General features: G+C 45.5%; 1 protein-coding gene across 1 annotated transcript; it reads right to left on the bottom strand.

Moving 5' to 3' along the window:
• Positions 1-80,954: 80,954 nt before the first annotated feature.
• Positions 80,955-83,102, bottom strand: LOC123430146 (laccase-14-like). Its single transcript, XM_045114046.1, has 2 exons — positions 82,941-83,102; positions 80,955-82,791 (listed from the first exon to the last, which is right to left on the bottom strand). Exons 1-2 carry the CDS (start codon positions 83,037-83,039, stop codon positions 81,187-81,189), a joined length of 1,704 nt encoding a protein of 567 aa, XP_044969981.1. The 5' UTR covers positions 83,040-83,102; the 3' UTR covers positions 80,955-81,186.
• Positions 83,103-144,179: the final 61,077 nt, after the last annotated feature.

Here is a 144,179-nt window from a genome sequence, read left to right as displayed (position 1 = left end):
AGGAGGGAGAGGGAGGGCTGAGTTGGCCCCTCCTACAAGGAGGAGGAGCTCTAGCCGAACTAGGGGAGATTCCTCCTTCCACAAGGGAGGTGGACTCCCTTGGAAGGACTCTTCCTCCTTTCCTTTTAAGTCTTTTTTGCCTTATTCCTTTATCCCTATGTGCATGGGCCTTTAGGGAAGGCCTTGGCCAGCCCAATAAGGGCTGGTCCACCTCCTCTAACAGCCCATGAACCTCTTTGGTCGTCACACCCCCCCCTCGGGGGGGGGGGGGGTCCTTCGCTACCCTCCCGGTACTCCGGGTACACTACCGATGAGCCTGAAACTTTTTGAGTGAGCAAAACAAGACTTACTATATATCAATATTTACCTCCGGTCCATTCCGGAGCTCCTCGTGACGTCCAAGATCTCATTCGGGACTCCGAATAACCTTCGGTAACCACATACCATTCCCTTTACAACTCTAGCGTCATTGAACCTTAAGTGTGCAGACCCTACGGGTTCGGGAGACATGCAGACATGACCGAGACATCTCTCTGGCCAATAACTAACAGTGGGGTCTGGATATCCATGTTGGTTCCCACATGTTCCACGATGATCTCATTGGATGAACCATGATGTTAAGGATTCAATCAATCCCGTATGCAATTCCCTTTGTCTATCGGTATGATACTTGCCCGAGATTCGATCGTCGGTATCCCTATACCTTGTTCAATCTCGTTACTGGCAAGTCTCTTTACTCGTTCCATAACACATCATCCCGTGACTAACTCCTTAGCCACACTAAGCTCATTACGATGATGGATTACCGAGTTGGCCCAGAGATACCTCTCCGTCACACGGAGTGACAAATCCCTGTCTCGATTCGTACAACCCAACATACACTTTCGGAGATACCTGTAGTGCACCTTTATAATCACCCAGTTACGTTGTGACGTTTGGTACACCCAAAGCACTCCTACGATATCCGGGAGTTGAACAATCTCACGGCCTAAGGAAATGATACTTGACATTAGAAAAACTTTAGCAGACGAACAACACGATCTAGTGCTACGCTTAGGATTGGGTCTTGTCCATCACATCATTCCCCAATGATGTGATCCCGTTATCAACGACATCCAATGTCCATGATCATCTATTGATCAACGAGCTAGCCAACTAGAGGCTCACTAGGGATACATTGTGATCTATATATTCACACATGTATTACGATTTCCGGTTAATACAATTATAGCATGAATAAGAGACAATTATTATGAACTGGAAATATAATAATAACATTTTTATTATTGCCTCTAGGGCATATTTCTAACATCATCCTCATCATTAGCAGTAGAAGAGGAGGCATCAGGCTCACCCGAGATCTCATCATTAGTCCAAGTGCTATGTTCATAGATCCACTGCTCCTCAGGGGTGATGGTCTTCTCAGAACCACTGGCTGCATCAAGCTGGAGAGCCCGTATAATCTGAATCTGTGTGTGCCTGGCAAGTTTCTCGTATACATTGGCTTCATAGAGCTTCTTTTGAACACGAGTCTGGAGGTAGAAGGTCTTCTTTAATTTGTTGAAGATCTTGGAGACCCAAGATGGCTTGGCTTCTGCAGGGAGCTCAAAATCATTGTCACTGGAAGAAGCAAAGACATCCTCAGGGTTGGCAGTGGGGAAGCGAGGTGCAAGATGCTTCTTGTTCCAGAGTTGCTTGACCTCATGCTCAATGAGGTTGTCAGGAGAAGAGAGAGGCTCGCCAGGCTTGCGAACTGCCGCACAGAGTTGAGAAAACACATAATGAAAGGAGCATAGTTGGGGACCTTTCTGAAGAAGACTGTGGAGTAGATCTCCTCCCACAACCAGTTGTAAGCATCAAATGTAGCCCCAGAGCCAGCTTCGGTCTTCATGGCAACCGACACATCAATAAAATATCCATGAATCTCATCTTGATTTCCCACCTTGGGCAGAAGGACATTCCGTAAAACATGGTGCAACATATCATAGGCCTGCTGCAGGTCCTTAGAGGAACCAGGAATCCCACGCCCAGGAATGTACAAGGGGGCTAACTCCACCTTATCCATAGAAGTAGCCCAATCATGAGGACGGATGCCGCCATTCCCAGTGAGGCCAATATCATCATAACCAAGTGCATTGCAAAAGGCACACCAGGGGACCTCGAACAGCTCATCACGACACATAAAGGTAAGGGTACGGGCTTCATCAGTGCCAAAGTGGATAGTAGCATAGAACTGGTGAATGAGTTGCACATCAAAGGGACAGTTGATAGTCATGAGCTTGCTCAAGTCAAAGTCTTCACAAAGTGCAAATGCCTCCCCAAAGTAATCCATGTTGCTCTTACAGTGCTCAATGTCAATTGTCCATTGCTTGACAAACTTGTTCTTGTGATGGTCATAGAGCTCATGCATAGTCCACATTTGTAACTCATTCCGGAACTGAGGGGTGGTCCACGTGCGAGCAACACGGATCACATAAGGATTTTGAAAACGAACCTGTTCCCAGCCAGCTTGCTTCCAGGAGTGCACTGGCTTGTCAGTTTTCTGCTTGGTGGCCAAGGACTTCTCATGGTGTGTTGGATTCGTAGGAATCACAACTTCTTCATGCTCAGAGTCATCGACGAGCCTACACCTGCGAGTCGTTTCTTGGAGTTCTTCTGAGGAGCAGAACGAGAGCAAGAGCCACCTGCATACACACACAAGAGGAGCACAATAAAGAAACCCAGAAAAGATGAGAGGATTGTACGCGAATGTAGGAATAAATTAGGTTTGAAGATAAGAACCACGAATCAGTGAGGTAAGAATCAGGCAGGCCGGTTGAATCGGCCATTTGAGCGGTTGAACCGCAGCAGCGGTTGTACTGCTGCTTGGAGGGGCCGAGTGCATCCGGATCTGAGACATACACCACCAATTCTCGGTTCTACTCATCACAACTAATAGGAAGCACATATAGGATCTCCTCCTTCCAATAGTTTCGACTAAAAAATGTGGGATCCTAGAAATGCCTACAAAAGGAGAATTCAACGGAAAGAATCCAAGAACAAGAGGAGTGTGGACATTACCAGCACCCATGGGAGGAGATCAGGGGTGGGAGGGCCTCCGTGGAGCAAATCTGAGAGGAGGCCGCAGATCCGGGGCGCTGAAGGCACTCCGGTGCGGTGGTGATGGTGGCCGGTGGCTAGGGCACCAAAGAGGGGGAGGGGGGCACGAAAGGGGAAACTGAGTGCCCCTTCGGCCCAACCCTCCCTTTAGGCACCCGTTGACGCGACTTGTTGTACCACTCCGCGGAGCGGTTGTACCAGTCGTGGAACAGGACCAGGGAATTAGCGGTTGAACCGCGTAACACCCCGGTTGTTCCACTTGGAAGGGAAAACATGGTAATTAGCGGTTGAACCACATGGACCACCGGTTGTACCGCCTGGCCACAACCACCACCACCAAGGTTTCAAAAGCGTACAGTTGGATGAGAGGGGTTTCGAGATTAGGAGAGCTTGGGATAGAAGCAGGGCACATGAGTATGGTGGGGTAAGCTCCAAGATGGACATGAGAACACGCAAAAAAGATACACTGTGAAAGATACCCACCTAGGTCTTAAGCAAACTAGAAGAGCAAATAAGGACTAGAAGGACACATTTTTGAGAAACAACAAAATGCAAATACCTCACTAGGAGGGGGTGGTGGCTGATGCCACCTATGTTTGAGTCGATTGGTATGGCACCGCAAAGATTTTAACCTTGGGTCCATGACCAAAACTTGTCTTTGAGACACAATTACCATCAATAAAATGGCGAATATGAAAGATTTGATTGTTTTATGCATAATAGGAGGAGGGATAGTTCATTGAGAGAACCACACTCCCCCTAAATCCATGCCTACATCTAAACAAAATAAAATGATGAGAGTGGTGGGATGTGCCTAATTTCACTCCACATTGCTCAAATGAATGATATTTAGCTCATTTCTTAACTCACGAAATCTTGCTTCATTCAAAAGCTTCATGAAAATATCTGCAAGCTGATCATTAGTGTTGAGGTAAATGAGATCAATCTCCCCACGCTTGATGTGATCTTGGATGAAGTGGTGACGAATACTGATGTGCTTCGTCTTGCAATGTTGAACCAGGTAATTGGAGATTGAGATATCACTTATATTATATCAATAAAGAGGCACTTTGTCACATGTGACACTGTAATCCTCTAAAGTTTGCCTCATCCAAAGCAACTGAGCACAACAACTTGCAGCACCTACATATTCATCCTCGATGGACGAGAGAGAAACACAATTTTGTTTCTTGGAAGACCAACTTACCAGAGAGTGACCAAGGAATTGGCAACCTCGGGAAGTTGACTTACTCTCCGCACGGTCTCCCGCCCAATCCAAGTTCGAATATCCTATGAGATCAAATGAAGCATGATACGTCTCCAACGTATCTATAATTTTTTATGGTTTCATGCTATTATTGTCAAACTTTGGATGTTTTGCATGCTTTTTATTTATTTTCTGGGACAAACTTATTAACTCAGTGCCAAGTGTCAGTTCCTATTTTTCCATGTTTTTGACCCCTTTCAGAGGAGATTTTGAAACGGAGTCCAAACGGAAGAAAATCCCCGAAAAGTTTTTTTTTGGAACGGAAGAAGATCGGAGAACTTGGGAGCCAAGCCAGAAGAGCCCTAGGGGCCCCACAAGCCCCCACCACGCGACCAGGGGGGCGCCGTCCAGGCTTGTGGGCCCCCTGGAGGTCCCCTGACCTAGATCTTGCGCCTATATATTCCCAAATATTCCCAACAAAAATCAAGAGACGATCGCAATCACTTTTCTGCCGTCACAAGCTTCTGTCTCTGCAAGATCCCATCCGGGGCAAGTCCTGGTGCCCTGCCGGACGGGGGATTCGGACACGGAGGGCTTCTTCATCAACACCATGACCTCTCCGATGATGCGTGAGTAGTTCACCATAGACGTGAGTAGTTCATCATAGACCTACGGGTCCATAGCTAGTAACTAGATGGCTTCTTCTCTCTCTTGGATCTTCAATACAAAGTTATCCATGATCTTCATGGAGATCTATCCGATGTAATCTTGTTTTGCGGTGTGTTTGTCGAGATCCGATGAATTGTGGATTTATGCTCAGATTATCTATGAATCTTATTTGAGTTTCTACTGATCTCTCTTATGCATGATTTCATATCCTTGTAATTCTCTTCGAGTTGTGGGTTTTGTATGGCCAACTAGATCTATGATTCTAGCAATGGGAGAAGTGCTTGGTTTTGGGTTCATACAGTGTAGTGACCTCACCTAGTGACAGAAGGGGTAGCGAGGCACGCATCGTGTTGTTGCCATCAAGGGTAAAAAGATGGGGTTTTCATCATTGGTTTAAGATTAGCCCTCTACATCATGTCATCTTGCTTAAAGCGTTACTCTGTTCGTCATGAACTCAATACACTAGATGCATGCTGGACAGCGGTCGATGTGTGGAGTAATAGTAGTAGATGGAGAAAGTATCGGTCTACTTGTCTCGGACGTGATACCTATATGCTAGATCATTGCCTTAGATATCGTCATGACTTTGCGCGGTTCTATCAATTGCTCGATGGTAATTTGTTCACCCACCGTGATATTTGCTATTATGAGAGAAGCCTCTAGTGAACACTATGGCCACCAGGGTCTACTCCACACCATATTTTCAGCCTTACACTTTTTACTTCGTTGCACTTTCCGCCTTCAGATCTCACTTTGCAAACAATCTTGAAGGGATTGACAACCCCTTTGAAGTGTTGGGTGCAAGCTTGTTTGTGTTTGCGCAGGTACTTTGGACTTGACGAGGCCCTCCTTCTGGTTCGATACCTTGGTTCTCAAACTGAGGGATATACTTACTGCTCCTCTGCTGCATCACCCTTTCCTCTTCAAGGGAAAAACCGACACAAATCAGAGAAGTAACAAGAAGAATTCCTAACGCCAGGGAAGGACTTTTGTTGCCGCAATAGAAGAATTTCTGGCGCCGTTGCCGGGGAGGAAGATCAAGTCAAGAACTCATACAAGTAGGTGTTGCAAACTCATCTCTTGCATTTAATTTGTTTGCCAGTTGCCTCTCGTTTTCCTCTCCCCCACTTCACCAATTTGCCTTTTTCGTTCGCCTTTTCGTTCACCCTTCTCTCTCTCTTGCTTTCTGCTCGTCTATGTGGGATAGTCTATCCTGATGGGTAGATCCACCACTTCGACCGATACTCCCGAGAGCGAAGTTCTCAATTTCAAACAAATTGAGGGAGAAAACTTAAAGGACGCTTGGTATAGGATTTGCAATGCTCAGAGTAGATGTACTCATAAGCAATCCACTACCGTCTTGCTTCGCAATTTTTATGTGGGTATTTCTCCTTGGAATAGGTATATTCTTGACACCATTGTAGGTGGAAATTTCTTGGGTAGCCATACCGTTGATTCTTACGGAGCGGTGATAAATTTGGTAGGCTCACCCCCACTCATGGTTAACGGAACTACCTTAACTCTGGAACATGTGATGCGTAGGCTGGACGCCATTGAAAATAAAGTTGCTACGATTGAACTCATTGAGAATTTGGATAAAAAGATCGACAATCAAATCAGTCAGTACGGATCCAAGGTGGGAATGGTTTTGAAAAATTTAAAGGAGAAGGAACCCACAGTTAACGAAAAGCTAGGTCATGATTCCGCTAGGATTGGCAAACTAGAGGATGTTATAACCAACTTGGGTTCCGCTTTTGTCACTGTGCAGAATACTCCAAATTTTTCCCACAATAAAATCACCAAGTCTGTCTTGTTGGGGAACATCGCATGGGAAACAAAAATTTTCCTACGCGCACGATGACCTATCATGGTGATGTCCATCTACGAGGGGGATTTTAGATATATGTACCCTTGTAGATCGCACAGCAGGAAGCGTTAAGAAACGCGGTTGATGTAGTGGAACGTTCTCACGTCCCTCGATCCTCCCCGCGAACCGTCCCACGAACCGTCCCGCGATCCGTCCCACGATCCGCTCCGATCTAGTGCCGAACGGACGACACCTCCGTGTTCAGCACACGTACAGCTCGACGATGATCTCGGCCTTCTTGATCTAGCAAGAGAGATGGAGAGGTAGATGAGTTCTCCGGCAGCGTGACGACGCTCCGGAGGTTGGTGGCGATCTTATCTCAGCAGGGCTCCGCCCGAGCTCCGCAGAAACGTGATCTAGAGGAAAAACCGTGGAGGTATGTGGTCTGGCTGCTGTGGCAAAGTTGTCTCAAATCAGCCCTAATACCTCGGTATATATAGGAGGGAGGGGAGGGACCTTGCCTTGAGGCTCAAGGAGCCCCAAGGGGTCGGCCCAAGTGGGGGGGGGGGGAGGAGGATTCCTCCTCCAATCCTAGTCCAACTAGGATTGGAAGGTGGAGTCCTTCTCTATTTTCCCACTTCCCCTTTTTTTTATTTTCTCTTTGATTTTCTTTCTCTTCTGCGCAGGGGCCTTCTTGGGCTTTCCCACCAGCCCACTAATGGCTGGTGCGGCACCCCTAAGGCCTATGGGCTTCCCCGGGGTGGGCTGCCCCCCGGTGAACATCCGGAACCCATTTGTCACTCCCGGTAATGCCGAAAACTTTCCGGTAATCAAATGAGGTCATCCTATATATCAATCTTTGTATCCGGACCATTTCGGAAACCCTCGTGACGTCCGTGATCTCATCCGGGACTCCGAACAACATTCGGTAACCAACCATATAACTCAAATACGCATAAAACAACGCCGAACCTTAAGTGTGCAGACCCTGCGAGTTCGAGAACTATGTAGCCATGACCCGAGGGACTCCTCGGTCAATATCCAATAGCGGGACCTGGATGCCCATATTGGATCCTACATATTCTACGAAGATCTTATCGTTTGAACTCAGTGCCAAGGATTCATATAATCCCGTATGTCATTCCCTTTGTCCTTCAGTATGTTACTTGCCCGAGATTCGATCGTCAGTATCCGCATACCTATTTCAATCTCGTTTACCGGCAAGTCTCTTTACTCGTTCCATAATACAAGATCCCGTGACTTACACTAAGTCACATTGCTTGCAAGGCTTGTGTGTGATGTTGTATTACCGAGTGGGCCCCAAGATACCTCTCCGTCACACGGACTGACAAATCCCAGTCTTGATCCATACTAACTCAACGGACACCTTCAGAGATACCTGTAGAGTATCTTTATAGTCACCCAGTTACGTTGTGACGTTTGATACACACAAGGCATTCCTCCGGTGCCAGTGAGTTATATGATCTCATGGTCATAGGAATAAATACTTGACACGCAGAAAACAATAGCAACAAAATGACACGATCAACATGCTACGTCTATTAGTTTGGGTCTAGTCCATCACATGATTCACCCAATGATGTGATCCAGTTATCAAGCAACAACACCTTGTACATAGTCAGAATAGCCTGACTATCCTTGATCAACTAGCTAGCCAACTAGAGGCTTGCTAGGGACAGTGTTTTGTCTATGTATCCACACATGTATCTAAGTCTTCATTCAATACAATTATAGCATGTATAATAAACGATTATCTTGATACAGGAATATAATAATAACTTATTTATCATTGCCTCTAGGGCATAATTCCAACATTCTCCCACTTGCACTAGAGTCAATAATCTAGCCCTCACATTACCATGCTAATTACATTGTAATAAATGTAACATCCATACAGTTCTGGTGTTGATTATGCTTTGCCCGTGGAAGAGGTTTAGTCAGCGGGTCTGCCACATTCAGATCCGTGTGCACTTTGCATATATTCACGTCCTCCTCCTCGACATAGTCGCGGATGAGGTTGAAGCGTCGTTTGATGTGTCTGGTCTTCTTGTGAAACCATGGTTCCTTTGCTAAGGCAATGGCACCGGTGTTGTCACAAAACAGGGTTATTGGATTCTGTGCGCTCGGCACCAATCCAAGATCCGTCATGAACTGCTTCATCCATACACCCTCCTTAGCTGCCTCCAAGGCAGCCATGTACTCTGCTTCACATGTAGAATCAGCTACGACGCTTTTCTTGGAACTGCACCAGCTTACCGCACCCCCATTAAGAATAAATACGTATTCGGTCTGCGACTTAGAGTCGTACGGATCTGTGTCAAAGTTTGCATCGATGTAACCCTTTACGGCGAGGTCTTTGTCACCTCCATATACAAGAAACATCTCCTTAGTCCTTTTCAGGTACTTCAGGATATTCTTGACCGCCGTCCAGTGATCCACTCCTGGATTACTCTGGAACCTGCCTGCCATACTTATGGCGAGGCTAACGTCCGGTCTAGTGCACAACATTGCATACATGATAGAACCTATGGCTGAAGCATAGGGGACGGAACTCATTGTCTTTCTATCTTCCTCAGTTGCTGGGCACTGAGTCTTACTCAATGTTATACCTTGTAATACTGGCAAGAACCCTTTCATGGACTGATCCATTTTGAACTTCTTCAAAACTTTGTCAATGTATGTGCTTTGTGAAAGTCCTATCATGCGTTTCGATCTATCCCTATAGATCTTGATGCCTAGAATGTAAGCAGCTTCTCCTAGGTCCTTCATAGAGAAACTTTTATTCAAGTAACCTTTTATGCTCTCCAAAAGCTCCACGTTGTTTCCAATCAGCAATATGTCATCCACATATAATATTAGAATCGCCACAGAGGTCCCACTCACTTTCTTGTAAATACAAGATTCTCCAACCACTTGTATAAACCCAAATGCTTTGATCACCTCATCAAAGCATTTATTCCAACTCCGAGATGCTTGCACCAGTCCATAAATGGATCGCTGGAGCTTGCACACTTTGTTAGCATTTTTAGGATCGACAAAATCTTTGGGTTGCATCATATACAACTCTTCCTTAAGGAAATCGTTAAGGAACGCTGTTTTGACATCCATCTGCCAGATTTCATAATAAAAAATGCAGCGATTGCTAACATGATTCAGACGGACTTAAGCATCGCTACGGGTGAGAAAGTCTCATCGTAGTCAATTACTTGAACTTGTGAAAAACCCTTTGCCACAAGTCGAGCTTTATAAACGGCCACATTACCGTCAGCGTCCGTCTTCTTCTTAAAGATCCATTTGTTCTGAATAGCCTTGCGGCCTTCAGGTAGTACTTCCAAAGTCCACACTTTGTTTTCATACATAGATCCTATCTTGGACTTCATGGCCTCCAGCCATTTGTTGGAATCCGAGCCCACCATTGCTTCTTCATAATTCGCAGGCTCATTGTTGTCTAACAACATAATTGATAAGACGGGATTACGGTACCACTCTGGAGCAGTACGCGATCTCGTCGACCTACCAGGTCTGATAGAAACTTGATCCGGAGTTTCATGATCATCATCATTAACTTCCTCCTCAACCGGCGTCACAACGATAGGGGTTTCCCCTTGCCCTGCGCCACCATCCATAGGGATGAGAGGTTCGGCAACCTCATCAAGTTCTATCTTCCTCCCACTCAATTCTCTCGAGAGAAACTCCTTCTCGAGGAAAGCTCCGTTCTTAGCAACAAAAACTTTGCCCTCGGATTTGAGATAGAAGGTATACCCAACTATCTCTTTTGGGTAACCTATGAAGACACACTTTTCTGCTTTGGGTTCCAGCTTTTCAGGCTGAAGCTTTTGGACATAACCATCACATCCCCAAACTTTAAGAAACGACAACTTTGGTCTTTTGCCATACCACAGTTCGTATGGTGTCGTCTCAATGGATTTTTATGGTGCCCTATTTAAAATGAATGCAGCTGTTTCTAATGCATAACCCCAAAACGATAACGGCAAATCGGTAAGAGACATCATAGATTGCACCATCTCTAATAAAGTACGATTACAACGTTCAGACACACCATTATGCTGTGGTGTTCCAGGCGGTGTCAACTGTGAAACAATTCCACATTGTCTTATGTGAGCACCAAACTCGAAACTCAGATATTCACCCCCACGATCAGACCGTAGGAACTTGATCTTCTTGTTACGATGATTTTCAACTTCACTCTGAAATTGCTTGAACTTTTCAAATGTTTCAGACTTGTGCTTCATCAAGTAGACATAACCATATCTACTCAAATCGCCAGTGAAGGTGAGAAAATAACGATATCCGCCGCGTGCCTCCACACTCATCGGACCACACACATCGGTATGTATGATTTCCAACAAGTCACTTGCACGCTCCATTGTTCCGGAGAACAGAGTTTTAGTCATCTTGCCCATGAGGCATGGTTCGCATGTGTCAAGTGAATCAAAGTCAAGTGACTCCAAAAGTCCATCGGTATGGAGTTTCTTCATGCGTTTTACACCAATATGACCTAAGCGGCAGTGCCATAAAACATGGCGCTATCATTGTTAACTCTAACTCTTTTGGTCTCAATGTTATGTATATGTGTATTATCACTACCAAGATTCAATATGAACAATCCTCTCACATTGGGTGCATGACCATAAAAGATATTACTCATAGAAATAGAACAACCATTATTCTCTAACTTAAACGAGTAACCGTCTCGCAATAAACAAGATCCATATATAATGTTCATGCTTAACGCAGGCACTAAATAACATTTATTTAAGTTCATAGCTAATCCTGATGGTAACTGAAGTGAAACTGTGCCGACGACAATTGCGTCAACCTTGGAACCATTTCCCACGCGCATCGTCACTTCATCCTTCGCCAGCCTTCGCTTATTCCGCAGTTCCTGTTTCGAGTTGCAAATATGAGCAACAGAACCGGTATCGAATACCCAGGCACTACTATGAGAGATGGTTAAGTACACATCAATAACATGTATATCAAATATACCTGATTTTTCTTTGGCCGCCTTCTTATCAGCCAGATACTTGGGGCAGTTGCGCTTCCAGTGACCCATACCCTTGCATTAATAGCACTCCGTTTCAGGCTTAGGTCCAGTTTTGGGTTTCTTCGTCGGATTGGCAACAGGCTTGTCGTTCTTCTTACAATTACCCTTCTTTCCTTTGCCATTTCTCTTGAACTAGTGGTCTTATTCACCATCAACACTTGATGCTCTTTACGGAGTTCTAACTCTGTGACTTTCAGCAGCGCGAATAACTCGCCGGGCGACTTGTTCGTCCCTTGCATGTTATAGTTCAACACAAAGCCCTTATAGCTTGGCGACAGTGATTGAAGAATTCTGTCAGTGATAGCCTCTTGCGGGAGTTCAATCCCGAGCCCAGCTAGACGGTTTGAGTACCCAGACATTTTGAGCACATGTTCACTGACAGACGAATTCTCCTCCATCTTGCAAGCATAGAATTTATCGGAGGTCTCATACCTCTCGATCCGGGCGTTCTTCTGAAAGATAAACTTCAACTCCTGGAACATCTCATATGCTCCATGACGCTCAAAGCGACGTTGAAGTCCCGGCTCTAAGCCATACAAGACTGCACATTGAACTACTGTGTAGTCCTCCTTACGTGTTAACCAAGCGTTCTTAACATCTTGGTCAGCCGTAGCGGGTGGTTCATCTCCTAGCTTAGCATTAAGGACATAATCCTTCTTCCCAGCTTGCAGGAGCAACTTAAGATTATGAGCCCAGTCTACAAAGTTGCTTCCATCATCTTTCAACTTAGCTTTCTCTAGGAACGTATTAAAATTCAGGGTGACTGTCGCGTGAGCCATTGATCTACAACACAAATATATTCAAAGTGGACATAGACTATGTTCAAGATAATTAGAGTTTAACTAATCAAATTAATTGCTAAACTCTCACTCAAAAAGTACATCTCTCTAGTCATTTGAGTGGTTCATGATCCAGTTCCACTAGCTGAAGTCCGATCATCACGTGAGTTGAGGATAGTTTCAGTGGTAAGCATCCCTATGCTAATCATATCAACTATATGATTCATGATCGACCTTTCGTTCTCATGTGTTCCGAGGCCATGTATGCACATGCTAGGCTCGACAAGCTTAACCCGAGTGTTCCGCGTGTGCAACTGTTTTGCACCCGTTGTATGTGAACGTTAAGTCTATCACACCCGATCATCACGTGGTGTCTCGAAATGACAAACTATAGCAAAGGTGCATAGTAGGGGAGTACACAATTTCGTCTTCAAATTTTAGTGAGAGATCACCTCATAATGCTACCATCGTTCTAAGCAAAGTAAGGTGCATAAAAGGATTAACATCACATGCAATTCATAAGTGACATGATATGGCCATCATCACGTGCTTCTTGATCTCCATCACCAAAGCACCGACACGATCTTCTCTCACCGGCGCCACACCATGATCTCCATCAACGTGTCGCCATCGGGGTTGTCGTGCTACTCATGCTATTACTACTAAAGCTACTTCCTAGCAATATAGTAAACACATCTGCAAGCACAAACATTAATTTAAAGACAACCCTATGGCTCCTTCCGGTTGCCGTACCATCGATGTGCAAGTCGATATTAACTATTACAACATGACCATCTCATACATCCAATATATCACATCACATCGTCGGCCATATCACATCACAAGCATACCCTGCAAAAACAAGTTTGACGTCCTCTAATTGTTGTTGAATGTTTTACGTGGTGGCCATGGTTATCTAGTAGGATCGCATCTTACTTACGCAAACACCACAACGGAGATGTATGAATTGCTATTTAACCTCATCCAAGGACCTCCTTGGTCAAATCCGATTCAACTTAAGTTGGAGAAACCGACACTCGCCAGTCATCTTTGAGCAACGGGGTTGCTCATAGCGATGAAACCAGTCTCTCGTAAGCGTACGAGTAATGTCGGTCCGAGCAGCAAATCGCACATCACCGCCCACAAGAACTTTTTTGTTCTAGTTGAGATGACATCTACGCATGAACCTAGCTCTGATACCACTGTTGGGGAACGTCGGATGGGAAACAAAAATTTTCCTACGCGCACGAAGACCTATCATGGTGATGTCCATCTACGAGGGGGATTTCAGATCTACGTACCCTTGTAGATCGCACAACAGGAAGCGTTAAGAAACGCGGTTGATGTAGTGGAACGTCCTCACGTCCCTCGATCCGCCCCGCGAACCATCCCACGAACCATCCCGCAATCCGTCCCATGATCCGCTCCGATCTAGTGTCGAACGGACGGCACCTCCGCGTTCAGCACACGTACAGCTCGACGATGATCTCGGCCTTCTTGATCTAGCAAGAGAGACGGAGAGGTAGATGAGTTCTCCAGCAGCGTGATGGTGCTCTGAAGGTTGGTGGCGATCTTATCTCAGCAGGGCTCCACCCGAGCTCTGCAGAAACGCGATCTAGAGGAAAAACCGTGGAGGTATGTGGTCGGGCTGCCGTGGAAAAGTTGTCTCAAATCAGCCCTAATACCTGAGTATATATAGGAGGGAGGGGAGGAACCTTGCCTTGAGGCTCAAGGAGCCCCAAGGGGTCGGCCGAAGTGGGGGGAGGAGGATTCCTCCTCCAATCCTAGTCCAACTAGGATTGGAAGGTGGAGTCCTTCTCTATTTTCCCACTTCCCCTTTTTTTTATTTTCTCTTTGATTTTCTTTCTCTTCTGCGCAGGGGCCTTCTTGGGCTTTCCCACCAGCCCACTAATGGCTGGTGCGGCACCCCTAAGGCCTATGGGCTTCCCCGGGGTGGGCTGCCCCCCGGTGAACATCCGGAACCCATTTGTCACTCCCGGTAATGCCGAAAACTTTCCGGTAATCAAATGAGGTCATCCTATATATCAATCTTTGTATCCGGACCATTTCGGAAACCCTCGTGACGTCCGTGATCTCATCCGGGACTCCGAACAACATTCGGTAACCAACCATATAACTCAAATACGCATAAAACAACGCCGAACCTTAAGTGTGCAGACCCTGCGAGTTCGAGAACTATGTAGACATGACCCGAGGGACTCCTCGGTCAATATCCAATAGCGGGACTTGGATGCCCATATTGGATCCTACATATTCTACGAAGATCTTATCGTTTGAACCTTAGTGCCAAGGATTCATATAATCCCGTATGTCATTCCCTTTGTCCTTCGGTATGTTACTTGCCCGAGATTCGATCGTCAGTATCTGCATACCTATTTCAATCTCGTTTATCGGCAAGTCTCTTTACTTGTTCCGTAATACAAGATCCCGTGACTTACACTAAGTCACATTGCTTGCAAGGCTTGTGTGTGATGTTGTATTACCGAGTGGGCCCCGAGATACCTCTCCGTCACACAGACTGACAAATCCCAGTCTTGATCCATAATAACTCAACGGACACCTTCGGAGATACCTGTGGAGCATCTTTATAGTCACCCAGTTACGTTGTGACGTTTGATACACACAAGGCATTCCTCCGGTGCCAGTGAGTTATATGATCTCATGGTCATGGGAATAAATACTTGGCACGCAAAAAAATAGTAGCAACAAAATGACACGATCAACATGCTATGTCTATTAGTTTGGGTCTAGTCCATCACATGATTCACCCAATGATGTGATCCAGTTATCAAGCAACAACACCTTGTACATAGTCAGAAGACCCTGACTATCCTTGATCAACTGGCTAGCCAACTAGAGGCTTGCTAGGGACAGTGTTTTGTCTATGTATTCACACATGTATCTAAGTCTTCATTCAATACAATTATAGCATGGATAATAAACGATTATCTTGATACATGAATTATAATAATAACTTATTTATCATTTCCTCTAGGGCATAATTCCAACATGTCTTTGTTCCTAAAAGTAGTGGTGAATCATCTAGCAAGAAAGATGAAAACCTCAAGATGATAAGTGATCACGCCACTTATGGTTTGAGCACCAAAGACGACGATACGTGATTCTATCGCTCCTATGCCTAGCTAAGGGCGTTAAACAATGGCGCTTGTTGGGAGGCAACCCAATGAATTTATCTTTTTCTTTCTGTTTTGTTGCGTCCACACTTTCATAATTCTGTTGTGATTGTGTTTTTGTGTGTTTATTTTTGTGTTTGAGCCAAGCAAAACCTTTATGACTAGCCTTGGTAATGGTTGTTTGATCCTGCTGGAAAAAGACAGAAACGGTTTGCTCGCGAGATGGTTTTTCATTATTATTCAGAAAGAGCTTTTGATTTGATTATTTTTGCTGCTGATTGATATGATGTTTCCCCAGATTGTCGTAATTTTTCCGATTTTTGGAGGTAACACAAGTATAAGAAGTATACAGATTGTTATAGACTGGTCTGTTTTTGTTGAGTTGGTTGCTTGTTTTGATGAAACTATGGTTAGTATCGGGGGGTACTAGCCATGGAAAAGTGAGAATACAGTAGGCCATCATCAATATAGATAGAATATAAGTTTGCCAGAGTACCAAAAGAAGTGGTAGTTTGCTTTCTTGTACTAATGTTATCACAAGTTTCTGTTTAAGTTTTGTGTTGTGAAGTTTTCAAGTTTTGGGTGACGTTCTCATGGACAAAGAGATAAGGAGTGGAAAGAAATCAAGCTTGGGGATGCCCAAGGAATCCCAAGCCAAAATCAAGGACACCAAATAGCCTAAGCTTGGGGATGCCCCGGGAAGGCATCCCCTCTTTCGTCTTCAATCCATCGGTAACATTACTTGGAGCTATATTTTTATTCACCACATGATATGTGTTTTGCTTGGAACATCTTGTATCTTAGGAGTCTTTTCTTTTTGTTGTGTCACAATCATCCTTGCTGCACACCTTTTTGAGAGAGAGAGAGACATGCACTCATCGGGATTTTGCTAGAATGCTCATAGTGCTTCACTTATATCTTTTGAGCTAGATACTTTTGCTCTAGTGCTTCACTTATATCTTTTGAGCTAGATACTTTTTCTCTTGTGCTTCACTTATATCTTTAGAGCATGGCGGTGCGTGATTTGGTAGTTGGCTTATGCTATGAAAGTAGTCCCAAATGTGCTAGGTACCCAAAGAAGATGCAAAAACCTCCATCTTCATGTGCATTGAGTAGAAAGAGAAGTTTAGATTCCTCTCAATTAGTTTTGAGATGTGGATTCGGTAATATTGAGAGTTATGTTAGTAGGGTGTTGTGAATCTAGAAATACTTGTGTTGTAGTTAGTGATTCCCGTAGCATGCACGTATGGCGAACCGCTATGTTAGGATGTCGGAGCATAATTGATCTATTGATTGTCATCCTTTGTGTTGAGGTCGGGATCGCGCGATGGTTTACACCTACTGAAAGGATCGATATGGTTGGCTAGAGGGGGGGCGTGAATAGACAACGACCACTTTTTAATTAAACTTAACAAGTTAAGATAAACACTATACGGGTTCACAAATAATATGACAAAGAGGTTACCCCTATAGATGCTACCAACAAGACCTATTAAGGCAAGTAAGATATAATCACAAGTAAAAGCAAATACAAAGTAAAGGGTAGAGATAACCACAAGTGGAACCGATGGAGACGAGGATGTGTTACCGAAGTTCCTTCCCTTTGACAGGAAGTACGTCTCCGTTGGAGCGGTGTGGAGGCACAATGCTCCCCAAAAAGCCACTAAGGCCACCGTATTCTCCTCACGCCCTCGCACGATGCAAGGTACCGTGATTCCACTATAGGTGCCCTTGAAGGCGGCGACCGAACCTTTACAAACAAGGTTGGGGCAACTCCACACAAAGCTTGGAGGCTCCCAACAAGACCACGAAGCTTCACCACAATGGAATATGGCTTCGAGGTGACCTCAACCGTCTAGGATGCTCAAACACCCAAGAGTAACAAGATCCGCAAGGGATAGGTGGGGGAATCAACTTTTCTCTTGGTGGAAGTGTGGATCTAGGCCTTCTCAACCAATCCCTAAAGAATCAACAAGTTTGATTGGCTAGGGAGAGAGATCGGGCACTTTTAAGCTTGTGGAGAAACAATGGAGCTTAGAGAGGTAAGAGATAGGGTTCCTCAGCTAGAAGAACCCTTTAAATAGCGGGGGGAAAATTCAGACCGTTTTCCCACTCTCTGCCCGAGATCCAGCGGTACTACCGCTGGGAAGGAGCGGTACTACCGCTGCCTGGCGGTACTACCGCTGGATGCAGCGGTACTACCGCTGGGGCTTCCAGCGGTACTACCGCTAGCACCAACGGTACTACCGCTGGCCCCTTGGTAGTGCATAAGCACTACTACCGCCGGGAAAGTCTTCGCAAAAGGGTCCGTCCACGAACTACCGCTAGGTAGGTGGAACAAGGCACCTGGATCGGTACTACCGCTGACGAGGGGGCGGTACTACTGCTGGCTAGCGGTACTACCGCTGTCAAGTGGCGGTACTACCGCCAGCCAGCGGTACTACCGCTGGCACCAGCGGTACTACCGCTGGGGACCATTTTGCAGAGATGCTCAAGACGAATTAGGCGAGGGCCGCTCCAAACAAGGAAGGGGAGAATTGTGATGAGTGCGCGTGTAAAGATAGATTCCACCCAAACCTTTCCACTACGGATCCCCTCTTAATAGTACGGCTTTCCTATGACTCAAATAAAGAGAATAGTAGAGAGCGCCGTGTTTCCGTTCCAGAAGAGAGGAGACGAGTTGTCTTGTGCCGTTGACGAGTGTTACCTGAAACCTTGACACACACGATTAGTCCTGTACGGTACTGTCATCATTCACCAAAATTACTTAGGCATAAACTATGCCTCAACAATCTCCCCCTTTTTGGTGGATTGATGACAATACCGGATTTGCACAGATAATAATATGAGAATAAAAAGATAGAGATATAAGACATATGACTCACAGCATATGATGGAAATAAATCTAATCTCACATAAGAAATATCATGTCTCACACAAGATAGCAAACGAATCAAACCAAGTTCAAAGCAAACCATACGAGATAAAGCAAAGCAATGCAAAGTACGAAGTGAAAGCAAATCCTAGACTCTCTCCCCCTTTGGCACAAGACACCAAAAAGGGGCACACCTAATGCCACAGGTAACTACTCCTCGTCTTCAGGATCACCAGACTCGTCTGTTCCTTCCTGGTCGGTCTGCTCCTCCTCTGCTGCCTCATCGCCAGACCACTGGTACCCCTGAGCATGCATCCAAGTGGCCTCCGGAGTGGTGTCGTCCTCGGAGCCGCTGGAGATGCCCACATCCAAGGTCCTGAGAACACGTTTATGCCTCTGACGGCTCTGCTTCTGAGCCACATGTGTCTGGTACTGTCCCTTGGCCTGCATACAGAAAAGTGTCTTCATCTTGTCCTGTAGTTTGATAGCCCAAGATGGCATGGCAGATGAGCGGGGCTGAGAGGCAGGTCCTCTGCCAGCAGCGGTCTCTGTATCAGTGTCCATGTGCTGAGAAGATGAAGATGGGTTGGCCCACTTGTCCTTGACGCGCAGCCTGATTGGGTCATGCACAATGTAATCAGATTGTGCGTAGAGCACCTCATCCGGAAAAGCCTGTTCCCACTTATGGCAAATGTATGCAAACAGGTAAGGCCCATAGATAGGAACCTTACGATTGATGATGCAGTTCCAGAGCTCTGTGAACATCGCATCTGCAATATCCAGCTGAGCAGACTCCTGAGACATAGCATCCTCACACAGTAACAGCATCTCAGCCAAGTAGCCATGTACCTCATCAAAGTTACCAATCCGAGGAAAAAGAGTGTTGCGAAGAATCCGATGCATGATGTCCAGGTGCTTGGGAAGCACCCCCTTCCTCAGATACAGTGACTGCAGTCTGTCCTTTGCGGAGGCCCTATTGGTGGGGGCGGCAGCATGTGGACGCAACCCAAGAGGAGTGTCAGCACCCTGAAAGTCAATGTGAATGAACTGCATGAACTCAGTCCAGGAACCAGTCATCTTTTTTGACCCAGTCATCCAGATCATGGACCGCTGATCATCAGGTGAGAAATGGACCGTGACATAAAACTGGGCCACTGCAGTAGGATCAAAGTCCGTCTTGAAGGTAATGATGTCTTTGATGCCCAGTTTGTCAACCGAAGAGAGGGCATCACCAAAGTACTCCATGTGCCGCTGAAGATGTGCCAGATCAATCCACTGAACACAGACATGGTTCTTCTTGAAGGAAGCAATAACATCCCGATATATCCTGCATTGGTCCTTTACCCAGACATTTTCAACCCCATCAATCACTTCCCTCTCCTTGAGATAGGGGTTCTTGGTGCGGAATTGCAGAAAGTCCTTGGAGGACATAGAACGGATATTGACCCTCTTCTCCTTGTGAGCGACCTTCTTGAAGGTCTTCTTCTTGGGAGGCAGACCAGACGTGGCAGACCCCTCGGGCACCTCTGTGTTGCGAAACTGTTTGGATGCCGTGTCCCGTGGGGGGTTTGAGCGGCGAGCAGAGCCACCTGTGACACATGCCACGAAGCGAAAAAGAGGCGACAAGAAAAGTCAAGGCAATGAATCTTGAAAACGCAGAAAAAGGAAACATGCATTGCTAAGCAAAAGAAAAATACACCGTGAATGCTCCTGGCGGTAGTACCGCCACCCCTGGCGGTAGTACCGCTGGGGCCTGGCGGTAGTACCGCCAGTCCTGGGCGGTAGTACCGCTGGGGGTCATAGCGGTAGTACCGCTACCCCTGGCGGTAGTACCGCTCGGGCCCAGCGATAGTACCGCTACCTCCTGGCGGTAGTACCGCTAGGAGTTTGAATTTCAGATATAGACATATAAAACTCATTTTCAGGGGCATGGACTGAATATGAACATTAAGACGTACACCCCAGCCCTACTGTCAAGAGGAACACATAGTAACACGAGGTACAAACATGCCTAGGCAAGAGAGAGCACGTTTTAGATCTAATCCAAAAGTTCAAATATTCGATCTAAGACGATGAAATCCTAAACCATGGCAGCAATCATAACAACAAACCATTGGACCTATACTCCCCTCAAAAATTTCCTTCATGCCATCCAATAACTAGCCATAGGATAAACAAGATGAATCCAATCCCCAATGCTCCTAACCCTAGAACACGAAGAACAACCAAACAGAAGAAGGGAGGAGCTTTTGTTACCGGGATTCATGGCTTTGGAGGAGGAAGAAGAAGTGAAGCAGCCCTTCCACACCAACGGGGAGAAAGAGCTCTACGAAGTGAGATCCAATCGGGGGGTTTTCGGTCTAGAGGAGGGAGGAGCCGCGAGGAAGAAGAAACAGATGGGAAAATCAGGCTCCCCCTCCCTTTATATAGCCCAAGGGGTACGGACAGCGGTAGTACCGCTGGGGTGCAGTGGTAGTACCGCTGGGCTGGCGGTAGTACCGTTGGGGTGCAGCGGTAGTACCGCTGGGGTCGTGGCGGTAGTACCGTTGGGGTGCAGCGGTAGTACCGCTGGGGTCCTGGCGGTAGTACCGCTCCCCCTGGCGGTAGTACCGCTCCCCCTTGAAACCCTAGAAATTTTCTAGCCGGTCGTGGTAGATTTTGAATCCTGGCAGTAGTACCGCCAGGTATGGCGGTAGTACCGTTGGGGTCCTGGTGGTAGTACCGCTACCCCTGGCGGTAGTACCGCTGGGGTCCTGGCGGTAGTACCGCTACCCTGGCGGTAGTACCGCTGTACATGTTTCAACACGGCTAAGGAAAGCGGGAAAACTTGGGCACATGACAAGTGAGTAAAAATGGATGACTTCCAAGAAAAAGTACTGACTTGTCATTGTATATCCTCTCCTTTATACGCAAGAGAGGATGGAGGGGCGGTGGCCGAGGCCACCTATGTTTGAGACATTGGTATGACACCGCGAAGAATTATCCTTGGGTTCATGACCAATGCTCGTCTTTGAAGCACAAGTGCCATTTGACAATGGCTAAAGTGAAAGACTAGATTGATTTACGCATAATGGGGGGAGGGAGAGTTCATTTGAGAGAACAACACTCCCCCTATGTCCATGCCTACATCTAGACCAAGATGAAATGTAAAGTGAGGTGCAACATGCCTAGTTTCAATCCACATTACTTGAATCAATGATATTTAGCTCATGCCTTAACTCCCGGAACCTTGCTTCATCTAGTGGCTTGGTGAAAATATCTGCAAGTTGCTCTTCAGTGTGAATGAAGTGAACCTCAATATCACCTAGCTTGATATGTTCACGGATGAAGTGATGACGAATATCAATATGTTTGGTTTTGCTATGTTGCACTGGGTTGAGGGAAATCTTGATGGCGCTTTGATTGTCACATAGAAGAGGCACTTTTTCACAAGTGACACCATAATCCTTTAAAGTTTGCCTCATCCATAGCAATTGTGCACAACAACTTGCAGCTGCCACATACTCAGCTTCGGTGGATGATAAGGAGACACAGTTCTGCTTCTTTGAAGACCAACTTACCAAAGAGCGACCAAGGAATTGGCACCCTCCAGATGTTGACTTCCTCTCCACACAATCTCCAGCCCAATCTGAGTCAGAATAGCCAACTAGATTGAAGTTTGCTCCTTTGGGATACCAGAGGCCAAAGTTTGGGGTATGAGCCAAATATCGAAAGATTCGTTTGACAGCCATGTAATGACTTTCTTTTGGTGCGGATTGAAACCGTGCACATATCCCTACACTCAACATAATATCCGGTCTAGATGCACAAAGGTAAAGGAGGGATCCAATCATGGAGCGGTATACCTTTTGATCCACTGCTTTACCATTGGGATCACTGTCAAGCTTGCATCTTGTTGGCATGGGGAACTTGACCGGTTTGACATCTTCGAGCTCGAACCGTTTGAGCATGTCTTGAGTGTACTTGGCTTGTTTGATAAATGTCCCTTCTAGACCTTGTCTAATCTCGAACCCGAGGAAGAACTTCAACTCTCCCATCATGGACATCTCAAACTTCTCAGTCATTAGTGCAACAAATTCTTCATTGAATGAAATGTTAGGAGAGCCAAATATAATATCATCAACATATAGTTGGCATATGAACAAATCCCCTTTAACCCTCTTAGTAAAAAGAGTGGGATCTATCTTCCCAATTTCAAACCCACGATCTTGTAACAACTCAGTAAGATACTCATACCACGCGCGTGGGGCTTGTTTAAGGCCATAGAGTGCCTTATTGAGTTTGTACACATGATTGGGGAGCTTGGGATGTTCGAATCCCGGGGGTTGTTTGACATATACCAACTCATTCAAAGGACCATTAAGAAATGCACTTTTCACATCCATTTGCTGTAATTTGAAGTTATGATGAGAAGCAAATGCAAGTAACATGCAAATAGATTCTAGACGAGCAACAGGGGCAAAGGTTTCACCGTAGTCGATACCCTCGACTTGGGAGTAGCCTTGAGCCACCAATCTTGCCTTGTTTCGAATCACAATTCCATTTGCATCTTGCTTGTTCTTAAATATCCATTTGGTCCCAATGACATTATGTTCCTTCGTTGGTCGAGGCACTAAATCCCATACTTGGTTGCGCTCGAAGTTGTTAAGTTCTTCGTGCATGGCCATAAGCCAATCCTCATCATCGAGCGCTTCCTGTACCTGTTGAGGTTCACAATACGAGACAAACGCGTGATGCTCACAATAATTCCAAAGCTGTTGACGAGTAGATACTCCCCTTTTTAAACTGCCAAGAACATTCTTCATAAGGTGTGATTTGACTCTCAGCTTGTTCGCATTCTTGGCTGCTCGACGCTCCAAGAGTTCTTCATTAGATAACGGAGGTGCGTCGCCTTGTGTCGCTTGTTTGCTCTTGCGTCTTGAGCCGGTTGTTGGAGCTCCAGACGGGAATTGTGAGGCAGTCTCCTGATCATCTTGTCCTTCGACTTGAGCAACTTCACTGGTTTGGTCTTGTATTAGTGGTTGCTCTTGATCTTGATCTCGTGTTGGTTCAAGGTCTTGGGATAGTGCTTGAGTGGGCATATCACCATTGTTAGGCAATTGATCTTGACCGAGAGCTTGATCAACTTGCTGAGAGTCTTCTCTTTGTTCATCGGAAGCGTGTGGGGCTTGTGGGGGTGATGGCTCCACTTGAGTAGAGCATTGTCCTTCTCCTTCGGCCACAAGGGGTTCCTCAATGGGGAGTATTTAACCAATCCCCATTCTCCTTATGGCTTCGGGAGGAATTTCATCACCTATATCACAAAGACCACTTTGCTCCACTTGGGAGCCATTATTTTCGTCAAACTCCACGTTACACGTCTCCTCAATTAGTCCGGTAGACTTGTTGAGGACGCGGTAAGCATGAGAGTTTGTAGCATAACCAACAAAGATACCCTCATGTGCTCTAGAATCAAATTTAGCTAACCGAGCTCCCTTTTTAAGAATGAAACACTTACAACCGAATACCCGGAAGTACTTGAGATTGGGTTTGTTTCCAGTTAGAATCTCATACGGAGTCTTGTTCAAGCCTTTGCAGATGTAGAGCCGATTGGACGCATGGCATGCTGTGTTGATGGCCTCTGCCCAGAAGTTGTATGGAGATTTGAATTCCGCCATCATTGTTCTTGCAGCGCCTATCAAGGTCCGGTTCTTCCTTTCTGCCACGCCGTTTTGCTGAGGGGTATATGGTGCAGAATATTGGTGCTTTATTCCCTCATCACCTAGAAACTCATCTAGGGTGTAGTTCTTGAACTCGGTGCCGTTGTCACTCCTAATCATCAAGATCTTTGCTTCATGTTGACGTTGCGCTTCATTGGCAAAGTTGATGACCGTTTGTTGAGTTTCACTCTTCCTTTTGAAGAAATATACCCAGGTATATCTTGAGTAATCGTCAACAATGACTAAGCAATACTTTCTGCCTCCAAGACTATCAAATGTTGGAGGACCAAACAGATCCATGTGAAGAAGTTCCAATGGCCTCTTAGTGTAGATAAGAGTTATTGGACGATGAGCAGTTTCATGAATCTTTCCTTCAATGCAAGCACTGCAAACACGATCTTTAGCAAAGCTCACATTTGTTAGTCCACGAACATGGTCCCCTGTCAGAAGACTTTGCAAATATCTCATATTGACATGAGCTAAACGGCGATGCCAAAGCCAGCCCACGTCAACTTTAGCCATTAAACATGTCGCAGTCTTAGTGGGTCGCTTTGAAAAGTTTACCACATAGAGACCATTTTCGACATGTCCAACATAGGCTACTTTAAGAGTCTTGCTCCTTAGGAGGACCACAGTGTCAATATTAAAGAATGTGGAAAAACCCATGATAGCAAGTTGACGAACGGAAAGTAAATTGTAGGCAAGAGACTCAACAAGCATGACCTTCTCAATAGACAAATCTTGAGAGACGACCACCTTACCAAATCCCAATACCTTTGACGAGGATGCATCGGCGAATTGGACATGGGTGGGCATAGATGGAGAAGGATGCACATCCACCACTAAGTCCTTGCTTCCGGTCATATGATTTGTTGCTCCACTATCGAGCAACCATGACACCCCACCGGAAGCAAACTCCTGCAATAGATCAAGGCTTGGTTTTAGGTACCCATTTTTTAATGGGTCCTTTCATGTTAGAGATAAGGGTCTTAGGAACCCAGATAGCCCATTCAATATATTCATCGTAGGAACCAATAAATCTGGCATAAACATGCCCATCACTAGCACAACATAACACATATGAGGAATTGAGTTTGCCGGCTGTGTTAGTAGGAGCGGCTTTGCCCTTCTTGAGGTTCCCATAGTCCACCTTGTTCCTGTTCACCTTCTGAGTCCCCTCACCCTCCTTGACAAAGATGTCCATGAGGGTGAGAGATCGTTTGTTCTTGTTCTTCCTTTTACCTTTTGACTTGGAAGTAAGTCCAAGTCCTTCCTTTCCTACAACACCCTTTTGAGTGCTCAAGAGATCGTTCAGACTCTTCTCACCTTGTCTGCATGACACAAGGCCCTTCTCAAGTTTCTCCTTTAACTTGGCATTTTCCTCCACAAGATGAACATGCTCACAACAGGGGTTAGTTGCACAAGTATTATCAATTAACACAAAGGGAGGACAAGTAGAGATCTCCTTGGTAAGCTTTGCTTGAAGTTGATCATGGGACTCTTTCAGAGCGAAATGAGCACCTTTCAAGGCTTTGTGGGCCTTGTCAAGTATGTCAAACTCTTCTTTGAGTCTGTCATGGCCAACCTCAAGAGCATACTTTTCAGATTTAAGCATGCGAGTAAGAACAACATCATGATCTAGTTTCTTTTGCATTTTAGTGCAGTCATCGTTATATGACTCCTCAAGAGCCAAACGAAGAGTGCGCTCTTCTTTTAGATTACTAGATAATTTGGCAATTTCATCGGCATAGTCACGGCTATGTCCATGAAGCTCAGAGATGGTCTCCTCATGAGACTCAATGAGGTCAGTGGCCTCACCCAGTTGTTCCAAGAGGGCAACAAAATGCTTCTTGGTTTCTCCCTTAATAGTGCATAGAAACTTATCAAGATCATGCTCATTAAGTTCTCCAACATCACTATTTTCTACACAATTTAACAATGAAGGAGCAGAAGCAATGTTGGTCTTAATGATAGGAGTTACCTGATTGGTACCTTTTGCCATGAGGCACTTGGTGATGTGGTTCTCGTTGGGGGCGTTGAAGAGAGACACCTTCTGGGAAGGGGTAGTGGCTATAGCAACAGTCGCCGTTGCCACTGTATCATCATCATCATCATCATCATCATCAGAAGGATACTCCTCCAGGGCCACCATTCCTTTTGGGTGAGGTTTCTTCACAAAGTTGTTCTTGATTGGAAATGATTTGGTTTTGTCTTTGCGAATGAGCTTGCCTCCGTTGTCTTCTCTCTTCTCATAGGGGCATTCTGCCACGGAGTGACTCACGTTGCCACAGTTATAACATGTCCTTACTCGTTGTTTGGGTTTGAATCCACTAGAGTTGTTCTTGTTGAAGGTTGGTCTTGCGTTCCTTTTATTTCCCTAGAATTGCCTTGATGCAAGAGCCATGTGCTCATGATAGGCATACTTTGTGTCTTCTGGGCAGCTCTCCTCTTCCTCATCTTCTTCTTCTTCTTCAAGCATTGCTCTTGCTTTCAACGCAAGTTTGGGTGAAGTGGTTTTTGATCGGACACGAGCAAGTGCATTGTCGGCTGTTTCGTTCATGATTGACATTGCAATGAACTCATCCAACACTTCACTGGAAGACAAGGAGTGAAAGTCTGGCCGCCGACGAATGACAGATGACATGGCTTTATTGAAAGGCATGATGGCTTTGAGAAACTTGCGCTTGACCCAAGTGTCATCCACATCCTTACTCCCATGGTCTTTTAGTGCCACAGCAATAGCCGTCACCCTCCGATAGAGATCACGAGGATCCTCTTCTTCCTTCATCACAAACTCATCGGCCTGATCAAGTATCACTTCATAGTTGGATCGTTGAATACTTGAGCTTCCCTTGTACAGCACCATAATATGCTCCCAACAATCCTTGGCCAATGTGAAGGGACGTAAGTGGGGAAGATCTTCAGGTGGCACAACAGACTGGAGAATAAACAGCGCAGAGTGATTATATTGATTGTCTGCATCTTCTCCTGGAGTGAGGTTGCTTGGGTCATGGGGGTAATATCCTTGCTCGATAATTCTCCACAAGTTTGTTGAGCTGTGATTCAACTGAGACTTAATAGAAAATACCCAGTTAGCAAAGTCACCTTTTACAAGTTTAGGAGGAGGACCAACGGGATTAAGACGAGGTGCGAGAACGGGTCCTCCATATGTCATGGGAGGTGGAACCGAAGCATGTGTTCCCGTTCCATCTTTTTTGTGAGGTGAAGCAGGTTGCATACCTTTAGCCGCTTCCTTAGAGGAGTTGGCCTCCGAATCGGAAATGGTGGGTTTAACCACTAAAGCCGGTTCGGGTGAACTTTTAAGACCATCAATTAATTCCTTAAGCATGGTTTTGACTTCGCTCGTCAAGGACGTCTTGAGGGCGGCCATAGCCGTATTCAAGTCGTCCCTTGTGACCGAAGTCAAGTCCATGTCCTCGGGTTGCCCACGGTTAACTTCCTCTCCGCCTTCCATACTCTTCGGGTGGTTAAACCCTTAATAAAGAGATGTGGCTCTGATACCAATTGAAAGGATCGATATGGTTGGCTAGAGGGGGGGGGGGTGAATAGACAACGACCACTTTTTAATTAAACTTAACAAGTTAAGGTAAACACTATACGGGTTCACAAATAATATGACAAAGAGGCTACCCCTATAGATGCTACCAACAAGACCTATTAAGGCAAGTAAGATATAATCACAAGTAAAAGAAAATACAAAGTAAAGGGTAGAGATAACCACAAGTGGAACCGATGGAGACGAGGATGTGTTACCGAAGTTCCTTCCCTTTGACAGGAAGTACGTCTCCGTTGGAGCGGTGTGGAGGCACAATGCTCCCCAAAAAGCCACTAAGGCCACCGTATTCTCCTCACGCCCTCGCACGATGCAAGGTACCGTGATTCCACTATAGGTGCCCTTGAAGGCGGCGACCGAACCTTTACAAACAAGGTTGGGGCAACTCCACACAAAGCTTGGAGGCTCCCAACAAGACCACGAAGCTTCACCACAATGGAATATGGCTTCGAGGTGACCTCAACCGTCTAGGATGCTCAAACACCCAAGAGTAACAAGATCCGCAAGGGATAGGTGGGGGAATCAACTTTTCTCTTGGTGGAAGTGTGGATCTAGGCCTTCTCAACCAATCCCTAAAGAATCAACAAGTTTGATTGGCTAGGGAGAGAGATCGGGCACTTTTAAGCTTGTGGAGCAACAATGGAGCTTAGAGAGGTAAGAGATAGGGTTCCTCAGCTAGAAGAACCCTTTAAATAGCGGGGGGAAAATTCAGACCGTTTTCCCACTCTCTGCCCGAGATCCAGAGGTACTACTGCTGGGAAGGAGAGGTACTACCGCTGCCTGGCGGTACTACCGCTGGATGCAGCGGTACTACCGCTGGGGCTTCCAGCGGTACTACCGCTGGCCCCTTGGTAGTGCATAAGCACTACTACCGCCGGGAAAGTCTTCGCAAAAGGGTCCGTCCATGAACTACCGCTAGGTAGGTGGAACAAGGCACCTGGAGCGGTACTACCGCTGACGAGGGGGCGGTACTACCGCTGGCTAGCGGTACTACCGCTGTCAAGTGGCGGTACTACCGCTGGCAGTCCAGCGGTACTACCGCTGGCACCAGCGGTACTACCGCTGGGGACCATTTTGCAGAGATGCTCAAGACGAATTAGGCGAGGGCCGCTCCAAACAAGGAAGGGGAGAATTGTGATGAGTGCGTGTGTAAAGATAGATTCCACCCAAACCTTTCCACTACGGATCCCCTCTTAATAGTACGGCTTTCCTATGACTCAAATAAAGAGAATAGTAGAGAGCGCCGTGTTTCCGTTCCAGAAGAGAGGAGACGAGTTGTCTTGTGCCGTTGACGAGTGTTACCTGAAACCTTGACACACACGATTAGTCCTGTACGGTACTGTCATCAATCACCAAAATTACTTAGGCATAAACTATGCCTCAACACCTACCAACCCTTCCCCTCGGAGTATGCGTTTAGCACTTTGTTTCAATTACTAATAAAAACTTTCACAACAAGTATATGAGTTCTTTATGACTAATGTTGAGTCCATGGATTATACGCACTTTCACCTTCCACCATCGCTAGCCTCTCTAGTGCCGCGCAATTCTCGCCGGTGCACAAACCCACCAAATTCCTTCCTCAAAACATCCACCATACCTACCTACTATGGTATTTTCATAGCCATTCCGAGATATATTGCCATGCAACTCCCACCGTTCCGTCTCATGACTTGTGCTGTCACTCTCATATTGCCATTGCATGATCATACTAGATCGTTGCACATCCCGGTACACTGCTGGAGGCATTTCCTATGGAGTCAACATCATTGTGATTTTGAGCTGTGAGTAAATAAAAGTGTGATGATCATCATTATTAGAGAATTGTCCCATGTGAGGAAAAAAAAGAGAGGCCAAAGAGCCCACCAAACAAAAAAAACAAAGAGAAAAGAAAAAAATGAGGCGTAAGAGCCCAGAAAAAAAGAAATGAGAGAAGGGACAAAGCTACTATCTTTTTCCACACTTGTGCTTCATGGTAGCACCATGTTCTTCATGATTGAGAGCCTCTTGCTTTGTCACTACCATATGCTAGTGGGAATCTTCGTTTTATAACTTGGCTTGTATATTCCAATGATCAGCTTCCTCAAAATTGCCCTAGGTCTTCGTGAGCAAGCAAGTTGGATGCACACCCACTAGTTTTCCTCTTGAGCTTTCACATACTTATAGCTCTAGTGCATCTCTTGTATGGCAATCCCTACTCATTCACATTGATATCTATTAATGGGCATCTTCATAGCCTATTGATACGCCGAGTCAGTGTGACCATCTCCTCTTTTTGTCTCACAACCACCACCACACTCTATTCCACCTATAGTGCTATATCCATGGCTCGCGCTCATGTATTGCGTGATAGTTATAAAAAGTTTGAGAAAGGAAGAGTGCGAAAACAATTACTTGGCTAATTCCGGGGTTGTGCATGATTTACATTAGTTGTGTGAGGATGATGGAGCATAGCCAAACTATATGATTTTGTAGGGATAACTTTCTTTGGCCTTGTTATTTTGAAAGTTCATGATTACCTTGCTAGTTTGCTTGAAGTATTACTGTTTTCATGTCAATAGCAAACTATTGTTTTGAATCTTAAGGATCTGAACATTCATGCCACGTGAAAGAAGTTGCAAAGGACAACTACGCTAAGTAGCATTCCACATCAAAAATTCATTCTTTACCACTTCCCTACTCAAGGACGAGCAGGAGTTAAGCTTGGGGATGCTTGATACGTCTCCAACGTATCTATAATTTTTGATGGTTTCATGCTATTATCTTGTCAAACTTTGGATGTTTTGCTTGCTTTTTATTTATTTTCTGGGACTAACTTATTAGCTCAGTGCCAAGTGCCAGTTCCTGTATTTTCCATGTTTTTGACCCCTTTCAGAGGTGATTTTGAAACGGAGTCCAAACGGAAGAAAATTGCCGAAAAGATTTATTTTGGAACGGAAGAAGATCGGAGAACTTGGGAGCCAAGCCAGAAGAGCCCCAGGGGCCCCACAAGCCCCCACCCCGCGGCCAGGGGGGCGCAATCCAGGCTTGTGGCCCCCTGGAGGTCCCCTGACCTAGATCTTGTGCCTATATATTCCCAAATATTCCCAAAAAATCGAGAGACGATAGCAATCACTTTGCCGCCACCGCAAGATTCTTTCTCCGCAAGTTCCCATCTAGGGCACGTCCTGGTGCCCTGCGGGAGGGGGGATTCGGACATGAAGGGCTTCTTCATCAACACCATGACCTCTCCGATGATGCGTGAGTATTTCACCATAGACATACGCGTCCATAGCTAGTAACTAGATGGCTTCTTCTCTCTCTTGGATCTTCAATACAAAGTTCTCCATGATCTTCACAGAGATCTATCCGATGTAGTCTTCTTTTGCGGTGTGTTTCTCGAGATTCGATGAATTGTGGATTTATGATCAGATTATCTATGAATCTTATTTTAGTTTCTTCTGATCTCTCTTATGCATGATTTCATATCCTTGTAATTCTCTTCGAGTTGTGGGTTTTTTCTGGCCAACTAGATCTATGATTCTTCCAATGGGAGAAGTGCTTGGTTTTGGGTTCATACCGTGCGGTGACCTCACCCAGTGACAGAAGGAGTAGTGAGGCAGGCATCGTGTTGTTGCCATCAAGGGTAAAAAGATGGGGTTTTCATCATTGGTTTGAGATTATCCCTCTACATCATGTCATCTTGCTTAAAGCGTTACTCTGTTCGTCATGAACTCAATACACTAGATGCATGCTGGATAGCGGTTGATGTGTGGAGTAATAGTAGTAGATGCAGAAAGTATCGGTCTACTTGTCTTGGACGTGATGCCTATATGCTAGATCATTGCCTTAGACATCGTCATGACTTTGCGCGGTTCTATCAATTGCTTGACAGTAATTTGTTCACCCACCGTGATACTTGCTATTTTGAGAGAAGCCTCTAGTGAACGCTATGGCCCCAGGGTCTACTCCACACCATATCTTGAGAAGAATGAAATACTTGATATCTTCTATAATGGACTAACAAATGCTTCTAGGGACCACCTAGATAGTTGTGCTGGTTGTGTTTTCACGGAACGAACTATGGAACAAGCTGAGATTCTATTGAATAATATCTTGTGCAATGAGAATGCTTGGACTATTCCCGAACAACCTCCGAAGCCAACTCCGAAGAAAAGAGGTATTCTATTCCTCAGTCCTGAAGATATGCAAGAAGCTAAGAAATCTTTTAAAGAGAAAGGCATTAAATCAGAAGATGTCAAAAATCTACCACCTATCAAAGAGATCCATGGTCTTGATAACCCGACATAGGTAGTAGAGGTAAATTCTATTCGTAGATTCAATGAGAGTGATATTCCTTTTGATAAACCTGCTAGCTTATGCCTGGATGAATTTGTTAACTTTGTTGCCAAACAACAAAGTTTCAATGATTATGTTAGCAGACAATTGGAACAGAATGTTGTATGCTTAGTCATTTAAGTGCTTGTGTGGATAGAAATGTCAATGATCTTAAGCTTTTGAGTAAACATGCCTCTATGGTCACAACTCAGGTAGAACAAGTACTTAAGGCTCAAAATGACTTGCTCAATGAGTTGAATGGCAATTCTGTTAGAGTCGTCACTAGAGGTGGTAGAATGACTCAGGAACCTTTGTATTCCGAGGGTCATCCTAAGAGAATTGAACAAGATTCTCAAGGAGTTAGCACTGATGCACCTAGTCATCCTAGGAAGAAAAAGAAAGATGATAGGAACTTGCATGCTAGCAACCCTGATGCTGTTACACCCGAGAATCCAAACGATGTCTCTGTTTCTGATGCCGAAACACAATCTGGTGATGAACATGAGCCTAATGATAATATCGATAATGATGTTCGTGATGATGCTCAACCTAGCAATGATAAGGATGTGGAGATTGAACCAGTTGATCTTGATAACCCACAACCTAAGAATAGGAGATATGATAAGAACGACTTCATTGCTAGGAAGCATGGTAAAGAAAGGGAACCATGGGTTCAGAAACCCATGCCCTTTTCTCCCAAACCATCCAAGAAAAAGGATGATGAGGATTTTGAGCAATTTGTTGAAATGATTAGACCTGTCTTTCTGCGAATGCGTTTGACAGATATGCTCAAAATGTCTCCTTATGCTAATTACATGAAGGATATTGTTACTAATAAGAGGAGGATACCCGAGGTTGAGATTTCCACCATGCTCGCTAATTACACCTTCAAGGGTGGAACTCCTAAGAAACTAGGTGATCCCGGAGTGCCCACTATACCTTGCTCCATTAAAGGAAACTACGTTAGAACTGCTTTATGCGACCTTGGAGCCGGTGTTAGTGTTATGCTTCTCTCTCTTTATCGTAGACTTGAATTGGACAAGTTGACACCCACTGAAATCTCTCTGCAAATGGCCGACAAATGCACTGTTTTCCCTATCATCATTTGCGAGGATGTGCTTGTTGTGGTTGCCAATGTTACTATCTTAACAGACTTTGTTATTCTGGATATTCCCATGGATGATGCCATGGCAGTCATCCTTGGAAGACCCTTTTTAAACACTGAATGGGCTGTTATTGATTGCAACAAAGGCAATGTCACTTTTCATGTCAATGATAATGAGCATACGGTGCACTTTCTGAAGAAACAATATCGAGTACATTGCATCAATGCTATTGAAAAAACTTCATCGATTCTTATTGGGAGCTTTGAATGCCTTATACCTACTGTTAAGATGAAGTATGATTTGCTTGTTGGGGATATGCACATCCCCATTGAGGTAACCTAGTGACTATTCAAAAATTCTCCATTTTTATGCGATTAGAAAAAGTTTGTCAAGGAGACTTGATCAACCTCATTGACGGATTTCTTTTGATAAACATGAGATGGATGAATTGAGGAGTCACAACCCTCTGTTCCAAGCTTTTACTTTCAGTTGCTTAGAAGAGAAATGATAGATTTAGCTTTAGTTTCTCCTGTTTTCTACTTTTTGCGTCCCGTAGAAAAGTGTCCCGAAAATAAAAGTTCTTCAAATGCCTTGAAAATCAAGTATGATTTTTTCTGGAATTTTTGAAAAATTATGAGACAGAGAGCTAGTCAGGGGGATGCACCAGTGGGCTACAAACACATGAGGCGCGGGCACCCTGGCGGCGCCTACCAGGCTTGTGGGGCCCAGTGTCCCCCTCCACTTATTCCAGCTCCCATCTCCTTCTCCTACCTCCAGAAAAATTCATTCTACAACTCAAACCCGTGTTCTTGCTCTTCTTGCTGCGATTTTCGATCTCCTTGTGCAAAGCCCCATCCACCAAACTGTTTTGGGGAAATTGTTCCTTGGTATGTGATTCCTCCATTGGTCCAATTAGTTTTTGCTCTAGTGCCTTATTCGTTGCGTACTTTTGCTGCCTTGCTGACCGTGTTCTTGAGATTTGCATGCTAATTTTAGCTGGTCCCAAGTAGTTTTGATGCGTGATATGGCCTCTAGGCACTTGTAGGAGTAGTTTCCATGAGTTTGGTTGAGCCTTGTTCACTTTTCCTTTGAGTCACTAAAAAATTCAGAAAAGGAAGATGTTCAGGAGAAACTATCATGGTGGTTCCTCAAGCAAGAGGGGTTCCCGTCTCGCGATTCGGGAGCCCGATCCTTACCCACCGAGGAACACACAGGTACAACCATGTGAATGGCCTTCTGATGAATTCATGATTGACGCAGGTTTCAAAGACGAGTTTGATATACTTGTTCACAACGTCGGGCTCAAAGAATTCATCTTTGATAAGTGTGAATAGTATATTGCTCTCATTGCCTCTTTTGTTCATAGATTCAAATTTTCAGCTGGCCGTGACACATCCATACTATTTGATCTGTATGACAAATCGTATACCATGGATTTAGAGGATTTCAGTAGAATTTGCAAGATACCTGATTGGGGTAGTCTCAGTGATCCTCCATTAGTCTTCGGTTAGAGATTTTATCTCTAGTATAACTGTCGGAGAAACTAGAGATATTACGCAAGCTACCATGGGGAGCATTCATTTTCTTGCCTTGCATTACTTTGCCCTCTTCATAGGTAGATGCATTAACGGCAAGATTGAGCATTGTCACCTCTGCGCACCTGACCTTAGTATCCTTAAGAGCGCAGTAACGGGTGATAGAAGTTTCAACATGGGAGCTATAGTAGTGAGGAGGCTAAATAATAATTCCAATGAAGGGGATTTCTTTGGTGGGATCTATGCCACTCGCATAGTAAATTTTCTTGGAGTACCCATCCGCGAAAATAGATCCCCCGCTCCATACAACTTTCCTTGATCGCGCCGTGATACGTCTCCAACGTATCTATAATTTTTGATGGTTCCATGCTATTATCTTGTCAAACTTTGGATGTTTTGTATGCCTTTTATATCTTTTTTGGGACTAACTTATTAACTTAGTGCCAAGTGCCAGTTCCTGTTTTTTCCGTGTTTTGACCCTTTAAGAGGAGAATATTAAACGGAGTCCAAATGGAATAAAACTTCCGAAAAGATTTTTTCCGGAGTAGAAGATACACAGGGGGCGTGAGAACCAAGGCAGAGGCCACCAAGGGAGGCCACAAGCCCCTAGGAGCGGCCAGGGGGGCCGCGCCTAGCAGACTTGTGGGACCCCTGTGGCTCGTCTGCCCTACTTCTTCCGCCTATAAATCCCCGAAAAATCCAAAACCACGAGAGAGATCCACGAAAATACTTTTCCGCCGCCGCAAGCTTCTGCCTCCGCAAGATCCCATCTGGGGCACGTTCTGGTGCCCTGCAGGAGGGGGGATTCGGATACGGAGGGCTTCTTCATCAACACCATTGCCTCTCCGATGATGCATGAGTAGTTCACCATAGACCTTCGGGTCCATAGCTAGTACCTAGATGGCTTCTTCTCTCTCTTGGATCTTCAATACAAAGTTCTCCATGATCTTCATGGAGATCTATCCGATGTAATCTTCTTTTGCGGTGTGTTTGTCGAGATACGATGAATTGTGGATTTATGATCAGATTATCTATGAATCTTATTTGAGTTTCTTCTGATCTCTTATATGCATGATTTCATATCCTTGTAATTCTCTTCGAGTTGTGGGTTTTGTTTGGCCAACTTGATCTATGATTCTTGCAATGGGAGAAGTGCTTGGTTTTGGGTTCATACCGTCCGGTGACCTCACCCAGTGACAGAAGGGGTAGTGAGGTACGCATCATGTTGTTGCCATCAAGGGTAAAAAGATGGGGTTTATATCTATTGCATGAATTTATCTCTCTACATCATTTCATCTTGCTTAAGGCGTTACTCTGTTCGTCATGAACTCAATACACTAGATACATGCTGGATATCGGTCGATGTGTGGAGTAGTAGTAGTAGATGCAGACAATATCGGTCTACTTTTATCGGACGTGATGCCTATTGATACGTCTCCAACGTATCTATAATTTTTTATGGTTTCATGCTATATTCTTGTCAAACTTGGGATGTTTTGCATGCCTTTTATATATTTTTGGGACTAACTTATTAGCTCTGTGCCAAGTGCCCGTTCGTGTTTTTTCCACGTTTTTGACCCCTTTCAGAGGAGATTTTGAAACGGAGTCCAAACGGAAGAAAATCCCCGAAAAGATTTTTCTTGGAACGGAAGAAGATCGGGGAGCTTCGGAGCCAAGGCAGGGGAGCCCCAGGGGCCCCACAAGCCTCCACCCTGCGACCAGGGGGGGTGGTCGCGCCATCTAGGCTTGTGGGCCCCCTGGACGCCCTTTGCCCTAGGACTTTCGCCTATATATTCCCATAAATTCCAGAAAAAATCTAGAGATCATCGCTATCACTTTTCCGCCGCCGCAAGCTTCTGTTTCCACAAGATCCCATCTGGGGCACGGCCTAGTGCCCTGCCGGAGGGGGGATACGGACACGAAGGGCTTCTTCATCAACACCATGACCTCTTCGATGATGCGTGAGTAGTTCACCATAGACCTACGGGTCCATAGCTAGTAACTAGATGGCTTCTTCTCTCTCTTGGATCTTCAATACAAAGTTCTCCATGATCTTCACGGAGATCTATCCGATGTAATCTTCTTTTGCGGTGTGTTTGTCGAGATCCGATGAATTGTGGATTTATGATCAGATTATCTATGAATCTTATTTGAGTTTTTTCTGATCTCTCTTATGCATGATTTCATATCCTTGTAATTCTCTTCGAGTTGTGGGTTTTGTTTGGCCAACTGGATCTATTATTCTTGCAGTGGGAGAAGTGCTTGGTTTTGGGTTCATACCGTGCGGTGACCTCACCCAGTGACAGAAGGGGTAGCGAGGCACGCATCGTGTTGTTGCCATCATGGGTAAAAATATGGGGTTTTCATCATTGGTTTGAGATTATCCCTCTACATCATGTCATCTTGCTTAAAGCGTTACTCTGTTCGTCATGAACTGAATACACTAGATGCATGCTGGATAGCGGTCGATGTGTGGAGTAATAGTAGTAGATGCAGAAAGTATCGGTCTACTTGTCTCGGACGTGATGCCTATATGTATGGCCATTGCCTTAGACATCATCATGACTTTGCGCGGTTCTATCAATTGCTTGACAGTAATTTGTTCACCCACCGTGATACTTTGTATTTTGAGAGAAGCCTCTAGTGAACGCTATGGCCCCAGGGTCTACTCCACACCATATTTTCAGCCTTACACTTTTTACTTCGTTCCGCTTTCCGCCTTCAGATCTCACTTTGCAAACAATCTTGAAGGGATTGACAACCCCTTTGAAGCGTTGGGTGCAAGCTTGTTTGTGTTTGCACAGGTACTCTGGACTTGACGAGACCCTCCTTCTGGATCGATACCTTGGTTCTCAAACTGAGGGGAATACTTACTGCTCCTGTGCTACGTCACCCTTTCCTCTTCAAGGGAAAAACCAACGCAAGCCCAGCCTCTGTCAACGGGTCAATTTCTGGCGCTGTTGTTTGTGGGATAGCAGAAGAATTTCTGGCGCCGTTGCCGGGGAGGAAGATCAAGTCAAGAACTCATCCAAGTAGGTGTCGCAAACTCATCTCTTACATTTACTTTGTTTGCGAGTTGCCTCTCGTTTTCCTCTCCCCCACTTCACCAATTTGCCTCTTTCGTTTGCCTTTTTCGTTCGCCTTTTCGTTCGCCCTTTTCTCGCCTGCTCTTTGCTTGCTTGCCTGCTACAACCCGAATGGCCCCACTAAGGGATTTTGATGCTCACTTTGCGAAGATAGAAGAGATTGAAACTAGTGTTATAGGCTTCATGTCTACACAGTTTGAATATAATAGTTATTTCCGTAGAGAGCTGAAGGAGCAAAATTCTTTTCTGGCTTTTATGAGTAGAGAAGTTGATGATATGGCCAAAGAATTCCTTGCGATAAATTCTCAGTTTGCTCGTCTTGAAAAGCTAGTGGGCCAGATTTCTGATAAGCAAGCTACTTTAGTCAATAAAATGGCTGCCAAACCCAAAAATCGTGATGAGAATCACAAAGATCTTAAAGTGCTTGGTGTGACTCCCATTGAATCTTTGTTTTCTTGTGTCAAACCTAATGTTTATGGGGCTGGATATGAATCCACTTTGGTTGAAAAGTGCCCCAATGATTCAGAGTCCATCTATCTTGATGCTAAAAGCATTAAAAGTGGAGTAGAAGACGTTAAAAATTTGAGTAGTAATGAAATTACTACCGTGGATTTGAAGGAATTCAATTATGATAGTTGCTCCTTGATTGAATGCATTTCTTTGATGCAATCCATGTTGAACTCTCCACACACTTATAGCCAAAACAAAGCCTTTACCGATCATATCGTCAAAGCTATGATAAAATCTCTTGAAGAGAAACTAGAATTGGGAGTCTCTATCCCTAGAATGCTTCATGATGAGTGGGAACCTACCATCAAAATCAAAATCAAAAACTATGAGTGCAATGCTTTGTGTGATTTGGGTGCTAGAGTTTCTGCGATTCCAAAGTCTTTATGTGATGTTCTGGGTTTTAATGAGATTGAAGAGTGTTCTCTTAATTTGCATCTTGCTGATTCTATGGTCAAGAAACCCATGGGGAGGGTCAATTATGTTCTTATTATTGCAAATAGGAACTATGTACCCGTGGATTTCATTGTGCTTGACATTGATTGCAATCCTTCATGCCCCATTATTCTTGGTAGACCTTTCCTAAGGACTATCGGTGCTATCATCGATATGAAGGAAGGGAATATTAGATTTCAATTTCCTTTGAGGAAGGGCATGGAACACTTTCCTAGAAAGAAAATAAGATTGCCTTATGAATCCATGATGAGGGCCACTTATTGTTTGAGCACCAAAGACGACGATACGTGATTCTATCGCTTCTATGCCTAGCTAAGGACGTTAAACAATAGCGCTTGTTGGGAGGCAACCCAATGAATTTATATTTTTCTTTCTGTTTTTTTGCGTGCACACTTTCATAATTCTGTTGTGATTGTGTTTTTGTGTTTCTTTTTGTGTTTGAGCCAAGCAAAGCCTTTATGACTAGTCTTGGTAATGGTTGTTTGATCTTGCTGGAAAAAGACAGAAACTTTTCGCTCACGAGATGCTTTTTCATTTTTATTCAGAAAGAGCTTTTGAGTTGATTCTTTTTGCTGCTGATTGATATGCTTTTTCCCAGGCCGTCGTAATTTTTCAGATTTTTTGAGGTAACAGAAGTATACGAAGTATACAGATTGCTACAGACTAGTCTGTTTTTGACAGATTCTGTTTTTTTAGTTGGTTGCTTGTTTTGATGAAACTATGGTTAGTATCGGGGGATACTAGCCATGGAAAAGTGAGAATACAGTAGCCCATCATCAATATAGATGGAATTCAAGGTTGCTACAGTACCAAAAGAAGTGGTAGTTTCTTTTCTTGTACAAATGTTATCACAAGTTTCTGTTTAAGTTTTGTGTTGTGAAGTTTTCAAGTTTTGGGTGATGTTCTCATGGACGATGGAATAAGGAGTGGCAAGAGCCTAATCTTGGGTATGCCCAAGGCATCCCAAGCCAAATTCAAGGACACCAAAAAGCCTAAGCTTGGGGATGCCCCGGGAAGGCATCCCCTCTTTCGTGTTCAATCAATCGGTAACATTACTTGGGGCTATATTTTTATTCACCACATGATATGTGTTTTGCTTGGAGTGTCTTGTATCTTAGGAGTCTTTTCTTTTTGTTGTGTCACAATCATCCTTGCTGCACATCTTTTTTAGAGAGAGAGACATGCACTCATCGTGATTTTGGTAGAATGCTCATAGTGCTTCACTTATATCTTTTGAGCTAGATACTTTTGCTCTTGTGCTTCACTTATATCTTTAGAGCACGGCGGTGTGTGATTTGGTAGTTGGCTTATGCTATGAAAGTAGTCCCAAATGCGCTAGGTACCCAAAGAGGATGCAAAAACCTCCATCTTCATGTGCATCGAGTAGAAAGAGAAGTTTCGATTCCTCTCAATTAGTTTTGAGACACGGATTCAGTAATATTGAGAGTTATGCTAGTAGGGTGTTGTGAATCTAGAAATACTTGTGTTGAAGTTAGTGATTCCCATAGCATGCACGTATGGTGAACCGCTATGTTAGGAAGTCGGAGCATAATTGATCTATTGATTGTCATCCTTTGTGTTGAGGTCGGGATCGCGCGATGGTTTACACCTACCAACCCTTCCCCTCGGAGTATGGGTTTAGCACTTTGTTTCAATTACTAATAAAAACTTTCGCAATAAGTATGTGAGTTCTTCATGACTAATGTGAGCCCATGGTATAGATGCACTTTCACCTTCCACCATTGCTAGCCTCTCTAGTTCCGCGCAATTCTCGCCGGTGCACAAACCCACCAAATTCCTTCCTCAAAAGAGCCACCATACCTACCTACTATGGCATTTTCATAGCCAGTCCGAGATATATTGCCATGCAACTCCCACCGTTCTGTCTCATGACTTGTGCCGTCACTCTCATATTGCCATTGCATGGTCGTAAGATAGCTAGCGAGATGTTTCAACGTCATACGCCATGCTAGATCGTTGCACATCCCGGTACACTGCCGGAGGCATTTCCTATGGAGTCATCATCATTGTGATCTTTGAGCTGTGAGTAAATAAAATTGTGATGATCATCATTATTAGAGCATTTTCCCATGTGAGAAAAAAAGAGAGGCCAAAGTTCCCAAAAACAAATAAAAGAGAAAAAAGAGAGAGGCCAAAGAGCCCCAAAAAAATAGAAAAGAAAAGAAAAGAAAAAGAGAGGCCTAAGAGCCCAAATGAAAAAAAGAGAGAAGGGACAATGCTACTATCTTTTCCACACTTGTGCTTCATGTTAGCACCATGTTCTTCATGATTGAGAGCTTCTTGCTTTGTCACTACCATATGCTAGTTGGAATCTTCATTATATAAATTAGCTTGTATATTCCAATGATGGGCAAGCAAGTTGGATGCACACCCACTAGTTTTCCTTTTGAGCTTTCACATACTTATAGCTCTAGTGCATCTCTTGTATGGCAATCCCTACTCATTCACATTGATATTTATTAATAGGCATCTCCATAGCCTATTGATACACCGAGTCAGTGTGACCATCTCCTCCTTTTTGTCTCGCAACCACCACCACACTCTATTCCACCTATAGTGCTATATCCATGGCTCGCGCTATTGTATTGCGTGATAGTTATAAAAAGTTTGAGAAAGCAAGAGTGCGAAAACAATTACTTGGCCAATTCCGGGGTTGTGCATGATTTACATTAGTTGTGTGAGGATGAGGGAGCATAGCCAGACTATATGATTTTTTAGGGATAACTTTTTTGGCCTTGTTATTGTGAAAGTTCATGATTACTTTGCTAGTTTGCTTGAAGTATTACTGTTTTCATGTCAACAACAAACTATTGTTTTGAATCTTACAGATGTGAACATTCATGTCATGTGAAATAAGTTGCAAAGGACAACTATGCTAGGTAGCATTCCACATCAAAAATTCATTCTGTATCACTTCCCTACTCGAGGACGAGTAGGAGTTAAGCTTGGGGATGCTTGATACGTCTCCAACGTATCTAAATTTTTTGATGGTTTCATGCTATTATCTTGTCAAACTTTGGATGTTTTGCATGCCTTTTATATATTTTTTGAGACTAACTTATTAACTCAGTGCCAAGTGCCAGTTCCTGTTTTTTCCATGTTTTTTGACCCCTTTCAGAGGAGATTTTGAAACGGAGTCCAAACGGAAGAAAATCCCCGAAAAGATTTTTTTCAGAACGAAAGAAGATCGGGGAGCTTGGGAGCCAAGGCAGGGAAGCCCCAGGGGCCCCACAAGCCTCCACCCCGCAGCCAGGGGGGCGCCATCCAGGCTTGTGGGCCCCCTGGACGCCCTTTGCCCTAGGACTTTCGCCTATATATTCCCATAAATTCCAGAAAAAATCAGGAAATCATCGCAATCACTTTTCTGCCATCGCAAGCTTCTGTCTCCGCAAGAACCCATATGGGGCACGTCCTAGTGCCCTGCCGGAGGGGGGATTCGGACACGGAGGGCTTCTTCATCAATACCATGACCTCTCCGATGATGTGTGAGCAGTTCACCATAGACCTACGGGTCCATAGCTAGTAACTAGATGGCTTCTTCTCTCTCTTGGATCTTCAATACAAAGTTCTCCATGATCTTCATGGAGATCTATCTGATGTAATCTTCTTTTGCGGTGTGTTTGTCGAGATCCGATGAATTGTGGATTTATGATCAGATTATCTATGAATCTTATTTGAGTTTCTTCTGATCTCTCTTATGCATGATTTCATATCCTTGTAATTCTCTTCGAGTTGTGGGTTTTGTCTGGCCAACTAGATCTATGATTCTTGCAATGGGAGAAGTGCTTGGTTTTGGGTTCATACCGTGAGGTGACCTCACCCGGTGACAGAAGGGGTAGCGAGGCACACATCGTGTTGTTGCCATCAAGGGTAAAAAGATGGGGTTTTCATCATTGGTTTGAGATTATCCCTCTACATCATGTCATCTTGCCTAAAGTGTTACTCTATTCGTCATGAACTCAATACACTAGATGCGTGCTGGATAGCGGTCGATGTGTGGAGTAATAGTAGTAGATGCAGAAAGTATCGGTCTACTTGTCTCGGACGTGATGCCTATATGTATGATCATTGCCTTAGATATCGTCATGACTTTGTGCGGTTCTACCAATTGCTCGACAGCAATTTGTTCACCCACCGTGATACTTGCTATTTTGAGAGAAGCCTCTAGTGAACACTATGGCCCCAGGGTCTACTCCACACGATATTTTCAGCCTTACACTTTTTACTTCGTTGCACTTTCCACCTTCAGTTCTCACTTTGCAAACAATCTTGAAGGGATTGACAACCCCTTTGAAGCGTTGGGTGCAAGCTAGTTTGTGTTTGCGCAGGTACCCTGGACTTGACGAAACCCTCCTTCTGGATCGATACCTTGGTTCTCAAACTGAGGGAAATACTTACTGCTCCTGTGCTGCATCACCTTTTCCTCTTCAAGGAAAAAACCAACGCAAGCCCAACCTCTGTCAACGTGTCAATTTCTGGTGCTGTTGTCTGTGGGATAGCACCTATATGTATGATCATTGCCTTAGATATCGTCATGACTTTGCGCGGTTCTATCAATTGCTCTACAGTAATTCGTTCACCCACCGTAATATTTGCTATCTTGAGAGAAGCCTCTAGTGAACACTATGGCCCCCGGGTCTACTTCACATCATATTTCCAGCCTTACACTTTTACTTTGTTGCACTTTCCACCTTCAGATATCACCTTTCAATCAATCGTGAAGGGAGTGACAACCCCTTTGTAGCGTTGGGTGCAAGTTTGCTGTTTTACGCAGGTACTTTGGAAACTTGGCTTGATACTCCTACTGGATTGATACCTTGGTTCTCAAAACTGAGGGAAATACTTATTGCTACTGTGCTGCATCACCCTTTCCTCTTCAAGGGAAAAACCAACGCAAGCTCAAGAGGTAGCAAGAAGAATTTCTGGCACCTTTGCCGGGGAGGATCAAGTCAAGAATAGGCTCCTGTCAACGTGTTAATTTCTGGCACCGGGGATTATTCTAAGTGAAGCTTATCCAAGTAAGTGTCGCAAACTCATCTCTTGCATTTACTTTTTTGCCTCTCGTTTTCCTCTCCCCCACTTCTGAAAAACAAAAATTTACAAAAATATTTGCCTTTTTTCGTTCGCCCTTTTCTTTCGCTTGCTTTCTGTTCGCTTGTGTGCTTGTCTGCTTGTTGAAGTCACCATGAATGAAAACACCAATCTTTGTGACTTCTCGAATACTAATAATAATGATTTTATTAGTACTCCGATTGCTCCCGCCACTAGTGCGGAATCATACGAAATCAATGCTCCTTTGTTGAATCTTGTTATGAAAGAGCAATTCTTCGGCCTTCCTAGTGAAGATGTCGCATCCCATCTTAATACCATCATTGAGCTTTGCGATATGCAAAAGAAGAAAGATGTGGATAATGATGTGATTAAATTGAAGCTATTTCCATTCTCGTTGCGAGATCGAGCAAAAACTTGGTTTTCATCTTTGCCGAAAAATAGTATTGATTCTTGGAACAAGTGCAAAGATGCTTATATATCCAAGTATTTTCCGCCGGCTAAGATTATCTCTCTCCGTAATGATATCATGAATTTTAAACAACTTGATCATGAACATGTTGCACAATCTTGGGAGAGAATGAAATTGAAGATTAGAAATTGTCCCGCTCATGGCTTGAGTCTTTGGATGATTATAAAAATCTTCTACGCTGGTTTGAATTTTGCTTCTAGAAATATCTTGAACTCTGCCTCCGGTGGAACGTTCATGGAAATCACATTAGGAGAAGCCACAAAACTCCTAGGCAATATCATGACAAACTATTCCCAGCGGCACACTGAAAGGTCACCTACTAGTAAAAAGGTACACGCTATAGAAGAAATTAACTCGTTGAGTTCTAAGATGGATGAGTTAATGAATTTTTTTTTGCTAGTAAAGGTGCTCCTTTAGATCCGAATGATATGCCCTTGTCTTCCTTGATTGAGAGTAGCAATGAGAGCTTGGACGTTAATTTTTTGGTAGAAATAATTTTGGCGACAATAATGCTTTTAGAGGAAACTGTATTCCTAGGCCTTTTCCTAGTAATCCCTCTAATAACTTTGGCAACTCCTACAACAATGCTCATGTAAATTACAATAAATTACCCTCTGATCTAGAGAGTAATATCAAAGAGTTTATCAACTCGCAAAAGATTTTCAATGCGTCCATAGGATAAAAACTACTCAAAATTGATGATTTGGCTAGGAGCGTGGATAGAATGTCTATTGATATTGATGCTTTGAAAGTTAGATGTGCTCCTCCCAAGATCAATATGGATGAAACTTTGAAAGCTATGCGTGTTTCCATGAATGAGAGTAAAGAAAGAACCGCCCAAATTCGTGCTAGACATGAATGGCTAAAAAAGGCGTGTTCTCGTGATGAGAATCATGAAGATCTTAAAGTGCTTGGTGTGACTCCCATTGAATCCTTGTTTTCTAGTGTCAAAACTAATGATGATGGGGCTGGATATGAATCCACCTTGGTTGAAAAACGCCCCAATGATTCGGAGTCTATCTATCTTGATGCTAAAAGCAATGAAAGTGGAGTAGAGGATATCAAAACTTTGAGTAGTAATGAAACTACTACTTTGGATTTCAAGCAATTCAATTATGATAGTTGCTCTTTGATTGAATGTATTTCCTTGATGCAATCCATGCTAAACTCTCCACACGCTTATAGCCAAAATAAGGCCTTTACCGATCATATCGTCGATGCTATGATAAAATCTCTTGAAGAGAAACTTGAGTTGGAAGTTTCTATTCCTAGAAAGCTTCATGATGAGTGGGAACCAACTATGAAAATCAAGATCAAAAACTATGAATGCAATGCTTTGTGTGATTTGGGTGCTAGTGTTTCTGCGACTCCAAAGTCTTTATGTGATGTTCTAGGCTTTAATGAGATTGATGAGTGCTATCTTAATTTGCATCTTGCGGATTCTACTGTCAAGAAACCCATGGGAAGGATCAATGATGTTCTTATTATTGCATATAGGAACTATGTACCGTGGATTTCATTGTGCTTGATATTGATTGCAATCCTACATGTCCTATCATTCTTGGTAGACCTTTCCTAAGGACTATTGGTGCTATCATCGATATGAAGGAAGGGAATATTAGATTTCAATTTCCTTTAAAGAAGGGCATGGAGCATTTTCCTAGAAAGAAAATAAGATTGCCTTATGAATCCATGATGAGGGCTACTTATGGTTTGAGCACCAAAGACGACGATACGTGATTCTATCACCTTATGCTTAGCTAAGGGCGTTAAACAATAGCGCTTGTTGGGAGGAAACCCAATGAATTTATATTTTCCTTTTGCATTCTTTTTTGTTGCATCCACACCATCATAATTCTGTTATGATTGTGTCTTTTGTGTTTCTTTTTGTGTTTGAGCCAAGTAAAACCATTATGACTAGTTTGGTGATGGTTGTTTGATCCTGCTGGAAAAAGACAAAAACTTTTCGCTCACGAAATTATTTTTCATTTTTATCCAGAAAGATCTTTTGAGTTGATTCTTTTTGCTGCTGGTTGATATGCCATTTTCCCAAAGTGTCGTAAGTTTTCAGAATTTTTGAGATACGAGAAGTATACGAAGTATACAAATTGCTACAGACTGGTCTGTTTTTGACAGATTCTGCTTTTGTTGTGTTGATTGCTTGTTTTGATGAAACTATGGATAGTATCGGGGGGTATTAGCCATGGAAAAGTGAGAATACAGTAATCTAACACCAATATAAATAGAAATCAAGTTTTCTATAGTACCTCAAGAGGTGGTAGTTTGTTTTCTTGTGCTAATGATATCACGAGTTTCCGTTTAAGTTTTGTGTTGTGAAGTTTTCAAGTTTTGGGTGACGTTCTCATGGACAAAGGGATAAAGAGTGGAAAGAGCTCAAGCTTGGGGATGCCCAAGGAATCCCAAGCCAAATTCAAGGACACCAAAAAGCCTTAGCTTGGGGATGCCCCTGGAAGGCATCCCCTCTTTCGTCTTCAATCCATCGGTAACATTACTTGGAGCTATATTTTTATTCACCACATGATATGTGTTTTGCTTGGAGCGTCTTGTATTGTAGGAGTCTTTTCTTTTTGTTGTGTCACAATCATCCTTGCTGCACACCTTTTGAGAGAGACATGAACTCATCGTGAATTTGCTAGAATACTCTTTGAGCTTCGCTTATATCTTTTGAGTTAGGCAATTTAGCTCACATGTGCTTCACTTGGATCTTTTAGAGCAAGGCAGTGTCATATTTTGGAGAAATAAGAATTCTCGATCTTCACTTATATCTTTTTGAGGGTGATCTCTCTGAGTAACTTGGTAGTTGGCTTGCGCTATGAAACTAGTACCAAAGGTGATAGGCACCCAAAGAGGATACAATAAAACTTCCATCTTCATGTGCATTGATTAGAACGAGAAGTTTGATTCCTCTCAATTAGTTTTGAGACATGGATTTGGTGATATGAAGAGTTATGTTAGTAGGGTGTTGTGAATCCAGAAATACTTGTGTTGAAGTTAGTGATTCCCGTAACATGCACGTATGGTGAACCGCTATGTTAGGAAGTCGGAGCATAATTGATCAATTGATTGTCATCCTTTGTGTTGCGGTCGGGATCGCGCGATGGTTAACACCTACCAACCCTTCTCCTAGCAGTATTCGTTTAGCACTTTGTTTTGATTACTAATAAAAACTTTTGCAATAAGTATGTGAGTTGTTCATGACTAATGTGAGTCCATGGTATAGATGCACTTTCACCTTCCACCGTTGCTAGCCTCTCTAGTGCCGCGCAATTTTCGTCGGTTCACAAACCCACCATATGCCTTCCTCAAAACAGCCACCATACCTACCTACTATGGCATTTTCATAGCCATCCCGAGATATATTGCCATGCCACTCCCATCGTTCCGTCTAATGACTTGTGTCGTCACTCTCATATTGCCATTGCATGATCGTAAGATAGCTAGCGAGTCATACGCCAAGCTAGATCGTTGCACATCCTGTACACTACCGGAGGCATTTCCTATAGAGTCACAATTTTTCTAAGCTTTGAGCTGTGAGTAAATAAAAGTTTGATGATCATCATTATTAGAGCATTGTCCCATGTGAGAAAAAAGAGGCCAAAGTTGCCCACAAAAAAAAAGAGATATGGAAAGAGGCCAAAGAGCCCAAACGAAAAAAGAGAGAGAAAAAGAGAGAAGGGACAATGCTACTATCTTTTCCAAACTTGTGCTTCATAATAGCACCATGTTCTTCATGATTGAGAGTCTCTTGTTTTGTCACCACCATATGCTAGTGGGAATCTTCATTATATAACTTGGCTTGTATATTCCAGTGATGGGCTTCCTCAAAATTTCCCTAGGTCTTCGTGAGCAAGCAAGTTGTATCCACACCCACTGGTTCTCCTTTTGAGCTTTCACATACTTATAGCTCTAAGTGCATCCATTGCATGGTAATCCCTACTCTTTCACATTGATATCTATTAATGGGCATCTCCATAGCCCTTTGATACGCCGAGTCGATGTGACCATCTCCTCCTTTTTGTATCAAAACCTCCACTACACTCTATTCCACCTATAGTGCTATATCCATGGCTCACGCTCATGTATCACATGAGAGTTGAAAAAGGTTTGAGAAAGTAAGGGTGCGATACAATTACTTGGCCAATACCGGGGTTGTTCATGATTTAAATTAGTTATGTGGGGATGATGGAGCATAGCCAGACTGTATAATTTTGTAGGGATAACTTTCTTTGGCCTTGTTATTTCGAAAGTTCATGATTACCTTGCTAGTTTGCTTGAAGTATTATTATTTTCATGTCAATAGAAAACTATTGTTTTCAATCTTACGGATCTGAACATTCATGTCACATGAAAGAAGTTACAAAGGACAAATATGCTAGGTAGCATTCCACATCAAAAATTCATTCTTTATCACTTCCCTACTCGAGGACGAGCAGGAGTTAAGCTTGGGGATGCTTGATACGTCTCCAACGTATCTATAATTTTTGATGGTTCCATGCTATTATCTTGTCAAACTTTGGATGTTTTGTATGCCTTTTATATCTTTTTTGGGACTAACTTATTAACTCAGTGCGAAGTGCCAGTTCCGGTTTTATCCGTGTTTTTGACCCTTTTTAAAGGAGAATATTAAACAGAGTCTAAATGGAATAAAACTTCCGAAAAGATTTTTTTCCGGGACAGAATATACGCAGGGGACGTGAGAACCAAGGCAGAGGCCACCACGGGAGGCCACAAGCCCCCTAGGCGCGGCTAGGGGGGCCCGCGCCTAGCAGGCTTGTGGGCCCCTGTGGCTCGTCTGTCCTACTTCTTCCGCCTATAAATCCCCAAAAAATCCAAAACCACGAGAGAGATCCATGAAAATACTTTTCCGCCGACGCAAGCTTCTGTCTCCGCAAGATCCCATCTGGGGCACGTTTTGGTGCTGTGCCGGAGGGGGATTCGGATACGGAGGGCTTCTTCATCAACACCATTGCCTCTCCGATGATGCGTGAGTAGTTCACCATAGACCTTCGGGTCCATAGCTAGTAGCTAGATGGCTTCTTCTCTCTCTTGGATCTTCAATACAAAGTTCTCCACTATCTTCATGGAGATCTATCCGATGTAATCTTCTTTTGCGGTGTGTTTGTCGAGATCCTATGAGTTTTGGATTTATGATCAGATTATCTATGAATCTTATTTGAGTTTCTTCTGATCTCTTATATGCATGATTTCATATCCTTGTAATTCCCTTTGAGTTGTCGGTTTTGTTTGACCAACTTGATCTATGATTCTTGCAATGGGAGAAGTGCTTGGTTTTGGGTTCATACCTTGCGGTGACCTCACCCAGTGACAGAAGGGGTAGCGAGGCACGCATCGTGTTGTTTCCATCAAGGGTAAAAAGATGGGCTTTATATCTATTGCATGAATTTATCCCTCTACATCATGTCATCTTGCTTAAGGCGTTACTCTGTTCGTCATGAAATCAATACACTAGATGCATGCTGGATAGCGGTCGATGTGTGGGTTAATAGTAGTAGATGCAGAAAGTATCGGTCTACTTGTCTCGGACGTGATGCCTATATGTATGATCATTGCCTTAGATATCGTCATGACTTTGCGCGGTTCTATCAATTGCTCGATGATACACCTCAAACGTATCTATAATTTTTGATGGTTTCATGCTGTTGTCTTGTCATCTTTGGATGTTTTATGTATCTTTTATATCTTTTTTGGGACTAACTTATTAATTCAGTGCCAAGTGCCAGTTCCTGTTTTTCTGTGTTTTTGGCTCTTTTCAGATCTGATTTTGGAGTGGAGTCCAAACGGAATAAAATCCCCGAAATAAAATTTTCCCAAACGGAAGAAGATCAGGTGGCTTGAGGGCCAAGGCAGGAGAGCTACACGGGGCCCACAAGCCCTGTAGCCGCCACCACGGGGGGGGGGGGCTAGCAGGCTTGTGGCCTCCATGGAGCCCCCCTGACCTAGCTCCTTCGCCTATATATTCCCTAAAATACAGAAACAATGAGGGAATCCACGAAAACACTTTTCCGCTGCCGCAAGCTTCCGTTTCCGCGAGATCTCATCTGGAGACCCTTCCCGGTGCCCTGCCGGAGGGGACTTTGGAGTTGGAGGGCTTCTTCATCAACATCCTCGCCCCTCCAATGACTCGTGAGTAGTTCACCTCAGACCTACGGGTCCGTAGTTAGTAGCTAGATGGCTTCTCTCTCTCTTGGATCTTCAATACAAAGTTCTCCATGATCTTCATGGAGATCTATCTGATGTAATCCTCTTTGGCGGTGTGTTTGTCGAGATCCGATGAATTGTGGATTTGTGATCAGATTATCTATGATATATATTTGAGCCTTTGCTGATTTCTTATATGCATGATTTGATATCCTTGTAAGTCTCTCCGAGTCTTGGGTTTTGTTTGGCCAACTAGATCTATGATTCTTGCAACGGGAGAAGTGCTTGGTTTTGGGTTCATACCGTGTGGTGACCTTTCCCAGTGACAGTAGGGGCAGCAAGGCACGCATCGTGTTGTTGCCATCAAGGGTAACAAGATGGGCATTTATCGTAGATATGAGATTGTCCATCTACATCTTGTCATCTTGCTTAAGGCGTTACTCTGTTCTTTTGGACTTAATACACTAGATGCATGCTGGATAGCGGTCGACGTGTGGAGTAATAGTAGTAGATGCAGGAAGTATCGGTCTACTTGTTTTGGACGTCATGCCTATAGATATAATCATTCCATAGATGACGTCACGACTTTGCGCGGTTCTATCGATTGCTCGACAGTAATTTGCTCACCCACCGTCTACTTGCTTTCATGAGAGAATCCACTAGTGAACACTACGGCCCCCGGGTCTATTCACACCTATCGTTTCCACTTTCGCTTTCACTTTGCTTTGTTACTTTGTTGCTTTCAGTTCTCACTTGGCAAACAATCTATAAGGGATTGACAACCCCTTCATAGCGTTGGGAGCAAGCTCTTTGTGTTTCTGCAGGTACTTGTGATATTCCTTCACTGGATCGATACCTTGGTTCTCAAAACTGAGGGAAATACTTACCGCCCCTATGCTACATCACCCTTTCCGCTTCGAGGGAACACCAACGCAAGGCTCCAAGGCCAAGGGGGAAAGCCATTGCATATTTGCCTAGGAAGTCTCTAAAGGCGTAGCCGTAGGAGAAGGACTCCTGGTGCCGTTGCTGAGGAGTATGAAGACAAGAATAGTCTCCCGTCAGCACGTGTTTCTGGCACCGTTGGAAGGTCTTTTGTTGCAGTAGCAGAAGTATTTCTGGCGCCGTTGCCGGGGAAGGAGAGATCAAGATCTACCCAAGTAGGTCTCACAAACTCATCTCTTGCATTTACCTTTTTTGCAAGTTGCCTCTCGTTTTCCTCTCCCCCACTTCACATTTGCCGTTTTCTTTTGCCTTTATCCTTTGCCTTTTTTGTTTGCCTTTTTCATTTGCCCTTTTCTCTCGTTTGCCTTTTCGTTGCTTGTGTGCTATGTGCCTTCAATATGCTTGCATCTTCGCTTGCTGAAAATCTAGTGATATGGATCCTCATCCACTTGCTAATCTCTTTAAGAGATCCACTTATGTGGAACCAATTGCTAGTGAATTGAGTGCACTTGACTATCTTTATGGAGTTTTGCTTGAGATGCGTGAATCTGAAAATCGTGATGAAGAAACTTATGAAGTGATTCACGAGGGCTCCTTAAATGAAAAGCATGATTGCAATGGTTTCACTATAAATCCTATTAGTGACAATCATGCTAAAAATATGCAAAACCCTAAGCTTGGGGATGCTAGTTTTGCTATGTCCCCTACTTGTTGCAATAATCATGATTGGGGTGACGATCTTTCTTATGATCTTGAAAATTTGTTCAAGCCCCATGATGATTATGATATTTGCAACAATATTGAAAGTGGGATTGGAGAACTCATGACTTTAGTTGATGACAATCCCACTATTTTTGAAGAGCGTCAACTTTGCATGCATGTGGATCATGAAAAGAATATCCTATGTGATAGTTACATTGTTGAATTCAAATATGACCCCACAGGTAATTATTATGAGAGAGGGAAATATGGTGGTAGAAACTTTCATATCACTAAATCACCTCTCGTTATGTTGAAATTGCTCTTGTCTCTTTCTTCTTCCTTGCATTTGGTAGCTATTGGTTGTCTTGCCAATTTGTTCTCCTATAAAATGCCTATGCATAGGAAGTATGTTAGACTTAGATGTGATTTTCACATGCTTCATGATGCTCTCGTTGTGCTTCAATTCTTGTCTTTTGTGAGAGCATCATTCAATTATCAATGCCTAGCTAAGGGCGTTAAACAATAGCGCTTGTTGGGAGGCAACCCAACGAATCTATCCTTGTTCTTTCTGTTTTGTGTTTTCCACACTTTCATAATTCTGTTATGATTGTGTTTTTTGTGTTTCTTTTTGCGTTTGTGCCAAGCAAAACCGTTATGATTAGTCTTGGGGATGATCGTTTGGTCATGCTGGAAAAGACAGAAACTTTCTGCTCAGGAAAAGAATTTTCATTTTTTTTCTATAAGAGATTTTGAGTTGATTCTTTTTGCTGCTGATTGCTACGAAAATTCTTCAGACTGTCGGAATTTGTCAGAATGTTTGAAATACCAGAAGTATACGAAGTATACAGATTGCTCCAGACTGGTCTGCTGTTAACAGATTTTGTTTTTGTTGAGTTGGTTGCTTATTTTGATGAAACTATGGATAGTATCTGGGGGTATTAGACATGGAAGATTGAAAATACAGTAACCCAACATCAACATAAGTAGAATTTAAGTGTAGTTTGCTTTCTTATACTAATGTTATCACGAGTTTCTGTTTAAGTTTCGTGTTGTGAAGTTTTCAAGTTTTGGGTGAAGTTCTTATGGACAAAGAGATAAAGAGTGGCAAGAGCTCAAGCTTGGGGATGTCCAAGGCACCCCAAGAGATTCAAGGATGCCGTAAAAGCCTAAGCTTGGGGATGCCCCGGGAAGGCATCCCCTCTTTCATCTTCAAATCCATCGGTAACGTTACTTGGGGCTATATTTTTATTCACCACATGTTATGTGTTTTGCTTGGAGCATCTTGTATCGTAGGTGTCCTTTATTTTTGTTGTGTCACAATCATCCTTTCTGCACACCTAGAGAGAGAGATACATGCACTCATCGTGATTTTGTCGAGCTTCACTTATATCCTTTGGTAGACAATTCAACTCACATGTGCTTCACTTATATCTTTTGAGCTAGTTGATTTTGCTCTATGTGCTTCACTTATATCTTTTAGAGCACAGCGGTGCGTGGCTTGGTAGTTTATCTATGCTTTGGAAGTAGTCTCAAAAGGGGTAGTTATCCAAAGGGATATGAAAACTTCCACCTTCATGTGCATTGAATAGTTAGAGAAGTTTGATTCATCTCAATTAGTTTTGAGTTGTGGTTGTGGTAATATTGAAGTTATGCTAGTAAGGTGTTGTGAATCTAGAAATACTTGTGTTGAATTTAGTGATTCCCGTAGCATGCACGTATGGTGAACCGCTATGTGATGAAGTCTGAGCATGATTTTTTTATTGATTGTCATCCTTTGTGTGGCGGTCGGGATCGCGCGATGGTTTATACCTACCAACCCTTCCCCTAGGAGTATGCGTTGAATGCTTTGTTTCGATTACTACTAAAACTTTTGTAACACGTATATGAGTTCTTCATGACTAATGTTGAGTCCATGGTTTAGATGCACTTTCACCTTCCACCATCACTATCTTCTTAGTGCCGTGCAACTTTCGCCGGTGCACAAAACCCACCATTAGCCTCCCTCAAAACAGCCACCATACCTACCTACTATGGCTTTTTCAAAGTCATTCCGAGATATATTGCCATGCAACTACCACCATGACATGTGCCACCACTTGTACATTGCCATTGCATGATCATAAGATAGCTAGCATGATGTTTCCATTAATGTCTATGCCATGCTAGATCATTGTCACGGTACACTACCGAAGGCATTCCATATAGAGTCATCGTTGCTCTAAGTTTTGAGTTGAAAGTGTGATGATCATCGTTGATGGAGAATTGTCCCATGTGAGGAAATAAAAGAGGCCAAAAGATGCCCACCAAAACAAAAAATTAAAATTAAAAAAAGAGGCCAAAGAGCCCACCAAAAAAAATGATGAGAGAAAAAGAGAGAAGGGACAATGCTACTATCCTTCCACACTTGTGCTTATTAAGCACCATGATCTTCATGATTGAGAGTCTCTCGTTTTGTCACCACCATATAGCTAGTGGGAAATTTTCGTTACATAACTTGGCTTGTATATTCCAATGATAGGCTTCCTCAAATTTGCCTTAGGTCTTCGTGAGCAAGCAAGTTGGATGCACACCCACTAGTTTTCTTTAAGAGCTTTCACATACTCTTAGCTCTAGTGCATCATTTGTATGGCAATCCCTACTCATTCACATTGATATCTATTGATGAGCATCTCCACAGCTCTTTGATATGCCTAGTTAATGTGATCATCTTCTCCTTGTTTGTCTTGCAACCTCCACCACACTCCACACCACTTATAGTGCTAAAACCATGGCTCACGCTCATGTATTGCATGAGTGTTGAGAAGGTTTGAGAAAGTAAAGGTGTGAAAACAATTACTTGGCCAATACCGGGGTTGTGCATCATTTAAATTCGTTGTGCAATGATGATAGAGCATAGCCAGACTATATGCTTTTGTAGGGATAACTTTCTTTTGGCCTTGTTATTTTGAAAGTTCATGATTACCTTGCTAGTTTACTTGAAGTATTATTGTGTCCACGTCAATAGCAAACTATTGTTTTGAATCTAATGGATCGGAACGTTCACGTCACATAAGAGGAATTGCAAAGGACATCTATGCTAGGTAGCATGAAAGCATCAAAAATTCATTCTTTATCACTTCCCTACTCGAGGATGAGCAGGAGTTAAGCTTGGGTATGCTTGATACGTCTCAAACGTATTTATAATTTTTGATGGTTTCATGCTGTTGTCTTGTCATCTTTGGATGTTTTATGTATCTTTTATATCTTTTTTGGGACTAACTTATTAATTCAGTGCCAAGTGCCAGTTCCTGTTTTTCTGTGTTTTTGGCTCTTTTCAGATCTGATTTTGGAATGGAGTCCAAACGGAATAAAATCCGCGAAATAAATTTTTCCCAAACGGAAGAAGATCAGGGGGCTTGAGGGCCAAGGCAGGAGAGCTACACGGGGCCCACAAGCCCTGTAGCCGCCACCACGGGGGGGGGGCTAGCAGGCTTGTGGCCTCCATGGAGCCCCCCTGACCTAGCTCCTTCGCCTATATATTCCCTAAAATACAGAAACAATGAGGGAATCCACGAAAACACTTTTCCGCTGCCGCAAGCTTCCGTTTCCGCGAGATCTCATCTGGAGACCCTTCCCGGTGCCCTGCCGGAGGGGACTTTGGAGTTGGAGGGCTTCTTCATCAACATCCTCGCCCCTCCAATGACTCGTGAGTAGTTCACCTCAGACCTACGGGTCCGTAGTTAGTAGCTAGATGGCTTCTCTCTCTCTTGGATCTTCAATACAAAGTTCTCCATGATCTTCATGGAGATCTATCTGATGTAATCCTCTTTGGCGGTGTGTTTGTCGAGATCCGATGAATTGTGGATTTGTGATCAGATTATCTATGATATATATTTGAGCCTTTGCTGATTTCTTATATGCATGATTTGATATCCTTGTAAGTCTCTCCGAGTCTTGGGTTTTGTTTGGCCAACTAGATCTATGATTCTTGCAACGGGAGAAGTGCTTGGTTTTGGGTTCATACCGTGTGGTGACCTTTCCCAGTGACAGTAGGGGCAGCAAGGCACGCATCGTGTTGTTGCCATCAAGGGTAACAAGATGGGCATTTATCGTAGATATGAGATTGTCCATCTACATCTTGTCATCTTGCTTAAGGCGTTACTCTGTTCTTTTGGACTTAATACACTAGATGCATGCTGGATAGCGGTCGACGTGTGGAGTAATAGTAGTAGATGCAGGAAGTATCGGTCTACTTGTTTTGGACGTCATGCCTATAGATATAATCATTCCATAGATGACGTCACGACTTTGCGCGGTTCTATCGATTGCTCGACAGTAATTTGCTCACCCACCGTCTACTTGCTTTCATGAGAGAATCCACTAGTGAACACTACGGCCCCCGGGTCTATTCACACCTATCGTTTCCACTTTCGCTTTCACTTTGCTTTGTTACTTTGTTGCTTTCAGTTCTCACTTGGCAAACAATCTATAAGGGATTGACAACCCCTTCATAGCGTTGGGAGCAAGCTCTTTGTGTTTCTGCAGGTACTTGTGATATTCCTTCACTGGATCGATACCTTGGTTCTCAAAACTGAGGGAAATACTTACCGCCCCTATGCTACATCACCCTTTCCGCTTCGAGGGAACACCAACGCAAGGCTCCAAGGCCAAGGGGGAAAGCCATTGCATATTTGCCTAGGAAGTCTCTAAAGGCGTAGCCGTAGGAGAAGGACTCCTGGTGCCGTTGCTGAGGAGTATGAAGACAAGAATAGTCTCCCGTCAGCACGTGTTTCTGGCACCGTTGGAAGGTCTTTTGTTGCAGTAGCACTCGACAGTAATTGGTTCACCCATCGTAATATTTGCTATCTTGAGAGAAGCCTCTAGTGACCACTATGACCCTCGGGTCTACTTCACATCATATTTTCAGCCTTACACTTTTACTTTGTTGCACTTTCCACCTTCATATCTCACCTTGCAATCAATTGTGAAGGGTTTGACAACCCCTTTGTAGCGTTGGGTGTAAGTTTGCTGTTTTTGTGCAGGTACTTTGGAAACTTGGCTTGATACTCCTACTGGATTGATACCTTGGTTCTTAAAACTGAGGGAAATACTTACTGCTACTGTGCTGCATCACCCTTTCCTCTTCAAGGGAAAAACCAACACAAGCTCAAGAGGTAGAACACCGCTATGACACGCTATCAGTTCCTTGAAAGGGATAATGAACCCCTCCTATACCGGTTAATATTTAACCGACAACGTGTTTTCCATATTACCCTTCCTGCTCCTGCCTTCTTTGACTTTCACGTAAAACGGAGATATTACATAACCAGAGGAGAGTTAGAGGAGTATGAGAGGGAGGCAAAGGCTGCTCGCCTCCGTGAGGCAGCTATTCAGGCGGTAGCTGCCGGGCTCTCGTACAACCCCCATTATGATTTTGGATATCGCCCGGACCAGCCATGGGAGTAGACCAACTTAGGCCAAAAGCCTAAGCTAGGGGGAGTACGTGTTTCTCACCGACTTTATATTCTTGCTTACACTTTCACTTTGTTAGTCGGTGTTCACACCTTGCCACTATATCATCCATGCTAGTTTATTTATTTTTCTCGCTGTCTTCTCGTGTGTTTGTCTAGTTTGAGAAAAACCAAAAAGATTTCTCGTTCTTATTTTGCTTGTTGGGAGATTTCCCATATAAATAGTTTTCTTTTTCTTTGGGTCAAGGTAGAAGACCATGGTTCCAATGTTTAGTGGCTCTCACATGCATATCTGTTTATCTGTCAAAGAGCCATATTACTTTGTCTTCTCCTTTGTGTTTGCTTGCAGATTCCAGCTTAGTCCAATGCACGAACACTCTCATTATGATTCACATCATTCGGTCGTGCAAGTGAAAGGCAATAATGATGATATATGATGAAGTGACTGAGCCTGGAAAAGCTGGTATGAACTCGATCTATTTTGTTTGTGTAAATATGACTAGCTCATCGTTCCTGATTCAGCTTTGCTATGAGAGAAACATGTATGTAATGACAACTTAGAGATCATAGTTTCTGATGCCATGCTTAATTAGCTAGGAGCTTATAATGGTTTGTCTTGAATGTCAACATGAATTTCATGATGATTATGATGTAGTATGATAGGATAGTATCCTCCTTTGAATGATTCAAGTGGCTTGACTTGGCACATGTTTACGCATGGAGTTGAAACAAAATCAACATAGCCCCTATGATATTCATGTTTATGGTGATTTATGTCCTACTCATGCTTGCACTCAATGTTGGTTAATTTCAATGCATATTGATAACTGTTGTCGCTCTCTAGTTGGTCGCTTCCCAGTCTTTTGCTAGCCTTCACTTGTACTAAGCGGGAATACTGCTTGTGCATCCACTTCCATAAACCCAAAGTTGTTCCATATGAGTCCATCATAAGTACCTATATGCGGTATCTACCTGTCGTTCCAAGTAAATTTGCATGTGCCACTCTCTAAACCATCAAAAAATAATATGTTTTGCATGCCCGAACCGCTCATGTGGTGACAAGGGGCGATCGGTATCTTCCATGCTAGGCGTGTTATCCTCGATACGTGTTTAATCACTATCACTCACGAGAAAGGGGACGGTAATTGGAATGCCCAGTTCCATGCTCAAATCAACAAGATAATTGCAAACAAAACTCCCCCTGGATTGTTGTTGGTATGGACGGCACCCGAGTATTCGGCTAGTCGTGGATTGTGATTGATCGGTGGTGGGGGAGTCAAAACTTTACTTTTCTGTTTGGGAACCGCCTATAGTATGTGTAGCATGGAAGATGGTGAAAACTCTTAGTCATTGCGTTCACAATGAAATCATGCCACCCAAAATTATTTATCTTTGTCTTCAAAGCTTGAGCTGTGGCACCTCTGCAAATCAATGCTTCCCTTTGCGAAGGGCCTATCTATTTATGTTTCTGTTGAGTCATCCTCTTCTTATAAAGGCACCAATTAGAGAGCACCTCTGTCATTTTTATGCTTTGCTTTTAATTGTTTTTGAGTATGGTGTGACTGGATCTTCTTTGCCATGAATTAGAATGTTCAGTCAGCCCTTGGTCTTTGAAGGTGCTCTGCATTATGTTTTGCGGTCTCAGAAAGAGCTAGCAAGATACCATCTGTTCATATTGCTTCATGATTGTTTTGATTGAAGTGTTGACGTTTGAAACTTATTATTATTGCTCGCTAGTTGATTATGCCATTGATATGAGTTCCTCTTGAGACCTAAATGTCATTGCTTATGTGGTTAGCTTATGATCTTGCTGAAAATCTGAATATGAGTTAGACATAATTACAGCAACAAGATCAAACAAAGTTCGTAAAAGTTTTTGTTTTGTCTCTTTCAGTTTGTCAACTGAATTGCTTGAGGACAAGCAAGTCTTTAAGCTTGGGGGAGTTGATACGTCTCCGTCGTATCTACTTTTCCAAACTCTTTTGCCCTTGTTTTGGACTCTAATTTGCATGATTTGAATGGAACTAACCCGGACTAACGCTGTTTTCAGCAGAATTGCGATGGTGTTGTTTTTGCGCAGAAATAAAAGTTCTCGGAATGACCTGGAAATTTACGAGGATTTTTTGTGGAATATATAAAAAATACTAGCGCAAGAATCAACCGGAGGAGTGGAGTGAGGAGCCCACAAGCCCACAAGGCGCGGGCCCCCTGGTCGCGCCTAGCAGGCTTGTGGGGCCGTCAGGGCTCCACCGCCTCCAACTCCAGCTCTATTTAGTCCCTTTCGTCCGAAAAAAAATCAAGTAGGAGAGTTCATCGCGTTTTACGATACGGAGGCACCGCCACCACCTGTTCTTCCTGTGGAGGGCAGATTTGGAGTCCATTCTCGGCTCCGGAGAGGGGAGATCGTCGCCATCGTCATCACCAACCTTCCTTCATCGCCAATTCCATGATGCTCTTCATTGTTCGTGAGTAATCTCATCGTAGGCTTGCTGGACGGTGATGGGTTGGATGAGATCTATCATGTAATCGAGTTAGTTTTGATGGGGATTGATCCCTAGTATCCACTATGTTCTGAGATTGATGTTGCTACTACTTTGCCATGCTTAATGCTTGTCACTAGGGCCCGAGTGCCATGATTTCAGATCTGAACCTATTATGTTCTCGTCAATACATGTGTGTTCTTGATCATATCTTGCAAGTTGAAGTCACCTACTATGTGTTATGACCCGGCAACCCCGGAGTGACAATAGCCGGAACCACTCCCGACGATGGCCATAGTATGAGGAGTTCATGTATTCACTAAGTGCTAATTCTTTGTTCCGGTTCTCTATTAAAAGGAGAACCTTAATATCCCGTAGTTTCCATTAGGACCCCGCTGCCACGGGAGGGATGGACAATAGATGTCATGCAAGTTCTTTTCCCTAAGCACGTATGACTATATACGAAATGCATGCCTATATTACATTGACAAACTGAAGCTAGTTACATATCTCCCCATGTTATAACTGTTGCACGATGAATGTCATCCGGCATAATTATCCATCACCGATCCAATGCTTACGAGTTTTTCCTACTGGTCCTTGCTACGTTACTTTGCCGCTACTGCTGTCACTCCTGCTATTGTTACCGCTATTGTTGTCACTGTTGCTACTGTTACCGTTGCTACTGTTGCTATCACACTATGTTGCTACTGATACTTTGCTGCAAATACTAAGTCTTTCAGGTGTGGTTGAATTGACAACTCAAGTGCTAATACTCGAGAATATTCTTTGGCTTCCCCTTGTGTCGAATCAACAAATTTGGGTTGAATACTCTACCCTCGAAGACTGTTGCGATCCCCTATACTTGTGGGTTATCAAGGACCAAAGAGATCCATGTGTAGGAGGTCCAAGGTCCTTTTTGAGTAGATGGTAGTCGTGGGGCGGTGAGCTGTCTCATGAATCTTCCCTTCAATACACGTAGTGCAAGCATGATCTCCGGGGAAACTCACATTTTTTAGTCCAAGAACGTGATACCCTTAGAGGAGACTTTGCAAAGATCTCATATTGACATGGGCTAGCCGGCGATGCCAAAGCCATCGCACATCAACTTTAGCCATTAGGCAAGTCGCGGTCTTAGTGGGTCGCTTCGAAAAGTTAACCACACAAAGACCATTCTCGACATGCCCAACAAAGGCTACTTTAAGAGTCTTGCTCCACAAAAGGGCCCCAAAGTCAATGCCAAAGAAGGTATAAAGCCCGTAAGTGTAAGTTGATGAACGAAAAGTAAATTGTATGCGAGGGTCTCAACAAGCATAACCTTTTCAATGGTAAGTTCCGGAGAAATTACCACCTTGCCGAGACCCAATACCTTTGAAATTGCATCACCACCAAAGGAGACTTGGGTGGAAATGGATGGGTCAGGATGAACATCCACCACCAAGTCCTTGCTTCTGGCCATATGACTTTTTGCTCCACTATCAAGCAACCACGACACCCCACCGGAAGCAAACTCGTGCATAAGATCAATGCTTGGTTTTAGGTACGCATTCTTTAATGGGTCCTTTCAGGTTAGTAACAAGGGTCTTAGGAACCCAAATAGACCATTCAATGTACTCATTATAAGAACCAACAAACTTAGCAAAAACATTCCCATCACTGGCACGACATAAAACATAAGAGGGGTTAAAGTCGCCCGCTGTGTTGGGTAGAAGGGTTTTGCCCTTCTTGGCATTACCACCCTTAGCTTGGTCCTTTTTCTTATTATGAGTAACCTACCCACTTTTAACAAAGGTTTCCATAAGCTGGGGAGGTTGCTTGGTCTTCCTCTTCTTGTTCTTCTTGGACTTGGGTGCAAACCAACTCCTTCCTTTGCAACCACTTCCTTTTGATTGCTCAAAAGGTCATTAAGATTCGTTTATCCTTGGATGCATGTCACAAGGCCTTTCTCAAGCTGCTCTTTTAATTTGGTGTTCTCTTCCACGAGATGTGAATGCTCACAACAAGATTTAGTAGCATGGACATTATCAACTAAAACAAATGGAGAACAAGTGGCTATTTCCTTAGTGAGTTTTACTTGGAGTTGAGCATGAGACTCTTCTAAAGAGGCATGAACGTTCTTCAAGGACTTGTGAGCCTTGTGAAGTGTTGCAAGCTCTTCCTTGAGTCTAACATGGTAAAGCCCAAGTGCAACCTTTTTGGATTGGAGCACACGAGTAAGAACAAGAGCATGATCAAGATCTTTCCTTAATTTAGCAAGGCCATCGTTGTGTGACTCCTGAAGAGTCAAACGAAGTCCTTGCTCTTCTCCGAGAGCAATAGAAAGATCCACAATCTCACCGGCATAGTCATGACCATGTCCTTGTAATGTAGAGATAGTTTCTTCATGAGATTTAGTGAGGTCATTATCCTCTCCAAGTTGTTCCAAGAGGGAAACAAAATGCTTCTTGGATTTACCCTTGAGTTTTCTCATGAATTTATCAAAGGAGTTTTCCTCATCCTCTACTTCTTCCTTTTCAACACCACTAACACATGTAGTGGAAATGGTAGCATTGAGGTTGGAAGTCTTAATGTTGGATGTTACCTTGTTGGATGCCTTGGCCATAAGGCACTTGGCAATGCGATTCTCGTTGGGGGAATTGAAGAGGGACACCTTGCTTGGAGAAGAGGATGCAAAGGCCATAGTGGCCTCCCGATCACTTCACCACTTGCATCATCATCCTCATCCTCATCGGAGAGGTACTCCTCTTGATCCACCAGCACCTTTTGGGTCTTGTTCTTGAAGAAGTTGTTCTTGTTGGGGAAGGGCTTGGCCTTGCCTTTCCGAATTAGTTTGCCACCATTGTCTTCCCTCTTCTCATAAGGACAATCAGCTACAAAGTGACTCACGTTGCCACAGTTGTAGCAAGTCCTCACACGTTGCTTGACTTTGGGACCATTTGAGTTGTTCTTGGAGAAATTTGGTTTTGAGTCTCTCTTGTTGCCCCAAAACTATCTTGATGCAAGAGTATATGCTCGTGATCAGCATACTTGGTGTCTTCGGGGCACAATTCCTCTTCTTCTTCCTCATCTTCCTCCAATTCAGCCTTGGCCTTCAAGGCAAGGTTGGGAGAGTCTTTTATTGACTGTTGAACACGAGAAAGAGCATTGTCAGCAGTCTTGTTCAATATGTTCATGGCAATAAACTCATCCAACAAATTGCTTGAAGACAAGGAGTGAAAGTTTGGCCTCTGACGAATTACGGGGGCTTGGTGTTGAAGGGCATAATAGTCTTGAGAAACTTACGCTTGATCCAATTGCCATCCACATCCTTGCTTCCATGATCTTGAACAACGACACCAAGAGTCGTCACCCTTCGGTATAGCTCACGAGGATCTTCATCCCCAATCATAACAAATTCATCGGTCTCATCAAGTATCATTTCATAGTTTGACCGTTGAATACTAGAACTTACCTTGTACATGGAAACGATGTGCTCCCAACAATCTTTGGCACGAGTGAAGGGACTCAAATGAGCAAGATCTTCAATAGGAACAACTGCTTGAAGGATGAACAGGGCTGAATGGTTGAGTTTATTGTCAACCTCTTCTCTTGGAGTGAGGTTTCTTGGATCATGAGGGTAGTAGCCTTGCTCGATGATTCTCAAAATTTGTGTTGAGCTGTGATTAAAATGAGTCTTTATAAGAAAAACCCAGTTAGCAAAATCATTCTTAACAAGCTTAGGTGGAGGACCGATATTAATAATATGCGGTGGGTGAACTGATCCTCCATAGGCCATGGGAGGAGGAACCGAGGCAAAGGTATCTGCACCACTCGTTCCTTGAGGCAATTTATCTTTTTCACTACTAGCATTTTCCTTTTCGGAATTGGCCCCCGTATTCGAAGTTGTGGGATTAGCCACAAACAACGATTCGGTAGACGGTTTGTAATTATCAAGGAAATCTTTAAGCATGCTCTTAACCTCGATCGTCACTGAGGATCTAAATGTGGACATGGACTCATTTAGGTCCTCTCGGGAGACCGAGTTCGTAACAGCTGTCTCCAGCAACTCCCTCGAACTAACCCCATCGTCAGCCATACTCTTTGGGTTGTAAAACCCTTAATAAAGAGACATGTTCTAATACTAATTGAAGGATCGATATGGTTGACTAGGAGGGTGAATAGGCAACTAACAAATTTTAATCTTTTCTTTTAATAAATTTAGATTACCAACAAATAGGTTGTCTAGAGATGCAACTAAGTGAGCAACCTATATGATGCTAACAAAAACAATAGTAAGAAAAAAGTAAATACAAGTAAAGGTAAGAAATAACCACAAGTGGAATCGATGAAGACGAGGATGTGTTCCTGAAGTTCCTTCCCTTTAAGGGGAAGTACGTCTCCGTTGAAGCAGTGTGGAGGTATAATGCTCCCCAAGATGCCACTAAGGCCACCGTATTATTGTCACACCCTCACACAATGCGAGGTGCCGTGATTCCACTAAGTGGTGCCCTTGAAGGCGGCGACCGGACCTTTACAAACAAGGTTGTGGCTCTCTCCGCAACTTAATTGGAGGATCCCAACGAAACCACGAAGCTTCACCACAATGGAATATGGCTTCGAGGTGACCTCTTTCGTCTAGGGTGCTCAAACACGCAAGAGTAACAAAATCCACACAAGGAACTTTGGGGGAATCAATCTTCCTTTGGTGGAAGTGTAGATCTAGATCTCCTCCTTGAATCCCTAGCAAGACAACAAGTTTGGGTGGCTACGGAGAGAGATCGGGAAAGAAACCTTGGGGTGCATCAATGGTGGATAGAGAGAGAGAGGTAAGAGATAAGAGAGAGGTGAAAGAACCTCTCTTTATATAGGCCCCCACTTTCCAACTGTTACATCCATTTTTTACATGGCAGCGGTTCAACCAGTGGCTCGGGCAGTACAACCGGGCTGCATAAAATAGCGGTACAACCGGCTAGCCACCGCCCAATTACCGGGCCAAAATAGAACCTTGGCCGGCGGTTCCACACACCGTGATTGCTGGGCACGACTAAGTCCCAAGAGGTACAACGGCCTGGAACACCAGTAGTATCAGGCCATACTAATATAGCGGTACAACCGGGCCACTACCTCCCAACAACCGCAACACAACAAAACCGTGTCCAGTTGTGGCCTAGTGTTGGGCGGTTCAACCATCCAGGTGTGGGCAGTACAACTGCTTGAGGCAGTAGTACAAACAACCAGCTTGGAGGGAAAGGGGAGGGGTCTCTCTTTCATGCGATGGGATGAGTTGGGTGCAAAAGAATTGTGAGAGAGAATTGATTCACCCAAGAGCTTCCAATGTGGATTCTCTCTTAATAGTACGAGATCCCTACAACCAAAGCAAATAAACACATAGAGAACACCTTCTTCGATCTTTTCCGTTTAGAGGTAATACCTAACCGTCTTGTGTATCACACATGATATGTGAACAGCTTGTCACCCGGTTAGATAACAAAGTGAGTTGTCATCATCACCAAAACATTTAATGTAGGAGAATGCCCTTACACCAATCAACCTCCCAAGGTCTCTCCGACTCACAGCGCCGAGGGCCAGCACCAACCAGAGCCTTGGGGCGAAGATCCTGAATAGAACAAGAGTAGGAATCAAGAATTACGCGACAACCAGAATCAGTAAGTTGGCCAGCGGAAAAGAGATTCATGGTAAGACGGGGAACATGAGAAACTCTAGGAACAGAAAAAGATGGATTAGAAAGAGTGCCATGACTAGCAACAGGAAGGGGGGTGCCATCGGCAGTGAGCACATTAATAGGAGAATCAAGAGGTCGAAGAGAAGACAACGCTGAAGAATCAGAAGGCATATGAAAATAAGCTCAAGAATCCAGAACCCACGAAGGCTACCTGACCGAGTAGGTGCCGACGGTGATGGATGGGTGGAACAGTCAGAGCGGCATCAGGACCCATTAATGAAGAGGCGGAGGAGGCTAGGAGGCGCTTGAGCCACACAATGTCCTCGTGAGTGAGTGACGGAGTCGAGGAAGATGCATGAGTCACACTAGAAGAAGAGCGCCTTTCGTCTCGCTGTTTTTTGCGACAATAAGACTCTGGGTGACCTAGCTTGGAGCAGTAACCACAGAAAGTATCACGCCGCGACCGACCCTTCTCAACATAAGGAGGGCGACCCATCCCCCTGTGGGTGTCGGCAGGAGCGGTGGTGCAGTGAGATGAGAAGACAACACAGGAGCTCGGACAACCAACACAGAAGGAACTGCAAGCAACCCAGCAGAACGTAGGCGCGTCTCCTTAGTATGAATCTCAGCAAGCACCTTAGAGAGAGTAACACGACCACGAGAAAGCAAGTGAGCACGCCGAGGCTCAAACTCGGAACGGAGGTGAGATAAGAACTCACATACACGCTGAAACTCCAAGTCGAACCACATAGTCTTGCAGCAACGACAAGTTCCACAAACAACTGTCCCAATGGAGTCAAGCTATCGTGAGATGGCGGAACTCTGTGTGTCGAACTCATCAATAGAAGAGTCACCCTGCTGAAGAGCGTGCTCCTGGCGCACCACATATAAGTAGAGAGCATCACCAGAGGGCTCATATCACTGACAGAGATAAGACCACATCGCTGCAACGGTGCCGAGACCCATGAACTCCAAAGCAAACTGAGGGATGACACTCGTAGTGAGAAGATCTGCAGCTCGAGCATCATCATTGCACCACTGAGTGTAAGCAGATAGATCATCTCGATAGACAGAAAGAGCATGTGAATAAGTTGATACCTGCTGATCATAAGCATCAATCGTAACATCATCGAGAGCCTTGGCTGCATCCCGACCAGCCTGGGAAGCATCAGCAACAAGGACAGGAAGCACCGGTGGGGTAGGAGCCACGGGAGCAACATGGCATGGCGGACAAGGGACCTCGCTAGAGAGAACGCCCCACAGGAGGAGATCGCGCATGTGGATACACATGAAGCCCACAAACTCAACATAATTTGTGCCATCAAAGATCACCGAGAACCGAGGAACAACAACATAGCTCAAAGAAGACATGATGAGCTCTCTGTCTTTTTTGGTCAACCTTCACAGGAAACCAAATCTGGACTAGGCTCGAGCTGGCTGGACAACATAGCGGCTGACCGAGATACCAACGCAACAGCTGGACGTGGATAGCGGCTGCTGCGGCTGCAGCCAATCGAGACAAGCGGAAGCTACAGCTGGAAGGGGGCCAGACGGGGAGGTGCCGGCGACGGCAGAACGAGGATGGGGTAGTGGAAGATGGTCGAGGCAGGTGATAGCTGCAGCCGAATGATGAGGGGATGTCAGCAGCCAGCCGAGGCAGGTGATGACTGGGGCCGAACGAGGAGGGGGCGGCGACAGCTGGTCGAGGTAGGCGACGGCCGCTGCCGGACGAGGAGGGGGTGGCAGCAACCGGTCGGGGAGGACATCCAGTCGACGACTGTCGGTGCCGAACGGAATCGAGGAGGACGTCCAATGACGGATGGAGACGATGAGGCCGTCGGGGAGCGTCAGATCCTGGCGGGGACGGCGAGCGACGAGCAGAGACGGCCGACGACGAGCGAATCCTAGAGCAGGCACGAAGTTGCATCGTGCGGGAGAGAGTCTAACCTAGTATCTGATATCATGTTGGATATTGAACAACTAACATTTAGAGGGGACCAAAGATCAATACATGTAGATATGAGGTAAAGTGTAAAAAGCCCCTTATACAATGGAATATATCGAATAAGGGGACCGATGGGGTCATAGTCCTAGGGTAGGGTCATAGGCCTGTCCTACAGGTCCTACCCAAGGACTACCCCACGCAAGGGACAGGACCTTAAGTATGCCCGACTGTATTAAGGTGCCCCCATCATCCAGTCGGTAACGGGCCCAGAATCATCCAGTCGGAGACTAAGGCTCGGAGGACACCGGACCTACCGACTGGATACACTCGGTGCATCGTAACCTCCCTGGAGGGAAACCGCCGTACGTTTCCGGGTGCATTAACTAGCATTTATAGCATACGTTACCTGTAACGCATGCATTCAATCGCCACTACTCCACCCTTGAATCAGAACCGTTGTGGAGGGCAGCGCACTCTATATAAGCCGCCCTCCCCCACTGGTAAAAGGGTTAGAAAAACATTGTACTCCATATTACACTCGGTAACAAGCTCCAGGAGCACTGAGACGTAGGGCTATTACCTCCACCGTAGAGGGGCCTGAACTCATACAACCTCGCCGTAGCTAGGACTCTGCCCATCTCATTCGTACCCTACACATCTACTGTCAGGCTTATACCCACGACAGTTGGCGCCCACCGTGGGGCAGGCATCTAAGCGACTTCCGGCGAGTTTGCGACTACTTCCTTTCATCATGTCGTCCGGTGGAGTTTCGAGCATGGGTCATGAGATCCTCTTCGGTGCTCTCTCCTTCGTCGTCGACGATTCGGCGTGGCTTCGGGAGGCACCCCTTGACGTCGAGGCGCTTCCCCGTCACGGGGCCACGCACTTCCGTGCCGACGCTCGCGGCGTTCTTCTTCTCCAACAATCGGCTCCATTTCCGGATTACACCCTCGTCACTCGCCGCAGTAAGCGGTCCCGCAGTCCGCGTCTCCAACGTTGGGTACAGCATGCCCGAGCGCACCAGATCGCGTCCTCTCAGGTGGCAGTTCTGGAGTCTGTTGTAGTAGCCCCATGCTCCCAGTGCTCGGACTCGGTTCCGACTGAGCTTCATACCGAGTACGTGGGTCGTGGGCCTGCAGCAGAAGTACACATGGCCAACTCCCATGAAGATCCTCGTCAGGCCGACCGAGGTGAAGTTGGCGAAGCATCCGGTGCGCGTCGTCCGCCTCGTCGTTCTGCCAGCCGACACACTCGGCGGAGCAACGTGGAGGTGTTCCGCACACCTCTCCTCAACCTGGCCGCGGCTACCCAGATTGCCGATTCCCTCCAGCCGACTGATTCAGAGGCACGAAGGGGAATCGAACAAATCTGAGCCCTGTTGCGCACGGCGCAGCAGCAGAATTCGGGAGTCTCCCAGTCACACAATCGGATCCACAATAGTTCCGTCCATGCAAACACGCATAGATCGGTTCACAGCCCTGGATCTCATCAGTATCGCCGTCGCTCACGCACCCCTCCGCGGGGTGGGCCCTGCGGGTCCCGGCATCATGATGATCGGCATTCAGTCGGCGACACTTACGACCTAAGACCCGACGCAAGGGGCCGAATCGCTTAGCGAAGAGTCGACAGGGGTCGAGCCCACCGCGATGGCCGCGATATGGACCGTCCGAGTGGAAGCAGGGCCATCGTATCTGGCCCCGAGTGTTTTAGTCGAGCCATCCGCTCGGCTGATATCCCGCCCAACTTCCGATTGGCTGCGGGAATCGGTAAATTCTCAGGAGAGTCCAAGCCCGAAACATGGCTAGACGACTACCGAGTGGCGGTCCAGATCGGAGGAGGAGACGACCATGTCGCTATGAAGCACCTCCCTCTGATGCTCGACGGCTCGGCCTGAGCTTGGCTGAACCAGTTGGCCCCCTCAAGCATTTACAGTTGGGCAGATCTAGCCCGAGTGTTCATCAGAACCTTCGAAGGAACGTGCAAGCGCCCTACAGGTCTTGTGGAGCTTCAACACTGTGTCCAGAAGCCGAATGAGCCCTTGCGCTACTTCATCCAGCGATGGACGACTCTTTACCACACGGTGGAGAACGTCACCGAGCATCAAGCAGTCTGCGCCTTCAAGGCAGGCGTGCGGTACAGGGAGCTGTACTTGAAGTTTGGTCGAACCGGCGACATCTCCATGAGCAAGATGATGGAGATAGCAACTTGCTATGCAAATGGCGAAGAAGAGGACCGCATCCGGAGCAGTAAACACAAGACAGTCGGCGATGCCGACGGAGGTAACACTCGGAAGCAGAAACCGAAGGTTCCGCCCACACCGCAAGCAGAAGTTGCAGCTGTAACCAGCGCCAAATTCAAGGGTAAAGGGAAAGCGCAGTTCACCCCCAAGAAAAAGCCTTTCAACAATCCCATCCTGGACCAGCCTTGTCCAATCCATACGAATATGGATGAGGAAGGTAACCCCATATACGCAAAGCACACCACTCGGCAGTGCCGTCTCCTGATCCAGGGGTTCAGCGAAGGGCAGCCGAGTGAGAAGAATCCTGAACAGGATGAGGAGGACAAGGAGGATCCGTTCCCCCAAGTCCATGCAACCCTCATGATCTTCGCTGACGTCGAAAGCAAGAGTCGACTGAAGCTAGTGAACAGAGAAGTCAACATGGCCGTTCCGACTGCCCCCAAGTTTCTCAAATGGTCTCAGACTGCGATTACCTTCGATCAGTCGGATCATCCAACACATGTCCCCACCCCAGGAAGGCAGGCTCTGGTCGTCGACCCGGTGGTGGAAGGAGTCCGACTGCGCAAAGTCCTAATGGACGGCGGCAGCGGGTTGAATATTATGTACGCCGACACACTCAAGGGGATGGGCATTCCAATGTCCAGACTCAGCGAGAGCAATATGCAGTTCCATGGAGTCGTCCCAGGGCGGAAGGCCAAATCACTCGGCCAGATCGCATTGGAGGTCATCTTCGGCTCCGACAAGAACTTTCGCAAGGAGAAGCTCACGTTTGAGGTGGTGGACTTCCAGAGCGCTTACCATGCAATTCTGGGCCGCCCGGCATATGTGAGTTTCATGGCACGACCGTGTTATGTGTACTTGAAGTTGAAAATGCCCGGTCCAAAAGGCGTTATCACCATCACCGGCAACCACCAGCGAGCCGAGGAGTGTTTGCAAGAGGGGTCGAGGATCGCCGACCAGCAGATGGCTGTACTCGAGCTCGAAGAGTACAAGAAGACAGTCGACCCCGCCGACTTAATGCGCTCAAAGAAGCCAGCTTCTGAGTCCGCATTCCAGTCGGCGGGAGAGACTAAGAAGGTCAGCATCCACCCGACGGACGAGTCTGCCGCCCCGACGAGCATCTCCACCACCCTGGATCCCAAATAGGAAGCCGAGCTCACCCAATTCCTCCGTGAGAACTGGGACATCTTTGCATGGAAGCCATCTGACATGCCGGGTGTACCTAGGGAGTTGGCTGAGCACCGACTGCATGTGGATCCCGCTGCTCGGCCCGTCCGAGAGAGCCTGCGCCGGTCCGCCGCGCACAAGAGGAAGGCAATCGGAGAAGAGGTGGCTAAGCTGCTAGCTGCCAGATTCATTCGCGAGGTTCACCACTCCGAGTGGCTCGCCAATGTAGTCATGGTGCCCAAGAAGGACAAGTCACTCCGAATGTGCATTGACTTCAAACACCTCAATAAGGTCTGCCCGAAAGACCATTTTCCGCTCCCCCGCATAGATCAAATTGTCGATTCGACTGCGGGGTGCGAGCGTTTATCATTTCTTGATGCCTACTCGGGTTATCATCAGATCCGTCTGTATGGTCCCGATGAGTTGAAAACTGCTTTCATCACCCCGTTTGGGTGCTTTTGCTACATCACCATGCCTTTCGGTCTGAAGAATGCAGGAGCTACCTTTATGCGCATGATCCAAAAATGTCTCCTCGACCAGATCGGTCGCAATGTGGAGGCATACATGGATGATATCGTAGTCAAGTCCCGTAAAGGTTCCGACCTGCTGACTGACTTGGCAGAAACATTCGCCAACCTTCGTAGGTACGATATCAAGCTAAATCCTGCCAAGTGTTCATTCGGTGTTCCCAGCGGAAAGTTACTCGGTTTCTTCGTTTCCGAACGAGGGATCGATGTTAACCCCGAAAAGATCGGGACCATCATCCGAATGGAGAGGCCGGTCAGAATACACGATGTTCAACGACTCACAGGTTGCTTAGCAGCTTTGAGCAGGTTCATCAGTCGACTCGGCGAAAAAGCACTTCCTCTGTACCGACTCATGAAGAAATCAGATACCTTCGAGTGGACAGACGAAGCCCAAGTCGCGTTCGACGACCTCAAAGTCCTACTTTCCACCCAGCCGGTTCTTACTGCTCCGCTCAGTAAAGAGCCCCTTCTTCTGTATATGGCGGCTACAAATCAAGTCGTCAGTACTGTTCTTACAGTCGAGCGAGAAGAAGAAGGCAAAGCATACAAAGTTCAGCGGCCAGTGTACTACGTCTCCGAAGTCCTGACACCTTCCAAGCAGAGGTATCCCCATTATCAAAAGCTTATCTATGGGATCTATATGACTGCAAAGAAGGTGGCTCATTATTTCCAAGACCACTCGGTATCTGTCGTTTCTGATGCTCCGTTGTCGGAAATTCTCCACAGTCGGGACGCATCAGGCCGAGTGGCGAAGTGGGCGATGGAGATGCTGTACTGTGACATCAAGTTCGAGGCCAAGAAAGCTATTAAGTCTCAAGCCCTGGCTGACTTTATAGCAGAATGGGTAGAACAACAGCAACCGACTCACATCTACTCGGCTCATTGGACAATGTTCTTCGATGGGTCTAAGATGTTGAATGGATCCGGCGCTGGTGTTGTGATCATATCACCAAAGGGTGACAAGCTCAAGTATGTGCTTCAGATACACTTTGATTCCTCTAATAATGAGGCAGAGTATGAAGCTCTTCTCTATGGATTGGGCATGGCCATCTCACTCGGCGTCCGTCGCCTGATGGTCTACGGCGATTCAGACTTGGTGGTCAACCAAGTGATGAAAGAGTGGGACGTAAGGAACCCCACTATGACAACCTACTGCAATGCAGTCAGGAAGCTGGAGAAGAAGTTTGAAGGTCTAGAACTTCATCATGTTCCAAGACTGAAGAACCAAGCGGCGGACGAGTTGGCGAAGCTCGGATCCACTCGGAGACCCGTCCCGAGTGATGTCTGCCTCGAGCACCTCCATCTTCCTTCAGTCAAAGAAGATCCCTTCACGGAAGAGCTAGTACAACCCAAGAGTGCAACAGACCCGACTGAAGTCGATGTGCCTGCTATGGTTGATCTGGTCACAGAGATTCGGGTAATCATTCCCGATTGGACTGTGCCGATTATGGCATATATCCTAAGGCAAGAACTTCCAGAAGATGAAGTCCAAGCCCGACAAATAGTTCGCAGGTCGAAGGCGTTCACTGTCATTGACGGTCAATTGTATAAGGAGAGTGTTTCAGGCGTTCTCCAACGTTGCATTTCCCTAGAGGAAGGGCAGTTGATCCTAGAGGATATCCACTCGGGAACCTGCGGCCATCATGCTTCTTCAAGAGCAATCGTCGCCAAGGCGTTCAGGGCTGGATTCTTTTGGCTGCAGGCTAACGAAATGGCCAAAGCTATGGTCGATCGATGCGAAGGCTGTCAGTTCTACTCCAACAAGTCCCACAAGCCAACATCTGCACTAAAGACAATCCCACTTGTGTGGCCGTTTGCAGTTTGGGGATTAGACACAGTCGGGCCATTCAAGACAGGCCAAGGAGGCTACACACATCTGTTGGTGGCAGTCGACAAGTTTACAAAGTGGATAGAAGCCAAGCCCATCAAGAAACTCGACGCCTCCACAGCCGTGAAGTTTGTCAGAGACATCATCTCCAGATTCGGAGTGCCTCACAGCATAATCACGGACAATGGGACAAACTTCGACTCGGACAGATTCAAAGGTTTCTGCGCGAGTCAAGGTATCCGAGTGGATTTTGCTTCCATAGCACATCCGCAATCCAATGGACAAGCTGAGCGTGCAAATGGACTTATCCTTCAAGGTTTGAAGCCTCGACTCTTGCGAGAGATAGGACATGCTGCTGGTGCGTGGGTAACCGAGTTACCTTCAGTACTTTGGGGCCTCCGCACCACTCCGAACAGATCAACAGGGCTATCACCGTTCTTCCTCGTCTATGGAGCAGAAGCGGTCCTTCCGAGTGACCTGCTTCACAATGCCCCGCGAGTCGAACTCTTCTCCGAAGCCGAAGCAGAACAAGCAAGGCAAGATGGAGGCGATCTTCTAGAGGAGGAGCGCGAGATGGCACTTACTCGCTCAACAATTTATCAGCAAGATCTGCGATGTTTTCATGCACGACATGTCAGAAGCCGCACGTTCCAGGCTGGCGATTTGGTGCTCCGAGTGGATCAGCAAAGACCACACAAGTTGGCTCCGGCCTGGGAAGGTCCTTTCATCATTTCAAAGGTGCTGAACAACGGGGCATACAGACTCTACAACATTCAGAAGGAGACCGACGAACCCCGCGCGTGGAACGGAGACCTCCTCAAGCGTTTCTATACGTGATCGCCGACTGAAGCAGTGTAACGAACAAGTTTTGGAGAAATAATATACAGCAGTTTCAATTTCTTTTGCACATTCAGAGTTCTTCCGTGGTTGCAGACTACGGTCACACACAAAAAAAAACTTAGCTGCGATCCCGAATCGCCTAAGTTACACCTACCTTCGAGTGTGCACTTCACGTCGCACTCGGGGACTTAGCTGCGATCCTGCATCGCCTAAGTATTAACTTCCTCCGAGTGTGCACTTTACGTCACACTCGGGGACTTAGCTGCGATCCTGCATCGCCTAAGTATTAACTTCCTTCGAGTGTGCACTTCACGTCGCACTCGGGGACTTAGCTGCGATCCCGAATCGCCTAAGTAACACCTTCCTTCGAGTGTGCACTTTACGTCACACTCGGGGACTTAGCTGCGATCCTGCATCGCCTAAGTATTAACTTCCTCCGAGTGTGCACTTTACGTCGCACTCGGGGACTTAGCTGCGATCCTGCATCGCCTAAGTATTAACTTCCTTCGAGTGTGCACTTCACGTCGCACTCGGGGACTTAGCTGCGATCCCGAATCGCCTAAGTAACACCTTCCTTCGAGTGTGCACTTTACGTCGCACTCGGGGGCTTAGCTGCGATCCTGCATCGCCTAAGTATTAACTTCTCCGAGTGTGCACTTCACGTCGCACTCGGGGACTTAGCTGCGATCCTGCATCGCCTAAGTATTAACTTCTCCGAGTGTGCACTTCACGTCGCACTTGGGGACTTAGCTGCGATCCCGGATCGCCTAAGTAACACCTTCCTTCGAGTGTGCACTTTACGTCGCACTCGGGGGCTTAGCTGCGATCCTGCATCGCCTAAGTATTAACTATCTCCGAGTGTGCACTTCACGCCGCACTCGGGGGCTTAGCTGCGATCCTGCATCGCCTAAGTATTAACTTCCTCCGAGTGTGCACTTCACGTCGCACTCGGGGACTTAGCTGCGATCCTGCATCGCCTAAGTTTTAACTTCTCCGACTATGCACTTTACGTCGCACTCGGAGACTTAGCTGCGATCCTGCATCGCCTAAGTATTAACTATCTCCGAGTGTGCACTTCACGTCGCACTCAGGGACTTAGCTGCGATCCCGAATCGCCTAAGTAACACCTTCCTTCGAGTGTGCACTTTACGTCGCACTCGGGGGCTTAGCTGCGATCCTGCATCGCCTAAGTATTAACTTCTCCGAGTGTGCACTTCACGTCGCACTCGGGGACTTAGCTGCGATCCTGCATCGCCTAAGTATTAACTATCTCCGAGTGTGCACTTCACGTCGCACTCGGGGGCTTAGCTGCGATCCTGCATCGCCTAAGTATTAACTTCCTCCGAGTGTGCACTTTACGTCGCACTCGGGGGCTTAGCTGCGATCCTGCATCGCCTAAGTATTAAATTCCTCCGAGTGTGCACTTCACGTCGCACTCGGAGACTTAGCTGCAATCCTGCATCGCCTAAGTATTAACTACCTTCGAGTGTGCACTTCATGTCGCACTCGGGGACTTAGCTGCGATCCCGCATCGCCTAAGTACTAATCTTCCTTCGAGTGTGCACTTCACGTCACACTCGAGGACTTAGCTGCGATCCTGCATCGCCTAAGTACTAATCGCTCCTCTGAGTGTGCTCTATACGTTACACTCGGGAACTTAGCACTGATCATGAATCACCTAAGTCCTAATATTCTATGAGTACACATTAAGTGTTCAACTCCAAACAGCATTCAAGCAAAAGAATAAGTGTTTTCAGTGTGACTACCAGCAGTCTAGAAACGATAACGGACTCGGTGCGGATCAAGCTTACCTGCACCGATCTAAAAGTATGACGGCCAACAGAAGTGGCCAGAATATCTTACAGACAAACACTCGGCATACCGAGGATAGAGTTCGATCATGAGTCAGCTGGGCCCGCGTCAGGACTGGAGGGTTCCACAAAGGTATCCAGGTCGATTCCATCAGCAATGCGGGTCACAGTCTCCAGGAATGTCTCCATGAAGTCTTCGAATTGAAGCTTCTTCGTGTTGGCGACTTTCAAGGCTTTCAGCTTATCTTCCCGCACTTCTTTGCAATGGACTCGGACCAAGGACAGCGCCACATCAGCACCGCAACGCGCTGCCGATTTCTTCCAAGATTGCACTTGGCCCGGCACCTCCTCCAGTCGGCTCGTTAGGGTCTCCATCTCCTCCCGCGACTCGTCTTCCGGCCAAAGTTCCTTGTTAATTCGGCCGACGACTTCTCTCAGTCGACCAATGAAAGGACCTACTTTGCTAGCGCGGATTTGTGCTCGAAGCAGATCCCGATTGGCGTCCTCACCGAGTGAAACTTTGTCCTTAACAGACCGTTCCACAGCCGCCGTTTCAGCTTCAGGGTCTCCGCAAAAGTCTGCCACCAACAAGCAAGCAGGCAATGAAAACCGAATGTATGGCACACGATAAAGCCACTCGACAAAGCATAAGACTTACTAGCCAGACAAGTCATCATTTGCTCAGCCCAGTCGGTGACATACTTCTCTTGAGCTATGCACCTTCTGTTCAGGACGCCCATCTGATTATGCAGATCGCTCCTATGTTTCCTGATCATCTGCGTCTCCGCCGTCAATACCCTGTTTGCCTCCCGAGCTTCTTCCAAGGACTTTTCTCGCGCTTCCAGAGCGTCCTTCATACCAGCCATGGCAAGCATTGCAGCTTCCAGTTCACCAGCATATTGATTCCTCTCCGCTCTGAGGGCTTCATAAGAAGTTCCCATTTCACAAGTTTTCTGCACCAAACAAACAAAGGGCGGTCAGCAAGTTTATCAGTTCACACACTAAGTTTTTCAGACCCCTGCCGACGCAAGCAGTCGACAGCGGTCTCGGGGACTACACCCAGTGGGTTCACTGAGAGTGACCCCACTGACACGCACCTCAAGCAGGTCCGCCCTATTGAGGTGCACGTTTTCACCTACGCCTCCGAGGCTAAAACTACTCGACTTGTGTGTAGTTTACTCTAGAGACTCTTACCGCAAGAGTGCTCCGACTGCAGTAAATACTCGCACTCGGAAATCTTGTCTACGGACACGATAAACATAAAGGCCAGACGTATAAAGACAACTGTCGGTGCAAGCACTCGACAGAAGTCTCGGGGACTACACCCACTTGGTTCACTCGGAGTGAACCCATTGCAAACAACAGACAACACCTAGTGGGTTACAGAAGAAAAGTAAGTACATACTAGGTTACTTACTCGGATGTCATCGCGCAGCTCCAAGCTCCGCTGATATAAAGCTGCAGCGGAGTCATAAACCCTCTTGGCCTCTTCGGCCATCAGCTCCGCCTGAACCATGGTCCCCTTGACCGCTCCCACCTGCGCCTCCGGGACACACCGAATGTTGAATTCGGCATTCGACGAACCGGGAATCGAGGCGAGATCCTGGTTCATCCCAAGGTTCGCCCCAGTAGGTTCCTCACCCGTGAGCGCCGGTTTAGTCGGCGGAGGCACTTCGTTTGGTAGAGCGTCGGCGGCAGGGGCGGCAGCAGGAGGAGCAGCCTCAGGGACAGGCTCTTCGACGGGCTCCGCGGTCTGGTCAGCTCTCCCCCCTAACAAGCCGAATAACGCAGTGCTTCAGAAGAAGAAAGAGATGGCGCAGTCTGCAGGAATAAAATACCCGACTCTCCCACAACGTACCTGGCTGTGATGAAACGACATTGTCCGCGTCCATGGGGTCGTCCCCTTGGCGAGCCGGCGAGGTCGCAGAAGTGGCAACCCTGTCGAGTGAAGACCATTCTACTTGTAAAACAAGAGTTCACTCGGTCAACAGAAAGGACCGAAAACTAGATTCGCTTACGTGGAGGTGACGGGGATGGCCACCCTCATCCGCGGCAGAGCCTTCCAAGGTTTGGACCCGCTCGATTTGGGCGCCTTGGAGGACTGGCCCGCAGGTTCAGCGGCTGCGTCCCTGGCTCTTTTGGTACCTCGAACACTCGGTGCAGCCGGGGAAGCAGGCGGGGCACTCGGCGACACAGGGGGAACTGAAGGGACGGCAGACTCTTGCCGACGCCTATTCCGATGCTCTGGCCGTGGAGGCGGCGAGTCTGGCTCTTCATCCTTTTCCTCTTCCTCGCCGTTTTCCTCCTCCGACTCTCCGCTGTCGAAGATGTATTCGTCACTCTCCACGCTTCCCTCCTGGCTGCCTTCTTCATCTTCCTCCTCCAGTTTCCCGCTCGAGACGGGGGAGAACCAGTCGGAAACGTTAAGCATCACGCGGAGATATAAATGAGTTGCTGAAATCAAGGCAGTTCAACGCACTCGGCTAATGCTACTCACCTGATTCGGTGGAGGGTTGTCCGCACCGTAAGGCGTCACTCGGCGGGCCCCCTTGGGATTCTCACAGGGACCCGTGATTTGGAGCACCCCTGAGGTCACCTTCTCCTCGAGAATGCCCTCCACGTTGGTCCGAGTGGAGTCCTCGGGTCCTGTGTAGTGCCACATAGCGTGGTGGCGGGCTTGCAGGGGCTGGATTCGCCGACCGATGAAGACTTCCAGCAAGTCCATCCCAGTGACCCCCCTCCTGACAACATCCGCGAGTGCCTCAACCAAAGGCTGGATGTCTTTCTTCTCCGCTTTCGAGAGAGCGAGTTGCTTGGGCGGAGCAGGGCGGTCTAGACTGAATGGAGGCAGCCCAGTCGACGCGTTCGGACAGGCTATGTCCTGGCAGTAGAACCACGTCGACTGCCAGTTCCTAACCGACTCACTCAACTGCAGAGCAGGGTAAATACTCCGATTCTTCTTCTGAAACCCTAAACCCCCACAGAGCTGGAGGAGATGCGTCTTGTCATCCGATTGACTAAGACGTTTTATGGTTTGGGAGCGGACGGAAAAGATGTGTTTGAATAAACCCCAATGGGGAGGACAACCAATAAAGCATTCGCATAAAACGGTGAAGGCAGAAAGGTGGACGATGGCATTCGGAGGGAAATGATGGAGTTGTGCACCAAAATGATTCATGATACCCTTGAAGAAAAGGTGGGGGGGGGGGGGCAGAGAGAAACCTCGGTGAACGTGGCTGAGGAGCAAGACGCGCTCCCCCTCCCGTGGCGCCGGCTCAACCTCGTCGTCCGCCGGCAACCTCCAAGACTTATGCACGAGCTGGCCGTGCTCTACCAGCTCCAGCAGGTCCTCCTCCGTCACTGTGGAGGGGAGAAAGTCTCCCTGGATCCATCCCGCTGGCAATGGCCGCTGCCGCCGCTGAGCAGCCGCCGCCTTGTCCTTCTTCTTCCTTGCCTCCATCTTGGTGGTCTGGCCCTTGGTCATGGCGGCGATGGCGAGCTTTCGAGAAGGATGGGAAGGGAAAGGTGTATGAGCGCAAGAGGTGGCGAGGAAGACGGAGCAAGCAAGAGCAGAAGATTCGGCGAGCGTAACCGAAGGGTCTCGTCGGCCAGAGTTAAATAGAACACCGACTGGGTCGCTGGCGAGCGGGCCCGAAATCTTATCCGCCCAACCAGCCGCGGCGATATCGGCGGAAGAGTTGAAGGCGCGAGGATCGAGGAGTCAGGCGCTACTCGAGCGCGCTGACGTCGCCCCCGCTAAGCGCACGAAACCCGAAATTTGAGATCCCGGAAAATCCGCCGCTGTCAGTTGACCGGTCGTATCAAAAGATGCCGCGAAGGCACTCGGTTCCCGACAGTCCGTTCCGCAAAACAGATTCACTCGGATCATTGGCCAGGTGAGATAGAATGGATAGAGGCAAGCAACGCCCAAGCCGAACCTAGTCCAGTCGGATCTGAGCATCGAGCACTACTTTGACGTTTCAACCCCAATCCATTCGGGGGCTAATGATGGGGTCATAGTCCTAGGGTAGGGTCATATGCCTGTCCTACAAGTCCTACCCAAGGACTACCCCACGCAAGGGACAGGACCTTAAGTATGCCCGACTGTATTAAGGTGCCCCCATCATCCAGTTGGTAACGGGCCCAGAATCATCTAGTCGGAGACTAAGGCTCGGAGGACACCGGACCTACTGACTGGATACACTCGGTGCGTCGTAACCTCCCTGGAGGGAAACCGCCGTACGTTTCCGGGTGCATTAACTAGCATTTGTAGCATACGTTACCTGTAACGCATGCATTCAATCGCCACTACTCCACCCTTGAATCAGAACCGTTGTGGAGGGCATCGCACTCTATATAAGCCGCCCTCCCCCACTGGTAAAAGGGTTAGAAAAACATTGTAGTCCATATTACACTCGGTAACAAGCTTCAAGAGCACTGAGACGTAGGGCTATTACCTCCACCGTAGAGGGGCCTGAACTCATACAACCTCGCCGTAGCTAGGACTCTGCCCATCTCATTCGTACCCTACACATCTACTGTCAGGTTTATACCCACGACAGGGACTATACGCATCTAGCAGTTTTGACATATGTAAAGTCAAACCCTGAGTACTAGTACTATCTTAAACAAATATTAGGATTAGGTATTTGTAAATCATATTTATAAAATTTCTCTCCCTTTATTTGGTCTTTACTATAAATACGTTACCTTAGGAATCGAGTAAGAAATGTTGTGCCCCGCTTGGAATGGTTGCATAATTAGCATGGCCACCTGTATTTAGCTTGACTGCTTTGAACCAAATATTGGTGACTACACTAATTTTACACCCATTTCAAACAGCCCCATAAGGATAATAAACAGCAGAGTGAAGGAGAATCTGGTGTTGGCTAGACATGAATGGTCAATGTTCTAACACTCGGGGTAGTCCGGCGGCGGGGGAGGAAGAACGGTGTCCGGGGTCGGGCCGTCGTCCACCTCAAACGCCATAGCCAGCCCGAAAGGCAAATGAGCGTCCAAGTGGCAATGCATGACCCATACACCTGGGTTGTCTGCCGTGAAGCGGATGACCGCCCACCCACCGGCTGGCACGGCGACGGTGTTGCGCTGCTGTGGATTGACGAGGTTGTAGGAGCGCACGGCGGTGCGCGCGTTGAAGTTGCCGGCGCCCTGCGCGAGCACGTAGAAGTTGAAGCCGTGCAGGTGCAGCGGGTGGTTCTCCGACCCCAGGATGGCTGTGTTCTGCAGGACCACTTGCACCGTAGTGTTGAACCGCAGCCTCTTCACCCTGGTGCCCTTGGACGTCAGCATCACGCTCCTGTTGGTGCTCAAGGAGCCGTTGGTGAAGTCGAACATCACCGGCGGCCTGTCGGGGAAGTCGCGGGTGTAGACCCCGTCGACGTTGCCCCTCATGCGCGCCTCCAGCAACGACATGGCCTTGGGGAGCTGGAAGGACACGTTGTTCATGCTGGCCGCCACGGAGCCGCGCGTCCGGTTGCACAGCGTCTGCGTTGGCATGCACGGCGCGATGCCCAGCCCGTAGGTGACCAGCATCCGCGTGTCCACGTGCAGGGGAACCGTTGGCTTGCCGTCTCGCAGCAGTCCGGTCAGGCTGCCGTAGAAGTCCTGAGCCGTCGCGCTGTCTTTGAACGCCGGCATGCTCGGCATCATGATCATACTCATACCACCTGCTTTTGCTGCACCGTGCTCGTAACGGAGGAGCCCTGTGGTGGTGGTGGTGGTGGTGTAGGTGGCGTTGGCCACGCTCTGGAACACCTGGGCGGCCATGTAGTAGCGGCCCGGGGAGGCGTTGGCGTGCATCAGAGCGTCCACCGTCTGACCCGGAGCGAGGACGACGATGTCCGTGTCGTAAGGGTCGGTGTAGCAGGCGTCTGCGGCAACGACCGTGAAAGCGTGGCCCGCGACCTTGAAGAAGAGCTGGTAACTGAGCGCAGCGTTGACGAGGCGGAGCAAGTAGGTCTTGCCGTGCCGCACGGCCAGCTCGTAGCCACTGGGCATGCCGTTGATGGTGAGCGCGACGGAGTTGTTGGGCGGGCCGCCGGTGAGCATGGCCTGCCTCTCGACGTCGACGACGCTGGCGTTCCACCACTCGCCGAGGAGGAGAGTAGCCTCGCCGTAAGGCGTGGGGAAGGGGTAGCGGGGTCTGTCGGGGCCAGGGCGGACGAGGAGCGCGCCGTAGACCGTGGCACGGAGGAAGGAGACGTGGGCATGCCACCAGAGCGTGCCTTCCTGACCGGTGACGTTGAAGCGGTAGGTGTAGGTGGCGCCGCCTGGGCGGATGGGGCACTGCGACACCATGCTGGGGCCGTCGGCCCAGCCGGAGAGGCGCTGGAGGACGCCATGCCAGTGGATGGTGATGTTGTAGGGGGAGTAGTTGACGACGTGCACCACGACGGCGTCGCCGTCGCGAGCCTCCACCATGGGCCCCGGGAATTGCCCGTTCACCGCCGTGATTACCTGACGCTGCCCCAGCCGATCGATCGTCAGGTTGCCCACCTGCGCATATGCATTGCACCGATCCCATCCATGCCGTCAACGTTATCAAATGGCTGTCGATCAGCAGTGCACCGCAGAAATGTGCACGCAGGTTGAACCGCAAGGGCTTGAATAGCATGCATGTAAAGAGATTAGTAGTAGTCACGTACAGAGAATGTGTGCTCGACAACGGCAGCATCAGCCCGAGGCAGGCCAAGGCATCCGAGAAAAACAAGAGCATACGTTAGCCAAAACATTTCTCGATCCATCACTCCAATGCAATGCAATGCAGCGCAGTGCAGAAGGAATGAAGGAAGGTCGTAGGTCTATTGGACGCATCTCAGGCAATATATAAGGCCCGCCGGGAAGATCGATTAAGATGGATGATCGGTCGAGTAGAGATGCATGAAGAAAGAAGACGCTGCAGATTGCAGGTAGGTAGTCTGTTTCTGAACGGATGCATGAAGACTACGTGTGACACGGGCATCTCGGAGCTGGATAGACCGAGCTACTATGAGAAGGCACGGGCAACGATCGCTAGACACTCTACCTATCAATCGTACCTTTGCTTGCTCAAAGACATCCATTTGTGCCATGTTATATACTGCCTCCCTTGGCTCCTATATACTCCCCTCCGTCTCAAAATAAATGTCCCAACCTTAGTACTTCATCCGTTCCTAAATATTTGTTTTTTTAGAGATTCAACTATGAACTACATACAAAGCAAAATGAATGAATCTATATTCTAAATTATGTCTATATACATCCGTATGTAGTTTATAGTAAAATCTCTAGAAAGACAAATATTTAAGAATGAAGGGAATATAACTTTGCATTAAAATTAATACAAAGTTGAGACAATTATTGTAAGACAAAGGAAGCACAAGTTTTTTTAAAGGTTTTAATAGGGGACTACACACGAATGTATGTAAACATATTTTAAAATGTAGAGCCATTCATTTTGATCTGTACGTAGTCCTTAGTGAAATCTATAAAAATGTTTATATTTAAAAACGAAGGGAGTATAATGTAAGAGCTAGAGTTGAAGGTACACGTACAAGTGTATGTGATCACAAGTACCTTGAGGTGTCTTTGTACTAAGATGATATATCATGTGATATCCCTGCATGTTTCTTTTTGAACTGTTCTACGGTACACACACCTGGCCAAAACTTGGAGAGGGCCTAAAAAAAGTCAGTGGTACAAAACTCAGGCCCAAGCCCGCCTTGACCTGATCGTCGGGCCTAGTTTTTGGGCCCAAGCCCGACCCGAGCCCGAAGAAGCCCTGCCCAGCCCGTTAAACCCGGCCCATCGTAGGCGTAAAATCAGGTTTTTTCAAACCCGAGCCCGGCCCGATAAGCCCGACGGGCTCAAAATTTAGGCCTAGCCCGGCCAATGGGCAAGGTCGTATCGGGCCGGGTCGGGCGTGGCCGACCGGGTCGAGTTTCCCATGGCCAGGTATACACACACTACTAAGCTATCAACAATCCAATGCTAGTCCGTGGTAGAGCTTGTGTTAGAATCATGATCTCATTATGACTCAGACCCCTTTGTTTTTGTGCACAACAGTGGAGTCCCTACAGCTCAAAGCAAAAGGGCAATCCAAAAAAGGGTGGAGAGTTGTTTCCTCAGCATCAGTCCAACAAAGTTTACAATTATAGGAGGGCAAGTGAAAAGATTTCATGTGAAGAAGGTTTCTTGTATTAACTCTGTCATGCAACAACAACCAAAAGAAAGTTTTGTATCTGAGTATAGCAGCACTTTTCTAAATTGTCTTAAAGATGGGGGCTGCAAACTCTTCAATCGTCAAGCTTTTATACATTTTAATGGATGAAAAAGAAGAGCTTCCCCAAGGATATTTTCTGTGGGATAAAAGAATTAGATTGGATGCATCGATAACTTTACTATCGCGCATCTCGCACATATATATAGGTACATAGGGGGGGGGGTGCACGCTGCCTTGTGTCCCATGTTACATACACGTTACAATGGGAAAGAGACGTGACAGGTGCAAACTAGACAACCTAGATCTATATACGTACACACAACATATACATGTTCAACCCCCTTCCCGGCCGTAGTCAAAACATCGCGGAAGGTGCAAATACTGGACCGAAACTCCTCAAAGGTGGATGTCGGAAGGCCTTTGGTCATGACATCGGCGAACTGCTGAGTAGTAGGAACATGTAAAACTCGAATCCGTCCTAGCGCAACCTGTTCATGAACAAGGAGAATGTCGAGCTCAATGTGCCTCGTCCGGCGATGGTGAATTGGGTTGGCGGAGAGGTACATGGCGGAGGCGTTTTCATAGTAGACAATCGTGGCTTTGTGCACCTCACAAAGAAACTCCTGAAGAAGCTGACGTAGTCAGGAGAATTCGACAACATTGTTAGCCACTGCGTGATACTCAGTCTCAGCACTCGAGCGAGAGACCATGGGTTGTCGCTTGGATGACCATGATATTAGTGAGGGCTTGAGATAGACGCAATAGCCAGATGTAGAGCAACGAGTGTCGGGGCAGCCAACCCAATCTGCATCGAATTATGTGACGATATCGGTAGAGGATGAAGCCGCCTGAGTGAGCCCCATGGTCATAGTGTCGCGTATGTACCGAAGAATACGCTTCACCAGGGTCCAATGGGAATCACGCAGGGAGTGCACGTGGAGGCACACCTGCTGGACTGCATGTTGGAGATCCAGACGTGTAAGATTTAGGTACTGCAAGGCGCCGACGATGGAGCGGTTGAACACACCATCTAGAAATAGAGAACCTCCAAGGCGGACACCTTCGCCTTAGTGTCGATGGGTGTGGAGGCGGGCTTGCATTAAGCATGCCAGCGCGCTCGAGAAGCTCATGTGCATACTTCTGCTGATGTAGAAAGAACCCTTCTATATGCCGAACAACCTTGATGCCGAGTGAGTAGTGTAGAGCTCCCAGATCCTTGAGGGCAAACTTATCCCGAAGATGAGTCGTGAGCTATCGCAAGAGCTCAGAGTGGATGCCATCAGGATGATGTCGTCGACGTAGAGTAGAAGATAGGTCGTGGCTGTCCCTTGATGATAGATGAACAATGAGGCGTCCGAGAGGGTAGTGCACAATCCAAGATGCCGAAGGAAGGCCGCTATACACCGGTATCGTGCCAGTGGTGCCTGCTTAAGCCCATAGAGTGATTGGGAAAGCAAGCACACGTGCTCCATATGAGTGGCATCTACGAAGCGAGTGGGTTACTCGCAAAACACCTACTCAGTGAGATGCCCATGCACGAATGCGTTGGAGACGTCCAAGTGGTGCACCGACCAGGCACGGGAAACAACTAGCTGAAGAACGACGTGAATCGTGTCCAGTTTGACAACCAGAGCGAAGGTGTTTGTGAAGTCCACGTCGGCGCGCTGACGGAAGCCACGCATCACCCTGCGAGCCTTATAGCGCTCAAGAGAACTATCAGGGCGTGTCTTGTGGGGGAACACCCACTTGCGACTGATGATATTGGCATGGGGAGGTCGCGGAACAAGATGCCACGTGCGGTTGCGCTGCAAAGCATGAAACTCCTCCTGCATCACCGCAAGCCAGTGCGGATCGTGAATAGCTGCACAAGCGAAGGAGGGAACAAGTGACAGTGTCAATGTCGATGCAGAAGACACATATTCGTCAGAAGGGTAGCAAGAAGTGGGTTGATGAATCCCAGTACGGGCCCGTGTCGTCATCCAAGGAAGAGACGCGGGTGTAGCCAAAGACGGAGCAGCGGGCGATGCTGGTGTCAAGCCCGTGGCACATGAGCGAGAGTCCGGGGTGCCCGGTGGAGTGACCTCACTAGACACTTCCAAGGGTGCGGATGGAGTGGCTGACCCTGAGGCGATTGGGGCCACCAAGGAGCCCGTTGGGCTCAGAGGAGCAGTTGAGGCAGGCGCTGAGAGCAAGGGCGTCCTGCCGAGTGGGCGGCAGGGGCAGGATGCGACTGAGGCTCAAGCCAGGAAGGAACGACGACAAGAGGCACCGGCGAGGACTCGCCAGGAGGTGGTACCTTCTGAAAAGGAAAGACCTTCTCGTCAAAGTACACGTGGCGCATTGTGTACACACGATGGGAGGGATGATTATAACATCGGTAACCTTTAGTGTTGGAGGGGTCGCCTAAGAAAGCACAAGCACGCGAACGTGGAGCGAGGTTATGAGGAGTAGTAGACACAATACTAGGATAATAGAGACATCCAAATATGCGGAGACCATCATACAAGGGAGAGGTGCCAAAAATAAGATGGTGGGGGCATAGTTCCAATGAGGATGACAAGGGCAAATATTAAGAAGAAGGGTGGCGGTGACAAGTGCATCGGGCCAGAACCTAGGGGGTACATTAGAGTGGAAGAGCAATGTATGGGCACAATCGTTGAGAGTTCGAAGGATGTATTCAGCACGACCGTTCTGATGGGAGGTGTAGGGGAGGTGATGCAAAAGACGGTGCCATCAGATGCAAGGAGATCGCGAAAAACAACATTATCAAATTGTTTTCCTTTATCGGTTTAAAGAGAAACAACGGGATGTGTTGGCGATATTATCTGTTGGGTAACCCGCCCTAGTTGGGCCGGGTCAACAAGCTGGCGACTCATCCTCAAGTGATTCCGGCTTTGGCCCGGTGAGGCCGGAAGCCGGATGGCGATTCAAGCTCGTTGGGAAGATCTCCAAGTTTTGGAAAGATGGCGACTTAGAGATAGAAAGAATCACGATTTGTGAAAGGGCAAGGACTCTTTGAAACCCTAAGGGCTCGACCAGTATATAAAGGCGAGTCCCAGGGAAGGAGAGGGGAGGTTAGAAATCATCGAGTGCTAGGTCAGCCGAGTTACACCCTCCTTGTAATCGAAACACCATCAATACAAACACCATGCAAGACGTAGGCCTTTACCTCCTTACGAGGGGCCAAACCTGGGTAAATCTCTGTCTCGCTTCCGATCAACCCCTTTGAGTCGCCACCAATGTGCGATGGCTCCAACACTAAGTCCTTTCACGACGACATCTGCCGTGACAAAACCACGACAGTTGGCGCCCACCGTGGGGCCTGCGCATGGTGGAGTTGAGTTCTCAAAGGGAGCCCTACCAGGGTCCGGGAGCTACGCAGCGGGGCTCATGACTCGGAGCCGCCGCGGAAAGTACTACATCAATAACTTGCTGTAGGGGCCCGAGGCTGATTCAATCGAATCCGGCTACAGAATCCCCTTCGGCAGGATCAACGTCTTCGTCGGCATGGTTGGATCGCCTATGCCTGAGCCGGACATCTTCTCCGACATCGTCGAGCCGGCCAGGTATGTCCGCCCTGTCGCAACACCGAACCTAACCCGTCTGGTCTTTGTTGGTTTCACACAGGGATCTGAGGAACCAGAACGAACGGCGACCCAGGAGACCACGTCGGTCAACACTGATGACGAATCATCCATGGGCGACTGAGATTCAATCCGGTCTCTACATGGGGGCTGCCTCGGAGGTTTGTCACTAGCCATGGACCCCGAGGTTCTCGATCGTACCCGCCGCCAGATTGTTGTTTACATGGCAGGGGTGACTCAGCCCCTACCAAACCCGGCAGGCGACGATGGGACTAGCGAAACATCCAGAAGCCCAGCTGCAATCTTGGTGGAGTTGGCGGCGGAGATAACAAGGCTCATGGCGACCCCCATAACTTTAGAAAACCAGGACGCGATAAACGCGGAATTAACAAAGCTAAGAGATGGGGTGGCAAAGGCTCAGCGAGACGCTGAAGTAGAAGCCGCCAGGATCGAGACCCGACATGCTCAAATTACCGGTGAGGCAGCTCGGTTGAATATCGAAAACTGGCGGCTCGAGAGGCATCAACGCGCATCTGACGCTGTCCATCAGCAGAGGCACCAGGGGCGTTTACCCCCTGATCTCAACCCGACCCGCCTATTCGATACTCCACGAACTCCCAGGGCAGGAGACGCACCGGGAGGAGGACCGGGCCAGCCACCAAACCCGCCGTTTCTGCCAGCTGTTGATCGTGTCCCTCGATTCCAGACACCTCGAGGTTACTTTTCCAACCAGGTGGACAACGTCCTCGTCGCGACTCGCCATTTGGATTCCCTTCCGATTCATGGCAACACCCCGGCTGAGATAGAAGCAAGGAACGCCATTGAGATGATGAAGACGGTGGTGGTTCAAAATGCCTAGTTCTCGCACAGCCTCGATCGGCTGCACTCCACCCCCCAGGCAAGCTGCACCAGGAGTCGGCCAGAGGACCAGCCCGCCATAACCAGCGGACCGCGACCCTTTCCACAGGTCAACTCGCCTGATCACCGGAACCCGCCAGGTCGGGATCACCCGGACATCCAAACCGGCCCAGCGCCGCTTGTTGGAGGCGGCAGACAGGTGTGGGTACCATGCTTGGCCCCCGCCCTTCGCAATGAGCGAATGCCGAAGTACTTTAAAGGACCAAGAAAGGTGCCTAACTACACCCCGGACCTTGAGCCGACGTCATGGGTTGAGAGTTACGAAATCGCCATGGACATGCTCGATGTAAGCGAAGCAGTCTACGCCAGGTACTTCACAATGATGCTCGAGAGAACGACACGTACTTGGTTAAAGAACTTGCCCCCAACTCCATCCAGACTTGGGCTGAATTGAAAGAGCGTTCGTCAAAAACTTCCGGGGGACTTGCAAGCGCCCGATGACAATAGTCGATTTACAGCACTGCGTTCAGCGCCCGGATGAGTCGGCCCACCACTGGACGCAGCGGGTCACGGAAATCATTCACTCATCGGACGGCATCACGGCGGCTCAGGCTGTGTTGATCTTGGAGCAAAACTGCCACTACGAGCCCTTGGTGCAGAAGTTGGGGCGACTCAAGCGAAAAGTCCAAGATATGGGGGAATTAATGGACACCCTCACTAGGTACGCCGAGGGGACGACACCAAAGATCCAGGAGAGGATGGTGGCAAGGCCAACTCGCCAAGGAAAGGCGAGTCATCCAAAAATCATACCCGGTTTCAGGGACGCGCCCGCCATAATCACGGAGCAAAGTCAAGAGAAGGCAGTAGGAAGAATCCTCGGACTTAGTCGCCAACACCAATGCCAACAATGGCAACCAGCGCTAGAAGAAGAGGGGTTACAGTGGCAAAAAGCCGTGCAATTATAACGAGATACTCAAGGGCCCCTGCCCGCACCACGCCATGGTAGACGGACCGACGACTCATTCCTGGGAGGACTGTTACGTGATGCGGGAGTTTCGGGCAGAGGCGATCAAAAAAGGGCAAGGCGGTGACCCGGATCAACGGCAGGAACAGTTTGGTGCACCTAATCAACGCCAGAACCCGTTCAGCGGTTTCCCTGAACCGGGGGCTCAGGGCGGCTCGCAGCCAAGCAGTGGCCAGTATCCAGTGCATAACCAACGGGGGTATAACCCGCCCGGGGTTTTTCAACAGCCACCCCCACAGGGGGCTCCTCAGGGGCAAGATGATAATGGCGGTTTCCGCAATAACCCCAAACAATTAAGCAATGGACAATACCACGTTTTCACCACCAATGCCTGCAGGCGTGATAAAAAGGTGAATCACCGAGCGTATAGTGTATCTGAGCCGGCACTTCCCAGGTACCTCCACTGGTCCGAGCAGATTATATCATGGAGTAGGGAGGATCACCCGCCAAGAGTCGACAATCCCGGCGACTTAGCGTTGGTCGTGGCTCCTCAAGTTGGGGGATATACCTTATCGAAGGTACTGATGGATGGTGGTAGCAGCATCAACATATTATACTTCCACACTTTTCGAAGGATGAACCTGTTGGAAAAAGATTTAATGCCTTCAACCACGGTATTCCATGGAATTGTCCCAGGTAAATCGGCGTACCCCATAGGCCGAGTTAGGTCACAGTTGTGTTTGGAACAACGTCTAACTACAGAAGTGAGTCGCTTATGTTTGAGGTGGTCAAGCTAAAGAGCCCCTAGCATGCGCTGTTTGGGCGATCGGCTTACGCCCGTTTCATGGCTCTCCCTTGCTATGTTTACCTTAAACTCAAGATGCCCGGTCCCAAGGGACCCATCACGGTTGATGGTGACAGGAGGATCGCAAGAGAGTGTGAAGAAGGGGATGCGGCTTACGCAGAAGTCGCCTGCGCTGCGGAAGAGCTCAAATATCACCGAGCCAATGTTGATCCAGCTGACATGTCACCTCTAAAGAAGCCAACGACAGACGCTGAGCCGCCCCTCAAATTCAAACCAACAGACGACACTAAGGTAGTGGATTTTGTCCCTGGCGACTCAACCAAGCAGTTCACTATCGGGGCAGGTCTGGACCCCAAATAGGAAAGCGCGCTCATCGAATTCATCCATGAGAATCGGGACATCTTTGTATGGAAACCTTCTGACATGCCTGGTGTACCGAGAGAATTCGCTGAGCACCACCTTAATGTTGACCCAAATGCAAAACCGATTCAGCAGTATCTTCGTAGGTTCAATGAGGAACGACGCAAGGCAATCGGGGAAGAAGTCGCCCGTCTTTTGGCCGCCGGATTCATCGTAGAGGTCTTCCACCCCAAATGGTTAGCTAACCCGGTCCTGGTGCTCAAGAAGAACGGTACCTTCCGCATGTGCAATGATTACACAGATCTTAACAGAGCCTGTCCAAAGGATCCTTTCGCCCTTCCCCGTATCAATCAAATTATTGATTCAGTGGCGGGCTGCGAGTGTTTGTGCTTCCTGGACGCTTATTCCGGGTATCACCAAATCAAGATGGCTGTGGAAGATCAGGAGAAGACAACTTTTATAACCCCCTTCGGGGCTTTTTGCTATGTGTCCATGCCATTTGGGCTCAAAAGTGCTGGGGCGACTTACCAGCGCTGCATCCAAAATTGCCTCCGTGGCCAAATCGGACGCAACGTCCATGCTAACGTTGACGACATTGTGGTCAAAACCCACAGGAAGGAAACGCTATTGGAAGATCTAAGGGAAACTTTTGACAATCTGCGGGTATACCAGATGAAGCTTAATCCCACCAAGTGTGTCTTTGACGTTCCTGCTGGAAAATTGTTGGGTTTCCTGGTATCTGAGCGCGACATTGAAGCTAACCCGGACAAAATCGAGGCGGTCACTTCGCTTGGGAAACCAGCAAATATCAATCAAGTTCAACGGATGGCGGGTCGTATAGCGGCTTTAAGTCGTTTCATAAGCTGCCTGGGAGAAAAAGCTATTCCCCTTTATTAGTTGCTTAAGAAATCTGACCGTTTTGTTTGGACAGAGGAGGCCAATGAAGCTTTCAAAGCCTTGAAGCAGCAGCTGGTCAACCCGCCAGTTTTGGCCGCCCCGATTGAGAAAGAGCCTATGCTTCTGTATATCGCGGCAAACTCCAAAGCGGTGAGTGTGGCAGTGGTCGTCGAAAGGAATGAAGAAGGGAAGGAATATCCGGTGCAACGCCCGGTATATTTCATCAGTGAGGTGCTAACTCTCTCCAAGCAGCGATATCCACACTGGCAGAAGTTAGTCTATGGGGTCTTTATGGCAAGTCGAAAGCTCAAACACTATTTCCAAGAGCATCCCATCACGGTGGTTAGATCCGCTCCCCTCGGAGACATCATCTAGAACCGGGAAGCGACAGGGCGAATCGCCAAGTGGGCGATCGAACTTGGGCCGCACCACGTGTGATACACCCCTCACACGGCTATCAAGTCTTAGGCCTTGGTAGATTTCGTCAACGATTGGACCGAGTTACAGATCCCAGAAGACAGGCCTGACCTTACGTACTGGACTATTTATTTTGACGGGTCTAGACAATTGGAAGGCTCGGGGGCTGGCGTGGTGCTGATATCGCCCCAGGGAGACAAATTCTACTATGTCCTCCGACTCATGTTTCCATGTACCAACAAAGCCGCGAAATACGAAGCCTTGCTTCATGGCTTGCGACTCGCCAAGGAGATGAACCTCACGCGGGTCAGATGTTTTGGTGATTCTGATCTGGTGGCTCAACAAGTTTCAGGTACTTGGGATTCTCGGAACCCGCTGATGGCAGCTTACAGGAGGGTTGTGTCTGCTGTGGCGGCTCACTTCCATGGCTATCAAGTTGATCATATTGACCGACGCCTTAACGAAGCAGCTGATGCCCTTTCGCGTCTCGGTTCGCAGTGTAAGCCGGTTCCCCCCAATGTCTTTCTGGATACTTTGCACAATCCTTCCGTAAGGTTACCCTCAGAAGAGGAGTTGGCAATACCAGACCCTGAGTCTCAGTTCGTGGCGGCTCTCCGTGTTACGCCAGATTGGGTTCTTCTGTATCTGGCATATCTCGCCCGAGGCGAGTTACCTTCGGATGAAGTGTTGGCTCGCCAAATCGTTCGTCGGAGCAAATCCATGGTCATCATCAATGGCGAATTATATAAGAGGAGCACTTCCGGGGTATTCCAACGATGCTTTTCTTCCGAAGAAGGATGCGTAATTCTGAACGACATCCATTCCGGAGATTGTGGGCATCATGCCGGGTCACGCTCCTTGGTTTCAAAGGCGTTCCGTCATGGTTTCTTCTGGTTGAGGGCTCATGCAGATGCAGAGGAGATAGTTTGTCGATGTGACGGTTGCCAGCGTTATGGACGACAGGCTCATGTGCCGGCTCAAGTACTAAGGATGATACCTATTACTTGGCCTTTCGCGGTCTCGGGGTTAGACATGGTTGGCCCCTTACAGATGTCGTCCAACAAAAAAACTCATATGCTGGTGGCGGTTGATAAATTTACCAAGTGGGTCAAAGCAGAACCTGTTGGTGCTTGTGATGCGGAGACAGCGGTCAAATTCTTGAAAAAGTTGACCTTCCGGTTCGGATATACACACAACATTATTACTGATAATGGTATTAATCTATCACAAGGGGCGATGCAGGAGTTTTGCCATCATGAGAACATCCGGCTTGATGTCTCTGCAGTGGCTCATCCACAATCTAATGGGCAGGCCGAACGGGCGAATCAGGAAGTGTTGCGAGGAATTAAACCCCGACTCATGGTTCCCCTGGAACGCACCCCAGGGTGTTGGGTTGAGGAGTTGCCTTCAGTACTATGGAGCATCCGGACCACCCCAAACCGTTCTACGAGTTTTACTCCCTTTTTCCTGGTATATGGAGCAGAAGCTGTTCTTCCCACTGACATTAGGCATGACTCGCCCAGAGTTGCCGCTTATGTGGAACAGGACAACGAGTTGGCGCGTCAAGATTCTTTGGACGCTCTGGAGGAAGCACGCGATTTGGCTGTCGCTCGATCGGCAATTTATCAGCAGGACTTGCGGCGTTCTCACAGCCGCCGGGTTAAGAGTCGAACCTTTCAGGAGGGCGACTTAGTGCTTCGATCGATACAAGATCGCACTGGCATGCATAAGTTATCACCACCATGGGAAGGACCGTTCGTCGTCAGCGAAAGCCTTCGCAACGGATCGTACTATCTGGTGGATCTGCGGCCTGATCGGCCAACCACGGAGGCTGAGTCAATTCGCCCCTGGAACATAGCCCACTTGCGGCATTATTACACTTGAGCTATTAGCTCTGCTTTTTGTAAGTTTTTCATTTTTTATGAAGCAATAAAATTGATGCCTCCAAGGTCGGGGACTTTCCTGCTATTTCTTCTTATTGAAAGTATGGATCTTTTATTTTGCTCTTCAACAAGTCGCCCAAGCATGTACGCTAGCCATACCAAAGAACTTAAGTCGCCATGATGCGCTTATTACAAAACTGGGTATCGATAAGCCAAAGAGGATCGAAGTCGCTACAAGCGCGCGATTCAAACATAGGCGCCCTATATGATTCTATGGATTAGGCCGGCTTACTTGAGGGAAATTTGTTCTCAAGTCGTTTTGTGGTAATAGCGTATACGCTTCCACAATCCTATGACCGGTCTTTCCTTTAATGATAGGTCACTTGGGGGCTTCCTCTCACTGAGATCAGCCTTACTACCCATTTGGCCTCCGAAAAATTACCGCATTACAAATGGTTATACTGGACTGTGTGTTGGCCGAATCGCCATATGGACTCATGAACTCTTGGCCAGTTACTTCGCTTTATGGACCCTGAACTCGCCTTGTTCAAAACATGTCTGGTACCGGCTAGCGCCCCACATGGAAAATAGATAAACCATTGGTTCACTGAACCCACTTCACTGAAGCCTGACTCGTGCCTGATCAGCCGGTCTAAATACTTGAGATTTTTTACAAAAGTCTCCCTCGGGTAGCACTTGAGTTTATATAACTCGTCCTATCGTGTCGCGACCTGATGAGCCGACGAAATTCTTATTTTTACCTTCCTGGCACTTCCACAAGGTTTTTTTCAGATTTTTCCGACTCACCTTAACATCTTTAGTCGGTTATTGTTTATTATCATCCATTACTCACTAAGATGGTTTGATGTATGTTTTAAGCCTAACAGGTTGATGATTAAAATAATTATTGCCACGACGGGTCAAGCATCATAAAACGCCCTGAGGGCGGGTCAAGCATTTTAAGGCGTCCTAAGGGCGACACAAGGGTTTTAAAGATATCACAGAAGCGGGTTGTTTTCTATGAAAGAATTATCACATGGCTCTGATGGCCAAATCCATGAAGGATTATTCTGCTGATGTCTCTGGGTCAGCCTGTTTTGAGCTTTGGCCGACTTCAATTTGCAAGTCGCCTAATACCCAGTTACACTTGGATAAAGCGGCAAACTCATCTTCATCGTTCAACACTGATGACAGATCCACCTCCAAATCAAAAGGGTTCTTGGGTCGACGCGGAGTCAAGCTGGTTGTCACAAAGGTTGGCGGATTAACTTTCTTGTTCTTGTCGTCATAGGCGGCTTGATACTTTGATAAATCCAAGCTCGCTGCAAGCTGAGTCGCCGCCAAGCGGGATTCTCTGACAACGCGCTGGTAATCCTCTTGAGAAAATTCTGACCCGTCATCCTTGAGCTGGGGAAAGCCTGCCGCTACTTCTTCGGGTTTTAATTATGGAGCATACGCCAAACACCGACTCAACATAGTCAGAGCCCTTTTTCGGGCAGCTGACCGGGTTAGCTCACCAATCTGAGGCGGAAGAGTAGATAAGCAGCCAAGCATCTTTTTGATTGATGTTATGGGTTCCTTGGCACCTATCACTGCTTTCACGGTCACGCTTCCGGTATACAGTTGCTCTGTTAAAGTGTAAATCGCCCTCAGCATCAGGACGCATTCATTCTAAAGGTTGGCGGCTCTCGAACCTATATAAGGGGTAATAATGGTTAGTAACTTCTTCATGCTAAAATATTTATTTACAAAGTGCAAGGTCAGGGCCTTGTCTCTTACCAAAGATAGCTTGTGCCATGTTGGAGATATGTTGCTTTAAGCCGGCCAGTTCTTGTTGCACGGTATCCAATTTAGCTTCACCTTTTTCTGCTCGCTTTACCATGGCATCTTGATCAGCTTGAGACTTCTTTAAGGCGGCTTTCAGCTTCTCCATCTCAGATAAGATTATTTGATATTTCTCTTCTATTTTTGTCCGTGCATCTTGTTGATCGGCTAAATTTTTCTTTAAATCGCCAAATGCTGACTCAGCTTGGGCAAGAGATTCCTGTCAAAATATGTTATCAGGGGACAAGTCTCAGAATTATTGCAAGCAACATCCCTGACACTTGGGGGCTAATGTATAATTTTTAGACGAAATTATACAGTATTAAGACTCGGCTCATCTTTTCACCAATGACCCTGCCCTTGGGGGTTACAGGTCGAAAGTTTTCTTCAAAATTATCAAGACCTGGCTCATCTTTCCACAGATGACCCGGCCCTTGGGGGTTACAGGTCGAAAGTTTTCTTCAAAATTATCAAGACCCGGCTCATCTTTTCACAGATGACCCGGCCCTTGGGGGTTACAAGTCGAAAGTTTTCTTCAAAATTATCAAGACTCGGCTCATCTTTTCACAGATGACCCGACCCTTGGGGGTTATAGGTCGAAAGTTTTCTTCAAAATTATCAAGACCGGCTCATCTTTTCACAGATGACCCGGCCCTTGGGGGATACAGGTCGAAAGTTTTCTTCTACTATCAAGACCCGGCTCATCTTTTCGCAGATGACCCGGCCCTTGGGGGTTAATGAGGATAATATAGTATGCAGTAAGGCGTACCTCATGCCTGTTTTTCATCATGAGGAGCATACTCTTTTCCATTTCGTAACTCGCCTCCAGGCGACTTGCAAAGCCGGAGCAAAGTTCTCTGAATTCAAGATTTTCATACTGGGAGAGCTTAGCCTTGGAAAGTTCATACTCAATAGAAGGTTGAGCTGATGATGATACATGCTTCGACAGAACTGCTGAGGCCGGCTTAGAAAAGCGAGTACCAATGATGACCACATCATCTGGATCTTCTGTCGTTTTCAACGGACTTGGCGGATTAGGCGTTTCCATGGTTTCCTTGGGCGAGTTCGGGAGACCCACTTGATCTTCAGGTTTATCTTTGGCTGGGTTATCCTGAATCGGCGCAGATTTTTCAATAGGCTCCGAAGTTATAATGGGAGTTGACCCGCTAGTTTTCCTCTTCTTCGCTTGTGCCCTAAAAGAAAAAGGGGGTGCACTTAAAAAACAGACATTATCATCATCAGGACAATGTAAGTATTATAAAGGACTTACCCTGGAACGCGGATCATCGGCGGAAGCGCTGACATCACTGAGTCGCCTGATGAAGGAGGAGAATTCTACAAAAGTAACACCTCAGGATGTGAGCGAGTTATAAATATGATCCAAAATGAAATGAAAAGAGATGCCATTAAAAGGTTCCTCATTTTGCCTTTTCTTGGTTTTCGTTGGTAACCCGGACACCAAATCTCCAGAATGACTCCGAGTTTTCCGATTGGAAGCATGTTGCGCTTTCTTCAAAAGGAAATTAGGATCCAAATAAGCATTTGGGTGAGAGAAGGGAACTTTCCCACAAATCCGCCTGGCCGACTAAGGTGGAGGAGAAGATGAGTTGGAGGAAACAGAAATTACCTCTACGGAGTCTTCCTGGCTTTCATTGTCCTCGTTGTACACAAGAGATACAGAGGTGTAAACACAAAATTATAACAATGAATGGCGAACTAAATAAGATGGATTTTACCTATGAAAGTACGTCGCCAACTTGGGATTCGTCGGCGTGAGACGGCTCAGTAACGGCGGCTTTGCCTTTACCCTTGGATTTCTTCTTTGGGCGCGGCTTGGCTTGCTTCAGGGCCATCTTTTTCGGCCTCTTGGACTAGAATTTTTCGCCCTTCTGAAATGGCCTTTTTTATTATGAGAATCGTAGCTCAAATAAGTCGGAAGGAATAAAGTAAAGGCGGGTTAAGTTATTTACCTTTGGTGCCGGGTTGATCTTGCAGAACGGCTTAAGACCTATTTGGCCGCACTTGGCCAAGGGCTCGCCGGTCAATTTCTTGATGATGGATACGATATCGTTTTCTGTCAGTGCTGTATAGAAGTAGCACTGGGGATGGTCCAAAGTGCCATCAAACTCACACATTAATCTATCTCGGCGACTTAAGGGGAGGATGCGCCATTCAACCCAGCAGCGGATTAAGTCGACCCCAGTAAGGCCGTTGTTTGTCAGAGATCTTAACTCGAACAGTACTGGGATAAGATCTGACTCCTCTTCTTCGGTAAGCTTGTCTGGGAGTTTGAAGTTTGTTGGAAGGCGCTCCTCCCTATAGCCAAGGAGCTTGTTCTCACCCTCAGGAGAAGTTTCTTGGCAGTAAAACCAAGACTCGCCCCAGCCTTTGGGATGGCTTGGCATGGCGAGTGACGGGAATGGACTGTCCCTACGGCGTAGAACATTGACACCTCCAAGTTCCAAGCTATGGCCATTGGAAAATTCTGTCTCGCGATTCAAATGAAAGAAGTACCAGAACAACGGAACTGAAGGTTCCATCCGCAAATAGGCTTCACAGAACACTTGGAACTGACATAAATTGCTCATCGAGTTAGGCCCTAAGTCTTGGAGGCGGACATTCATAAAGGTCATGGTGTCTCTAAGGAATTTTGATCCAGGCGGCTTGAAACCCCGTTCAAGGTGCTCAACAAAAACAACTATTTCTCCTTCCTTCGGGTTGGGAATCTCTTCTCCCAACCCGGAACGCCAACCGATAACCTCTTTGGGGTCAAGATTCCCCGTCTTCACACAATTGTTGAGAAGAGTTTCATCAACTTTGGTTGGGAGGCAATCGGCTTTGAAAACGGCATGGATGCTACAAAGGGAGAAATTACGGGTAAATTAACTCACCAAGCGCCTACTAAATGGTTAAAAGATCCATTGACTCGCCAAATATATGTCAGGTGGTCAAGGGAGTTTGTTGACTCGCCAACAAAGGGCCGGGTTAGAGTACCAGGGCTATTTATGAATTACCTACTACTTAAGAGAGATGGTTCAGGGCTTCAGAGGTGTTCGCTAAAATGGTGAAGTATGGATCTACAAACAGGTTTCACACGACATGCAGTAACATATAGATCTACGGAGCAAGCAAAAATGAATGAGAAAAGCCTAGATAAAGAAGAACAGCTTATGGCTAGGATGAAAACAGTGAAGCTGATCTGACGAAAACCTTTCTAGATCTTCAAACCAAAGCTAGTCAACTAAGGGTATGGAAGATGCTACTGTGCCTATTGTTGTCATCATAAACTAACCAGCAACTATGGAGACGTTCAAGGTTTTCTAGGAAACCGACGGACATGAACTTCGAGGAACTAAAAGATCTGCCTCTAATGGCGGAAACCTAACCTGGTAATGGCGACTGGAGGCGGCCGAGAAAGATCCGCGGCGAAGTGCGGTGTGTTCAGCGGGCGTCGGGACGCGTCGGATGCGGCGGCCGGAGATGGAGGTCTTCGAGCAGCGATGAAGCTTCTCGGTGCGGTGGCGAGGAAGAAGAGGACGATAAGACGGGTAGGTGGAAATGTGCCCTGTCTCCTCCCCCGCCTATTTATTAGGTCTGGCACTGTTAACAAGGCGCCACAAGCGGGAACTGCCAAATGGGATAAAGATTCGCCATGATGGCGCCCAAAATTTTCGGGATATCAGTGCCGAAGGATCCGTTTGGGATTACGTCATTATCTCTTCCGAGATTAAAGGGATAAGAAGATGCCAACAAAAAGTGGTTCGGCAACTTGGGTATCTCCGCAACAGATGGCGGTTTAAAAACATGGTGCATAAAAGGAGTGAAATGAGTCGCCCCTAACTGAGTGAGGATATTGGCGTGAACAAATTCAAGTCAATCTGGGGCCTAATGTTGGGGATATTATCTGTTGGGTAACCCACCCTAGTTGGGCCGGGTCAACAAGCTGGCGAGTCATCCTCAAGTGATTCCGGCTTTGGCCCGGTGAGGCCGGAAGCCGGATGGCGGTTCAAGCTCATTGGGAAGATCTCCAAGTTTTGGAAAGATGGCGACTTAGAGCTAGAAAGAATCATGATTTGTGAAAAGGCAAGGACTCTTGTAAACCCTAAGGGCTCGACCTGTATATAAAGGCGAGTCCCAGGGAAGGAGAGGGGAGGTTAGAAATCATCGAGTGCTAGGTCAGGCGAGTTACGCCCTCCTTGTAATCGAAACACCATCAATACAAACACCAAGCAGGACGTAAGCCTTTACCTCCTTACGAGGGGCCGAACCTGGGTAAATCTCTGTCTCGCTTATGATCAACCCCTTTGAGTCGCCACCAAGGTGCGATGGCTCCAACACTAAGTCCTTTCACGAGGACATCTGGCATGACAAAACCACGACAGGATGGTCAAATTGTGTGGTGACATATGAAAGAAGGCCGCGAGTTTAGATGGAGCATTGGACTTGCGATGAAGATTGAATGTACACATAAAGTGAGAAAAATCATCAAGTATCACAAGATAATAAAGATAACCAGTGTTGCTAGCAACCAGGGATGTCCACACGTCACTATGAAGTAATTGAAATGGAAAGGAAGATATAGTCGTAGATGCACTAAACGGAGACGCATATGTTTGCCAAGACGGCAAGCATGACAAGTGTGGTCCTCTATTTTATTACAAGCAAAAGAAAAACTCCTAATAATATGACCAAGTGCGACAAGGTTGGGATGGCCTAGGCGAGCATGCGATAAGTCCACACCAGCGACGAGGGAGACGGGGGCGGCAGTGGTGGAGGAGGATGGGTGAACTGGGTAGAGCTCCTCGGGACTATCACATCGGTGAAGAACCATCCGGGTGCATGCGTCCTTCACGGGAAAACCGATTTCGTCAAACTCAATAGTAACAGAATTCTCACGAGCAAGACAACAAAATGACACAAGATTTTTAACTAGATTAGGAGATACAATCACATTAGACATGGTAATGGGCGTGGAGGTAGAGGGAAAGTAATATGACCAACATGAGTGATAGGTAAATATGAACCATCGCCGATGGTGATGCGGGTGAAGGTGTTGATGGGAGAGGAGGACATGAGGTTACCGGGATGATTTGTCATGCGGGCCGTAGCCCCCATGTCCATGTACCAATTTCCCCCTCGAGCATAGTTGTTTGGCGAAGGGGCTCCATGAAGAGAAACCAAGAGGGTTGTATCCCATGGCGCACGTGGCATGGCGGGACTGGTGTAGGGCGGGTAGACACCAGTCGGTGTGGACGGGTAGCCACCAACTGGCAGAGGTGCGGGTAGTGCCAGGTAACCATTGGCTGAACTGGCATATGGCACCATAAAGTGTGCCTGGTGCGCTGGAGGCTGGCCGAGGATATTCGGGGCAGACAACCGTGGGACCGACATGTGGTAGGCATGGCCACATGGGTCCATGGGTTGGTGCCGACCATCTAGGGTGGGGAGGGATGGTGTTGGCAAGGAGCCCCTCGTACCTAGACTGCTGCGGCTGCTGCTATTCACGTGGGCGGCCACCACCGCCATGTCTGCCCCCGTCACGATGGCGGCCACCATTCTGCTGCTAGGGAGCGGAAGGCACGTGTGGCGCAGGCGGTGCAGGGGACAGTGGGAAGAACCCTAGTGGTGCAGGGGGTCGTGGGGCCGGTGCTGGTATGCCTGGGAAGTGCCAGCGGAGAGCGCGGTGTGCTGCACCCGGTTCTTCACCTTTTGCATCCGGCGTTCCTCCAGCTTCAAGTACATGACGGCGGACTCAAAGATGGGCTCACGCAACAAGGTGATATTAGCGGTAGTGTTGCTGAAATCCTAGTTAAGGCCGGCTATAAGAGTGCCAAGCATGAGCTTGTCGTCAACTTCCGCGCCAATGTCACGAAGTTCATCATCTAGCATGTTGAGATGCGTGCAATAATTGTCGATGGTGGAGTCATATTGATGGCACCCGAAGAACTCTTGCTACAGGAGAACAACATAATGAAGTTTTTTGTCAGTGAAGAGCGCATTGTTCTTGGTCCACACGGTACAAGCATCATCACCCTCAGCAACGACCATGTGGAAGATATCCTTCGAGACGGTTTGGTAGAACCATTAGATGAGCGTGGCCTCGATGACGGACCACTCCGGGTCAGCCAACATGACCGCACTGTTGACGAAGCCGTTGATGTGCTTGCTGAGGTAGTACTCGCGGAAGACATGATTGAAGTAGGTCTTCCACGCTTAGTAGGAGGAGCTAGAGTGATCGAGGCGGATGGGAACCCGGGCCTCGATGTTGAGATCGCGGGTGTCGGCGGCGGAGGACTCAGGTCCGGCGAATGGGTTGGAGTTTCTAGAGAAGGTGGACTTGGGGGAATCCATATTAGTGACAATGGTGGGAGATGGCAGCGGCTGCGAGTATGGAGGAGGGCATCAACGACTAACGACGCGGCAGCTGCGGGGAGATGTGCCGCACCAGTAGCTAGGAGAAGTGACGGCTGCGAGTGGGATAGGAAGGTAAGAAGCAGCGGTGCTGTGTCGGCATCGGTGGAAGCGGAAGCTAGGGTTTGATCGAGGAAACCTTAAACTGATACCATGTTAGATGAGAGAATTAGAGTGGACGTATCGATAACTTTACTATCGTACATATGGCACATATATAGGGGTACATAAGGGGCGCACGTCTGCCTTGTGTTGTGTCCCAAGTTACATGTTACAATTGGAAAGAGATGTGGCAGGTGCAAACTACATAGCCTAGATCTATATATGTACACGCAACATATACATGTTCAACATTTTCATTTCTCAAAAGCACGAGACAGTTGTATTGTGTGAGTAATAAGCCGGAGACCTTACTATTGTTGAAATGCATGGGAGGAGAGTGGTGTGCAGATGCTTTCAATATGATATCATGTGTGGATGAACTCTTGTAGTGACATATTTTGTTTGAGAGTGAAAGAGTACAATTCAGAATATTTATGTTTACAAAAACCATGACCCAAATCATCATGCGAGATCATGATGCCCTTTCCTATGATTCCTATGGTCATCTGCTTGAACCGAGGAATTAGGTTGCAGATGCCTTTCCACCAAAAGAAAAAAATGGTCTACTAGTTTTGAGAATACCATCAGACTAATATAAAGTGGAAGTCACACACATGTTGTGTGCTCAATTTTGGCATCATCAATAATCCTTAGAAATGAATTTAAAGTTGTAAATAATTCTTATTTTTCTGAGCCATAATTCGAAATCAAATCTAGCTAAGGTCAATGAGTCAAACCAAACTTTAATTTTTAGTTAACGCTAATTAGTTGTTAACATTCAAATATTTGCAAATTTTGGAATGTGAGAAACTACCACCCTTAAAATGAATCTCGTCTCCGAGATTCAAATAGGCTAGAAAGAAAGGGTTATCCCAGACTGAGTTTGAGATATTATCCTTGTATCCATGATCTTCCAAGTCCTCGGGTGCTACCACCCTTAAAATATTTTTGATGCTAGCTTCCAAATCTTCATGAGTCCTCTTGAGTTTGATGCTTAACTATACCCTTATCTCTATATTCGCAATATCATTTCCTGGTCTTGAATTCACACACCACTCCATACCAGCGATTTCCCTTGGTCTATTCATTCTCCACTCTTATAGTCTTGGGTCATTTATATCAATAGTTATCCAGAGTCCCCGAGTTTTCACGGTAAATGGCCCTGGGTTCACTCTCACCATATAACCTACATTGGGAAACATTTCCTTTTATAGGGGTTAACATCATACCATTCTAGGTTCTTTGGCTTAACGTCACCATCTCTCTGCTATTGGTAAGTTGCTCAAGATGTACCATCCCATGTAGCAAAGGGAATAGTAAGACTAGTCATCATGCCGATCAAACCATGTTGCACCCAAATAATTACCTTGTATATGGATTAGCAATTAGCACATCCTAACACTCGATCTTCCTCACATGCATTAATTACAGAAGTCCTTCTTAATTACAAACTTTATTTGGATACATCTATTGGTTGTGCAAGTAAAAAACACATATTGATTCTTACAATAATATATTCCCATAAGCGTTAGCTAGATATCTATGGATTCTTCTAGTGATAACTAGAGACAAATGTATTTTGGTGACTTAATATATAACACTTCTAGTGGTTGACATGTGTGCCAACATGTTCACGGTAAGTATTGGTCACCCCAAAGTCGTATTCCTTGAGTGAAAGGATCTCAGACAACTGGGTGGTGGACTTTGCTCACGGGGACGAGGAGAAGACACCCCACATGTCATTAAATGTAGTGCTTTACCAAATTTATTTCCACTTATTGAAATAATTTAGATTTGAACTATAGGTATGCTAAATAAACACTTAAAAAGCTCATAGAATATATATACAAGTACACATATATAATATTAGATCAAGTCCAATGAATGGGTGACTCTCCTAGGTGACTCCAAGGCGATCTTGTGCTGGTCGCCTCTCCGGCCCCGATGACCACCTCTCTCGCCGGTGGCCACTACGGCCTCGCCAACCATGACCCTTGCTTTGCCTTTGGTGAGTTCTTTCCTTGGTGCTCATGGCTCTGGTGAAGGTCAATTTTGAAAAGGGGAAGTTTTTCCAAAGTGAGATGATAAGAAAGTTTGGATATCCAGTAGTTTTCTCTCCTGGCTTTTGTATGAGAGAATTCACATTGGTTGTTTCCTTTTGCTGGTCATCAGTCAAGATTGACGTACACACGTTTAGTATTGACTTTCAATCCTGCTTTGGTGGTTATCCGCAAGGCTTCCGTGTGTTGGATTTAAAGAATAGGCCCTTTCGTTTCTCCATGGCCTCCAAAGAAGTGGAATTTGAGATTTATAATTCTCGCCGTGTTTCAGAGAGTGATTTCAAGGTTGTTTTTAACCTTTGGGGGACATGAAGGGCCAAAATGGCATCGGGAAGAGCTTTTGTTTAACATAGAATAGGAAAGTGAATGAACACTTGTTGGGAACAAAGTTCGATCGCTGGTTCAGTCCAACACAGGTGATCGCCGGTCCTGCAACCCGCTGGTCAATCGTCTGGTGTCTGTCTTCAGTGGTCTTCCATTGCCACCTAATGCTCATAGCAATCCTAGCGATCTGGAGATTAACTTTGGTCTTAATGAGAGCAATATTTCTCATCTACGTCATCGAGGTTGTCTGCATGGATCAACCTGTGCTACATGAGCAACACGTTCATTGCCGTGCATGCAACCGCTGGGGTCATATGGCTAGGTTCTGTGAAGTGCCACACCTCTCTGGGCTTTGTCTTTTTCTTAAATTTGAAACCTTTCATGGGCCTCCATAGGATAAGTGGGCTCAAGGAGTGGTGGATGCCTGGTTTCATGCTGCCAGATCGGCGGTACCAGTCAACGAGGTTGCCTCCTTTAGTGAGATAATTCAGGGGTTCTTTCCAATTTTTCACCCACGTATGCTCCTTGCCTCCATGCATTCCTCTATTGTTGCCACTATTGAAAATTCGCAGAGAGCTCCATCCTGTAGTTCTACTGCTGCAAGCAATCCACCACCTTACCCTGAGTGTTTGCTATCAATGGCAAATATTCTGATTGATCCGAGACTATTAGCCCCGAGTATTCCACATTCAACACATCCCGGGTCGGTATGAAGTTCAGAGGGTTGTTCTTCCACATTAAGTGCATCACCACGAGGATTGGGGGATTGTCTCCGTTCATCCCTTACGGATAAGGTATTATTTCCCAATTCCAGAGCTGTAGTTGTAGAGTTCCTCCAAGGGGTCCATGCTAAAGTGCGAGATGTGCAAGAATGCCCATTTGGTGAAGTGTATGTGCAATTTGCGCTGGTTAGGGACATAGATAGATTGGTAAGGGAAAGCCCTCATGAGTTTGGTGCTATGCTCCTTACTTTTTTCAAGCATAACGAGGGTAGGAATTAGAGACACGCCTACTTTAATTGGCCTGTTTGGCTGTTGCTCACTTGTGTTTTACTGGATTTTTGGACAACTCAAGATCTCACCCATGCTATCAATAAGTTTGGTAAACTTATACAGTTGGAGAGAGAAGAAACTAGGGTGGTTAGAGTTCCTATTCATGCTAGGGTTACCTAATTAATTGATATTCCTAAGAGCTTGAGATGGTCTGAGTGAGAGGGTTTTGAGGAGGACACTTACTCTTTCTCTATGGAGGTGCTGCTAGAAAACTTGCTGAGTGGTGGGCTTACTGATGAAGACCCAATTCACCCCCTAATGTGGACCCACATCCTTTGCCTGAGGATGCAGATAACCAACAGGGTTTTCAACCTAAAATGGTTCAAAGCAACAATGATATGGAAGAGGAAGAGGGCTAGGAAAAGGATGGACATTGGGTTTGCCTCATCATGAAGATGTAATTGTTCAGCAGCAGGAGCTTCTGCTTGATAATGATGATCACATTATGCAAGACAATGACAATAGTTTATCCTCTTTATTTCTATGTCTGATGGAGCTTCTCATAATAATGTTGTTGTGTTTGAGATTGATCAGCTGCAAGTACTTGTTCTACCTACTCCACATGTACCACTTCCTCCCGTGGACTTGGTTGATGGTCTGATGAACCTTATTAATGATTATCTTGAAGAATAAATTAATGTCCTAAATCTGCCACCTGCTGTCAACACTCAAGCTCCTCATGAAAATATTCAGTTTCCTGATCGTGGCATTACTGATGTTCAACGAGTTCCCATTGAGGATAATGTGGCTCTTGTGGAGTGTGTGGCACTACCTCATGTTGCAGCTGAAAGTTGAGTTGTTGCAGTCGGAGATGATGTTGCAGTTCAGCCCTCTATTGATCATGCACCTGTAGTTGGCCCTGCTAGCAATTTGAACCTTGTTACACATTCAGAAGAAACCTCTGCTTCTGCACTGCTAGCTATTTGTGCCATTACAGATACCCATTAGTCAATCAGCAAGGTGAGAACACTCTTGAGCAAGGTATTAACTTTTTGAATGAACACCATTTCATTCATGCTCTTTCTCTCTGTGGGTTTAAGAATATGCAACCCATGACACAACCTTCTAATATGACTATAGTGTCTAAAGAAGGGCTAAACATTTCAAAAAGAGCACTTTGCTGCTAAACCACCCACTTCACATAATTCCTTCACTGTTGAGGTACAAGATAGTTTATTTAACTTCATAATCAATCTCCTTATGACAACATATAGATTTGATTGGACTGTTCACATGCTAAAATTATCCTATGGGGTTTACTTTTTGATGCTGAGACCTCTGAGTAATCATACACTTTTCATATATATGACAAGTGTTTGGCCGCCCAGGCTCTTATTTGCTTGACTGAAGCAAAAGATATTAACAAGGGAAATGAAGGAGACTCCTCCAACCAAGTGGAGACTAGCTCAAAAAATGACTTGCTACTGCCTTTTGGCTCTGCCAATGTGAGGAAGAGGAGAGGTGTTAAAACACCCCTTGTGGAAACTAATGTAAGAAGAAGTGACATAATCCAAAAAGATAATGATGGTTTCAAAAGGATTTCCTATCTTTCTGCTTAGTGCCTGCCTTGTAATGCCTTGTAAACCTTAAAAAATCTTTTTGCAATGTGGCTGGTGAGGAGCTAGAGGAGAAGCTCTCCAAAAGACTGAAGAAAAAACAACTGATGACCTGTCATGGGTGCCCTCCGACAAGGAGAAGACAATCAACACCACTATTTTGAAATGAAAGTTTTTATGCAGGGAAACCCGCTCGATCTAGTTGCTGTTAGGATCAAGCTCATTATGTGTGGCTTTTGTAATAGATCACTAGAGTGTTATGTGAGATCCAATATCTGGCCTAGCCATGCAATCTGTTTGAAGTATGTAAGGATTATATATGGGCAATACTGCACTATTTATTTTGTCAACTTAATTCCAACAATGAGGTGGTTCTTTCTTGTAAACAGTTCAATCCCAATGTGTTTAAATGAATGTCAACATGAGTTGGAATATTTTGAATTGGAACATTAAGGGATTTAATGCCCAGGAAAATGGGATGCACTTAAACAAATGATTGAGGAAAGTGCAACTCCTATTGGTTGCCTTTAGTAAACAAAAAGATAACAATTTTATGAAAGTTATTTGGGGAACTTTTGCCCCACTAGACTTAATAATTTTAAATTCTTGCCCTCCATTTGAGGGGGATGTCATGTTCCAAAAATAGTTTTTCTTTGTCCATCCAATTCCATAGCAACTTGTGTGACCAAAGCTGGATCCTTACAAATATTTATGGCCCTTGTGACCAAAGCTGGATCCTTACAAATAGTTTTGCTTTAGTTTCTCCTGTTTTCTGCTTTTTCCGTCCCGTAGAAAAGTGTCCCAAAAATAAAAGTTTTTCAATTGCCCTGAAAATCAAGTATGATTTTTTCTGGAATTTTTGAAAAATTCTGAGATCGAGAGCTAGTCACGGGGATGCACGAGTGGGCCACAAGCCCAGGAGGCATGGGCAGCCCCCCTGGCCGCGCCTACTAGGCTTGTGGGGCCCACGTGTCCCCCTTCCACTTATTCCAGCTCCCATCTCCTTCTCCTACCTCGAGAAAAATTCATTCTACAGCTCAAACCCGTGTTCTTGGTCTTCTTGCTGCGATTTTCGATCTCCTTGTGCAAAGCCCCATTCACCAAACTGTTTTGGGGTAATTGTTCCTTGGTATGTGACTCCTCCATTGGTCCAATTAGTTTTTTCTCTAGTGCTTTATTCGTTCCGTATTATTGCTGCCTTGGTGACCCTGTTCTTGAGCTTTGCATGTTAATTTTAGTTGGTCCCAAGTAGTTTTGATGCATGATATGGCCTCTAGGCACTTGTAGGAGTAGTTGCTATGAGTTTCGTTGAGCCTTGTTCACTTTTCCTTCGAGTCACCAAAAATTTCAGAAATTTTCACAGAAAGAAAAGGGAAAAGATGAGGAGGTTCCTAAGAGGCTCTTCAAGCCGTGACCCCAAAGATGATGAAAATGAGAAGAAGAAACCCAAGTATACGGTCCCCCGAGTTGCAGAAGTTCGAGCGTGCGAGTGGCTGATACGTCTCCATTGTATCTACTTTTCCAAACTCTTTTGCCCTTGTTTTGGACTCTAATTTGCATGATTTGAATGGAACTAACTTGGAATGACGCTGTTTTCAGCAGAATTGCCTTGGTGTTATTTTTGTGCAGAAATCAATATTCTCCAAACGTCATGAGAATTTACGGGGAGCATTTTTGGAAAATATGAAAAATATCTGCGCCAAGTTCCACCTAGGGGGGTGGGCCAGTGGGCCACAAGCCCTGCCTCCGCCACCCCCTGGTGGCGGTGGGCAAGCTTGTGGGGCCCACATAGCTCTGCCGCCCCCAACCTCAGGTCTATAAGTTCACTTTCGTCCCAGAAAAAATAAAAAGAGAAGATTTCGTCGCGTTTGCGATACGGAGGCGCCGCCACAACATGTTCTTCATCTGGAGGGCAGATCTGGAGTCCGTTTTGGGCTCCGGAGAGGGGAAATCGTTGCCATCGTCATCATCAACCTTCTTCCCACTCTAATTCCATGAAGCTCTTCGTCGTTCGTGAGTAATCTATTCGTAGGCTCGCTGGACGGTGATAAGTAGGATGAGATCTACCATGTAATCGAGTTAGTTTTGATGGGGATTGTTCCCTAGTATCCACTATGTTCTGAGATTGATGTTGCTACTACTTTGCCATGCTTAATGCTTGTCCCTAGGGACCGAGTGCCATGATTTCAGATCTGAAATTATTATGTTGTCACCAATATATGTGTGTTTTAGATCCGATCTTGCGAGTTGTAGTTACCTACTATGTGTTATGATCCGGCAACCCCGGAGTGACAATAACCGGAACCACTCCCGGTGATGACCATAGTTTGAGGAGTTCATGTGTTCACCAAGTGCTAATGCGTTGGTCCGGTTCTTTATTAAAAGGAGAACCTTAATATCCCGTAGTTTCCTTTTGGACCCCGCTGCCACGGGAGGGATGGAAAATAGATGTCATGCAAGTTCTTTTCCCTAAGCACATATGACGACACACGGAATGCATGCCTACATCACATTGATGAACGGGAGTTAGCCACATATCTCTCCGTGTTATAACTGTTGCATGATGAATATCATCCAAACAAATCACCGACCCATTGCCTACGAGTTTGTCCTACTGTTGCTGTCACTACTGCTGTTTCTTGCCGCTGCTATTACTTATTACACTGCTGCTACCTGCTACAATCTTGATTCGCTGGTCGTTGACGGGAACAGACAATTTCCGTCAACGAGGCAACTTGGCGCCATTGATATAATTGTTAGGAATTGTCTGTCATCAACAGATCGTTTCTGACACCGTTGTTATCATACTACTTTGCTACTAATACTTTGCTTGCAGATACTAATCTTTCAGGTGTGGTTGAATCTGACATATTCAGCTGCTAATACTTGAGAGTATCCTCTCACCTCCTGTTTGGCGATCAACAAATTTGGGTCGAATACTCTACCCTCGAAAACTGCTACGACCCCACGCGCTGGTGGGCCGTCAACAACATTCTTCTAGTTTCGATTGTCGGAGAGTGCTAGTAGCATTCTTCTGGTGCCGTTGCAAGGGAAGGTCTGCTGTTACGGAGTCAGCATTTTTCTGGCGTCGTTGCTGAGGAGGTATTGCTATAATCTCTGAGTCACTTGGGATTTATATCTGCTGATCACTATGAAGAATCTGAAGGATCCGAAGATCAAAGTCTTGCCCTCAACTACGAGGGGAGGTAAGGAATTGCCATCTAGCTCTGCACTTGATTCACCTTCAGTTATGAGTAAGTTTGCGACATCACCTCCTGCTAGAAATCTTGATATGTCACCTGTGCTTGATGATGCTGATGATGCTACTGCTAGAGATGCTATGCTTGATACTATGCCTGATGATACTATGCTTCATGCTATGCCTGATACTACCAGAGATGATATGCTTGATACTATGCCTGATGATACTATGCCCGATGCTATGCCTGATATTGCTAGAGATGCTATGCTTGATACTGCTAGAGATGCTATGCCTGATGATGCTATGCTTGATACTGCTAGAGATTCTATGCCTGATGATGCTATGCTTGATACTGCTAGAGATACTTTGCCCGATGTTCCACTAGGAGTATTCCTTGATGCTCATATTGCTAGAGTTACTGCCAATGCTCGTGATGCTTTTGAAACTACCGATACTATTGAGTTAGAACCTGCTTTTTCTCCTGTTAGATCTAGCTCTCCTAGATATGAATTGCCTGATATACCTGAGGGTTAAGTTATGGAGGGAGAGACAACTGAGGATTTTCTTGCGTGTAAGGATGCCTATGACGCTGAGAAATTACTTGTCAAGTGGAAGGAAAAATCTTTGAAAGCTAGGATGAAATACGACCCGAAGTTTTCCACTTCACATATATTTATCACCGATAAGGATTATGAATTCTCTGTCGACCCTGAGATAATCTCTCTAGTCGAATCAGATCCTTTTCACGGTTATGAGTCTGAGACGGTCGTAGCCCATCTTGCCAAACTTCACGATATAGCAACCCTTTTCACTAATGAGGAGAAGATCCGCCACTACTATATCTTCAAGCTGTTTCCTTTCTCTCTAAAGGATGACGCTAAAGCCTGGTTCACCTCTCTTGCTCCTGGATGTGTGAGTAGTCCCCAGGATATGGTCTATTACTTCTGTGAAAATATTTCCCTGCCCATAAGAAGCAAGCTGCCTTGCAGGAAATATACAACTTTGCTCAACTCCAAGAAGAGAGTCTTCCACAAGCTTGGGGGAGGCTCGTCCAGCTACAAAATGCTTTGCCTGACCACCCTCTTAAGAAGAACAAGATACTTGATATCTTCTATAACGGACTTACCGATGCTTCTAGAGACCACTTAGATAGTTGTGCCAGTTGTGTTTTTAGGGAACGAACTGTAGAACAAGCTGAGACCCTACTGAATAACATCTTGATCAACGATAATGCTTGGACTATTTCCGAACCACCTCCTAAGCCAACTCCTAAGAAAAGAGGTATTCTATTCCTCAGTCCCGAAGATATGCAAGAAGCCAAGAAATCTATGCATGAGAAAGGCATTAGATCTGAAGATGTCAAAAATCTACCACCTATCGAAGAGATCCATGGTCTCGATAACCCGATACAGGTAGTAAAAGTGAATTCTCTGCGTAGGTTTGATGAGAGTGATATTCCTTTTGACAAACCTGCTAGCCTATGCTTTGATGAATTTGACAACTTTGTTGCCAAACAACAGAGTTTCAATGATTATGTTAGCAGACATTTGGAACAAAGTACTTGTATGCTTAGCCATTTAAGTGCTTGTGTAGACAGAAATGTCAATGATCTTAAGCTTCTGAGTAAACATGCCTCTATGATTACTACTCAGGTAGAACAAGTTCTTAAAGCGCAAAATGACCTACTCAATGAATTAAATGACAACTCTGTCAGAGTCATTACTAGAGGAGGCAAAATGACTCATGAACCTTTGTATCCTGAAGGTCATCCTAAGAGAATTGATCAAGATTCTCAAGGAATCAATGCTGATACACCCAGTCATCCTAAGGAGAAGAAGAAGGATGATAGAAACCTGCATGTTAGTTCACCAAGTACTGTCACACCTGAAGAACCTAATGATATTTGCGCGTCTGATGCAGAAACACAATCTGGTGATGAACATGAACCTGGTGACAATATGGACAGTGATGTTCATAATAATGCTCAACCCAGCAATGATGAGGATGTGGAGATTGAACCTTCGGTTAATCCTGATAACCCACAACCTAAGAGATACGATAAGAATGACTTCACTGCTAGGAAGCATGGTAAAGAAAGGGAACCATGGGTTCAGAGATCTATGCCCTTTCCTCCTAAGCCATCCAAGAAAAAGGATGATGAGGATTTTGAGCGTTTCGTTGAGATGATAAGACCCATCTTTCTGCAGATGCGGTTAACTGATATGCTCAAGATGTCTCCGTATGCCAAGTACATGAAAGATATCGTAACTAATAAAGGAAAGATACCAGATCTTGAGATCTCCACCATGCTTGCCAATTACACTTTCAAAGGTGGAACCCCTAAGAAACTTGGTGATCCCGGAGTGCCCACTATACCTTGTTCCATTAAAGGAAACTATGTAAGAACTGCCTTATGTGACCTTGGAGTCGGTGTTAGTGTTATGACACTCTCTCTTTATCGTAGACTTGAGTTGGATAAGTTGACACTCACCGAAATTTCTCTGCAAATGGCCGACAAATCAACTGCTTTCCCTATGGGCATTTGCGAGGATGTGCCCGTTGTGGTTGCTAATACCACTATCTTAACAAACTTTGTTATCTTGGATATTCCCGAGGACGATGCCATGGCTGTCATCCTCGGAAGACCCTTTTTAAACACTGCAGGGGCTGTTATAGATTGCAACAAAGGCAATGTCACTTTCCATGTCAACGGTAATGAGCACACAGTGCACTTTCCGAAGAAACGACATCAAGTACATTGCATCAATGCTATCGAAAATACTTCATCGATTCTTATAGGGAGCTTTGAATGCCCTATTCTTCGTGTCAAGATGAAGTATGATTTGCTTGTTGGGGAGATACATATCCCCATTGAGGTGACTTAGTGGCTATTCAAAAATTCTCCGTTCTCTCTTGCGATTCGAGAAGGTTTTGTCATAAGGATTTGATCAACCCCATTGGCGGATTTCTTTCGACGACCATGAAACGGATGAATCAAGGAGTCACATACCTCTGTTTTAAGCTTTCATTTTCTGTTGCTTAGAAGAAAAATGATAGAATTAGATTAGTTTTTCCTGTTTTCTGTTTTAGCGTCCCGGAGAAAAATACCTCGAAAATAAAAGTTCTCCGATGGTCGTGAAAATTTAGTATGATTTTTTCTGGAATTTTTAAAAATTACTGGGCCTGAGAGCTGGCGTGGGGGCCAGACCAGTGGGCCACAAGCCCTGCCACCGCCACCCCCTGGTGGCGGAGGGCAAGCTTGTGGGGCCCACAGGGACCCCCTCCACTCATTCCAGCTCCCAGCCTCTTCTTCCACCTCCAGAAAAAAATTGTTTCGCAGATCAAACCCGTGTTCTTGCTCATTTGGCTGTGATTTTCGATCTCTTTGCTCAAAGCACCATTCTCCGAACCGTTTTGGGGAAATTACACCTTGGTAAGTGACTCCTCCATTGGTCCAATTAGTTTTTGCTCTAGTGCTTTATCCTTCACGTATTCTTGCTACCTTGGTGACCCTGTTCTTGCGCTAGAAATGTTGATTTTAGCTAGTCCCAAGTAGTTTTAGCGCGTGATACAGTCTCTAGGCACTAGTAGGAATAGTTGCTACAAGGTGTGGTGGGTCTTCATTCACTTTTCTCTTGAACTTCAAAAATTTGAGCAAAAAGAAATTATGTTCAGGAGGAAGTTTCATGGTGGTTCCTCAAGTAAGAAGGGTCCTCGTCTTTCTTTTCGGGAGCCCGAACCTTTTCAACTAAGGGACGCACCGTTACAACCATGTGAATGGCCTTCCGATGAGTTCATGATCGAAGCAGGTTTCAAGGATGAGTTTGATACACTTGTCCGCAATGCCGGGTTAGAAGAGTTCCTCTCAGATGAATGTGAACAGTATGCTATGCTCACTGCCTCTTTCGTGCGTAGATTTAAATTTTCAGTTGGTCGTGACTCATCCATACTGATTATCTGTACGATAAATCCTATACCGTGGATTTGGAGGATTTCAATAGGATTTGCAAGATACCGGATGGGGGTAGTATTAATGGTCCTTCTAAGTCTTCGGTCAGAGACTTTGTCTCTAGTATAACTGTTGGAGAAACCAGAGATATCACGCAAGCCACCATAGGAACCATCCATTTCCCTGCCTTGCACTACTTTGCCCTCTTCATAGGTAGGTGCATTAACGGCAAGGGTGCACATTGTCACCTATGCGCTTCTGACCTTAGTATCCTTAAGAGCGCAGTAACAGGTGACAGGAGCTTCAATATGGGAGCTATAATAGCAAGGCGGCTGAATAAAAATGCGAGTGAGGGGGATTTCTTTGGTGGAGTCTATGCTACATGCTTAGCAAATTTTCTTGGAGTAATCCATCCGTCCAGAAGACCCTCCTCTCCGTACAGCCTACCTTGATCATGTCGCTCTAACACGCTACCAGTTCCTTGAGAGAGATCATGGATCCCTCCTATACTACTTGATATTTAGCCGGCAGCGTGTATTCCATATTACCCTTCCTGCTCCTGCTTTCTTTGACTTTCAGGTAAAACGAAGATACTACATAACCATAGGAGAGGCAGAGGAGTATGAGAGGGAGGCGACGGTTGCTTGACTTCGTGAGGCAGCTATTCAGGCAGTGGCTGCAGCACTCCCGTATAACACCCATTATGATTTTGGGTTTCGCCAGGACCATCCATGGGAGTAGACCAAGCTAGGCCAAAAGCCTAAGCATGGGGGAGTACGTGTTCTCACCGACTTTACATTCATGCTTATGCTTTCGCTTTGTTAGCCGGTGTTTACACTTTGCCACTGTATTATCCATGCTAGTTTATTTTTGTTTTCTTGTTTTCTTGTTTTGTGTCCTTTTGAGAAAACCCAAAAAGATTTTTCTTTCTTCTTTTGCTTGTTGGGAGCTTTCCCGTGTAAATAGTTTTCTTTTTCTTTGGGTCAAGGTAGAAGATATTGGTTTCAATGTTTAGTGGTTCTTGCATGCTTACATGTTTAGCTTTCAAAGAGCCATATTACTTTGTCTTCTCCTTTGTGTTTGCCTGCAGATTCAGCTTAGTCCAATGCACGAGCACTCTTATTATTGTTCACATCGTTCGATCGTGCAAGTGAAAGGCAATAATGATGATATATGATGAAGTGACTGAGACTGAAAAGCTGGTATGAACTCTATCCATTTTGTTTTTGTAAATATGACTAGCTTGTCAACCCAGATTTAGCTTTGTTGTGAGAGAAGCATGTTTGCAATGACAACTTAGAGATCATAGTTTCTGATGCCATGCTTATTTAGCCGAGAGTTTATAATGGTTTGTCTTGAATGCCAACATAGATTTTGAGATGACAATGATGCAGTATGATAGGATGGTATTCTCCTTTGAATGTTTCAAGTGGCTTGACTTGGCGCATGTTCATGCATGTAGTTGAAACAAAATCAACATAGCCTCTATGATGTTCGTGTTCATGGTGATTTATATCCTGTTCATGCTTGCATTCAATGTTAGTCAAACTCATTGCATCTTGATGACTGTTGTCGCTCTCTAGTTGGTCGCTTCCCAGTCTTTTGCTAGCCTTCACTTGTACTAAGCGGAATACTGCTTGTGCATCCACTTCCATAAACCCAAAAGTTTTTCCATGAGAGTCCACCATACCTACCTATTTGCGGTCTCTACCTGCCGTTCCAAGTAAATGTGCATGTGCCACTCTCTAAACCTTCAAGAAATAATCTGTTTTGCATGCCCGAACCGTCATGTGGTGACAGGGGGCTATTGGTATCTTCCATGCTAGGAGTGTTATCCTTGACATGTGTTTATTCACTGTAAGTCACGAGAAAGTGGCGGGTAATTGGAATGCCCAGTTCCATGCTTAACTTGAAAACATAACTGTAAAACAAGACTCCCCCTAGATTGATGTTAGTATGGACGGTACCCGAGGATTCGGCTAGCCGTGGAGTGTGATTGATTGGTGGTGGGGGAGTTAAAACTTTATTTTTCTGTTTGGGAACCGCCTATAGCATGAGTAGCATGGAAGATATTGAGAACTCTTGGTCATTGCGTTGACAATGAAAGCATGCCACCCAAAATTATTTTCTTTGTTTTCAAAGCTTGATCTCTGGCACCTCTGCAAATCAATGCTTCCCTCTGCGAAGGGCCTGTCTATTTGTTTTCCTGTTGACTCATCCTCTTCTTTTACAAGCACCAATTAGAGAGCACCTCTGTCATTTTTATGCTTTGCTTTTGATTGATATTGAGTATGACTATGACTGGATCTTCCTTGCTATGAATTACAATGTTTAGTCAGCCCTTGATCGTTGAAAGTGCTTTGCATTTATGTTTTGCAGTCTCAAAAAGAGCTAGCGAGATACCACCTATTCATATTGCTTCATGCTTGTTTTGATTGAAGTGTTGGTATTTGAAACTCATTATTATTTGCTTGTTAGCTGATTATGCCATTGATATTAGTTTACCGTGAGACCTTTGTGTCATTTGCTTATGTGGTTAACTTGTGATCTTACTGAAATTCTGGTTTAAGTTAGACATAGTTGCAACAACAAGATCAAACAGAGTTTGTCAAAGTTTTTGTTTCTCTCTCAGTTTGTCAACTGAGTTGCTTCAGGACAATCAAGTTTTTAAGCTTGGGGGAGTTGATATGTCTCCATCGTATCTACTTTTCCAAACTCTTTTGCCCTTATTTTGGACTCTAATTTGCATGATTTGAATGGAACTAACTTGGACTAACGCTGTTTTCAGCAGAATTGCCTTGGTGTTATTTTTGTGCAGAAATCAAAGTTCTCCAAACGTCCTGAAAATTTACGGGGAGCATTTTTGGAAAATATGAAAAATATCTGCGCCAAGTTCCACCTGAGGGGGTGGGCCAGTGGGCCACAAGCCCTGCCTCCGCCACCCCCCTGGTGGTGGTGGGCAAGCTTTTGGGGCCCACACAGCTCTGCCACCCCCAACCTCGGGTCTATAAGTTCACTTTCGTCCCAGAAAAAAATAAAAAGAGAAGATTTCGTCGCGTTTGCGATACGGAGGCGCCACCACAACCAGTTCTTCATCTGGAGGGCAGATCTGGAGTCCATTTTGGGCTCTGGAGAGGGGAAATCGTCGCCATCGTCATCATCAACTTTCTTCCCTCTCCAATTCCATGAAGCTCTTCGTCGTTCGTGAGTAATCTATTTGTAGGCTCGCTGGGCGGTGATGAGTAGGATGAGATCTATCACGTAATCAAGTTAGTTTTGATGGGGATCGATCCCTAGTATCCACTATGTTCTGAGATTGATGTTGCTACTACTTTGCCATGCTTAGTGCTTGTCACTAGGGCTCGAGTGCCATGATTTCAGATCTGAAATTATTATGTTGTCACCAATATATGTGTGTTTTAGATACGATCTTGCAAGTTGTAGTTACCTACTATGTGTTATGATCCGGCAACCCGGAGTGACAATAACCGGAACCACTCCCGGTGATGACCATAGTTTGAGGAGTTCATGTGTTCACCAAGTGCTAATGCGTTGGTCCGGTTCTTTATTAAAAGGAGAACCTTAATATCCCGTAGTTTCCTTTTGGACCCCGCTGCCACGGGAGGGATGGACAATAGATGTCATGCAAGTTCTTTTCCCTAAGCACGTATGACGACACACGGAATGCATGCCTACATCACATTGACGAACATGAGCTAGCCACATATCTCTCCGTGTTATAACTGTTGCATGATGAATATCATCCGAACAAATCACCGACCCATTGCCTACGAGTTTGTCCTACTGCTGCTGTCACTACCGTTGTTCCTTGCCGCTGCTATTACTCGTTACACTGCTGCTACTTGCTACAATCTTGATTCGCTGGTCGTTGACGGGAACAGACAATTTCCGTCAACGAGACAACTTGGCGCCATTGATACAATCGTTAGGAATAGTCTGCCGTCAACAGATCGTTTCTGACACCATTGTTATCATACTACTTTGCTACTGATACTTTGCTTGCAGATACTAATCTTTCAGGTGTGGTTGAATCTGACATATTCAGCCGCTAATACTTGAGAGTATCCTCTCACCTCCTGTTTGGCGATCAACAAATTTGGGTCAAATACTCTACCCTCGAAAACTGCTACGATCCCACGCGCTGGTGGGCCGTCAACAATATTCTTCTAGTTTCGATTGCCGGAGAGTGCTAGTAGCATTCTTCTGGTGCCGTTGCAAGGGAAGGTCTGCTGTTCCGGAGTTAGTGGCCAGGCGATGTGTTCTTACGTGCCGCCGGTCTTTATGAGGATTTTTATTACTTGGTGGAGAACGCAGGCCTTAACGCATTTGCTGAAGATAAGTGTCCACAATACGTCCTCCTAACTAATATTTTCGTGCAAAGCTTTAACTTCGATCGAAGGAAGAATCCTCCTATGGCCGAGTTCAAGTTATATGATATCCCCCAGCGCATGTCACTTCAGGATTTTTGCTATGTTTGCAAATTACCTTATGTTGGGGATATTCATGAACCTCGTCCACGGGACTTGGAGGCTTTCATTGATACTATTGTTGTAGGAGAGGAGAGAGGAGTATCCTGCACTAGAGGTTCTAGCATACATTTTCCCGTGCTTGGGTACTTCTCATTATTTGTGGGAAAATGTTTGATTGGCCATGGGAAAGCTGGGGCTCTTAGCTCCCCAGAACTTGCGGTTTTGCGTGAAGCCCTTTATAATGATAAAACTTATAGCTTAGGCGCTATAGTGGCTCAGTGGTTGAACACGAACCATACTAAAGGCGCTGTTTATGGAGGTATCTTTCCTACCCGTCTTGCTAAACATTTTGAGATACCTATTAGACTGCACGAGGAAGAAGAGATGCTTCTTCCTGAGAGATATCTAGATTATGATAGCATGGTTCGCCATAACTTTATTGATAAGGATATAAATAAGAGGATGATTTATAACCTGGTATTTAGTCAGGGTACTCGTGAGACTATTAATTTTCCTGCTCCTTCTTTGTTCAATCTTCATCTAGGCAGGTACATTATTATGCCCTCGGACATCTACGCATATTGGGGCATAACGCCACCACAGGCGCCCGTGCCCGAGCTACCAGTCGAGTACCAGACGCCAGTTTATCAGTGGGAGCGAGAGGAGCTCACCCAGCAGTGGCACCCTCAGTACACTCCGGAGTACCCCGGAGACGGTTATTTCCCTCCATGGTAGTAGACCAACTTAGGCCAAAAGCCTAAGCTTGGGGGAGTAGGTGTTCCTCACCGACTTTACATTCTTGCTCACACTTTCACTTTGTTAGTCGGTGTTCACACCTTACCACTGTATCATCCATGCTAGTTTATTTCTTTTTCTCGCTTTCTTCTCGTGTGTTCGTCTAGTTTGAGAAAACCCAATAAGACTTCTCGTTCTTCTTTTGCTTGTTGGGAGCTTTCCCGTGTAAATAGTTTTCTTTTTCTTTGGGTCAAGGTAGAAGACCATGGTTACAATGTTTAGTGGCTCTCGCATGCATATCTATTTATATGTCAAAGAGCCATATTACTTTCTCTTCTCCTTTGTCTTTGCTTGCAGATTCCAGCTTAGTCCAATGCACGAACACTCTTATTAGTTTTCAAATCGTTTAGTCGTGCAAGTGAAAGGCAATAATGACGATATATGATGAAGTGGATGAGCCTGGAAAAGCTAGTATGAACTTGATCTATTTTTTTTGTAAATATGACTAGCTCATCGTTCCTAATTCAGCTTTGTGTGAGAGAAACATGTTTGCAATTACAACTTAGAGATCATAGTTTCTGATGCCATGCTTAATTAGCTAGGAGCTTATAATGGTTTGTCTGGATTGCCAACACGAATCTCAAGATGATTATGATGTAGTATGATAGGATGGTATCTCCCTTTAGATGATTCAAGAGGCTTGACTTGGCGCATGTTTACGCATGTAGTTGAAACAAAATCAACATAGCTCTATGATATTCATGTTTATGGTGATTTATGTCGTACTCATGATTGCACTCAATGTTGGTTAATTTCAATGCATATTGATGAGTGTTGTCACTCTCTAGTTGGTCGCTTCCGAGTCTTTTGCTAGCCTTCACTTGTACTAAGCGGGAATACTGCTTGTGAATCCACTTCCATAAACCCAAAGTTGTTCCATATGAGTCCACCATACCTACCTATTTGTGGTCTCTACCTACCGTTCCAAGTAAATTTGCATGTGCCACTCTCTAAACCTTCAAGTAATAATCTGTTTTGTATGCCCGAACCACTCATGTGGTGACAAGGGGCGATCAGTATCTTCCATGCTAGGCGTGTTATCCTCGATATGCGTTTATTCACTATCATTCACGAGAAAGGGGTCGGTAATTGGAATGCCCAGTTCCATGCTCAAATCGAAAAGATAATTGCAAACAAAACTCCCCCTGGATTGTTGTTGGTATGGACAGCACCCGAGTATTCGGCTAGTCACGGAGTGTGATTGATCGGTGGTGCGGGAGTTAAAAACTTTACTTTTTTGTTTGGGCACCGCCTATAGCATGTGTAGCATGGAAGATGGTGAAAACTCTTGGTCATTGCGTTGACAATGAAAGCATGCCACCCAAAATTATTTATATCTATCTTCAAAGCTTGAGCTCTGGCACCTCTGCAAATCAATGCTTCCCTCTGCGAAGGGCCTATCTATTTATGTTTCTATTGAGTCATCCTCTTCTTTTAAAGGCACCAATTAGAGAGCACCTTCGTCATTTTTATGCTTTGCTTTTAATTGTTATTGAGTATGACTGTGACTGGATCTTCTTTGCCATGAATTACAATGTTCAGTTAGCCCTTGGTCTTTGAAGGTGCTCTGCATTTATGTTTTGCGGTCTCAGAATGAGCTAGCGAGATACCATCTGTTCCTATTGCTTCATGATTGTTTTGATTGAAGTGTTGACATTTGAAACCTATATTATTGCTCGCTAGTAGATTATGCCATTGATATGAGTACATCATGAGACCTAAATGTCATTGCTTATGTGGTTAGCTTATGATCTTGCTGAAAATCTGAATATGAGTTAGACATAATTACAACAACAAGATCAAACAGAGTTTGTAAAAGTTTTTCTTTTGTCTCTTTCAGTTTGTCAACTATATTGCTTGAGGACAAGCAAGGCTTTAAGCTTGGGGGAGTTGATACGTCTCCATCGTATCTACTTTTTCAAACTCTTTTGCCCTTGTTTTGGACTCTAATTTGCATGATTTGAATGGAACTAACCCGGACTAACGCTGTTTTCAGCAGAATTGCCATGGTATTGTTTTTGCGTAGAAATAAAAGTTCTCGGAATGACCTGGAAATTTACGAGGATTTTTTGTGGAATATATAAAAAATACTGGCGCAAGAATCAACCGGAGACGTGGAGTGAGGAGCCCACAAGCCCAGGAGGCGCGGCCCTCGTGGCCACGCCTAGCAGGCTTGTGGGGCCCTCGGGGCTCCACCGCCTCCAACTCCAGCTCTATTTAGTCCCTTTCGTCCGGAAAAAAAATCAAGGAGAAGAGTTCATCGCGTCTTACGATACGGAGAGGCGCCGCCACCACCTGTTCTTCGTGTGGAGGGCAGATCTGGAGTCCGTTCTCGGCTCCGGAGAGGGGAGATCGTTGCCATCGTCATCACCAACCTTCCTTCATCGTCAATTCCATGATACTCTTCACCGTTCGTGAGTAATCTCATCGTAGGCTTTCTGGACGGTGATGGGTTGGATGATATCTATCATGTAATCGAGATAGTTTTGATGGGGATTGATCCCTAGTATCCACTATGTTCTGAGATTAATGTTGCTACTACTTTGCCATGCTTAATACTTGTCACTAGGGCCCGAGTGCCATGATTTCAGATCTGAACCTATTATGTTCTCCTCAATATATGTGTGTTCTTGATGCTATCTTGCAAGTTGTAGTCACCTACTATGTGTTATGACCCGGCAACCCTGGAGTGACAATAGCGGAACCACTCCCGGAGATGACCATAGTATGAGGAGTTCATGTATTCACTAAGTGCTAATGCTTTGTTCTGGTTCTCTATTAAAAGGAGAACCTTAATATCCCGTAGTTTCCATTAGGACCCCGCTACCACGGGAGGGATGGACAATAGATGTCATGCAAGTTCTTTTCATAAGCACGTATGACTATATACGGAATACATGCCTACATTACATTGACAAACTGGAGCTAGTTACATATCTCTCCATGGTATAACTGTTACATTTTGAATGTCATACAACATAATTATCCATCACCGATCCAATGCCTACGAGTATTTTCTTACTGGTTCTTGCTATGTTACTTTGCTGCTACTGCTGTCACTGCTGCTACTGTTACCGCTACTGTTGTCACTGCTGCTACTGTTACCATTGCTACTGTTGCTATCACACTACTTTGCTACTGAAACTTTGCTGCAGATACTAAGTCTTTCAGGTGTGGTTGAATTGACAACTCAACTGCTAATACTCGATAATATTCTTTTGCTTCCCCTTGTGTCGAATCAACAAATTTGGGTTGAATACTCTACCCTCGAAAACTGTTGCGATCCCCTATACTTGTGCGTTATCAAGCACCCCCTCACGCATCTCAATGGATTGAGGGTGCTGCATCACCTCTCGCAGATACAGGTTGATGAGCTTGTCGAAGAAGTTGTCCTTGGAGAAGCTTGAAGGAAAAATGTCGATCTAGATATGCTAGAAAACAACAAGGAAGGAGAACATGAGATTTCTCTGCTGTACAATGGCCAATACGACCGAGGGGTATATATAGATTTTTGATCTAGGGAAACAAGCAGAACGGAAGGAAAACAGAGTGGGGAAGGTGTCCGAGGTGGGCACGCCCGGGGTGCCTAGTGCGCACTCGTGTGTTGTGCCTTCCTCGGGTACTTTTCGGGTTGTTTCTTATTTTCCTATTTTTTGATATATTCCAAAGCGGATAATTTTTTGCGGATTTTTTGGATACCATTTACTTAACGTATCACATACCTCCTATTTTTCACAAATCTAGAGTGTTCTGGAAGGTTTCCCTTATGTGTTCCTCCAGTGTCGTGGTTTGAATAATATTGCTTTGAACATGAAAGGGCGTACCTAAGATGTAGTGTTTAATTCTTTGATCATTGACGACCTTCGGGTTAGTACCTTTCGCATTATTTATTTTGATAGCTCCAGAACGATAAACTTCTTCGATGATATAAGGTCCTTACCATTTAGAGAGAAGTTTTCCTACAATGAATCTTAAATGAGGGTTGTAGAAAAGAACATATTCTCCCACTTTAGATTCCTGCTTTTGAATTCTTTTATCATGCCATCTTTTGACTTTTTCTTTAAATGGTTTGTCATTTTCAAAAGCTTGGGTTCTCCATTCATCTAGTGAGAAAATATCAAATAACCTCTTCTCACCGGCAAGTTTGAAATCATAGTTGAGTTCTTTGATTGCCCAAAATGCTTTGTGTTCTAACTCAAGAGGCAAATAGCAAGCTTCTCCATAGACCATTTTACAGGGAGACATACCCATAGGATTTTTATAGGCCGTTCTGTAGGCCCAAAGTGCATCATCTAATTTCTTAGATTAATTCTTTCGAGACCTATTGATAGTTTTTTGGAATATAAATTTTATTTCTCTATTGCTAAGTTCAACTTGTCCACTAGATTGATGATGATAGGGTGATGCAATTGTATGGTTAACATCATACTTAGCAAGCATTTTACAGAAGGCACCATGAATAAAGTGTGATCCACCATCAATTATTAGATATCTAGGGACCCCAAACCTAGGGAAAATAACTTCTTTAAGCATTTTAATGGAAGTGTTATGATCATCACTACTAGTTGGAATAGCCTCTACCCACTAAGTAACGTAATCAACAGGAACCAAAATATGATTATACCCACTAGAGGAAGGAAACGGTCCCATATAATCAAAACCCCAAACATCAAATGGTTCAATAGCAAGTGAGTAATTCATAGACATTTAATGACTCTTACTGATACTACCAATTCTCTGACATTCATCACAAGATAAAACAAACTTACGGGCATCCATGAAGAGCGTAGGCAAGTAAAAACCAGATTGCAATACCTTGTGAGCAGTTCTATCTCCCGCATGATGTCCTCCATAAGCTTCATAGTGAAATTTCCGTAGGATTTGTTCCTGTTCATGCCCATGTAGACAATGTCTAATAATACCATGTACTCCTTCTTTATAAAGATGTGGGTCATCCCGAAAGTAATGTCTTAAATCATAGAAGAATTTTTTTCTTTTGTAGGTATGTGAAACTAGGTGGTATATATTTGGCAACAATAAAATTAGCATAGTGAGCATACCAAGGTGTGTTGTGAGAAACATTTATTGCAGCTAATTGTTCATCAGGGAGACTATCATTAATAGGTAATGAGTCATCAAGAACACTTTCTAACCTAGCCAAGTTATCAGCAAAGGGGTTCTCGACTCCTTTCCTATCAGTGATTTGTAAATCAAATTCTTGTAGCAAGAGAACCCACCTAATGAGTCTAGGTTTCGCATCCTTATTTTCCATAAGATATTTCATAGCAGCATGATCGGTATGAACATTTACGTGGGAATCAACAATATAAGATCTGAATTTATCACAAGCAAACACAACTGCTAAAAATTCCTTTTCACTCGTAGCATAATTCCTTTGACCATCACCTAGAGTTTTACTAGCATAATGGATGCCATTTAATTTTTTAGCAACTCTTTGTCCTAGAACAACACCAACAACATAGTCATTAGCTGTTGGGTAACGTAGTAATTTCAAAAAAATCCTACGCTTCACAAGGATCTATCTAGGAGAAACCAGCAACGAGCAATGGGGTAGAACATCTTCATACCTTTGAAGATCGCTAAGCGGAAGCGTTACTAGAACGCAGTTGATGGAGTCGTACTTGTAGCGATTCAGATTGTGGTGGATTCCGATGTAAGCGCTGAACAACGGCGCCTGCGCGCTCAACACACGTGCAGCCCGTGATGTCTCCTTCACCTTGATCTAGCAACGAGCGAGGAGAGGTTGAGGGAGAGCTCGGCAGCACGACGGTGTGGTGATGGTGGAGCTGCGTGGTATTCCGACAGGGCTTTGCCAAGCACTACGGAGGACGAGGGCGAGGAGGAGTAGGGCTGCACCGAGAGAGAGAGATAATTGTGTGTTTGCAGCCCCAAAACCCTCCACTATATATAAGAGGGAGGAGGAGGAGGGCTGGCCACCCCTAGGGAAACCCTAGGAGGTGCGGCGGCCAAGATGGGAGGAGGGGTGGCGCCCTAGGGTGGGTTTGGCACCCAAGGCAGCCTACCACGCCTAGGGTTTGTCCCCCTCCACCCATTCTAGGGGCTGGTTCCCTTCCACTCTTGGCCCATGTAGCCCTTTGGGGCCGGTGGCCCTTCCCGGTGGACCCCAAGAACCTGGTCCCGGTAGATTACCGACGAATCCTGAAACACTTCCGGCGATCAAAACTCCACTTCCTATATATGAATCTTTACCTCCGGACCATTCCGGAGCTCCTCATGACGTCCGGATCTCATCTAGGACTCCGAACAACCTTCAGTAACCACGTATACTATTCCCATTACAACCCTAGCGTCATCGAACCTTAAGTGTGTAGACCCTACGGGTTCGGGAACCATGTAGACATGAACGATACACCTCTCCGATCAATAACCAACAACGGGGTCTGGATATCCTTGTTGGTTCCCGCATGTTTCTATGGATGAAAGTAAGAAAAGAACCTCTATGCTTAGAGCTAAAAGAGAATATTTAGAAAGAGCGTTTTCTTGTGATTACTTTCATAAAAGTGATGATGATCTTAAAATGATTGGTGTTTATTCTATTGATTCTTTGTGTATTAAAATTAATATTGATGAAAAAGGCACTAGAGGTAGAGTCAACTTTAGTTAGAAGGCGTTCCTATGATTCGGAGGGTGAAAATCTTGTTGAGAAAATTGATAAAAGTGGGTTTGAAGAGGTCAAGACTTTAACTAGTGATGTGCCAACTATTTTGGATTATAAATACTTTAATTATGATATTTTCTCTTTTATTGATTGTATTTCTTTGTTTCAATCCATGATAAATTCATCCCATGCTTATGAACAAAATAAAGCTTTTACTAGAAAATTTTAATGATGCTATGATGAAAGCTTTTGAAGAAAAATTGGAATTAGAAGTTTCAATTCCTAGAAGATTGAATGATGAGTGGGAACCTACTATCAAAGTCAAGATAAAATTTTATAAGTGTTTTGCTTTATGTGACTTGGGTGCTAGTGTTTCCACAATTCCGACATCTTAATGTGATGTGCTTGGTCTTACCAATATTGAAGAATGCTCTTTAAATTTGCACTTGGCGGATTCTACTATTGAAAAGCCTATGGGAAGAATTAATGATGTTCTTATTCTTGCAAATAGGAATTATGTGCCCATAGATTTTGTGGTTCTTGATATTGATATGAAAGAAGGCAATATGAAACAATAGCGCTTGTTGGGAGGCAACCCAACTTGTATATTTTTGCTTTCTGGTTTTCTTGCTGTTTTCAATAAAATACACAATTATACCTCTGGTTAGATGTGTTTTTGTGGTTTAAATTAGTGTTTGTGCAAAGCAAGGCCTTTGGGATGATTTGGGTGAAAGTTGATTTGATCTTGCCGAAAAACAGAAACTTTTGCGCTCACAAAAATATTTTTAATTTTTAACTGAAGAGTGTTTCTGAGTTGATTCTTTTTGAAGAAGATTAATAAGAAATTTATTCACGTCGTCCTAATGTTTCATAATTTTTGGAATTACAGAAGTATTCGAAGGTGTCATATTGTTACAGATTGTTCTGTTTTTGAAAGATTCTGTTTTCTTTGAGTTGTGTGCTTGTTTTGATGATTGTATGGTTTTCTTTGATGAGTTTTTTTGCCATAGAAAAGTTGGAATAAAGTTTATATAATGCAAAAAGAAAATATGAATAGGTTTTAAACAATACTTATAGTAGTGGTTTGCTTTCTTATACTAACGGATCTCACGGAAGTTTTGTTGAGTTTTGTGTGATCGATGTTTTCTAGTTTTGGGTGATCTTATGATGGATGAAGGAATAAGGATTAGAAAAAGGCTAAGCTTGGGGATCCTCCATGGTTGATCCAGGACTACGTTCGCGAACCACTCAGAATGGTAAACCTCGTAGATGAACTCGACAGCTAGGAGCCGATCGATCTCCTCGCCGATTGCCTTATGCTTCTCCACGGAGGAGCGACGCAGGTGTTCCTTGACGGGCTTGATCTTTGGATCCACTCGAAGGCGATGCTCAGCCAGCTCCCTAGAAATCCCGACATATTAGACGTGTTCCATCCGAAGATGTCCCAGTTCTCACAGAGGAACTGGATGAGCTCGGCTTCCTATTTCTCTCCGAGTGAGGTGGAGATGTTGGTCGTGGCAGCACTCGGATCGGTAAGTTGGACGTGAACCTGCTTCATCTCGTCGGCCGAATGAAAGGTGGATTCAGTAGCTGGCCGCTTCGACTTGACCAGATCTGCAGCGTCCATTGCCTTCTTGTACCCATCAAGCTCGGCTGCAAGGACCTGCTCGTTGGCGATCCTAGAGCCTTGCTGGAGGCACTGTTCAGCAACCTTCCGATTGCGAGTCACCGTGATCACGCCCATCGGACCTGGCATCTTAAGTTTAAGATACACGTAACATGGACATGCCATGAAACGTGCATAGGGGGCCTACCCAGGACGGCGTGATAGGCGCTACGAAAGTGGACCACCTCGAAGGTCGACCTCTCTTTGCGAAAAAAATTATTGCTACCGAATACAATACTTAGAGTGATCTAACCGAGCGACTCGGCTTTCTTCCCGTGGATGACCCCATGGAACTTCATGTTACTCTTGCTCAGCCGGGACAGCGGGATGTCCATTGCCTTGAGAGTGTCCACGTAGATGATGTTGAGGCCGCTGCCTCCGTCCATGAGGACTTTCCGCAGTCGGAACCCGTTGGCTGCAGGGTTGACCACCAGCGCCTGCCTCCCCGGGGTGGCTATGCTCACAGGGTGGTCCGACTAGATGAAGGTGGCGGGGGTCTTTGCCTAGTCGTGGTACTTTGTGACAGCCGGGACTGCCATGTTGACCTCCCGATTGTTAACTTTCAATCGACTCTTGTTCTCGAAGTCGGCAAAGATCATGAGGGTTGCCTGAATGTTAGGATACCCAGAGGCATCCGCACGGTCGTCCTCATCCTCCTTGTCCCCAGAGGGCTCTCCGCCCATCTCCATCTGGAGCAGGCGACATTTGTGAGTTGTGAGCTTGGTAGGAATAGTCTCCCCCTCCTCGTCTTTGCGAGAACGAATCAGACACGACTGGTCCAATAGATTGCTCTTTGACTCGACTTTCTTTTTGCCAACTGAGTCCTTCTTCTTTGTGGATTTGTTTTGGCCTTGTCCAGGGACAACAACCACTTTGGCTTTACCTGATGGGCCGCCTTTTTGCTTTTGCTTATTTCTACTGTTGCCCGACTAAGGGGTTTCACTGGCTCGACCTTTGCCGTTGGGGAGGAGGTCTTGTTCTTCGCCATTCGCATACCGATTGGCGATCTCCATGGCCCTACCGAGGGACACGTCCCCCGATCGGCCGAACTTCAGGATGAGCTCTCGATACTGAGTGTCCGCTTTGAAAGCACATACGACCTAGTGCTCGGTGACGTTCGCAACGGTGTTGTGGAGAGTGGTCCATCGATGGATGTACTCCCGGAGAGTCTCGTTGCTCTTCTGGACGCAGCGTTGCAGCTCCATTAGGCCGCCTGGGCATTTGTACGTGCCCTCGAAGGTCTTGACAAACACTCAGATGAGATCGCCCCAGGTATGGATGCTTCTGGGGGCAACTAGTTGAGCCACACCCTCGCGGTCCCCTCCAACATGAGGGGCAAATGCTTCATGGCGACGTAGTCATCACTGCCGCCTATCTGGACGGACACTCTATAGTCTTCCCGCCAGGTCTCTGGCTTCGACTTGTCGTTGAATTTGCCGATCCCCATGGCCAAACGGTAGTTGGAGAGGATTTCGGCCTCTCGGATGTGTCGCCGAAGCAGTCGAGGCCGGACACTCCTCTGCCAACTCGTGATCGATCGATCACTTGTTGCACGCTGATAGACCGAGCATTGAACTCAGGGCCCGGTAGTCGCCGCCCTCATGACCCCGACGCCGATTGGGGCTTGGCCTACGATTGTGAAGATGATGACTGATTGAGCCACTCCCCTGAGGGGGTGACCTTCTTCGGTCTCGATGACCTTGCCTCCAGTCTCCCTGCGGGCCTCATGGAGGAGGAGGAGACCTTTGGCGTTGTCTGTGCACGTGCGGGCTATGAGCCGACTGCATGGTGTCCGCCTGGATGGGCTTGCTATGAATGTGGTGCCGCGAATGCGACACTATGGAATTCTGGTGCAAGGCTGTCTTCAGCAGAGCTTGAATGTGTTGAATGCCTCCCCCAGCCGCGCTTTCACTTGGCTGAATGGGATCAGCAATCCAATTGGCGTCGACCAGGTTCAATAGAGGAGTCTAGATCACCTCGATGTGCAGCGGGCGGTCGTTCCGAAACAACTGCTTGCGACTACGGCTGGAGCTCGGCTGGTCCGTCGCATCCCCAGCGTCGACCTGGAGCCGCTCGAGGCGCTCACGCTCGGCCATATTGGACAGTCGCGCGTTCTCTAGAGCGATATCCTCCGGGGTGTTACCACTGCTGGGGTTTGGAGGACCTGATCGTTCCTCTGCCGGAGTTGCTCCCGCTGCTGCTCGGTGAGCGGCTCTGGAATGTGTTGGTTGCCTTCGCCATGGTGACGCTCTCGGCCATCTTGCCCGGGAGAATTCTCCATGGCGTAATCTGCATTGCTTCCCGTGTTGGTGTCGGCCATCAGGATCTCGGCTGCACCCCTACTGCTATCGTAGCCGGAGTCTCCGGGTGACTCCTCGCTCGACGAAGGGAAGAGGCTGACGCTGGGCTGATGAGAGATGAGCATGGCCACCTGTCCGGAGATGACCTGGTTGGCCATAGCGTGCTTGATCCATCACTGCATTAGCGCTTGCGACGAGCAACACAGGACATGGGGATACCGACTGGTACGACACCGATGGATGTCCGATCAATACTCTGTGCGCCACTGCGCTGAAATGTGACATACCTCACGCGTGGAGGGCGTCAGTGTCCAGTGGCGCATCCTGCAGCCACGCCGAGTCATTGACGATGAAGCTGAGGGAACCGAAGAGGATCTCTCTGTCGAGTGTCATCATGTTGATGAAAATGTGAAAAATCTCCAACTGCGCTGGATTTGCTAGATGCGCAACCCTACGGTGGGCGCCAACTATCGTGGGAATGACCCCGACAATAGTACCTAGGAGTACGCATGAAGGGGCGAAGTCTAACTAGGCGCAATGGATGCACTCAGATTTACGATTTTAGGCCCCACTCGGAAGTGGTAATAGCCCTACGTCTCGAGCCTTGAGGCTGGTGTTTTTTATGGGCGTGCAAAAGATTACAAGTGCTCAACCCTTGAACTAGAGCCCAGGAGTGGCTTATATAGTAGCTGCCATGTCCGGCCGAGCTTCATTACAAGGCAATGAATGCTAATAAAGAGGGAAGTTACTAGAAACGGCAGCTTTAACCCTTGGCATTACTCGTAACGTGAGTCTCCACTGCACTCCATCTGATGGATTAAGTCCTTAGTCGTTGCTGCATCTTCGGTGCCTTCACCTTGCTATGGTCCGAGTGACGGGATGCGTCCGACTCATACAAGGTGATCCGAGTGACTCTGAGCAGGCCGAGTGACGGTTGCTGAATCGAATGAGGTCCAGGCTTCAACGGTGACTTTAGGGACACTGATGTCCGTAAGGGGTCCTAGGTGGGCCTAAGGAAGAAGGTCCATAGGCCTACCCCTATTGTACAACCCCATCAATGACCACATGATTTGAGAGATAGGTGTCGATAAAAAAAATACGAACATGAGAGAATCATGAATATTAGCATAATAGCAACTATATTATCATATAGCTCCTCCTAAACAAGCAACAATCCATTCAAAACTATTGGAGTAAGAAGCATAAACTTTTTTGAGAATCAACAAACTATGTTCTTAGTGATTGGGACAATCATAATTCATCATATTTCAGAGGAGAGTCTTTGTAAGAGCTTTCTTTTTGGCAAGTTCACATACTCAAGTATCATTTAGTCTTCTATGATTGCTCCTACTCATGACATATTTTTGGAGCTAATTCTTCCATAGGACACATAGGAATATAGGGGCTTAAATGATTTTCCACCCAAATTATTTACCTCAAGGATAATGTCAACTATAATAAATCATGATCATTTACATCCACTTGGATATATAAGTCTGAATCTTTCCTCAACACATGGTGCTTGCCACTAGAGTTAATAGGTAGGAAGAGGGATAAAATTTATTGACTCACATACATGAATGGACTCCTGAAGATAAAATATATGTACTTCGCAGAGGCAAGCAAAGGTTCTCATGCGCTTTTAAGTTTTTGGATGTGCAAACTCTTAATGCGAAGGAATGTCACTTTATATTGCCCCTTGCAATAGCAAACTTTATCATGCAGTCCATCGCTTTTATTTCTGTACCATCACAAGATCGTACAAAGCTTATTTCCCCTTACAATAAAAGATGATACACATTTTAGGAGAATTTTTTATTTCTCGATGCAGCGATGACAACTTACTTGAAGGATCTTACTCGATCCATAGGTTGGTATAGTGGACTCTCATGGCAAGAGGCTGGGTTTCATGTTTATGGATGCACAAATAGTATCTCTACTTAGTGCGGAATATTTGGGCTAGAAAGTATCTAAAGCAAGCACCACATGTTAAAGGATCCTTGACCATATAACTTCTATGCAAATGTAAACTACCATAATCATTATGTTGTCGTCCATGTCCAACATCAACACTTGATCATTATATAATATTTGGTGGGGACTCACAATCATAAAATATGTCCAAGTTAGTGTATTTATATGCTAGTCTTGTCTCCTCTATCATAATCTTTCTTATATTGCATCAATGATTAACACTATGTTTGCTGACTATCAACAACTTTTATCACTTATACCCCTTTTTTATGTAAAGTCATTACTTCTCATGAGATAAGCATGTGATCTTTATATTTATTTTACTGTCATGCTATGATGATGGGTGCAAACAAGTAAAGCACACAAACTCAACTAATATTTATTATATAACTCTCACACTCGATTACAAGGATAGATGGATCTCAAAGCAAAAAATCCTAAGCAAATAAAATCTGAAATTTATTTCTCTAAATCACGACAAAACTAAGGATCGAACTAAGATAGTTGGTAATGGTGGAAGTGATGGTGATACGATACCGAGGCACCTCCCCAATCTGGGAACAAGCTAAGGGTGGTGCCCATACCCGTGTAGTCAGGCGTCCCTCTTGGGTGATGAGGGTGTTGATGTAGCAGGTTAGTCCTCCGCGTTCCAAGGCATTGGATCACCGTCATAGAAAGAAAACCTTGGCTTCGGGACCCTGAAATCAGCAGCGATGCTCATCCTATTAAACCTCAATTCATACTCATAATTTTGGCTTTGGAGGTCAAAGATTTGGGCTTGGAGATGCTCGATCCGCCCTTGAAGCTTGAAGATAACCGCTCCCATGTTCTTGGTGTCCATCTTGTTGTCCCAGATAAAATCCGTGACCATAGAATGATTACCACTCAAACCACATTCAACCATCCCTTGGCACTTGAAGATCTCCTGATCCACCATTGCAAGCCTCGTCCTCTCGCTTCCCTCCTTCTTTGGGTCTTGGACGTCATGGATGTGAAGCACCCCCTCATGCATCTCAATGGCTTGTGGGTGTTTCATCACCTCTGGGAGGTACGGGTTGATGACTTTCTCGAAGAACTTGTCCTTAGAGGAGCAAGCTGTTGTCATGGCGATCTAGATCTGTGAGAAAAACAGCCCGAAACAAGAAGAGAGGGAAATCTTGCGATGCGGTGGTCAAAACAATGGGGAGTATATATAATGAAATTTTCCAGGTAAGAATACATGCTCAGGAAGAAAACAGAGTCCCGGAGGCACACAAGGTGCCACAAGGCATGAGGACGTGCCCGGGGGGTTGGACGCGCCCTGTTGCCTTGTGGACCCCTCATGGCTCCCCCTAACTCCTTTTTATTTTTGTAATTTTTGTAAAATACCACACCAACATATATAATATATATATTTTGGAATTTTTGGAGTCGAACTTACCGTTTCACGTACCTACTCCTTTTCAGGTTTCTAGAGCGTTCCGGAAGGTCTCTCTTATGTGCTCCCCTAGTTTTATCACTTGGATAATGTTAGTTTCAACATTAATGGGCGTACCTGAGATGTAATGCTTAATTTTTTTCCCATTTACCACTCTCGGGTTTTTGCCTCCAAGTTATTGATCTTTATAGCACCAAAGCGATAAATCTCCTCGATAACATATGGGCCATACCATTTGGACATGAGTTTACCTGCAAAGAATATGAAATGAGAATTGTTCAAAAGCACTAAATCTCCTTCATTGAATTTTCGTTTTTGGATTCTCTTATCATGTCATCTTTTAACCTTTTCTTTAAACAACTTGGCATTTCACGGGCTTGCATCCTCCATTCACCTATTGAGCTATTATCAAATAACCTCTGTTCACCGGCAAGTTTAAAGTGATAATTAAGTTCTTCAATTGCCCAATAAGCTTTATGTTCCAACTCGAGAGGTAAATGACAAGCTTTTCCATAGACCATTTTATATGGGGACATCCCCACGGGATTTTATAAGCAATTCTATAAGCCCATAAAGCATCATCAAGTTTCTTAGACCAATTCTTCCTAGACCTATTGCCAGTCTTCTGCAAAATTAGTTGTATTTCTCGGTTTCTCAATTCAACTTGGGCACTAGACCGGGGATGATAAGGTGATGCAATTCCGTGGTTAACATCATATTTAGCTAAGAGTTTACGGAAAGCACCATGAATAGAATGTGAACCACCATCAGTCCTTAAATATCTAGGGACTCCAAACCTTGGGAAAATGATGTCTTTAAGTATTTAAACAGAAGTGTTATGATCAACCCTACTAGTTGGAATAACTTTTACCCACTTAGTAACATAATGAACAACAACTAAAATATGAATTTACCCATTAGAGGAAGGAAAAGGTCCCATAAAATCAAAGCCCTAGACATCAAATGGTTCAATAGCAAGTGAATAGTTCATAGGCATTCCTCATGTTTACCAATGTTACGAACTCTTTGACATTCATCACATGCGAGGACATACTTACGAGAATATTTAAAAAGAGTAGGCCAATAAAAACCGGATTGTAATACCTTGTGTGTAGTTCTGTCACTAGCATGGTGTCCCCCGTAGGCCTCGAATTGACACTTCCTTAGGATTTGTTCTTGTTCATGATCAGGTATACAACGTCTAATAACACCATCTACCCCTTCTTTATAAAAATGTGGGTCATCCAAAAAGTAACATCGTAAATCATAGAAGAATTTTTTTATTTTGTTGATAGGTGAAGCTAGGCGGACTATATTTAGAAACAATGTAATTAACGTAATCCGCATACCAAGGAGTACTACAAGAAGTATTTATAAAATCAAGTTGCTCATGAGTAAAATTATCATCAATAGGCAGTGGGCCAACAAGAACATTTTCCATCCTAGACAAGTTATCTGCTATAGGGTTTTCAGCTCCTTTCCTATCAATGATATGCAAGTCAATTCTCGGAGTAATGTCACGCATCTGATAAGTATAGGTTTAGCATATTTAGTTTACATAAGATATTTAATAGGAACATGATCAGTGTGAATAGTTACTTTAGAATCAACAATGTAAGGTCTAAACTTACCATATGCAAACACAACTGCTAATTTTTTTCCAGTAGTACCGTAATTTCTTTGAGCAGTATTTAGGGTCTTACTAGCATAATGAATAACATTCATTTTCTTGTCTACTCTTTGCCCTAGAACAACACCTACAACATAATCACTAGCATCACACATAATTGTAAAGGGTAAGTTCCAATCTGGTGGTTCAACAGTAGGTGGAGAAATTAAGGCTTTCTTAAGTATTTCAAAGGCTTCTACACAATCATCATCAAAAACAAAAGGAACATAATCTTCAAGAATATTAGTTAATGGCCTAGAAATCTTTGAGAAATCTTTAGTGAAACACCTATAGAAACCAGCATGATCTAGAAAACTTCTTATACCTTTGATATCTTTTGGGCATGGCATTTTCTCCATTGCATCAACTTTGGCCTTATCTACCTCAATACCTCATTCGGAGATTTTATGCCCAAGTACTATACCTTCATTCACCATAAGGTGGCACTTCTCCCAATTCAAGAAAAAAATAGTTTCTTTAGATCTCTGCAAAACTCGATGAAGGTTGCTGAAGCAATCATCAAAATAAGTTTTGTAAATGGAAAAATCATCCATGAAAACCTCAAAAATCTTTTCACAAAAGTCATAGAATATAGCAGTCATACATATTTGAAAGTTAGAAGGTGCATTGCATAGAACAAAAGGCATACACCTATAAGCGTAAGTTCCAAAAGGGCAAGTAAAGGTAGTTTTCTCTTGGTCCTTTTTTGAATGAGGTATTTGAGAGAATCCAGAAAATCCATCAACAAAGAAAAAGTGTGTGTGCTTAGATAGTATTTGAAAGGGGTAATGGTATTTTCTAGTAGCTTTATTTAATTTATTGATATCAATTACCATCCTATAACGAGTATTGCCCTTTGTGGAATCAGTTCATTTTTATCATTAGGAACAACAGTTATACTACCTTTGTTAGGAACACAATGAACATGACTTACCCATCTACTATCAGCAAGAGGATAAATTACATCTGCCTATAGAAGTTTTAGTATTTCAGTTCTTACCACCTCTTTCATCTTACGATTGAGACGGAGTTGGTGATAAACGACTGGTTTGGCATCCGGTTCCATATTACTCTTGTGGTGACAAAGAGTGGGGCTTATGCCCTTAAGATCACCAAGAAAATAATTACCATCTTATAACCAGTCACTATCCTTTGTGTAATAAGTTCATTTTTGTCATTGGGAACAACACTTATACCACCTTTCTTAGGGACACAATGAACATGACTTATTTAAAGTTTTGAGTAATCTCTTTTCTTTATGCCCTCAAAGGTTAGCACTGATAATAATGGGATATATCTTCTTTGCATCAAGATAAGCATATTTCAAAGTATCACGTAATATCTTAAGCTCAAACACGGGATCTCCCTTGGGTGGAGGAGGATTACCTAAAATATCAACAAGTAAGTTGTGCTTAAGGATGGGTTGTTGATCAAGGAATATCCTATCTATTTTATTCCTTTCATTCAGATGTATATCATTCTCATGGTCTAGCAAATATTGTTCTAATGGATCGGTAGGAGGAGCATCAATAGAAGCAAGATCAATTATTTCATCCTTATTACGCAATTATTTTTCATGTGGTTGTTTACTAAACTTTGAGAAATTAAACTCATGAGATATATCACCAAAGCTCACTCTAACCTTCTCAGTAGCACAGTTAATTTTAGCATTAACAATATTCAAGAAAGGTCTACCTAATATAATCGGACAAAAGATATCTTGCTCTAAACCAAGTTCTAGGAAATAAGTGGGGTACTTGAATTTTCCACCCAAGACTTCAACATCTCTAACAATAGCAAGTGGTGAAATAGCATCATGGTTTGCGAGTTTAATAGTGACATCAATATCTTCAATCATAGAGGGTGCTATATCATGCATAATTTCTTGATATAATGTAAAATCTATGGCACTAATACTAGCACCAACATCACACATGCCATGATAGCAATGATATCCAATTTTAAGTGAGATGACAGACGTGCCTACCACTCGTTTATTTTTATCGAGTTCATCTCGTTTGTTTCTAACAAGTTTTGAAATTCTAGTAGCTTCATCACAAACGTAAATAGCCTACCATCAATATTATCAACTAGGAGATCTTTAACTATAGCAACATTAGTCTGAACATGTTTTTGTTAAGATGTTTTAGGTGTCCTAACATAACTTTTATTAACACCTCTTGTAGCCTTAGCATGTTCTCTAATCCTAACAGGAAAAGGAGGTTTCTCAATGAAAGCAGTAGGAACAATTGGATCAACATGGTTAACAATTATTTATTTCTTCTTAATTTTCATAGGTACCTTAGGTAATCTTTCAATTGGATGATGATATTTAAACCACTTCTCCCTGGGAAGATCAACATAGGTAGAAAAAGATTCATAGAAGGTAGCTAATATGTGAGAGTCAAGATCATATTTAGTGCTAAACTCATGAAATTGAAAAGTTTCCATGAAAGATTTAACGCAGTAAAAATTAAGCTTTATACCTGACTCTTTACCTTCATCGAGTTGCCAATCTTCAGAGTTGCATTTAGTCTTTTCCACAAGATCTCATTTGAACTGAATAGTCTCCTTCATATAGGAACCAACAACACAAGAATGGAGTAATGTTTGATCATCATGAGAAAGCCGATCAAAATAATTTTGTATAATCAATTCTCTTGAGAGATAATGGTTGGGGAAAGTATGCATCATATATTTAAGCCTCCCCAAGATTCAGCTATACTTTCTCCTTCATGAGGCAATAATTATAAATAAATTCCAATCATGATGAATTATATGCGTAGGATAAAACTTTTGATGAAATTCCAACTTCAAGCGATTCCAGTCCTATGATCCAATATCATCCAATAGCCTGTACAAAATTAGTGCTTTTCCCTCCAAAGATAAAGGGAAAACTTTCTTTTTAACTTTGTCTCTGGGTAAACCTGAAAGCTTAAACAATCCACAAATCTCATTGACATATGTCAAATGGTAATCGTGATGAGTCAAACCATTATAAGGATTAGCCAGTAGTTTCTCTACCATACCCGAAGGAATCTCATAATAAATATTTTCGTTAGGTTATATAGGTTGAGGAACAATTTCCTCGACTTCCGTTCAAGGAGAAGATGCCCTGAACAAGCCACTCACAGGGTGACCATTCATAGTGACAACCAACAGTAAATTTTAGCACGGACAAAAAATGTTTCCTTACCAATTTCCAGTTACCAAAGGCGCTTCACTCCCCATAAATGGTGCCAGAAAAGAGTCTTGATCAACCACAAGTATAGGGGACCAATCGTAGTCCTTCCAATAAGTAAGGTTGTCGAACCCAACGAGGAGCAGGAGGAAATCATAAGTGGTTTTCAACAAGGTATTCTCCGCAAGTGTTGTAAGTAACAGTAGTAGTAAAGGTGCAGCAATGTAGTTGATACGTCTCCAACGTATCTATAATATTTGATTGTTCCACGCTATTATATTATCTGTTTCGGATGTTTTATATGCATTTATATGTTGTTTTATATTATTTTTGGGACTAACCTATTAATCTAGAGCCTAGTGCCACTTTTTGTTTTTTTCCATGTTTTTGAGTATTGCAGATAAGGAATATTAAACGGATTCCAAACGGAACAAAATCTCCCGAAAGATTTTTCTTTGACCAGAAGACACCCAAGAGACTTGGAGTAGGGGGCAGGGCATCTGCCGGGAGGCCACAAGCCTGCAGGGTGCGCCCAGGGGGGTGGCCCCGCCTCCTGGCTTGTGGGTCCCCTACAGGCCTCCTAACCCAATATTTGGCCTATAAATTCCCAAATATTCCCGTGTCGCCAAAAGAAAAAACCAAAATACTTTTTGCCGCCGGGAGCCTGTGTTCCCGTGAGATACAATCTGGGAGCCTTTTCCGGTAATCTGTCGGAGAAGGAATTGATCACGGAGGGCATCTACATGAACTCCATTGCCCCTCCGATGATGAGTGAGTAGTTCACCAGAGACCTATCGGTCCATAGCTAGTAGCTAGATGGCTTCTTCTCTCTCTTTGATCTTCAATACCATGTTCTTCATGATCTTCATGGAGATCTATCCGATGTAATACTCGTTTGTGGTGTGTTTGTCGAGATCCGATGAATTGTGAGTTTATGTTTAGATTATCTATGAATATTATTTGAATCTCTTCTGAATTATTATATGCATGATTTCATATCTTAGCAAGTCTCTTCGAGTTATTGGTTTGGTTTGGCCAACTAGATTGGTAATTCTTGCAATGGGAGAAGTGCTTAGTTTTGGGTTCACTCTTGCGGCGTCCTCTACCAGTGACATAGTAGGAGTAGCGAGGCACGTATTGTATTGTTGCCATTGATGATAAAAAGACGGGGTTTTCATCATATTGCTTGAGTTTATCCCTCTACATCATGTCATCTTACTTAATGCATTACTCTGTTCTTCATGAACTTAATACTCTAGAGGCAGGCACGAGTCGGTCGATGTGTGGAGTAATAGTAGTAGATGCAGAATCATTTCGATCTACTTGACACGAACGTGATGCCTATATGCATAATCATTGCCTTGGATATCTTCATAATTATTCGCTTTTCTATCAATTGCACGACAGTAATTTTTTCACCCACCCTATTATTTTCCTTTATGAGAGAAGCCTCTAGTGAAACCTATGGCCCCCAAGTCTATTTTCCATATTATACTTTCAGATCTATAAACCGAAAATACCAAAAATATCTTGCTGCAATTTATTTACTTTTGTGTTTGTAATATTTTATATCTATCTCTATCACATCTCATCCTTGCAAATAACTCTGAAGGGATTGACAACCCCTTCTTAGCATTGGGTGCAAGAGTTTGATTTTTTATGTAGGTACTACGATTGGGGCCTTGCTTGTTCCTCCTACTAGATTGATACCTTGGTTCTCAACAAACTGAGGGAACTAGTTATCTACTTGGTTGCATCACCCTTTCTTCTTCAAGGGAAAACCAATGCAATCTCAAGAAGTAGTAGTAGCCCAATCCTTTTTGTATCAGATGACAGTCCTTCAAGTAAAGTACTCCTATATAAACCAAGTGCTCCCGAGGACACATGGCAATTTCCATCCAGTCATATTCATCATATTGAGTTGATTCACGTTCGCTACTATGATAATTTGATATGTGGGTGGATCGGTGCTAAGGTGCTTTTCTTATTTGAACAAAGAACCAACTTATGATTACCTTCTCTCACAAGCATCCGCAACTATGAAATAAGAATTAAGAAAAATCTAACCATAGCATTAAATGTGTGGATCCAAATCAGCCCCTCATGAAGCAACACATAAACTTGGGTTTAAGCTTCTGTAACTCTTGCAACCCATCATCTACTTGTTACTCCACAATGACTTCCCTTAGGACCATAACATGGTGAAGTGTCATGTAGTCGATGTTCACATGACACCACTAAGAGAAGTAGCAACATACATATCATCAAAATATCGAACGAATACCAACTTTATATGATTACTTTTAACAAGACTTCGCCCATGTCCTCTGGAACAATTCTTACTACTCACACCTCATCAACATATTCAAGATCAGAGGTCTAATAATGATAATTAAGGATCTGAGCATAATATCTTTCACCAAGTAATCCAACAAGCATCAACTACAAGATGTAATAACACAACTAGTGATCCACATGTACCAATATGAGGTTTTGAGACAAAGATTGATTACAAGAGATGAACTAGGGTTGGAGATGAGATGGTGCTGGTGAAGATGTTGATGAAGATTGGTCCTCCCACGAAGGAGGAAGCATTGGTGATGACGATGGCTTCGATTCCCCCCACCCGGTGGGAAGTTTCCCTGTCACAATCTCTCTACCGGAGAGCAAAATGGCCTTTGCCCAGGTTTTTGCCTCGAGATGGTGGCACTTTGTCCCGAAAGGTTTCTTATGATTTTTTGTAGGTAAAAACACGCTGTATAGGAGAAAAGGGAGGTCAGAGGGAAAACAGGGGCCCACAAGGCATCCGGGCGCGGTGAGGGGGTGGTTGTGCCGTGTTGCCTTCTGTACAGCAGGTGGCCCCCCTCCGGTATATTTCTAGACCAATAATTATTAAATATTACAAATAAATTCTTAGTGAAATTTCATGTTATCTCGAGCAAGTTGATTTTTCTGCCTTTTTCTTAGTTTCCTAGTCTAGAATTCCAGTTTCTAGATATTTCCCTCTTAGTGATGTACCTTGCATATTTAGAGAGAAAGGACACAAGAATTATATAATAATAGTGAATAATGGAAAATAATAAAATAAATACCAATAATAATTCATGATTCAAAATGGACGTATCAAACATCCATTTGATGGACGAGATGACCATGCAAGGCCGCCAACGAGAGTAGTACTCAAATGGTGGTCAGTCGGGACACAGGTGAGTAAGTGTTGAAGAAACCCTCTTCTTCTTTCTCGGCATAAACCTTGTCCACAATCATAGCCTTGTAATTTTCAATTGTACCATCGGTCCTAAGCTTCTTTTTGAACACCCACATACATCCTAATGGTTTGCAACCATAGGGACGTTCAATAATCTCCCAAGTCCCATTAGCCTTGATTGAATCCATCTCGCTACGGACTGCATCTTTGAAGTAGTCAGCATGTGGAGATACATATGCTTTTGAAATAGAACTGGGATTATCATCCACGAGCTACAAAAGGAAATCATCACCAAAGGTATTTGTAAAATTTTATCTCTTGCCCCTACCAAGGGTTTTCTTGTCATCCTCCTCGGGATTTTCATCATGTGTTTGTTCATATATTCCAAAGGAATGGCAGCCTTAGGAGTCTCCGTAGATTCCAGTCTAGAAGTTACTTGCATATCTCTCATGGAAAAAATTGTTGGGGAACGTTGCATGGGAAACAAAAAATTTCCTACGCACACGCAAGACCTATCCATCGTGATGATCATCTACAAGAGGGGATATCGGTTCCACATACCCTTATAGATCGCTAAGCAGAAGCGTTTATAACATGGTTGATGCAGTGGAACATCTATGCTATCCAAATCGCAGTCTGTCTCGCGATCTCATCACGATCCGTCCCGCGATCCCATCACGATCCATCACGATCTAGTGCCGAACGGACGACACCTCCGCGTTCAGCACATGTACAGCTGGAAGACGGTCCCTGCCTTCTTGATCCATCAAGAGGGACGGAGAGTTAGATGAGTTTTCCAACACGACATCGTGGTGGTGGTGGTGGTAGACATCCAGCAGGGCTTCGCCAAGCGCTACAGAACTAATCTAGAGGAGAAAACGATCTTGAGAGAGAGAGAGAGAGGGCAACACGTGGCTAATTAGGGTTAGGGCTGCCTCTAATTCTCTAGTATATATAGGAGGGAGGGAGTGGAAGAGGCAGCCTCAAACCCTCAAGGTTTGGCCGAAATTGGAGGTGGAGTCCTACTCCAATCCTACTAGGAGTAGGATTCCTCCTCTCCAGTTGGAAACCCTTTCCACCTTTTGCACCTTTGGGTTTTTCCCACCCCTAGCTGCATGGGCCTTTGTGGGTGGTTCGGCCAGCCTACTAGGGGCTGGTTTGACTCCTCCCATAGTCCATGAGGTCCTTTGGGTCGAGACACCCCTCCCAATGGCCCCCGGAACCCTCTTGGCACTCCCGGTACACTACCGAAGTACCAGAAACATTTCCGGTGACCAAAACAGGACTTCCTATATATCAATCTTCACCTCCGTACCATTACGGAGCTCCTCGTGACGTCCAGGATCTCATTCGGGACTCCTAACATCTTTCGGTTACCAAACACACATAACTCAATAATACCGAAACGTCACCCAACCTTAAGTGTGCAGACCCTGCGGGTTCGAGAACTATGTAGACATGACCTGAGACACTCTTCGGTCAATAACCAATAGCGGGACGTGGATGCCCATATTGGCTCCTACATATCCTACGAAGATCTTTACCGATTGAACCTCTATGGCAAGGATTCAGTTAATCCCATATGATGTTCCCTTTGTCCTTCGGTATGTTGCTTGCCCGAGATTCGATTGTCGGTATCTCTATTCTTAGTTCAATCTCGTTACCGGCAAGTCTCTTTACTCGTTCCATAATACAAGATCCAGTGACTAACTCCTTAGTCACATTGCTTGCAAGGCTCATTGTGATGTTGTATTACCGAGTGGGCCTTGAGATACCTCTCCGTCATATGGAGTGAGAAATTCCAGTCTTGATTCACGCCAACCCAAAGGACACCTTCGGAGATACCTGTAGAGCACCTTTATAGTCACCTAGTTACATTGCGATGTTTGATACACACAAGGTATTCCTCCGGTGTCCGGGAGTTGCATGATATCATGGTCATAGGAACAGATACATTGACATGCAAAAACAGCAGCAATAAACTGACAGGATCATATGCTACGCTCATAGTTTGGGTCTTGTCTATCACATCATTCTCCTAATGATGTGATCCCGTTATCAAGTGACAACACTTGTCTATGGACAGGAAACCTTG

This window comes from Hordeum vulgare, chromosome 2H (genome assembly GCF_904849725.1).
Source record: "Hordeum vulgare subsp. vulgare chromosome 2H, MorexV3_pseudomolecules_assembly, whole genome shotgun sequence".
Lineage (NCBI taxonomy): Eukaryota > Viridiplantae > Streptophyta > Magnoliopsida > Poales > Poaceae > Hordeum > Hordeum vulgare.
The sequence above is the reverse complement of the archived record's forward strand: the minus strand, read 5'-3'. Positions and strand labels throughout refer to the sequence as shown.

Excerpts from the sequence above, each read along its gene's own strand:
- LOC123430146 (XM_045114046.1), bottom strand. The coding sequence starts at position 83,039 with ATGGATCGAGAAATGTTTTGGCTAACGTATGCTCTTGTTTTTCTCGGA. Across the intron at positions 82,792-82,940 it reads TTGTCGAGCACACATTCTCT|GTGGGCAACCTGACGATCGA; the intron begins GTACGTGACTAC and ends GCATATGCGCAG.